At 43.6% G+C, this 144179-nt stretch overlaps 5 protein-coding genes and 1 pseudogene across 7 annotated transcripts in view; 4 read left to right on the forward strand and 2 right to left on the reverse strand.

The window, feature by feature from the left end:
* Positions 1–11876: 11876 nt before the first annotated feature.
* TUBGCP5 (tubulin gamma complex component 5) lies at positions 11877–110256 on the reverse strand. 2 transcript variants are annotated; one of them, XM_084899009.1, is made up of 23 exons: positions 110067–110256; positions 99054–99107; positions 98838–98946; positions 73877–73973; positions 73452–73531; positions 72952–73087; positions 61860–61977; positions 56772–56861; positions 55734–55827; positions 55013–55259; positions 50594–50796; positions 46764–46879; positions 45284–45552; positions 38772–38970; positions 37270–37458; positions 36003–36185; positions 28668–28752; positions 28452–28572; positions 27851–28020; positions 25900–26025; positions 25204–25292; positions 13292–13392; positions 11877–12264 (listed from the first exon to the last, which is right to left on the reverse strand). In XM_084899009.1, exons 1-23 carry the CDS (start codon positions 110204–110206, stop codon positions 12218–12220), a joined length of 3063 nt encoding a protein of 1020 aa, XP_084755135.1. In that variant the 5' UTR covers positions 110207–110256; the 3' UTR covers positions 11877–12217. The 2 variants fall into 2 exon arrangements, with proteins under 2 accessions (XP_084755135.1, XP_084755136.1); XM_084899010.1 differs by lacking the exons at positions 98838–98946; positions 99054–99107; positions 110067–110256 and adding an exon at positions 83043–83170.
* On the forward strand, positions 30029–32534 carry LOC311630188 (transcription initiation factor IIA subunit 2-like). Its single transcript, XM_084899054.1, has one exon. The coding sequence runs from the start codon at positions 31968–31970 to the stop codon at positions 32295–32297; it is 330 nt and encodes a 109-aa protein (XP_084755180.1). The 5' UTR covers positions 30029–31967; the 3' UTR covers positions 32298–32534.
* Positions 49811–50546, reverse strand: LOC311630187 (single-stranded DNA-binding protein, mitochondrial-like; annotated as a pseudogene). The gene has a single exon. The product of its transcript is annotated as a single-stranded DNA-binding protein, mitochondrial-like (transcript).
* On the forward strand, positions 64152–64737 carry LOC311630190 (diphthamide biosynthesis protein 3). The gene has a single exon (XM_084899056.1). It carries the CDS (start codon positions 64220–64222, stop codon positions 64466–64468), a length of 249 nt encoding a protein of 82 aa, XP_084755182.1. The 5' UTR covers positions 64152–64219; the 3' UTR covers positions 64469–64737.
* LOC311630191 (short coiled-coil protein) lies at positions 85064–85424 on the forward strand (the record flags this gene model as incomplete). The annotated part of the gene is made up of 1 exon (XM_084899057.1): positions 85064–85424. Exon 1 carries the CDS (start codon positions 85176–85178, stop codon positions 85422–85424), a length of 249 nt encoding a protein of 82 aa, XP_084755183.1. The 5' UTR covers positions 85064–85175.
* A 25840-nt stretch (positions 110257–136096) lies between the features above and the next one.
* Positions 136097–144179, forward strand: part of LOC311629642 (phosphofurin acidic cluster sorting protein 2-like) — a 14177-nt gene continuing 6094 nt past the window's right edge. The window contains 2 exon segments of the mRNA XM_084897909.1: positions 136097–136152; positions 138427–138537. Coding sequence (XP_084754035.1) covers positions 136099–136152; positions 138427–138537 — 165 coding nt within the window. The 5' untranslated portion in view covers positions 136097–136098.

The following is a 144179-nucleotide window of genomic DNA, read 5'->3' on the forward strand; positions in this document are numbered from 1 at the left end:
AATCCCTTTCATTAAGGTTTGGTATCCACCCATAGCCAGTAATAGCCAATCAGCAAGGATTTACATAAGATTGACAGGTGAAAGTTGCTTCAGCTACCAATGACTTGATCTGAGGACATGGGTGGCTCCGACAACTGCCTCTTTAAAAAAGTTTTTTTTAATTGATTTTTAGAAGGAGAGGGGATTAGGGAGAAAGAGAGAAACATTGATCAATGTGAGAGAAAAACATCGATCAGCTGCCTCCTGGACACCCCCTACCGAGGACTGAGCCTGCAACCCGGGCCTGCGCCTTGACCTGGAATCAAACTGGCAACCTTTCAGTGCATGGGATGATGCCCAACCAACTCAGCCACACTGGCCAGCGCCATCCCCATGGGAGGTCATGCAGGAGGCAGCTGATCAATGATTCACTCTCATCATTGATGTTTCTATCTCTCCCTCTCTTCCTCTCTCAAATCAATAAAAATATATTTTAAAATGTTAAAGAATACACTTGGCATAAAGCACAAGTGGGCATCTTAGCTATTCTGAATGCCCCATTTGGTTTCTTTTCCCCTACAGGTTGCAAGATTCCTTTGCTGGATAGCCTAGATTTCAAGGTCCCCTTTTACATTGTTGTGGCTTTTCCCAGAATTTATGAGAACATCTGTTGATTTTATTTTGGCAAGTCCCAAGACTGCTGACTTCTTTTCCTTTTCCCTCCACCTGCCCTTGCAGCTATCTCTCCTGCTTACCATTCCCACCTCATGTGATATCATCCAAATGCTTTTGGGGGTGGAAGGATGGCGGTCAGTTTTCCTTATCTACTTCCTGTCGATTGAGGACGTAGAGCTGGGTGGCATCACTTGTCTTGCCAGACATTACTGGTATATGTAAGTGTAGACACACCTGCCCTCAGTAAGCTCAGGCAAATGAGAAAAAGGTTTAAAGACCCCCATTGCATGAGGTTACACTGTTGGAAAGTGCTTAAACTGGGGAATCACCCCAAAGTAGATTCTGGGGTAAAGAGTTTGAATTTTATCTTGGGAACACAGCAATTGAATGATGGGAGATCAAGGAGTCACTATCAGATGGTTTGTTAAGAGGTCACTTTGGACAATAGAAAGATTTGAGGAAGCAAGGGTTTAAAATACAGGCAAAGGCAGCGAGGCAATGATTAATTATTGGGTCGGCAGCTAAGTAATTGCGGGTTTCACACATATATGGTTTCAGTTGAATTTTTAGTTTGCAGACGTAGTACAAATGTAAAACACATTTTGTTATTTGATAGTTGGCTATTCAGCTGTTAATCAGTAAAAAAAGTTTTTTGATCTGTTTTGTAGTTTTCGTTTGGCGTTCGTTGAAAAATGGAAAATCAAAAGGAACATTTTCGTCATATTTTGCTTTTTTATTTCCGCAAAGGGAAAACGCATCGCAAGCTCATAAAAAGTTATGTGCTGTTTATGGTGACGAAGCCTTAAAAGAACGGCAGTGTCAAAATTGGTTTGCCAAATTTCGTTCTGGTGATTTTTCACTCAAAGATGAAAAACGCTCTGGTCGTCCAGTTGAAGTTGATGACGCCCTAATCAAAGCAATAATCAATTCAGACTGTCACAGTACAACACGTGAGATTGCAGAGAAGCTTCATGTATCACATACATGCATTGAAAATCACTTAAAACAACTTAGCTATGTTCAAAAACTCGATACATGGGTTCCTCACGAACTAAAAGAATCACAGTTAACGCAACGCATTAGCAGCTGCAATTTGCTAAAGAAACGTAATGAAAATGATCCATTTTTAAAACGACTGATAACTGGCGATGAAAAATGGGTTGTTTACAACAATATCAAGCGGAAAAGATCGTGGAGCAGGCCAGGTGAACCAACTCAAACAACATCAAAAGCTGATATTCATCAAAAGAAGGTTTTGTTATCAGTTTGGTGGGATTACAAAGGAATTGTCTACTTTGAACTCTTACCACCCAACCGAACGATCAATTCTGATGTCTACATTGAACAACTAACGAAATTAAACAATGCAGTTGAAGAAAAGCGGCCCGAATTGACAAATCGAAAAGGTGTTGTATTCCATCATGACAATGCAAGGCCACACACATCTTTGGTCACTCGGCAAAAATTAATGGAGCTTGGTTAGGATGTTTTGCCACATCCACCATATAGTCCTGACCTTGCACCATCTGATTACTTTTTGTTTCGATCTTTACAAAACTCCTTGAATGGTAAAAATTTCAATAATGATGATGATGTCAAATCGTACCTGATTCAGTTTTTTGCTAATAAAAACCAGAAGTTTTTGAACGTGGGATTATGATGCTGCCTGAAAGATGGCAAAAGGTCATTGATCAAAATAGGCAATACATTACAGAATAAAGTTATTTAGTTCCATGAAAAAATTGTCTTTGATTTTCTTTTAAAAATCCGCAATTACTTAGTTGCCGACCCAATACATTGGGGAGTCGCAAAGATAAAGCTGGAGCAGGTATCTACATTAACATGTACCCATCTTTGCTTACCAAACTCGGGGACCTGGGTGACATCCATTTGCCAGATTGGATTAGGTTTAAGACCCCCTAGGATTAACCCCCAACGATTGCACAGGGCAATGAATTACACACTGAGGGCACTGCTTAACAATTTGACGAGCTTGCTCCCTAGAAATATGGAATTGTCTGCATAAGGCAGCAACGTTTTTAAATATATATATATTTTATTGATTTTCACAGAGAGGAAGAGAGAGGGATAGAGAGATAGAAACATCGATGAGCCGAGACCGGTTTGGCTCAATGGATAGAGCGTCGGCTTGGGGACTGAAGGGACCCGGGTTCGATTCCGGTCAAGGGCATGTACCTTGGTTGCAGGCATATCCCCAGTAGGGGGTGTGCAAGAGGCAGCTGATCGATGACTCTCTCTCATCGATGTTTCTAACTCTCTATCTCTCTCCCTTCCTCTCTGTACAAAATCAATAAAATATATTAAAAAAAAAAAAAACATCGATGAGAGAATCATCGATCAGCCGCCTCCTGCACACCCCCCACCGAGGACGTGCCCGCAACCAAGGCACATGCCCCCAACCGGAATCGAACCCGGGACCCTTCAGTCCGCAGGCCGACGCTCTATCCACTGAGCCAAACCGGTGCCTGCAGGCAGCAACATTTTGATGATGCAAGTATGGGAGGGCTGGGAAGAGAAAATGGGGTAGCCTCTTGCATTACAGCAAGGAGGTGATTAATAGCGTAATTGCCTATAGCTAATGGACCAGGGAATAAGATCGGATATGACTGATAAAGCAGGGAAACTGTGGTTCTCTAATGACCCTTTGAAGGTTGAAAAATAAATGGAAGAGTTCCTCCAGATTAGTGTGTCCTATAGTAGCCGTTTCAATTAGTTTGGCCAGGATGTGAGGGCGATCTGGCTGCGACATCTGTCACCCCATTGATCGCCAGGATTCGGCTGATCTGGCCGGCTAGGCTGGTGTCCCCCTCCTCCCTCACCAACCCAGGTGCGCCCTCCGGAAGCTGCGCGCTCGGTCGAAGAGGACGACTTTCCCCCAAGAGGAGAGGACAGGTCTTCGGCCAAGGGTATACGAGTAGCTGCGCTCCCCTGCTAGAGCCTCCAAACAAGCTCTCAATTAGTTTGGCCATACTTACCACATAGGCACTATCACTATGTAGGTTAATGGGCGCCAAGGCAGTCTGTCAAGCATAGGTAAGACCTTGTGTTTCTACCCGTTGTGCTGAAATATAAGGGGTTTAAAGGACCCTTGCTCCCCTGCTGCAGCAGATCCAGCCTTTCCAGAACTGGATCCACCTGTAAAAATGGTTAGTGCCTGAGGTATGGGTTGTGACTTCACTGCCTTTGGGAAGGTAACGGTAGTGACTGAGAGAAACTGTAAAACCTTATTTGCTGGGTAATGGTTACCAACCTCTCCAGAGAAATTAGCAAGTGCAACTTGCCAACTAGTTGATCGTTGCCAGAGCCGGTCTTGCTGAATAGCAGTAAATGGCACTACAATAAGCTAAGGGTTTGGCAAGCCTGAGGGAGGCCAGCAAAGGATGAAGGAAAGACAAAGAGAATAAGCTAGGTCTAGGTGGATCTTCTGTGCCTGGTTGAAATCACAGAAAAGATCCAGATGGCAAGCTGAGACTTTATTTTATAATCAGAGGTAAACAAGGTAGTGGCCACCATAGTTACAATGTTCTTGTGAGTTTCACTTGTTTTGGCAGCACTTACTGTACCTCCTATAGCCCATTAGGTACCAGGAAGGATCTAGGGAGCATTATAAGGTCAAGCTTAATTATGCTAAGAGGGCTGTGCCCTCCAGGCTGGGACTTGTTTCTGGCTTTGCCCGCAGGTCAGTCCGAGGCTTAACCCTGTAACCGCTCCCTACATTCAATCTTCTTAAATTTATTGAGATTTGTTTTGTATCTTAACATGTTGTGTATACTAGGAAATGTTTCATATGCAGGTGAAATAATTATTTTTGCTGCTTTTGATGAAATGTTTTGAAAATATTGATTAAATCCATCTGGTCTAGCATCATGTTTTGGACTTCTGGACTTGTGTGTCTTTTTCCTTCACCAGGTTTAGGAAATTTTCAGTCAGTTCTTTAAATAAGTTATCAATCTCTTGCTCTATCTTTTCTCATTCTTATAACCTCATGATGTTGATGTTACTTTATGTTGTCCCAAATGTTCCTTAAACTCCCATTTCTTATTTTTATATTTGCTACTCAAATTGGGTCTTTTCTGCTAGCTAGACTTCCAAATTGCTGATTCCATTTTATGCTTAATCAAACCTACAGTTTATTTTTGCAATGTATTTGCAGTTATTGTATTATTTATTTCAGTTATTGTATTATTATATATATTTATTATTATTTGTTTGGTTAATCCTCACCTGAAGATATTTTTTCCATAAATTTTTATTTATTTATTATTTTATATATTTTTATTGATTTCTTACAGAGAAGGGAGATTTTATTTTTTTTAATAAATCTTTATTGTTCAGATTATTACAATTGTTTCTCCTTTTTCTCCCCATAGCTCCGTTCCACCAAGTTCCCATCCCACCCTCTGCCCTTATCCTCCTCCACACTCCCCCCACCCCCACGATGGTCCTCATCCATAGGTATATGATTTTTCTCCAGTCTCTCCCTGCACCCGCTACACCCCTTTTCCCCCAAGGATTGTCAGTCCACTCCCTTTCTATGCCCCTGATTCTATTATATTCACCAGTTTATTCTCTTCATCAGATTTTTTTATTCACTTGATTTTTAAATTCACTTGTTGATATGTATGTATTTTTTTTTTTATAATATATTTTATTGATTTTTTACAGAGAGGAAGGGAGAGAGAGAGAGAGCTAGAAATGTCGATGAGAGAGAAACATCGACCAGCTGCCTCCTGCACACCCCCTACCGGGGATGTGTCCGCAACCAATGTACATGCCCTTGACCGGAATCGAACCTGGGACCCTTCAGTCCGCAGACTGATGCTCTACCACTGAGCCAAACTGGTTTTGGCATGTATGTATTTTTGTTGATCATAATTTTTATCTTTACTTTTTTCTTCTTCTTCCTCTTCTTAAAGCATACCCTTCAGCATTTCATGTAATCCTGGTTTGGTGCTGATGAACTTTGGTTTTTTTCTTATCTGTGAAGCTCTTTATCTGTCCTTCACTTCTGAATCATAGCTTTGCTGGGTAGAGTAATCTTGCTTGTAGGTTTTTAGTATTCATCACTTTGAGTATTTCTTACCACTCCCTTCTGGCCTGCCACAGTTTCTGTTGAGAAATCATCTGATAATTGTATGGGTACTCTCTTGTAGGTAACTGTTTTTCTCTTGCTGCTTTCAAGATTCTGTCTGTCTTTTGCTCTTGGCATTTTAATTGTGATGTGTCTCGGTGTGGTCCTGTTTGGATTCCTTTTGTTTGGGGTTCTCTGTGCTTCCTGGACTTGTAAGACTATTTCTTTCACCAGGTGGGGAAGTTTACTCTCATTATTTCTTCAAATAGTTTTTTATTATCTTGCTCTCTCTCTTCTTCTGGCACCCCATAATTCTTTTTTTTTTTTTTTTTTAATAAAAAATAACTTTATTTATTTATTCTTTAATAAATCTTTATTGTTCAGATTATTACAGATGTTCCTCTCCCCCTCCATAGCTCCCCTCCACTTGATTCCCTTTTACACTCCATGCCCTTACCCCCTGCCACTATCCTCATCCATAGGTGTAAGATTTTTTTTTAATTTTTAATTTATTTTTATTTTATTTATTTATTTATTTTTAATCAATCTTTATTGTTCATATTATTACAAAGGTTCCTCATTTCTTCCCCCTTCCACCAGGTTCCCATCCCACCCTCCGCCCCCTCCCACCCCCCATTGTCCTCATCCATAGGTGCACAGTTTATGTTCAGTCTCTTCCTCCCTCCCTTTCCCTGAGAACAGTCAGTCCATTCCCCTCCCATATCACCGACTCTACTATAATGAACTGCTATTATTGTTCATCAGGTTTTTCAATCTCCTTTTGTTTTTTTTGTTTTTTTTAATTAATAAACTTTTACACTTCTAAGAATAAATTTTAAAATCTAATAATTTTAAACCTTGTTTTTTTTTTTCTGCCCTGGGAATTGAGAGCAAACTTGTTTACATGTAAACTTGCCCTTAGGCTATCAAAAGGTGTAGCCATTCAAGTGTAAATGGACACATTGTTTAAACATAGGTGCTGGTTGGAATTGGATTACCTGTTCTGGGTGGGAAGGGCTTGTCATTCCCTTTCTCCATTAAAATTAAGGTGTTAGCTTTAAAACCTCTTTTTAGCAAGAGACCTTAAACTTTCAGAACTTTAAATTTTTCAGATAGTAAATCAGTTATTTAGCATTTTCTCAAATCAATAATACCTCCACTTGCCCAAAGATACACTTCACACAAAAGACATTTCCCAATAGATCAACCAACCTCATCCAGGCCCCACACAAGGCACTCACAGATCAATACCCCAGTGTTATACTAAGTCAACACATCCAGATCTAAGCCTTCCTCATTTGATTCAGCAGACCCTCAAGTTCCCCCAAAAGTTTCCAGCCATGTCTGAGAGGCAGCCTTGGAGCGGAGGCAGGAGAGGAGTGAGCTGTTTCGGGCCTGGCTGCTCCGGGCCTGGCCTCTGTTGCTTTGGCCCATTCCACAACCAGCTGCTCCAGGTGTGGTCACTGCCGCTCCCGACCTGGCTGATCCGGGCGTGGCTGCTGCTGCTCCGGGCCTGGCAGCACCCGACCCGGCTGCTCTGGGCCCGGTTGCTCCGGGTCTGGCCACTCCGGGCCTGGCCGCTCCCAGCCTGGCAGCTGCTGCTCCGGGCCTGGCCGCACCCGACCCGGCTGCTCCGGGCCCGGCTGCTCTGAGCCTGGCCGCTCCGGGCCCGGCCGCTCCCAGCCTGGCAGCTGCTGCTCCGGGCCTGGCCACACCCGACCCAGCTGCTCTGGGCCCGGCTGCTCCGGGCCCGGCCGCTCCGGGCCTGGCTGCTCCCGACCTGGCTGCTCCAAGTATGGTTGCTGCTGCTCTGTGCCTGGCTGCTCCCAACCCGGCTGCTCTGGGCCCGGCTGCCCTGGGCCCAGCCGCTCCAAGCCTGGCAGCTCCCGGCCTGGATGCTCCGGGCTTGGCTGCTGATGTTCTGGGTATGACTGCTCCTGACCCGGCTGCTCTGGGCCCGGCTTCTCTGGGCCCGGCCACTCTGGGCCTGGGTGATCCTGGACTGGTCACCCTGGGCTTGGCCACCTCCGCCTCAGGCCTGGCTGCCACTGCCCCAGGTCTGGCTGCTCCAGGCCTGGCTGTTGCTGCTCTGGTTCTGGCTGCTGCTGCTCTGGGGCCTGGCTGTTGCTGCTCCAGGCCTAGGTGCCACTGCCTTGTGCCTGGGCACTCTAGGCCTGGCCGCCGCTGTTCCAACATTCTGTCCTTTTTTTTTTTTTTAAAAAAAAAAACAAACGCATTTATGTTGCAATGTTGGCTGCTGAGTTGAGTTCTGACTTAGTCTTCGATTTTACAAGATCTTCTTTGTATTCTTTCTTAAGTAATTTTACTATCTTTTGCTCTCACTTGATTTCTTTACATTGAGAACTTTGGTTTCTTCCTCCTTGTCCTGGGAGCTCAGCAGGTTGGCCTGTGGCACCCCTTTGTTCTCCGCGGGCTCCTGTGCTGCTTCAGCCTGTTGCAGGGGTTGGCGCCGCCCAGGATGCAGCCCCCAGCCTCGGCTCCGTGGTCTGCGCTCAGGGGTTGAAGGCCCAGGGGCACTCCCCCCAGGGGGGCCCTGTCGCCCAACTCCTTGCTGGCGCCCGGCTGGCCGGTGTCCGGCAGGGGCTCCTGCTCCCTGTCACATTCCTCCAGTCTGGAGCTTTTTTCCTCCTTCCCGCTAGGGGCGTCTAGCATCAGAGTCAACAGACTGTCCTCTGCACGCAATGTGCGCGACTCCGGGGGCTCTGCTTTTCGCCGCTCCCCTGGGATTCCGCCTCACAGCCCCGTCTCTCCCTGCTTGAGCCTGGGTCCCCAGGGTCTGGCCCATTACTGGGGTTCAGCGCTGCCGGTTCTGGGGTTCAGGCCAGGCCGGGGTTATTATTTCCTTCCTGCTAGGGAACACCAGGCAGCACCCAGCCCTCTCCTCCTCTCCGGCTGTGTCCTCTCCGTGCGCGCGTGCGTGTGCGCAGCATGTCTCCGTACCTTAGGATTTTTCACCTCCTCTTATTTTCCTCCTGGTTTTCTCTTTCCTTCTCGTTGTAGACTTTTCAGTCAGTCGACTACCTGTAGCTCTGGGCAATGTCCACTCTACATTTTAGTTGTATTCCATTGAAATTGTTGTGTGCTGCTGCGGTTAGGTGTCTACCTGAGCAGCCATCTTGGATCCTCTCTGATAATTCTGATGTTGGTACTCTTGAAGTTGTCCTTACACTATCTTCATATTTTTGGATTCTTTTTTCTTTTCTTCTTCTTTTTTTTTTTAATGCAAACAACAAGAGGCTTTATTCCAGTGCGCTGGGGCTCAACTCGTAACTCACGCAGGAGCAGAGGAGTCGAGCCCCAAGTAGAAAATCTCACAAGTTTTTAAAGGCAAAAACCACACATTGGGAGGGGTTGCACTTGGATTCTTTTTTCTTGTTGCTATTTTTGTTGGGTGATTTTTTGCTTTTTGTATTTCAAATCTTTGACTTGATTCTTATGATCCTCTAGTCTGCTGTTGGATCTCTGTATATTATTCTTTATTTCAGTCAGTATATGCTTAATTTCTAGATGGTCTTTTAAAAAATATATTTTATTGATTTTTTACAGAGAGGAAGAGAGAAGGATAGAGTTAGAAACATCGATGAGAGAGAAACATCTATCAGCTGGCTCCTGCACGCCCCCCACTGGGGATGTGCTCGCAACCAGGGCACATGCCCTTGACTGGAATTGAACCTGGGACCCTTCAGTCCACAGGCTGATGCTCTATTCATTAGGCCGAACTGGTTAGGGCTCTAGTTGGTCCTTTTCCATATCCTTAAGAGTTTCACTAAATTTATCGGTGCTTTCTAGAAAATTCTTGAAAAACCTTATAACCAGTTTTAAACTCTAAAACCAATCATTTACTATCCTCCATTTCTTTCATTTGCGACTTGTTTCTTTGTCTCTGAATTTTGGCTGCTTCCCTGAGTTGATAGATTGGCTTTGTGTATTAGGTGTCCTACAGGGCCCAGTGGCTCAGCCTCCCAAGTTACTTGAGATGAACACTCTTGGTGCTCCCCTTTGTGGGCTGTGTGTAGTGTTGTTGTAGTTAAGCCTTGATTGTTGTTGGTATCACTGGGAGGAATTGACCTCCAGGTCAATTGTCTGTGAGGATCAGCTGAGTCTATGATGGGAGAACTTCTGTGCTGGTGACACCCTTATGGGACAAGACTTAACTTCAGTGGGGCTTTGGTGCTCACTGAGTCTGCCCCTTGAGTGTGTCCCTTATAGATCTGAGGAACTGTAATCTGGATGGTCCCACTCTGATCACTGGGTACACTGGCTCTTGTATCTCCAAAGAGGCGCTAATTTAGTCTCTGCCTGAGATCACCAAGCAGGAGCTACAGAGAGATCTGCAGATTCCTCCTCTTTGTTTTGGGTTTGGAGGTGTCCAAATGAGGCCCAGCTGTGAAGCAATGCAAGCTTCTGTGGGGACTTGGGCCTTCTTTTGGATGTTCTGGGTCTCTCTGACTCAGCTGCAGTTTGTTAGGTAATTTTAGATTTCAAAGGACCAGGCTATTCATATGCAAAAACCTCTGTGCACAGCTTGGGTGCAGGTGGGTCTCAGGGCAGAGCAAACAGCAATGGCTGGCCATCGGCCCTGCCCTAAGAGGCCCCTGGGTCTCAGTGTCCCTCAGTAACCACTGCAAGCATCTCTGAGTGAAAGCTGCCCTTGAGTTCTGCCCTATGCCAGACAGTCCAGTTTCTCCCAGAATGAGTATGAGTCCCCAGATTCTCGCCCAGAACTGGAGTTCAGAGCAGTTGGGAGCTTGTGTCTCCCTCCCAAATGAAAAAGACAGCAGCAAAATTACTCACATGCCTCTCCTTGTGTGCGCCTCTGTACCTCTGCACTTTACTTCCGCAGCTCTTCTGATTCTCAATGTGCTTTTCTCTTTCCTTCTATTTGTAGAAATTCCACTCAGCCAGCCTTCCTGTGGTTCTGGATGATGTCTGTTTTGAAGTGGTTGTGTGAGGCAGCAATTTCAGGTGTTTACCTATGCCGCCATCTTGGTTTCTCTCTGTCCATTGGTTTTTAGAGAGTGGAAAGGCGAGTGAGACACAGAGAGAAACATTGATGTGAGAGAGGCACATCAATTGGTTGCCTCCTGCATGCACCTTGATCAGGACGGGATTGAGCCTGAAACCAAGGTGTGTACCCTTGACTGAAATCCTTCAGTCTGTGGGTCAATGCTCTATTCACTGAGCCAAACCAGTTAGAGTGGATATTGTATTCTTTATTTTTGATTCTTTTCTTATGGTATCCATGTCCTTTTACAGGCTATTGGTTCTCATTAACCATTTTAACCATTGCTTTGAACTCTAGCTTGCTTCCATTACATTTAGGGTTTTTTTTCTGGAGATTTCTTGCTATTTGGTTTGGGGCATGTTTCTCAGTCTCCCCATTTTGGTTGCCTCTCTGTTTTGTTGTTGCTGTGTATTAGTAGATCTGCTAGCCTTAATAGGGTGGACTTACACAGTAGACATGCAGTGGTACCCAGTGACACTGGCCACCTGCACAAAGTGCACCAGGAATGTTTGTTGTGTAGGTTACATTTGCCCCGGCTCGGCTCTCCAGATATGTCCCCATCCCGCTAGTTCCCCAAACATCCTCCACCTCACAGGTTGTCCTCTTCTGGCCCTCAGCGTTACCCAAGCAAGCCAATCACACCCTCCTGTGGAACCAGGGCTTACTCCAGCCTCTGGTCACAAGCCTTCCTCCTGCACCTGTGGTCTGAGAGCATACTTTGTATAACTTCCATCTTTAAGAAATTGTCAGGGTGTGTTTTATGGCCTAAAAATGTGGCTGTCTTGAGGAATGTTCTGTAAGCTTGAGGCATACACTCTGAAATAATTTAGGAATGTCAATTTGATGTTCAGTTCAGCCATGTCCTTGCTGAGCTTCTGTCTCCCTGCTCACATCGCCCAGCTGTTCTCTCATGTGTCCACTGTCTACATTAGATTCCTTGGTAGATTAATCCTAGTTGTTTAAATTCCCAGCCTGGTAATTCCAACATTGCTGCCCAGTCTGTGTCTGATGATGCTCTGATTTTTTTTGTCTTTTAGTACACTGTATTTTTTTGTTAAAAGTGGACATGATGAACTTACAAAAAGACTGACAGCAAAAGGAAAATAAGAAATGTAAAATGCTGTATTTTTAATATTAATGATTATATTTTCAAAAATATCATTCACATCTAAAGGTAACAATGCCATAAATCTATAGCTTACAGTAGGAAATACAGATGTAAATAGCCTATGTACACTTTGCATTATTGATACAATTTTATACACATAATCCTATACAATACCCAATAAGCTTCAGAGAAAACATCTACAAACCCACTTGCCTGGATAGCAGAGAATAGTTTTTTAAAAAGAGACAAAAACAAATGATTCTTATTTCTCAGCTGCATGTGATGGAGCTTTACATGCATGGAGATGAAGTCCGAGGTATTTATCACAAGAAGATATTTAACTTTGCTCCATGCCAGCCATGAGGGACAGGGCTAGAGACTCCACTGTGGGAAGAATAAAGTTAAAAAATTGGTTTAAGTATTTGATAATGTATGAGTAAGGCTATAATCAATTCAAAAATGAAAAATACTTAAAGATATTTTCCTTTTTTATTGATTGCAGAGAGGAAGGGAGATGGAAACATAAACAATGAGAGAAAATTACTGGCTCCCTCCTGCACACCTGCTACTGGGAATTGAGCCTGCAACCCAGCCATGTGCTCGAGACCTGAACAGAACCCACTATCCATTGAGCCAAACCTGCTAGGGCCACATTTTCCATTTTTAACTAAAATGGTGATTATTTTTTAACGTATAATAAAGATAATCTTCATTTATTAAATATAAATTTTAAAAAGTATGATTTATTTTTATTCACTTCATTTTAATTTTGAAAATAAACAAATCTGGACATTTCATGAAATAAATCGTATTTGTTCCACATGTCAGAAACTCTGAAGTCCGTTCATAACAAAATGCCAAGTTCTAACCTACAACCACCCAATTAAAAAATGGACAAATGTTAATCAGCTTAACAATAACCCACAACCTTCGGACCAACTTGATTTCTGGTCAGGGCACATGCCTGGGTTGAGAGCTTGATCCCCAGGGAAGGGTGTACAGGAGGCAGCCAATCAAGAATTTTCTCTCATATTGATGTTTCTATCTCTCTCTCTTTCTCCCTTCCTCTCTGAAATCAAGAAAAATATATTAAAAAAAGAAAAGTGTGACAAATCTATTTTGTTTTCTGCTTTTCAGAATCCACTAGTGTAACAAATGACATACTAGAAAGCAAAATCTTTAGTAACCGTGTTTGATCTTTGATATTCATTCATCCCATAATAATTCTGAAAACACCACACACACACACACACACACACACACACACACACACACACACCACAATTCAAAGCATGGTCCAGCTGCTGACAGACTTTCCAGGTTGAAATAATTCGTCATGAGATCAGTATCAAAGTAGGAGCTTTTGTACAAGGAAACAGAAAAGCAGTAAGATTTTAGCATGTATACTCACGATGTGGAAAGGAACCCCTACAGACGGCTTTGTTTAAAATGGTCACAAGAAACATATGGCAGTTTTTAAAATCAGACTCCATTTTCTCTATAGATTCCATCCTAGGAAAGAAAGTACATTTCAACTTAACTAAGTGCATTTGGAATAATTTTTTTCTTTTTTCTTTATTTTTATTAAATTATCTGTGTACATATCTTACCATTGCCCCCCTCCTCCCATACATATAAGTACAACCAATGGACACAAAAGTTTTGTGTCCATTGGTTGTACTTATATGCATGTATACAAGTCCTTCGGTTAATCTATTATCTCCCCCTAGAATCTCAAGTATAAAGACAGAAAATATAAAATTTCTTGCCTCACTTTTTAAAGAATATTTTTATTTTTTTTGCCATTTAATCCTTTTTTTTTTTAATTTTTCAATCACAGTTGACATACAATGTTGTATGTTTCAGATGTACAGTCCAGTGATTAGGCATTTTAGAACTTACTAAGTGGTCATCCCAATAAGTCTTGTACCCATCTGACACAACACCTTAGAATACTGACTGTATTCCCTATGCTGTCCGTTACTCCATGATTCTCCAACCCATTCGTACTTTTTAAAAAAATCATTTTTAGCATTTATTATAGTTATTAAATTTATAAAGACAATAAATTCCATACTAAATATTAAAAATTTGATAACACAATTGAAGATAATATATTCTTTATACTATTTTTTCTTTTTCTTTTTTTGTTGATTATGGTATCATATAATTGTCCTCATCCCCCCATTCCCATCCCAAACCACTCCCCACATATGCCCCCATCCCCTGTTGTCCATGGCCACTGGCTAGGCCCATATGCATGCACACAAGTCCTTTGGTTAATCTCTTTCCCTTACTCCCACCCTCTCCTACTTTCCCTCTGAGGTTTGAAAGTCTGGTCGCTGCTTCTCTTTCTCTGGGTCTGTTTTTGTTCATCAGTTTATGTTGTTCATTATTTCCTCTAGATGTGTGAGATCATGTGATCCAAGAAATACCCTTGTAAGAACTGACCATTCATACTTCTTAATCCTTTATTTTTTGTCCAGATCCCCAACCCCATCAAGCAACTGTCAAAATGTTCTGTTATTATGAGTTTGTTTCTGTTCCACTTGTTCGTTTATTTTGATTTTTAGATTCAATTGTTGATTTGTATTTATTATCATTTTATTGTTCACATTTAAAAAATATATTTTATTGAATTTTTACAGAGAGGAAGGAAGAGGGATAGAGAGTTAGAAACATCGATGAGAGAGAAACATCGATCAGTTGCCTCCTGCACACTCCCTACTGGGGATGGGCCCACAACCAAGGTACATGCCCTTGACCAGAATCAAACCTGGTACCCTTCAGTCTGCAGGCCGAAGCTCTATCCACTGAGCCAAACCAGTTTCGGCTATTGTTCATATTTTTAACCCATTTTTTTCTTATCATCCTTAAAGAAGACCCTGTCATATTTCATATGATACTACTTTGATAGTGATCAACCACTTTAGCTTTTTCTTGTCTGGGAAGCTCTGTGTGTCCTTCCGTTCTGAACAATCTCCGTTGCAGGTCCTGCTTTCCACCACTTCGCATGTTCTCTGCCGCTTCCTCTGGCCTGAAGTTTCTGTTGAAAATTATCAACAATTGTATGGGTGCTCCCTTGTAGGTAACTAATTGCTTTTCTTTGCTTTTAAGATTCTTTGTTTTTAATTAATTGTCTTTGGCATTTTAATTATGATGTGTCTTGGTTTGGGCCTCTTTGTGTTTGTTTTGTTTGACACTCTCTGTGCTTTCTGGGCTTGGGTGTTTATTTCCTTTACCAGGTTAGGGAAGTTTCCTATTATTATATTTTCAAATAGGTTTTCCATTTCTTGCTCTCCATTCTCCATATGGCATCCTCATGATGCAAATGTTGGTATGCCTGAAGTTGTCCTAGAGGCTCCTTATACTATCTTCATTTTTTTAAAACTCCTTTTTCTTTCTGCTTTCTGATTGGGTGTTTTTCACTTCCTTAATTCCAAATCACTCATTTGATTCTCAGCTTCATCTACTCTGTTGACTCACTGTAAATTATTCATTTCAGTTAGTGTGTGCATCATCTCTGACTGGTTCCTTTTATGACTTCTATGACCTTTTTCCATGCTGTTGAAGTCTTTACCGAGTCCTTGAGCATTCTTATAACCATTGTTTTGAACTCTGTATTTGCTAGTTTGCTTGCCTACATTTCATTTAGTTCTTTTTTGGGGGGGAGCTTTCTCATGTTATTTCATTTGGGACAGGTTTTGTTTTTGTCTCTGCATTTTGGCTGCTTCCCTGTGTTTGTTTCTATGTATTAGATAGAGCTGTTATGTCTCCCGAAATTGGTAGAGTGGCCTTGTACAGTAGGTGTCCTGTAGGGACCAATGGGTGAGCCTCCCCAGTCACCTGAGCTGGGCATGCCAGGTACATCCCTGTACGCACTGCCCTGTTGTAGTTGAGCTTTAATTGCTGTTGGTGTCAGAGGGAGAGATTGACACCCAGGCCCAACTCGCTGTGAGGAGCAGCTGTGACTACAGTGGAGGAGCTGCTGTGTGGGAGACACCCTTATGGAGCAGGACTTGCTTCAGGGGGGCTTTGGTGCTCACTGAGTCTGCCCTTGACTGTCACTCATGGAGATCGTAGAGTTGTAATCTGGCAGGGTCTGAAGCTGTTGACCAGGTGCACTGCCTCTGGGATCTCCCAGGAATTGCAAGGTCAGTCACCACCTGTGCCCTGCCTGGGGTCACCTAGCAGGAGCTACAGAGAAATCTGCAGATGGCTACCATTTGTACTGGGTTTGGAAGTGCCAAGGAGAGGCCAGGGTGCAAACCAAGGAGCTGCCACTAGTGCTGTGCCTGAGGCCACTTAACAAGAGGTATGGGGCACGCTGAGCCCAAATGCTGCTTGTTTGCAATTTGTGAACCTTTGAGAAATTTCAATAAAGTCTGCAGCAGGAGCCAAGACTGACAGATAGTATGGGAAAGCCACTGCCTGTTTGGCTCAATGGATAGAGTGTCGGCCTTTAGACGGAAGGGTCCCAAGTTTGATTTAGGTAAGGGCACATACCTCAGTTGCAGGCTCAATCCTTGGCCCTGGTCAGGGCACATGCAGGAGGCAACCAATAGATGTGTCTTTAACATCAATGTTTCTCTCTGTCTCTCCCCCTTCCTTCTACAATCTCTAAAAATCAATGGAAAAGTATTCTCGGGGAGGAGAACAAAGATGGTGGCCTAAGTAAGCGCCTAAACTACTGCCTAACACAACAATTTCAAAACAACAAATAAAAGACAGAACGGACATCATCCAAAACCACAGGAAAGCTGGCGGAGTGGGAAATCTACAACTAGAAAGAAGGAGAGAGGCTCACGGGTCAGGGGAGCCACAAAGCACTGAGAGAGGAAGACGCGCGCAGAGAGGAAGGGCAGCCGAGTGCCGGGCTGGCGGGAGGGGGAAGGAAGCCCCCGACTGCACTGCACCCCAGTTCCGACTGCACTGAACCACAACCCTGGCCGAAATCCTGTGGACCCAGGCTCATATGGGTGGAGTTTGGAATGTAGAGAAAGGCACCTGGAGACTCAGAGACTGTGAGGCTCAGGGAAGCCGGGAGCTGCAGCAGGCAGGGTCTAGAGTCATTTGCCAGTGAGCACAGAGAGGTCTGACTGGAGGCTGCTGCAGCCTCTCCATAGCAGAAGGAGTCGGAAGCGCCTGACTGCACTGAACTCCAGTTCCGACTGCACTGAGCACTGAAACCCAGTTCAGGGTGAGTCCCTGGAGGATCCACGCTCTTATGAGGGGAATCTGGACTGTCAGGCAGAAACTCAGAGGATCCATGGAAGGCAGAGCTCTGAGGCATGCGCACAAGTGCAGGGCTGACGGGAAGCCAAGACTGTTGGCTCAGCCCTGAGACTCCGTCTCATCCAAGCTGAGTGCAGAGGCTTTTGCAATTTTGCAAGTCTGATCCTATAAGACTGTCTCCAATACAGAAGATATCCCGGCATAGACACCAGCTGATACTCACATCCAATTGGCCTGGAAGGCAGTTCCTCCCAGGGATACCAACAACAATCAAAACTTAACTACAGCCTAAACCGGTTTGGCTCAATGGATAGAGCATCAGCCTGCGGAATGAAAGGTCCAGGTTCAATTCTGGTGAAGGGCATGTTCCATGATTTCGGGCACATTCCCAGTAGGGAGTGTGCAAGAGGAAGCTGATCGATGATTCTCTCTCATCGAAGTTTCTAACTCTCTATCCCTCTCTCTTCCTCTCTGTGAAAAATCAATAAAATATATTAAAAAAAAAAAAAGACTTAACTACAACAAGGCTGAACACGCAGTACACAAAGGGGAGCACCAAGTGTGTCTACTTCAGGTAACTGAGGAGGCTGAGCCACTGGGCCCTATAGGACACCTAGCACACAAAACTACTCTACCAACTCAGGGAAGCAGCGAAAATGTGGAGACAAAGAAACAGATCACAAACGAAAGAAATGGAGGAAAACAAATGATTGGAGATTTCAAAACCATGGTTATAAGGTTTTTCAAGAATTTCCTAGAAAAGGCTGATAAATTTAGCAAGACCTTTGAGGATATGAAAAAGGACCAACTAGAAATTAAACATACACTGACTGAAATAAAAAAATTATTCAGAGACCCAACAGCAGACTAGAGGAACGCAAGAATCAAGTCAAAGATTTCGAATACAAAGAGACAAAGGATACTCTTCTGGAGAAGCAAGAAGAAAAGAGAATCCAGAAAGTTGAAGGAGCCTCTGGGACAACTTCAAGCGTACCAACATCAGAATTATGGGGGTGCCAGAAGAAGAGAGCAAGATACTGAAAACCTATTTGAAGAAATAATGTCAGAAAACTTCCCCCACCTGGTGAAAGAAATAGACCTACAAATCCAGGAAGCCACAGAATCTCAAACAAAAGGAATCCAAAGAGGACCACACCAAGACATATCATAATTAAAATGCCAAGGGCAAAAGACAAAGAGAGAATCTTATAAGCAGCAAGAGAAAAACAGTTAGTTACCTGTAAGGGAGCACCCATATGACGATCAGCTGATTTCTCAACAGAAACTATGCAGGCCAAATGGGAGTGGCAAGAAATATTCAAAGTGATGAGTAGCAAGAACCTACAACCAAGATTACTCTACCCAGCAAAGATATCATTCAGAATTGAAGGGCAGATAAAGAGCTTCACAGATAAGGAAAAGCTACAGGAGTTCATCACCACAAAACCAGTATTATATGAAATGCTGAAAGGTATTCTTTAAGAAGAGGAAGAAGAAGAAAAAGGTAAAGATAAAAATTATGATCAACAAATACTTATATATCAACAAGTGAATCTAAAAATCAAGTGAATTAAAAATCTGAGGAACAGAATAAACTGGTGAATATAATAGAATCAGGGGCAAAGAAAGGCAGTGGATTGATAATTATCAGGGGGAAAGTGGTGTGGGGGGTGCAGGAAGAAACTAGACTAAAATTGTGCAGAGGGTGAGGTGGGAACCAGGTGGAAGGGAGCTATGGGGGGCAAAAAGGAGAAACAATTGTAATAATCTGAGTAATAAAGATTTATTAAATTAAAAAAAAATAAAGTCTCTTAAAAAAAAAAAAAGAAAGTTATCCTTGGATGAGGATTAACAACAAAAAAGAAAAGCGACTGTAAACAGCTTGGATGGGCCCAGAAATTGGGTGGGGTGTCTCTGTTTCACATAGCCATACTCCCTGCTGTTTTTTATTTTTTAATATTTTGATTTTTTTACACGGAGGGATAGAAACATCGATGAGAGAGAAACATCGACCAGCTGTTTCCTGCACACCTCCTACCAGGGATGTGCTCACAACCAAGGTTGATAGGAATCGAACCTGGGACCCTTCAGTCCGCAGGCTGATGTTCTATCCACTAAGCCAAACCAGTTTTGGCTCCCTGCTGATTTTTACAACCAGAAGTTATGGGCACTCTTCTTCCCTGGGCTGTGGGGCTTAGTGTGAGCTTGTGAATTCTGGCTCCTCAGGGGAGGATAGGGGTGGGGGGTGGTCAACAGCAGAGGAATCCCTGTTTTTATCTGCCACCATGTGTGTGGGACCAGCCTGTTCTGGGTCTCTGCCCCTCCTACCAGCCTCAGTGTGGCTTTTTCTTTAGGCCCGAGTTGCAGGGCTTGCATTCAGCTATATTTCAAGCAGTTTTGAATGATGGCTCTTCTGTAGTTGAGTTGTAATTTTGATGTGGTTGTGGGAGGGTTCAAATAATGCATTTACCTACGCTGCCATCTTGACAGGAAGTCCTCCTGCCCTTCTTTAAAATAAAACTTCCAAAGAGTCATTTTTACATAAATCTTGTTGCTGTTGTTTTTAAAAAATGTATCTTATTAATTTTATAGAAAGGAAGGGAGAGGGATAGAGTGTTAGAAACATCGATGAGAGAGAAACATCAATCAGTTGCCTCTTGCATGGACCCTACTGGCGATTGAGCCTGCAACCAAGGTACATGTCCTTGATCAGAATTGAACCTGGGGCCTTCAGTCCCTGGGCTGATGCTCTATCCACTGAGCCAAACCAGTTAGGGCACATTGTTTTTTAAATATATTTTTATTAATTTCAGAGAGGAAGGGAGAGGGAAAAAGATTTAGAAACATCAATGGTGAGAGAGAACTATTGATCAACTGCCTCCTACCAGGGATGGAGCCTGCAACCCAGACATGTACTCTGAGAGTTGAACTCGTGACCTCTGGTTCATGGGTTGATGCTCAACCACTGAGCCACTCCTGTCAGGCTCGACATAATCGTGCTTCAGGATAGCACTACCGAGTTCCAGATCTGGGGTCACAGGAAATTCCTTTTCCTATTATTCATTCTGTATTTGACTTTTCACAAACAGGGCTTCCTTTGAAATAACACATTAAAGATATAAAACCCTAAATTTAAAAATATAGGGTTTTATATATTTGGAGACTGGGAGGGCGGGGTCAAGAGAGGGGCTGACCAAGCGCCCAGAAGAGGCAGGCCAAAGGTAAGGAGGGTTATCGCTGCCAGGGGCTCCCCTGCGAGGAGAGAGGCCTGGGCTCTAGGCAAGGCTCCCAGCGTGGACAGCCAACGCAGGGAACAGCCATCCATGCTGCATCCCGCAGCAGGGCTTCTATCTGCTTGGCAGAGCTGAGTCTCCTGGAGACAATGTAATTTCTTCCTTTTAAAAAATATATTTTATTGATTTTTTACAGAGAGGAAGGGAGAGGGATTGAGTTAGAAACATCGATCAGCTGCCTCCTGCATACTTCCTACTGGGGAAGTGCCCACAACCAAGGTACATGCCCTTGACCGGAATCGAACCTGGGACCCCTCAGTCCCTAGGTTGACGCTCTAGCCACTGAGCCAAACTGGTTTGGGCAGTGGTCGGCAAACTCATTAGTCAATAGAGTCAAATATCAGCAGTATGACGACTGAAATTTCTTTTGAAAGCTGTATTTTTTAAACTTACACTTCTAATGCTAAGTACTCACCCAGGCCATGGTGTTTTGTGGAAGAGCCACACTCAAGGGGCCAAAGAGCAGCATGTGGCTCATGAGCCGCAGTTTGCCAACCACTGGGTTAGGGCACTGCAATTTCTTTAAAGGGCTGGCACATAGGATTTTTCGTTCCCACCCACTCACCCTAGGTTTTGGTGGAGGGAGGGCAATGTGGATTGGAGTCGCCTGAGGATGGACTGGGGTGGAAGGAATTGGGGAGAGTCACGGGGGTTTGGGATACCTGTGCTGGGTCACAGCAAACATTTTTCCTGAGAGGTGCAAGGCCCGCCCCCCCCCCCCCACCCACCCAGCAAAAGTCTGGGGGAAGGCAAATGTCCCACCCTAAGAAATCCAACTCCTCCCACTTTCTCAAGTCCTGCTTGTCCCACCCTGCATCTCAATCCCTGCTGAGGAGGCACCAGGCTCAGGGAGCAACAGTGACTGGCTTTGGGATGGGGCCACTGCCCCCACGTTTTTGGGAACCTGGCTGATGCTTCCCTCACAGGAGAGCTGAATCTCATGGCTTCTGGCAGATCCCCAAGCCTGGCTAAGAGGCTCCACCCTGCTGAAGTAGGGAAATATTCCAGGACAGACTCAGATGGTGGGAACACACGCACTATCTTCTCTGAAGTCTGAACATGTGCTGACCCACCACTGGCTTTGTGCTGCTAAAATGCTGGCCTCAAAGCTCAGCTTGGCCCTTCCTGAGGGCAGACAAGCCCAATGGAGGCAGCAACATGCTGTGGGTTGCATCAAAAGCCAGGCTCCTTTTTTACTTCCATAATTTTGAACCAGATGCTGAGACCCAAAGTTTGACAGCTTCTGACATTGGCTAACACAAAAGTACCACCCAGAAGGCTTGAAATTGGCATACAAAACAGCCTCACCCAACATAAGGACAGGATCCAAAGGGAAATCCTAGCAGGCACTAAAGTCTACTGAGATGAACGCCAATTATTTATTTTTATTTCCCATTATTTTCTCTTTTTTAATGCTTTGGTGGTGTTATTATTCTACCAGAGGCCCGGTGCATGAAATTTGTGCACTTAGGAAGGAGCACCCTCAGCCAGATCTGTGTCCTCTCGCAGTGTGGGAGCCCTTGGGGGAGTCTGACAGTTTAGGCCCGCTCCCCGCCTAAGCTGTCCGTTGGACATCCTTAGCGCTTCTGTGTGGGCGGGAGAGGCTCCCATCACTGACACTGTGCTCACCAGCCTGTGAGCCCAGCTTCTGGCTGAGTGGTGTTCCCCCTGTTGGAGTAAACTGACCACCAGGGGGCAGCTTCTATGTTGAGTGTCTTCCCCCTGGTGGTTAGTGTGTGTCATAGTGACTGATCATTCTGCTGTTTGGTCAATTTGCATATTAGGGTTTTATTATATAGGATTTTCTCTCTTGTTTCTTTCACATTTCTTATTTTTCTCTTACCTCTCTTAACTCTATCAATGATTAGAGAATCATTGACAGGTAATCTGTATCTCCTGCATGCCCCCTACTGAGGGGTGAGCCTGCACTCCAGACATGTGCCCTTGACTGAGAATTGAACCGTGACCTCATGGTTCATAGGTCGATGCTTAACCACTGAGCCACACAGCCAGGCTTCTTTTTTACTTTCATAATTTTTCTCTTCCCCTATTCTCTTCTAGTATTCTTTTTATTTGACTATTATATATTTTTTCTTTTATTATTCTTGTCCCATTTTCTCTTTTCTAATTCCCCTTCTTTTGTGGTTAATTTTGGTGTTATTGTTGGGTACTTTTGTGTGTTTTTGTTTTGCATATATTTTAAGTACATTTTTATTGATTTCAGAGAGGGGTGGGAGAGGGAGAGAGAGATAGAAACATCAATGATGAGAGAGAATCATTGATTGGCTGCCTCCTGCAAGCCCCCTCCTGGGGATCGAGCCTGGAACCTGAGTATGTGCCCTTGATTAGAATCAAACCTAGGACTTTTCAGTCTGCAGGCCGACACTCTATTCACTGAGCCAACCAGATAGAGCTTTTTTTTTTTTTTTTTTAAATGTTTTTATTTAATTTTAATTTTAATTTTTTAAACATTTTTGTTGATTTCAGAGAGGAAGGGAGAAAGAGAGAGATGGAAACATCAGTGATGAGAGAGAATCATTGATTGGCTGCCTTCTGCATGCCTCCTATTGGAAATCGAGCCCACAACACAGGCATTTACCCCTGACCGGAATCGAAGCTGGGACCCTCAGTCTGCAAGCCGACGCTCTATCCATTGAGCCAAACCAGCTAGAGCAAACTTATGTTTTCTTTTGTGTTGAGAGCACAAACATGGTCAAGGTTGAGCCTCTTAGTCAGCCAGCCTGAAAGGACATCTGACCCATGAATGAGACATCAAGACTCAATTACAATACGCGAGCCCAGTAGCACACAAAAGGGCACCCCAGCATCCACTCAGGAGTCAAGGAGACCACACCACCGGTTCCACAGGACGTTTACTGCACAAGGCACATCATAGACGGGAGTCAGAGGAGTTCATTTAATAAACAGAAATACCCACAAAGGGATGACTAACATGGGGAGACTCAGAAACAATCCCCGGCATGGTTGATGTGGCTCAGTGGTTGTGTGTGGACCCATGAACCAGGAGGTCACAGTTCCATTCCCGGTCAAGGCACATGCCTGGGTTTTGGGCTCGATCCTTAGTGTGGGGTTTGCAGGAGGCTGCTAATCAATGAGTCTTATCATTGATGTTTCTGTCTCTTTCTCCCTGTCCTTTTCTGTCTCTGAAATCAATAAAAACATATTAAAGAAAAAAAGACAAAGAGAAAATCTTAAGGGCAGGAAGAGAGAGAAAATTACTTATCCGGGGGATCCCATAATGTTATCAGCCGATTTCTCAACAGAAATACTACAGGCCAGAAGGGAACAACAATTCAAAGTAATGAAAAGCTAGGATCTGAATTAATACTACTCTTTTTTAAAAATTGATTTCAGAAAGGAAGAGAGAGGGAGAAAGAGTTAGAAACATAAACAACGAGAGAGAATCATTAATTGGCTGCCTCCAGATGTCCCCTACTGGGGATCGAGCCCACAACCAGGACATGTGCCCTGACCAGGGATTGAACTGTGACTTAGTGGTTCATAGGTTGGTACTCAACCACTGAGTCACACCAGCCAGGCCCAAGAGAAAGAGAGGAAGGGGGAGAGAGAGACAGCAAGCAAGCGAGTGAACATTGATAAGATCCCTCTTGTATGAGCCCCCAATTGGGGATCGAATTACGTAGAAATCTTTCAGTACACAGTATGGTGCTCCAACTGAGCCACTCAGCCAGGGCACCTCTGTTTTGTTCAATTTTAGGCAAAGCATATGCAGCAATGTTATTTTTCCCCCCACCCCAGTTACACAGGAAGAGAAATATGCTTTACATACTCTGAGATGGCAATAATGAAGCCAGTTAAACTTCCATTTCCATGCCTATGATCATGGATTTTACTTGCTATCTTAGTTTGTATAGCCAAAGTATTCTGATATAGCCACAGGCCAAGATTTAAAATGGATCTGCACTACAACAACCTCTCATCTCACAAGTTAAGACAAGCTGTTACCACAACAACCAGGCAATGGAACTTGCACTTTTCATTTAGGGAAGTGACGGCCGCAGCATTACATTGGGGATGATCAATTTATAAGGTATACAAATGTCTAACCATTACGCGGTACACCTGAAACAAATATGTTGAAGGTCAACTGTAATTGAAAAATAAGTAATTGCAGCATTACACTGATTTTATGAATAAGGCAGAGAAAAACTCACTGCTCAGCTGTACATCTGAGCTCACAGTGAGGCCGTGGCAGGGCGCCCAGCAGGGGAGCTCCTGGTCTCCGCCCTTTGTCGCAGGGTGCTTGCCCTCCTTGTGCTGCCGTGAGTCATGAACACCCCACACACCGAATACAGAATCCTTCTTCTAGGGCTCATCTCAAATACAACTTGGGACTACAGTGTAGCATGGCTTCTAGAATTTGCTTTAAAATCCATTCAGTGTGAGTGAGTGAATAGTAAGCAGAACTAGTTTCAGCTGGCGCCTGCTGAGGGCGCTTTGGGTCCGTTCTGTCCTTTTCTCTCTACTTCTATGTATGCTTTAAGCATCGATAATGAACATTTAACAAACCTACACAAAAAACATGAATGTAATCTAAGGCTATTTGTCCTCATTAAAAGACTTCAAATTTTTCTTATTATTTTACTGCTCACAAAAGAATCGCACAGTCCTGATGTTGTCTGGTTTAGGTGAGCAGATTCTTCATTTTTTCCTTAAATATGTGGTATGTGATATGCTGCCAAGATGCAAAAAACCCTCAGGATGGAGCCAATGAAAACACTGCAGCGCAGAGGCTCCATAGCCACATACTTACTGCCACGCCCCAAGGCCGGCCTGCCAGCCATCCGCAAACATGAGAGCCAAGTTCAGCACCTTCATGATGGCTTCCTTCACAAAGCTGACCTGCAGATCAAAACATGGCAGATCACTGTCTTGGTACCTACGTTTGGACACTGACACCAAAGCTTTCACCTCACTCAGTCACCAAGCAAGTCCCTCAGCACAACTGCGTGCTGCGCAGGAGAAGGGTGCCTGGCTCGGAACGGCGCACTGGGCCCAGCCACACACACAGAAACACACAGGCCAGAAGGGAACCACACACGGCGCCCGCAGCACAGGTGGCGGCAGCACAATCCCACCCCTTTCCTGGGACAGTCACTGAAATTCACCAGTGAAACGAGGCAAGCATTTCCAATGGCTGCAAGAGGACCTCACCCCAATATTCACACTAAGGTGGGCGCACCTCCCGAATAAAGCACTCTTATGTCTTTATTTTATAAAAATTTCCAACTGACTCTATGCGCAGAGCAGGTGAGGCCGGGCTGGCAACAGAATTCTCACGGTTTCTCTAAATCTGTAACCTCATGTGGTCTGGTCTTTCCTTAAAGAATGTTCTACAGAACAGAAACCTAATAACTAGAACATTCCAAAGCCAAGAGGCAACCTCCCTTGCCCAGCTTCCTTCCCGCCTCAGTGGACAATATTACAGGTGACTTCCCGTCTCACGTACCTTTTCTCTCAGCAGACATCGATCATGGATGGTTGACAAATATCTATAGTGAATTTTAATCAATTGATCTAAATCCTTGGCTTCCTCGATTTGATGTTGAAATTCCAACCCTGTACTGTGAAGAATCTTGGAAGAGAAAGATGAAAGTATAATCAGACTTCTTCTTGGAAAATTTGTGTAATCCCACACAAAACTTTCTTTTATTTAAAAAATATTATTGGTTTCAGAGAAGAAGGGGAAAGGAGAGATAGAAACATCTCATCAGTCCTCTTGATTGGCTACCTCCTACATGCCCCCTACTGGGGATCAAGCCTGCAACCTGGACACATGTCCTTAACTGGAATCTAACCTGGGACCCTTCAGTGCACAGGCCGATATTCTATCCTCCGAGCCAAAGTGGCTAGAGATGCACTAATTTTTTGAAATATAAAAATTAAAATTTTTTTTATCGGTAAATTGAACAAGTTTTTCTAAGTTCCATTGTCTATATAGAGGTAGGCAAAGTAAGTTTACAGTTGTATTACAAATAAATGCTATAATAATTAATAGATAACAATACAGGAATAAACTGCTTTCTGTACTCACATCTGCACACCTGATCCTTCCTGCTGCCTCCTCAGCATGGAGGCTGAGGCCAGCGCACGGAAGGCCACCAAGGCCCAGGAGGCAGCGAGTGCAGCAGGTCTGACGTGGAGGCTGGGCGGACTCACTTCCCCCAGAGTGGGTTTAGAACTAGAGATAGTGTGACTAGAAGTGTTTTTGGCAACCACCTGATACAGCCATCGTTCAAACAGCTGAGGCCTCACTCTTCCTCTTGAGCTGGTTCTAAGACGTGTAAGGAGCATTTGCACTGTAGCTAAGTTTCTTGTTTTGAAGAAAAGAAAAGAGGATGTGATCTGGTGGTTTCTTCCTCCCAACACTCCACACTGGCCTGACAGACGCTGGCTGCTACCCAAAGGTGAAGCGATTTCCAGGGGCTGCTGTCAACACTGTCAAGTTCGGAGGCTCCTGCAGCAGTTAGGAGGCAACTCCCACAGAGGGCGCTGGCTGTGCCCGTCCTGGGGGACAGGAGGGCCGACGGCACACACGTCTCAAAAACAGCCCCTCCCTACCCCACTGCCACAGTTTCATGACCAAAGTTTTTCTAGAGGCTATTTCTACATTTACAGTCTATGAGTATGTGGGGGGCTCCTTTGGGTGTATGACAGTTGGAAGAATCTTACCTAATAATAAACATGTACCTCGGTTACTCCTACAGCCAATCAGAGTGAGTATGCAAATTAAAGGCCAAAGATGGCAGCTGCCCAGATGCTTCAGGCACAAGACAGGACGCCTGCTATGAGAGGAAGGGCGGGTGTGTGTGTGTGTGTGTGTGTGTGGGGGGGTGGGTCGGTGGTGGTGGGGTGTGTGGGTGTGGCGGGGGGCGCACTCGAAGGGATCTACAGGAGTGGAGTGCCGCAGCAAACACAAGTGAAGATGAAGGAGGCAGACTCTGGCCGGAGCGAAGGCCTGGGTCCCGGGTGCCAGAGGAAAATCGGTGCTGGAAGCCAAGGGAAGGAAGACCTATTGCACAAATCTCTGTGCAACGGGCCTCTAATCCTATGTAATAAAAGGGTAACATGCAAATTGACTGAACGGCAGAAAGACTGGCTGCTATTGACACACACTGACCACCGGGGGCAGATACTCAACGCAGGAGTTACCCACTGGTGGTCAGTGTACTCCTTCCTCAGCCACAAGCGGGGCTGATGGCTAGGGTGCAGCAGCCTGCCTCCATGGCAGTGCTAAGGATGTTCGACTGTGGGGAGCGGGCATAAGCCGTCAGTCAGAGATCCTCGGAGGGCTCCCGGACTGTGAGAGTGCAGACCTGGCTGAGAGACCCCACCCCCACCCCCGCCCGTGCACAAATGTCATGCAGCAGGCCTGTAGTTCTCTATAAACAGATACGAACCCTGGTCATGATGTAGTTGTGTAAGCTGTTTACAAAGTGCATGAGCTTCACACGCAAGAGGAACATACGATGAATCTGCTGCCTCATTGGTTTCTTCTGTGGTCCAAACTGGGCAGCCATTTCCTGTCCACACAAAAGCCCGTCCTGCAGTGGTGGCTGTCCAGCTAGTTCTGTAAAGGATTCAAAGAGCAGTGTGGGATACGAGCTCCACTCTAAGCTGACCCACCTGCTCAGGGCAGGTCCTTGGCCCGTGGTCACCATGTGCACGGCAGGGACCCCCTTTCAGAGTCTCTTAAGCTCTGAGAAGTTTCCGTATCACCTGGATGATTGCTGTTACCAAAAATGTACATGCAAAGTCCCATGAACTTGCCATTAGAATTTTCACATTACCTAAGATGAACTATTATTCTGGCTAAATTCCAAGTCAAATTGTTGTATTTCAGGTTAACCGTATATATATCTGGTATTTCATTCAGGGACATTAATTCTGACATCTGTTAAAATGCTGCTATGAATACATGTCATTTTAGTACTTGTATATGTCAACCACTTTTCAGGGCTAAAATTAAATGATATTTTATCTGCTGAAAACAAATCTTACCACCAAACAGTAAAACATCCAGACTGTATTTTGCCCATTTTATTTGCAGTAAGAGAAGGAACACCTGGTTATAAATTTTTTGACATTCTGAACTTATAACAATGTCCACAGGCCATGGGACCTGCAAAAACAAGAGCAGCACATTAGGACATAAAGTGTTCTATGAGGTGTGTTCTCATCAACAGAAAGCAATGTCTCACAAGGAGGACCAGCTACCTTATAGCTCAGCGTCAGGCCGTCTAAAATGTGAACGGGGAGTTTCTTCTTGGCTGCGTCCACATTTTCAAAAGCTATAGACAGACTAGATGAAAGAAATTTAGTTTTAGTTTGTGAAAATATTACGCTCATATAAAAATGGTCTTTAAAAAAATCCTTATCACTTTAACATTTATTTTATTTACATTTTATTCCAAAAAAAGAATAAAAGTATTTCATAAAAGGAGTGCAAATATTCCAAGAAAGGATTTTCTGACATATATTCCAAAATAGGAATTTGGCTTTGGAAATAAGAGGGAAAAGTTTTCAAATACTGCGTTTATCTATAAAAAAGAGACACTTCACAGTGGCAGCAGGTTAGTTAGGAAGAGACGAAGACAGGGTGTTTAATTCTGAAAAAAACGCAGGCAACGGGCTCAGAAGCAAACCTCTGCTCACTGTGTGTGTGTGTGTGTGTGTGTGTGTGTGTGTGAGTGAAGTGGGGTCTGACCCTACAGCACGGTGTCATGCTCATTTTATCCACTCATTCCTAACACTGGTTCGAATGTGGCTCTCGAGTTGCCTTCCCCAGAGAAGCCCCACACATCTGTCCCAAGGACACAGTGAGGGGCTGTGTTTGAGGGTGCAGGTGCTGCTGGCTTATGCAGTAACTGGTGACTTGTGGGGTCAAGTGGAAGGGGAGAAGCTAAGAGCTGTCAGGAGGCATCAGAGAGAAGCTTTCAGATGAGCAGCACTGAAGACACAGGGATATGTGACATCGAGCAGTCAAAAGTATTGGCTGTGCAAACTCTTGGGCTACACCACTGATTTCCAGGTCATTAGGGGTGGAAGAAGCCATCAATAGGGAAGGGACTTGCCCAGGAACGAGTGCGGAGGGAGGAGGGCAAGGGGCCTCCGGCGGGCTGGGGAGGAGTGCGAGGTGGGGAACAGCCTTGGCTTTGATGCTGAACCCAGGAGATTTTCCCTGGGACTCAGGAAGCCTGAGGGGTAGACAGACATGTAGAGCGCATGGAAGCAATAGCAGGAAGGGTGGGCGGCTCCTTGCCCTGAGTTAACCTATGAATAAATGCAATCTCAAAAAAAGAAAAAATGCCCTAGCCGGTTTGGCTCAGTGGATAGAGCTTTGGCCTGCACACTGAAGGGTTCCAGGGGACATGCAGGAGGCAGCCAATCAATGATTCTCTCTCATCATTGATGTTTCTCCCTCTCCATCTCCCTTCCTCTCTGAAATCAATTTAAAAAATGGCATCTAGGTTTATGTTTTTGTAGAGCCAGACACTTGAAGATAAAGTGCATTTAGAAAAATAAATAAGCAAGAATAGCCAGAAAAATCCTATTAAAACAAAATGCAATGGGCACATAAATAAAAAGAACAATGAAATAGAATGAAAAATCTAGAAAGAGGCCCAAATACATATGAACATTTAAAGATAAAAGGGTACATCAAATAAATGAGGGAAAGATTCATTTTGCATTTTTTTAAAAAAGAAATAAGTGATGAGAACCAACCAGTCATTTGGAAAAAAGATTAAGCTGGATCTATTTATCCTATTGTATTTAGCTGGATAACTTCCAAATGAATCAATATATAAATGTAAAAAAAACAATTCAAACATTGGAACAGGATGAATTTAAATATAATTGGAAGGGAGTAAAACCTTCTTAACTATGACTCAAAACCCAGGAGTAATAAGAGAAAGACTGTTACGTTATAAAACTAAAACTAAAACTAAAAAAATAAAATAAAATAAAATAAAAAATCTGCATGACTATATGCAACAAAAATGATTATATGACAAGCAGAAAAAAAAGACCAATGTCAAAGTGGGAGACACACCTAAACTGCTGCCATGCACAACAATTTCAAAACTACAACTAAAAGACAAAATGTCTATCACCCAGAACCGCGGGAAAGCTGGCTGAGTGGAATCTCTACAACAAGACTGAAAGAGAAAGGAAACAAGCGCTGAAAAACTGAGTTTAACTTAGCAAACTTGCAACCTGGTGCAGACAGCTCCAAAGACTCCAAGCTCCAAGCGCGAAGGAGAGGACTGTGGTTCTCGCTGTAGCTCCTGCAGGGTGGCCTCAGACTGTAGCTGAACTGCACCCCATTGGAGATCCAGAAGCCAGTGAATCTAATGGTCAGTGTTGGACACCATATTTCAACTTCTTACATCCATAAATGACACATTCAGGAAGCGGACTCAGTGAGCACCAAAGCTCCACTGAAACAAGGCCTGCACCATAAGCATGTCTCCAGCGCAGTTCTTTCATTATAGACACAGCGGGTCCTCACAGCCAATTGGCCCGGCGGTCAATTCCTCCCAGTGTACCAACAGCAATCAAGGCTTAACTACACCAAGACATTGCACTTAGCCCACAAAGGGGTTTACCAAGAGCAACCACCTCGGGTCATTGGGGAAGCTGAGCTACTGGCCCCTATAAGTCACCTACCACACAAAGCCACTCCATCAACACAGGGAGGCAGCCAAAATGCGGACACACAGAAGCATGTCACAAATGGGAGAGATGGAGTAAAGTACTGGACAACACAAGAGTTCAGAATCACATTCATAAGGTTCCTGTACTCAAGAATCTTCTGAAAACAGCTGAGAAACTTGAAGAGACCTTCAAGGACCTTAATGAGAATACCAAAAAAATGGAAAAGGACCAGTCAGAAATTAAGTATACACTGTCTGAAATAAAGAATATATAGAAACTCAACTCTAGATCAACGTACCCAAGAGTCAAACCAAAGATCTGGAATATGAGGAAACAAAAAACACCCAACCAGAGAGGCAGAAAGAAAAAAAGAATCCAAAAGTGTGAGGATAGTGTAAGGAGCCTCTGGGATGGCTTTAAGCGTACCAACATCCAGATTTTTGGGGTGCCAGAAGAGAGAGAGCAGGATATTGAAGGCTTATTGGAAAAAATGATAGAAAACTTTCCCTACCTGGTGAAAGAAATAGACTTATAAGTTCAGGAAGTGCACAGAACCCCAAACAAGAGGAATCCAAAGAGGACCACACCAAGACACATCATAATTAAAATGTCAAGGGCAAAAGACAAAGAGAGAATCTTACAAGCAGCAAGAGAGAAACAGTTAGTGACTTCCAGGTTCTGCGAGCACTTCTGGGTTGTTGGCCTAGTTCTGCGGTTTCTGCTGCGGTGGGAGAGGGGGTGGGAGCCTCCTCCTGGGCTCCTGGCGGTGCTGATCCTGTGTGCTCCACGGTGGGAAGCGCCTTGCCCACAAGACATCAATGCAAGACTGAATAAGAAAAAGTTCCTTTCTTCTAAGCCATGGCATATCAGCTATATAGAAATACTACTTTGGGAACCAGTCTTCAGGAACGCCTCGAGGAGCTCATACAGTCTCCACAGATCACCCCCCAACTTGCCCTTCAAGTTCTACTTCAGTTTGATAAGGCTATAAATTCAGCATTGGCTCAAAGGGTCAGGAACAGAGTCAATTTCAGGGGCTCTCTAAATACATACAGATTCTGCAATAATGTGTGGACTTTTGTATTGAATGATGTTAAATTCAGAGAGGTGACAGAACTTATTAAAGTGGATAAAGTGAAAATTGTAGCCTGTGATGGTAAAAATACTGGTTCCAATCCTACAGAATGAATAGAAAAATGGCTCTTTTATGCCATCTTCTGTTATTATTCATCACTTTTTAAAGAGAAGCATAGAAGAGACTTTACTTATTCTAGCATTGCAGAAACGACTACACTGTGCTATACTATCAGAGAATCCAGTAGCAAGATGCTTGTAACTCTGTAGCCTCTTACATTACCTATATTCTGCAGCATGAAGAAACAGACTTTTTTTAATGACAACTCAAACGTTGTTGCCTTCCTAATAATATTCTTTAATAAATTCATTTTAAAACAAACAAAAAAAAAAAAGGAAAAAAAAAGAAAAAGAAAAACAGTTAGTAACGTACAAGGGAATACCCATACGACTGTCAGCAGATTTCTCAACAGAAACTATGCAGGCCAGAAGGGAGTGGCAAGAAATATTCAAAGTGATGAATAGCAAGAATCTACAACCAAGATTACTCTACCCAGCAAAGCTATCATTCAGAATTGAAGGTCAGATAAAGAGCTTCACAGATAAGAAAAAGCTAAAGGAGTTCATGACCACCAAACCAGGATTACATGAAATGCTGAAGGGTATTCTTTAAGAAGAGGAAGAAAAAGAAAAAGTTAAAGGTAAAAACTATGAACAACAAAAAGACATCAAATACATACCTACCAACAAGAGAATCTAAAAATCAAGTGAATAAAAAATCTGAAGAACAGAAAGGACTGGTGAATATAATAGAAACAGGGACATAGGAAGGGAGTGGACTGACAATTCTCAGGGGGAAGAGGGTATGAGGATGTGGGAAGAGACTGGACAAAAATCTTACACCTATGGATGAGGACAGTGGCAGGGGGTAAGGGCATGGGGTGGGGTGAGGAGTCAGTTAGAGGGGAGCTATGGGGGAAAAAAGAGGAACACCTGTAATAATCTGAAGAATAAAGATTTTTTTTTTATTAAAACAAACAAATAAACAGACAAACAAACAAACAGTGGGAGACCAAACTGAAGAGCTCCTAAATGCAGAACAAGATGATAAAGACCGACAACCGGATGCTGACAGAAATCGTGTTAAAGACATGAACAGCTGTTCTAAGAGAAACGCAAAAACAAACATTTGGAAAGATGAGAAAGCTCACTCGTATTTTAAAAATGTGAATTAAAACTACACTGAGATACCATTTCTCACCGTCAGATGGCAAAAGTGACAACACATTGTGAGGGCGAAGCTGTGGGAAAGCCACTGTGCGCACTGCTGGGAACGGAGGGGGGCAGCCTGTGGGAGGGGGGTCTGGTGGGACCAGCACAATCACACACACATTCACTCTTTGCCACAATCCCATTCTAGAAATCTATCTCCGAGTCACACAAGGCCAGCCCCCCCCCCCCCAACACACAGCGAGAATCAGAACCCGTGCCCCCTGTGTGGCGCAGGGGCTGATGGACACGCGAAGCCAGAAACCAGTCTGTGGGAAAGGATGCCCCGCCTGGCCTGTGTGGAGGACTGAGCCTGCGACGTGTTGTTTACGTAAGAAACACCAAGCAGGTGTGAGGGTGTGTGCTGTGCTGCCTTTCATGTAACATGCAAAGAGGAAAAGAAATACATACACACGTTTTTGGTCCAAAAAGTAAACATAACAAGGATAAAAGAAAATCTAATAAAAATGATTACCTACAGGGAAGGCAGACACAGAAGCCAGGTGTCCCTAAAAGTACCTTTGCACCAGTGATTTCAATTTAAGAACGCATAGCTGTTTTACCTAATTCAAAAACAAAATGGAACTGCCCTGGCTGGTGTTGCTCAATGGTTAGTGTTGGCATACACACTGAAGGGTCACCGGTTTGATTCCCAGCCAAGGGCACATACCTGTGTTGCAGGTTTGATTCCTGGCCCTGGCCCATTGATGTATCTTTGCATGGATGTTTCTCTCTCTCCCCTGCTACCCTTCTCCCTCCTTTCCACTCTCTCTAAAAATCAATGAAAAAAATATCCTTGGGTGAGAATTAACAAAAACAAAAAACAAAAAAAGGAACTAAAGTGGGAGGAAGCAATTCCTGGAAGTAGAAAATAAACTGTAACCCTCTGTCAATGCTGGTGTAATCACAGGAAGAGCTATTCCAATCGACCTTGAAATGCAGATGGCTGGAAGTACAAGAAAACAATGCCAAGCATGTTTTGGGGGGCTTGCTGTTACTTTGGAACTATTACTATTTATTATAGAACAAAACCAAGGCCTGTCCCCGTAATGTGTTACTGCCATTCAAAGGAAATAAAAACGAAATCTGTCATCTTAGCAAACACTGAAAATACCGGTAAGAGCTTTTCTCATTCCACGTGTCTCCTAGCGCTGTCCACCCTGAGCCCAGAGTGGTGACCGCCCAGGCCGGCCGATGTGCTCCAGCCCCAGCTGAGGCTTCCGAAGCGCAGTGAGGGGCACTGGGTCTGGGCAGGGCGAGCCTGGACAGGCGGCAGAGTGGCTCAGCCAGCTGGGCGGCATCCCGTACACAGGGCGCAGGCCCAGTGTTGAGCTCGATCCCCATAGGGGGTGTGCAGGGTCAACATTTTGCTCTAACATCAATGTTTCTCTCTTCTTCTTCCTTCCTGTCTACAAATATTTAAAAAAATGAATGTCATAGATAAAAAGTTATTAAAAATAGCAAAATTCATGGGTTTCTACTGATATTGAAAAGCATAATAAACTTCTCTGGGGGTGCTGGGCACTAATTTCTCATCTGGAAAAGAACTGAGCAGTTATCCTGCTTTTACTAACTACATTACTGAAGAAATCCTGTTTTTATCATTTATTTATTTATTTATTTATTTAAATATATTTTATTGATTTTTGTACAGAGAGGAAGGGAGAGAGATAGAGAGTTAGGAACATCGATGAGAGAGTCATCGATCAGCTGCCTCTTGCACACCCCCTACTGGGGATATGCCTGCAACCAAGGTACATGCCCTTGACCGGAATCGAACCTGGGGCCCTTCAGTCCCCAAGCCGACGCTCTATCCATTGAGCCAAACCGGTCCCGGCTGTTTTTATGGAAGGATCAAAGGTAATAAGAGAATGAAATAAAAACAAAAGGAATTATTCCATCTACTACCAGCAATAGGTGGTCAGTAACCAGCATGGTTGTGAGAAAAATAATGCCTTAAAAGTGACCCGCAGCCCATGTTAACCATTAGCGTTATTTATTTCAAAGGGAGTGAGAAAGGGACTGAGCACGATGTGTGGATGGGATCCCTGTGCTACGAAGATCTGGCGGCACTGACCCCCAGACCTGGCCCAGCCGCACCGCAGGAAGGAAGAGCTGAAACATACAACTCTGCTCATCAGTGATGGCATCTCCTTCTCATCCTGAGCCGGGCTGGCCTGTGATTTGGCCTGAGCAGCGTGAGGCAGGAGTGAGGACCATGAGGCTGGAGCTCCCATAGACCCCCTGAGACTGTCACGGAGGAGGCCAGGGCAGACGGCTGGAGGGACAGCCACTCGGCAGGGAGGTGGCACAGCCCACAGCAGCACAGCCTGACAGCCGAACAGTCCCATCTTGTGATCCCCATTTGTTTAGTGGGCAAGTCACTTAGTTTCCTGCTGCCTTGGTTTTCCAATATGTAAAATAACAGTAGTAAAATAACAGTAGGGTTAGTGTGAAAATTAAATAATACACACAAAAATTCACAGAAGGGTTCATGGCACGTGGTTTACTTTGTAATACTGAAAATGAAAGGTGCCGGTTATATTTTACCGTGAACTGTCTTCAGGATAACGCTGTCCTACTGCTTCTTGGAGCTGGACGTTAAGAAAAGACACATTTTGCCAGGTTTCCTTCTCTCTTATTTTGTCAAAAATTGATGTGTAGAAGTCATACATGGTATCTCCACCCTCCATTAAAAAAAAATTTCTCATGGCCTGCAGGTACTCCACCAACCTGAATGGAGAGAAAATAAGCAACTTGAGCCAGGATTCCCTATCAGTAACAGGTTTGTACACTACCACTTTCAGTGAAACAGGCTTACATCCCACAATGACTAAAATCAGAAAAACTAACACTTCTTAAATACATTATTAATAATAAAAATAGCATGTGCTTTATTTTAATGGTCAGAAAATTATTTTTCCATCACATAGAACACTCGGCAGTCACAAAGGTAATAAAAAACAGTGAGTCCAGCCCTGGCTGGAGTGGCATCATCCCATACACTGAAAGGGTGCAGGTTTGATCACCAGTTGGGGCACATACAGGAGGCAACCAATCAATGTTTCTCTCTCTCTTTGTGTCTTTCTCTCCCCCTCCCACATCTAAAAAAAAATCAATGAAAACATATCATTGGGTGAAAATTAAAAAAAAAAAAAAAGTGAATCCAAAACCTACTATTCAGAGTGAATTTCCACTGTTAATATTTGGGGTGTTTCTTCCCAGTCTTTTTTCTATGCATTAAAAAAATATAGGCCTTATTATATAAGACTAGAGGCCCGATGCATGAAATTCGTACAAGAGTAGATCCTTGCAGCCCCAGCTTTGTCCAGAAGGTGGTCCAGATGTTTTGCTGTTTGGCCATTTGGATGATTTGCATATTACGCTTTTATTATTATCGATATCCTGCTTTTTAAATTTTAAGAACAAACTATGTTATTAAATATTCTGTATAAACATTATTTGTATGAACTTTACAAAATACACACATGATATGAATATGGCATATTTATAGATATGCCATAATTTAAAGACCTGGTAATTTTATGTTTTTCACTCTGATAGCAAATTTTATGATGGGCATTTTGTGTAACAAACTTTATCTTTCTTTTGGGATAGCATCTCAGAAACAAAAATTAAATTTCACAACATAGTTAAGAAAACAATGGTTAATTGATTCTTTCAAAAGAAAATTGTTTACTGCATAGTTATTTCCAACTCTAATAGAACTTAACTTGAAATACAGGTTTTAAAATAGCCTCAACTGTTCTTAAGTACAATAAACTACAGACTACTTCCGAACTGAACTCCTTCATACCTGTAATCTGTTTTCAGCGTTTGCATGAGGTCTCCACAGCAATCTAGATACTGCTTGTCAATATGGGGGTAGAGGCAAGATCTCAGCGTTAACTCAAACGTCTGGCACGTCACAGATTCCGATGATCTAGCCATATACACCTCTCCACCAGCAAACTTCTCGTGAAAGTCACTCTGTTCCAAATACAACCTTTCCACACACAAAAAAATGAGCTTTCTTTTTAAGAGCAGCCGTCAACAGAATTCTCTTAAATTCCAGAGTACCATTTTAATGGTTAAGTCTTTAAATTAGCAACTATTACAGAAAGAGAAAATCTTTTTCCTCAAAATATACTTTGAGTGGCCCTAGCTGGTAGCTCAATGATTAGAGTGTGGACCTATGGACTGCAGAGTTGAAGGTTCGATTCCAGTCAAGGGCATGTGCCTCAGTTGTGGGCTCGATCCTGGGCCCTGATCCAGACTTGTGCAGGAGGCAACCAATAGTCTTTCTCACATCCATGTTTTTTTTCTCTCCCCCTCCATTTCACTCTCTCTCTCTAAAAAAGAAAAAAAAAAAGAAAAAAAATCATCGAAAAAAATATCCTTGGGTGAGGATAAACAAAACAAAATGAAATGCTTTGGGTGGATCAGTTTTCAAAGTCACTTTTGTCTTTAGGATCAAGTACTTGCAGCCATTTGGCTGCTGGTAGTGAGTGATGGCCATCAGATGATGAGGGCACTGTGTTGGTTTAATACCTAAATGCTTCAAAGGGTCAGGGTGCATTCTGCACTTAAGGAAGGCCTGACTCAATAGATCTGATGTCTGTCCACAACCCAGACTTAAAAAAAATTTAATTTCATTCTCACCCAAGGACATGCATAGAGGAAGGGAGTGGGAGGGAACCACTGATGTGAGAGAAACATCAATGGGTTGCCTTCCAAACATGCCCTGACTGGGAATCGAACCGGCAACCTTACTGTGCATAGTACAATGCTCAATCAACTGAGCCTCTCGCCATGCAGAATGTTTTTTTTAAAAAAAATATATTTTATTGACTTTTTACAGAGAGGAAGAGAGAGGGACAGAGAGTCAGAAACATCGATGAGAGAGAATCATCGATCAGCTGCCTCCTGCACACCCCCTACTGAGGATGTGCACACAACCAAGGTACATGCTCTTGACCGGAATCAAACCTGGGACCTTTCAGTCCTCAGGCCCACAGTCTATCCACAGAGCCAAACTGGTTTCAGTCAGAACCCCGACGTTTTAGAGCATCTCCAGTTCCAGTGGCAGCACTCCTAGGCCTAGGGCATGTGATAATCTGTGGACTTGCACCAACATGGAGGCCAAATAAGACACCTGAAATAAGTGAAAACAGTATCCTGCATTCCATCATGATGTAGGAGAGGCTGCAGTTTTTTTTTTTTAAGGCTGAAAAGCCCCACCTGCCAGAAATAAACATTACTGAATACTGCACAGATCCTGCTGCTTCTACCATCAATGATATTGCAGTGGGATTTCACCTAGCAAAGTTGACTGCCAGCAGGGGGTCGTGAGCATCATCCAGCTCCAGGTGTCTTTCTGCAATGGACTGCATCCTAATGAAGGTCCCTCGGGCTGCCTGCTGCTTGGTGAGGGGCTGTGTTTGGGTTTCTTCTCCATGTCGAAGGCGTGACTGCACAGATTCCAGAAAGAGGCTATACAAGCCTTTTCTTCCTGCATCTAAAACAAAGAAGTATGTCAAGTTACTTAATGTTATTAGCCATGTTCTAGTAAATAATATTAAGTAGCATTCAGAATTATTATGCTACTTTATCTAAATACAGCCTGGTATTTTTCCTTTGGATTATGAGGGTCTATTCCTGTTTTGTTACCTTTAAAATACAGTGCCACTAAGCATTTTTACATATTGTCAGACAACTGCAAGATACCTGGTGAAACATTAAAGTGTAACCTATTTTTTTTTTCTGAACAAGGTAATACCTCTAAGCAGGATGCTTGATAATTAAGTTACCATGATACCGTACAGCACTTTGATAATAACATTAAGGGAAGTCTTAATTTCACTGGAAAAAACACTTCTAACAGTGACTCTGAAAAGCTCAAGACATTTTACTACTCATTCAAAGGAGAAATATTATAAAGTGAAAATTCTATTAAAGGACATAAAAGATATGAGATTTCTGGTCAAGATGCTGGTAAATACAGTACTTGTTGCCTCCCACAACCACATAAAAATTACAACTAAAATACAGAATCACCATCATTCAGAACCACCTGAAATCTGGCTAAATGGAAGTCCTACAACTAGAGGATAAAAGAAAGCACATTGAGGCTGGTAGGAGGGACAGAGCCACAGAACACCCATTGTGGTATTCTTTTAATCAGGAGGGATATTTTGGTTGTGGAGGTCTATGTGAGAAGCAAGGTGTCCCAGCCCCACACCAGGGCCCTCAGCCAAGGGTTCCAGAGCTGGGAAGAGCATCCCTGTAACTTCAAGCTGTAAAACCATTGGAGATTGAGGCTGAGTGACACAGAGGCTGCTGGTATCACAGGTGTTCCTCCTAAAGGTTCAGCACATGAACTTAAACTGACTTGCTGCCTCTTAGCTCCAGTGCTGGGGCAGTAGCTTGAAAGGTGCAGGGAATATGGGGAGGAACTGAACTGTCTGGTGTCAGGGTGAGAACTGGGGGCAGCATTCTCCTAGAGGGGTACTGTCATTGTTCCTTTGCTGAGCCCTCCCGCCAGAGCCTGCAGGTAGGCGCCATATCCGAGTCTCCATCAATCTGGCTCACACTCTTCGCCTACTCTGGTGACTCCCTGAGATCCGACCCCACACAATTTGCAGCCTGAACCCAAGCTATTGCAGTGGTCTTATTATATGAATAGGCTCTCTTGGCTCAGACTTTGCTAAAATCTCCTATACAAGCAGCAGCATGTCCCATACCTCTCAATAATAGGGCCCAGGCCTGGCACTAGCAGCCATCTGCAGATCACTCCATAGCTCATGCAGTAGCTGACTTCACACTTCCCTGGAGGCCCAGAGCCAGTGCATCCTACAGTGGACAGCTTCAGACCATAGCAGATTACAACTCTACACATCTACGAGTGACACACTCAAGGGGCAGACTCAGTGAGCACCAAAGCTCCACTGAAGCAAGTCCTGCTCCTTAGGGTGCCTCCTACACAGCAGCTCTCCTACTGTAACTGCAGCTGGTCCTCAGAGCCTATAGGCCTGGAAGGAGGTCAACTCCTCCCAGTGATGCCAACAACAATCAAGGCTCAACTACAGGGAGTGCCTACCTAGAGTGCCCAGCTCAGGTGACTGGGGAGGCTGAGCCACTGGTCCCTAAGGACACCTACTACACAAGGCCACTTTACCAATTCCAGGAGACATAGCAGCTCTACCTAATACATAGAAACAAACACAGGGAAGCAGCCAAAATGCAGACACAAAGAAACATGTAACAAAAACAAGGAACCTACTGAATACAGAGTTCAAAACCACAGTTATAAGGTTAGTCAAGGATTTTTATGAGACTTTCAAGGCTCTTAGTGACAATGTCAAACACATGAAAAAGGACCAATCAGAAATGAAGCATACACTCATTGAAATAAAGAATAACTTACATGGATTCAACCGCAGAGTAGAAGATTCCAAGAATTAAATAAATGATTTGGAATATGTGGAAGCAAAAACTCCCAATCTAAAGAGCAAAAAGAAAAAAGAATCCAAAAATATGAAGATAGTGTTAAAGAGCCCGGGGGACAACTTCAAGCCTACCAACATTCACATAAGGGGGTGCCAGAAGAAGATGAGACAGAGCAAGATATTGAAAACCTATTTGAAGAAATGGCAAAAAAAAAAATTCCCCTTTTTTGGGAAAAAAAGTCCAGGAAGCAGAGTCCCAAACAAGAGGAACCCAAAGAGGGCTACACCAAAACACATCATAATTAGAATGCCAAGGGTTAAAGACAGAGAAAAATCTTAAAAACTGAAAGAGAAATTCAGTTAGTTTCCTACAAGGGAACTCCCATAATACTGTCAGCTGATTTCTCAACAGAAACTTTGCAGACCAGAGAGAGTGGCAAGAGATATTCAAAGTGATGAACAGTAAGGACCAACAACCAAGATTACTCTACCCAGCAAAACTCTCATTTAGAATTGAGGGTCAAAAGGAGAAACCAAGATGGCAGCATAAACACCTAAACTGCTGCCTCGCACATCAATTTCAAAACTACAACTAAAAGACAAAACAAACATCATCCAGAACCACAGGAAAGCTGGCTGAGTGTAAATTCTAAAACTAGAAGGAAAGAGGAAAGCACATGGAGAATCAGAGGAGCTGCAAAAGGCTGAGGTACAGAGACACATGTGTGGGTGGCTGAGTACCTGGCTGGCTTTCTCCAGTGGAAAGGAGACAGCGCTGAACCCCAGTTCCGACTGCACTGAACCCCAGTTCCAGGCAAGACGCGGGGGACCCAGGCTTACAGGGGAGTCGCAAAAGGCAGAGGTCTGGAGGCACGTGCTTGAGTATATGCAGAGAGGGCTGACTGCTGAGTATGCTGCTGGCTTTCTCTAGTGGGTGAGAAACAGAAACTTTCCACTGTGTTGAATTCCATTTCCAGGAGAGAATCTGGGAATCCAAATTCATTGAGGGAGAAACTGGACCGTCTGGCAGTGGGTGAAACTTGAGGGCAGAAACTTGAGGGCAAATTAGAGGTGCTTGCAGTAATTACCAAGGGACACTAAGACCCAGGGGCCTCATAGGGCAGGGATGCTGCTAGGCCAAGACTATCTGCTCAGCCCCGAGGCTCCGCCCCATCCAAGCTGAGCACAGAGGCTTTTGCAATTTTGCAAGTCTGGTGCCATAAGGCTGTCTCCATCACAGAAGTTCTCCCGGTGTAGACACAGGTGATTCTCACAACCAATTGGCCTGGAGGTCAATTCTTCCCAGTGATACCAACAATAATCAAGACGTAACTATAACAAGTGTAGTCTTCTATGAATTCCTCTTGTTTGGGGTACTTTGTGCTTCCTGGACTTGTAAGTCTATTTCTTTCACCAGGTGGGGGAAATTTTTTGTCATTATTTCTTCAAATAGGTTTTCAGTATCTTGCTCTCTCTCTTCTTCTGGCACCCCCATAATTCTGATGTTGGTATGCTTAAAGTTGTCCCAGAGCCTACTTACACTATCTTCATATTTTGGGATTCTTTTTTCTTTTTGATCTTTTGGTTGGGTGTTTTTTGCTTACTCATAGTTCAAATCATCAACTTGACTCTCAGGATCCTCTAATCTACTGTTGAATTCCTGTGTTATTTTTTATTTTAGTCAGTGTATGCTTAATTTCTTACTGGTCCTTTTCCTTTTATTTTTTTGTGGGCATTCTCACTAAGATCCTTGAAGGTCTCCTTAAGTTCCTTGGAGGTTTCTAGAAGATTCTTGAGTAAACTTATAACTATGGTTTTGAATTCTATATCCAGTAGTTTGCTTTCTTCCATTTCTTTAATTTGTGACATGTTTCTTTGTCGTCGAATTTTGATTGCTTCCCTGTGTTTCTTTAAAAAAAAAAATTTTACTGAATTTTTAGAGAGGAAAAGAGAGGGATAGAGAGTTAGAAACATCGATGAGAGAGAATCATCGATCAGCTGCCTCTTGCACACCCCCTACTGGGGATGTGCCCGTTACCAAGGTACATGCCCTTGACCGAAATCTAACCTGGGACCTTTCAGTCCGCAGACTGACGCTCTATCCACTAAGCCAAATTGGTTTTGGCCCCTGTGTTTGTTTCTATGTATTGGATAGAGCTGCTAAGTCTCCTTGAGTTAATAGAGTAGCTTTGTGTAATAGATATACTATAGGGTCCAGTGGCTCAGCCTCCCCAGTCAACTGAGGTGGACTCTCTTGGTGCACTCCTTTGTGGGTTGTGTGTACAGTCTAGTAGTTGAGCCTTGATTGCTGTTGGTGTCACTGAGAGGAATTGACCTCCAGGCCAATTGGCTGAGGGGACTAGCTGCAACTACAGTGAGAAAACTGCTGTGTAAGACACCCTTATGGGGCAGGACTTGCTTCAGTGGGGTTTTGGTGCTCACTGAGTCTTCCCCTTGAGTGTGTCACTTATGGATGTGAAGAGCTGTAATCTGGTATGGTCGCTCACTGACCACTGGGTATACTGGCTCTTGAATCTCCAAGGAGGTGCAAAGTCAGCCACTGCCTGGGACCACCTGGCAGAAGCTACAGAGAGACCTGTAGATTCTTCTTCTTTGTATCAGGTTTGGAAGTGTCCATGCAAGGCCCAGTTGTGAAGCAAGGCAGGCTGGTGCTGGTGTGGGCCTTAAGCCTTTTATTGATAGGTTTGGGACTCCCTGACCCAGGTGCAGCTTTTTGTCAGGTTTTAGGCTGAGAAAAGACAGGCCATTCATATGCAAAAGCCACTGTGCACAGCCTGGGTGGGGTGGTAAATTGGGTGGGGAAGGAGTTTTGGGAACCTCCAGGGTGGAGCAAACAGGAAATGGCTGCCAGTCAGCCCTACAACCAGGGAGGTCCCAGCTTGGGAACAGTGAACACTGTGAGCACCTCCATCTGGAAGAAAGCCACCGCTGAGTCCTACCCCAATACCAGACAGTCCAGTTTCTCCCCGTATCTGTCTTGGTCCCCCAGAGCTTCTCCCGGCACTGGAGCTCAGAGAAAGTGGGAGCTTGTAAATCCAGTTCACGGTGCTGGCCTTTTAAGAGGAGCAGCTGGGTTTCCAGCAGCCTGTGTGTCAGTTAGCACCTATCCACACTGGTTTTTACAGTCCGTAGTTCTCATTGCCTGTAGGGACTTCTTTCCCCATCTCTGGAACCCTGGGCTGGGGGTTGGTGTGGGGCTGGGACCCCTCACTCCTCCAAGCAGCCTCTACAGAGGCGATCTCCCTTCTGATTAAAAGAATGGCGCATGCAAGTGCGTGAGTACACACACACACACACACACACAAAAAAAAGCAGTACACCTGGGTTCTGAACCAGCCTGTTGCATGCCTCTGCAACTCCTACCAGTCTCAGTATGCTTTCTTCTTTACCTCTATAGTTGTAGAGGCATGGTTCTGGATGATAGCTGTTCTGTATTTTAGTTGTAATTTTTATGTGGTTGTGGGAGGCAGCAAGTACAGCCATTTACCTGTGCTGCCATCTTGGTTCCTTCCAAAAATATTCTTTAAGAGAGAAAGAATAAGCCCAGCAGACATGGCTCAGTGGTTGAGTGTTGAGGTATGAACTAGAAGGTCACGGTTGATTCCTGGTCAGGGTATATGCCTGGGTTGTGGGCTTGATCCCCAGTGTTTGTGTGTGTGTGTGTGTGTGTGTGTGTGTATGTGTGTGTGTTGGGGGGGAGGGGTGCAGGAGGCAGCTGATCAATGATTCTCTCATTATTGATGTCTCTATCTCTCTATTCCTCTCCCTTCCTCTCTGAAAGCAATAAAAATATATTAAAAACAAAAAAAGAAGAGGAAGAGGAGAAGAAAGAATAGGAAGAGATTAAAAATATGAACAATAAAATGGCAACAAATACATATCTATCAACAATTGAATCTAAAAATCAAAATAAATGAACAAGAAATCTAAGGAACAAAATAAATTAGGGAATAAAAAAAATCACAGGTAGGGAAGCAAGCATGAAACAGACTGACAAATCTCAGAGGGAATGGAGGTGTGGCAAGAGATTAATCAAAGATCTTACCTACGGACACAGACAGTAGTGTGGTGAAGGCCTGGGGTAGGGTGGGAACTGGGTGGAGTGGGGCAATGGGGTAAAAACAGGGACGTCTATAATTATCTCAAGAATAAAGATTTAAAAACAATAAAACAATTCCCAATGAGGACAAACTTTTTTCAATCAGGAGTAGCATAATCTATTCACTTGATCATGGTGAAAATTTCCACGTAACTAGAAATCTTTGATGATTTTCAAACTACACCATTATGTATCTCGGATGACAAGAATCAAGAAAACAACCACCCCAATGTTGCAAGAGAGGCACAAGGAAAGGGCCCCACCTCTGGCCGTGGCCTGGGACATGGTGCTGTCCCCAACCTGCAGGTGTTTGAGCAGCTGCATGGACTTGCCAGCCATGATGATCTGCTTCAGGACGGGTCTGAGGAAGGACACCATGGTGTGCTGTCGGCTGGAGGGCCCTTGGTCACTGCCAGAACTTGCACTGGCATTATCACTCATCTTTTCTTCATTTTCTGTCCTTTCTGATATACTGTATAGTGTGTACGTTGCATACCAAAAGTCTCTGTGATTTACTGGAACATTTTTGTTTCTATAGAGATTCAAAATAATTTAAATGTTAATTCCCCCCCCCCCCAAAAAAAAACACACACAAAAAAAACAGTATATCTGTTCTAGCTTAGTAATATCATTCAGACATTCTAAAACATAGTAATAGCAATTATAGCTAAAATGAAGTAATGTCCATGAATAACAGGGGATATTTTACCTGACTTCAGTTTAATATGGAAAAGTGGATAAATACACTGAATGGCAGAGGTAAAATATAACTAAGTAGAAAGTTTCCTGAATTAGAACTAAACAAACTATTATATAATGAATTTGTTAATCTCCTGTGAGAGTAATCTTCAGATTCCACATCTTTTTCCCCCACATAGATTCTTAACTGAGCTTTAAAAAAAATTTTTTAAATACTCACCCAAGGATTTATTATATTTTCTATTGATTTTTAGAGAAAATTGAAGGGAGAGGGGAAGAGAGAGAAAGAAACATTGATGGGGGAGAGACAGAGATACACTGATGAGAGAGACACACATCAATGGTTGCCTCCTGCAGGCCCTCAGACTAAAGCTGGAAGCCTGCAGTGGAGGTACGGGCCCTTAACTGGAATCAAACCCGGGACTCTTTAGTCCACAGGCCAATGCTCTATCCACTAAGCCAAACCGGCTATGGCTGGATGGCTTTTAATAATGAAATGATAGATACTCATCATCATTTAACAGTCGCATTTTAACAAAAATTGTCAAGTAAGAAAGATGAAACAGGACAGAAGGGACATGAGGAAGGTTGGCTCCTTTATCTTGGCACTGGAAACAGGCCACTATTCCAGAGCTCGGAGGAATCACAGTTGCCCTTCCTGCCCAGGGAAATGGACAGCTGTCAATCAAACCTAAGCACAGTGCACAACTTCAGAGTTGAGATGAGGACGGTTCCACCTGGCAGATTCTATTTAGAAAAACCAATTAATTGAAGGGTAGCTAATTTGGAGAAATAAATATATTAGAGGCCAATTCTGTAATATTGTCATACTTTTCTTACTGATGACTTCTATTGGAATGATTGAAGCCTACTGGTTGTTAGCTGAACTCATTTTATGAAAACTAGTGTGCATTTACCAGACCAGCCCTTCATGAACACACTATTACTCAAAAAATGTGATTTGCAAAGAAAAGCTGTGAACTGATATAAACTTGGAAAAATACATTTTGGGGCTGGGGCTGACCCTGCGATAGCTGCAGTCACCTCTGGATGATGAATTCCCGGGCGCAGTCGCATAGGTGGCCGTGCACAATCCACTCGTCCACAATCTGCAGGTACGGTCTCACCGTTTCCACCCAGAGAGAGAAGAGCAGTGAGACCTGTGGAGACAGCGTGCACAGCCCACACTCACCTCGGCATGAAATGAGTTGCAAACATTTCTAAAACACTGTTTTTAAAATCACCAAATTTCTATTTTTTGAAATAAAAAATTAAAAACTAGAAACATATGACAAAAAACTCATCTACATGTGAGATGAGCATATATCTCCAGTCCATACCAGGACCCTCTGGAGTGATGGCTACCAGGGACCATAGGGATACAGTTCCCCTACCTAAATAGGGCAATTAGAAAGATGCCCATTAAGAAGGAGAAGTGCCCTAGCTGGTTTGGCTCGGTGGAAAGCATCGGTTTGTGGACTGAAGGGTCCCATGTTCGATTCCAGTCAAGGGCACATGCCCAGGTGAGGGCTTGGTCTGCAATAGGGGACGTCCAGGAGGCAGCCAATCGATGATCCTCTCTCATCATTGATGTTTCTATCTCTCTTCCCTTTCCCTTACGCTCTGAAATAAATTAAAACACACACATGGATATATAAAAGAGGAAAGATTTCATTTTACTATACAAAAAATTGCATAGCAGAAATAAATAAATTACCTTTGCATTAAACTGCAGCACAAATATGTTGAGAAAACGGTATACCAACAAACTAGGAAATATACCTAAAATATGTACTACCATCCTACTTTCTGTTTCTAAGAATCTGACTGTTCTAGGTGCCTGATATTATAGATTTGCATTTCTGAAAAAATATTTTAAAAAAAAGTATAACTTCAGAAAGGAAGGAAGAGGAAGAGAGAAACAGAAACATCAATGATGAGAAAGAGCTATTCACTGGCTATCTCTTGCATGCTCCTGACTGGGGATGGAGCCCAGAACACAGGCAGGTACTCTGCTCAGGAACTGAAATAAGTGCTCCGGGTTTATAGATCGACATTCACCCATTGAGCCATGTGAGCTGGGTTGCAATTTTATTTAGAAAGGATTATGCAAGATAAAAAATGGTGGCAGAGTTAAATGGGTGCTACACTGATATGCTCCTAGGACCATACTGGAATTACAACTACAGTAAAAAAAAGAAATCACCCTGAATAATCAATTGAAGAGCAGCTGGAGAGGACCCTGATAACCAAGGATAGAAAGTGGAGACCACACAGAGACTGGCAGGAAGGGCCAAGGGGCAAAAGGCCTCGCCAGGCTCCCACAGAGAACAGCTGAAGGTCTGGAGAGATATCTCAGCTGTGGGGGGGTTGCCACTGAGAACTCTGGGTTTACCTCAAGCTGGGCCCCAGCAGAGAGCACCGGAACTAAGAAAGGTGCCCACATAACATCCAACTGTGAAAAGGAGAGGGGTTGCTATCTATTAGGGAGATATGGCTGGAAATGCAGGCACCCTCTTAAAGGGCCAGCACACAAAATTCCATGTGCAGCCACTCACCTTGCGCTCCAGCACAGGGAGGACAGAGTGGATTAGAGCTTTGTGAGCAGAAGCCAGGGTTGGGGGCTTAGGGGTTAGAGCTTGGAAGGCAGACACCCAGGCTTCCTGTGCTGAGTCATCCCCTCATGCTGTGGAGGTCATCGTTCCCAGCAAACCTTTGCTATTCAATAGTTTTGCTATTGGAAAACACCATGCCCCATGTGTGGAGTTTCCGAGGTCCATCATGAGACTGAGAATAACAATAAGCCTCCAGGCAGAAGCAATTGCCCCACCTTGTTGAGAAACCTCTCGTCCCACCTCTGGATGACTGACTGAGGGCTACTCAAGACTGAACCCAATTAGTCTGCAAGCAGAGAAGAGTCTCTGGAGGCTTTGCATCTTTGTCTGATCTAACTAGTCAGAAATAGCATCTGACACTGTCCTGCACAAGAGACTGAGAGGCATAGCAGATATACCTCATACATAGTAACAAACCTAAACAGGCAGCCCTAATAGGGAGTCTGAAAAACAACCTCCAAATGAAAGAATAAGAGAATTCTACAGAAGAAAAGATAATTGAAATGGAGATAAGAAACTTATCTGGGCCCTAACTGGTTTGGTTCAGTGGATAAAGCTTCCGCCTGCAGACTCAAGGGTCCCAGGTTCAATTCTGGTCAAGGGCATGTACCTTGGTTGCAGGCACATCTCCAGAAGGGAGTGTGCAAGAGGCAGCTAATCCATGTTTCTCTCTCATAGATGTTTCTAACTGTCTATCCCTCTCTAAAAAACCAATAAAATATATTAAGAAACTTATCTGGGAGAAACCAAGATGGCGGCATAGGTAAACACCTGAAATTGGTGCCTTGCACAGCCACTTCAAAACTACAACTAAAAGACAAAAGACATCATCCAGAACCACTGGAAGGCTGGCTGAGTGGAAATTCTACAACTAGAAGGAAAGAGAAAAGCTCACTGAGACTTAGAAGAGCTGCAGAAATAAAATGCAGAGGTACGGAGATGCATGCGAGTACGCAGGCAGCTATCTTTCTCAATTGGGAGGGAGACACAAGCTCCCAACTGCTCTAAACTCTGGGGTCCCAAACTCATATGGGGAGAAACTGGACTGTCTGGCATTGGGTGGAACTCGAGGGCGGCTTTCTCTCAGAGGTGCTTGCAGCAATTACTGAGGGACACTGAAACCCGGGGGGCCTCTTAGGACAGGGCCAAGGATCAGTCATAGCTGCTTGCTCTGCTCTGTTAATTCCCTGAGACCCTGCCCCACCCAAGTTGTGTGTAGAGGATTTTGCATACCAACCAAGGACGGTGTATGCATATACGCATGGCCCATGGACAGACAATAGATTGGTGAAGGCCTGGGGTGGGGAACAGAGGTGGGCTGGAGGAGGTCAATGAGGGGAAAAAAGGACATGTAATACTTTCAACAATAAAGACGAAAAAAGAAAGGGCTGTTGCAAATACTGATGTAAGTCAGCTAGGTATTTTTCACATCTTGCTTTTTTTTTTTTTTAAATCATTTTATATAAAAGAATATTTTAATTTTTGTCCTTAGAAACTATAAAGACTATACATGATTTGGAAATGAGACTATACCAAACACTGGCCAAAGAAGAATGGTCTGCTCTATGCCTTCTCTTTTGTCTGGTCACTCAGAAATATAATGTTATCAGCAATGATTATTGTTGCTTGTCGCCTCACATTATTTTTATCCATATACTCACCATAGTCTATTTTCCTTTTTCACATACTGATATGCCACATCTCTGAGGCCTGGTCAGAATACTGAAATCCTGTGCCATGTTGTCTTTTGACTGACGTCATCCATTTGGTATGTTTCACTGTCTCCTGATTTCCACATCTCATTTGTGACTGGGTTTTTCCCTTCCACTTGTCTCATGATAAGATCCTGACCAACTCGACCCAATAACTGCACACGATTCAGAGATCTTTCCATAACCAAGCTGCTTGCTACTTCAGACTCATGTCTTACAAGTTTATGAAACACCTGCAATACAGGTATTCGAAACATTGCTTCTACTTTTTCTACAATCTGATCTTTAGTCCTTTCCGGACGCTTCAGCCATATTAGCTCCAAGCCCAGAGGACACTTCCCACATCTTGCTTTATGTTTTGCTTTGTCCTTTCCTCACCCTTTTGATGATCATGCAGTTATAATTTAGATCCTCATTTAAAACCCTGCAGTGTCTGGCATAGCCTGACTTAAGCACTGTTTTTACAAAAGCTACAACAGCTGTGCACCACTCCTTTAGCTGGGCAGAATGGAGCCACACACTTTAGACTAGATGAGGGCCCACTTACGGTTTGCTCAGAGGCTTCTCCAACATCGTCATATTCAAGAATGGCCTTGTACAGGGTGTTAAGCAGGTGAGATGCCCGCACAACATTCCGAGTGTCTGGTGGGACTTCTGCTATCCCAGTGCTAAAGACTTTGTGCAGAACCTTCAGCTGAGCCAGTCGAGGCGACAACTTGTCCACTACTATGGCAAGAGTTATTGTCGTATCTGCAAATATCAAGAAATCAAACTCATTAGCCAGGAAAAATATGCTTTCAAATGTGTTCAGCCACTTAGGGTATGGCAGAGCCAACAGAGGATGCTGGGTTTTCATCTTATATCACAAAGGATTCATATTCCTAAAGAAAGTACTTCCTAAAGGGAAAGAAAAAGCAGGAAAATAATGTATGAAGGAACTGACAGAAAAAGAAACACAAGTGATTCTTAAACATATAGAAAGATACTCAATCTCACTTGTAATAAAATAATGCAAATTAAAACTACATGGTGGGCCGAAACCGGTTTGGCTCAGTGGATAGTCAGTCTATGGACTAAAGGGTCCCGGGTTCGATTCCAGTCAAGGGCATGTACTTTGGTTGCGGGCACATCCCCAGTAGGGAGTGTGCAATAGGCAGCTTATCGATGATTCTCTCTCATCGATGTTTCTTTTTTTTTTTTTTAAATATATTATATTGATTTTTTTTTTACAGAGAGGAAGGGAGAGAGATAGAGAGCTAGAAACGTCGATGAGAGAGAAACATTGACCAGCTGACTGGTCGCAACCAACATACATGCCCTTGACCGGAATCGAACCTGGGACCTTTCAGTCCGCAGACCGATGCTCTACCGCTGAGCCAAACCGGTTTCAGCTCTCATCTAACTCTCTATCCCTCTCTCTTCCTTTCTGTAAAAAATCAATAAAATATATTTTAAAAAAATAAACCCACAAAAACTACATGGTGGGAGAAAAAATCCCAGACTACAATGGGCTACTATTTCAATGAGGGGAGGGGGACTGACTGACTACAAAGGGGGAGCAAGAGCAAGTTCCTTTGGGGAATGGCACAACTGAGTCCCCAACATGGAGGTGATTTCGTGAATCTGCACGTGACAAAATGCCACCTATCTGCATACAGGTATTACTTGTCCTCTGCCCCTCCCAACAAAACAGCAAGTACCTGCAAAACTGGTGAAACCCACATCAGGTCTGTAGACTAGTTAATCAATATGCCATGTCAATTTCCTAGTTTGGTAACAGATGTAGCTATGTAACCCATTGGGGATGTGGGGTGATGGGAACACAGGATTCAGCATTACTTTGTCAGTAGTAGTAAGTAAAATTGAGGAGGAAACCAACACTGGGTTAGATCACCATTTCACACCTGTCACATTGGTGGGTAAAAGTTTGAGAACACACCATTGGCAACGGGTATTCATATACACTGCCTGCAAGAATGAAGTCTGTACCTATCGAACAATGTGGCAGAATCTATCAAAATTACACATGCCATCACTCCTCCTTGGCCCAGCACTTCCACTCTTACACATTGTAGACCAGTAATTTTATTGCTAACTTTACCTAGTGGCCAGATAAGTTTCTACTGAAGAGTACAAAAAACATCCTATATAATAAAGAGCTAATATGCAAATGGTCATCATACCTTCATGCCCTCGTGCTTGAACTGCTCAGACACTTAACAATGGGGAGAGAGGATTAGGGACCAGCCACGCACAAATGAGCTGGGCAGAGCAGAATGGGGACTACCCAGACACTAATGAGCTCCTGAGAGAGGAATCCTGGGAGGGGAACAAGCAGCCCATCCCGTGGCCTTGGGCACCTGCAGCTGTGGCCTGGGCTGGGTGAAGCAGGCCTGGGTCCCGGGTGCCTGCAGCCAGCCAGAAGGAGAGAAGCATGGGTCCCGGGTGCAGGGCGAGGCAGAGGTGGTTAGGGGTGATCAGGTCAGCAGGAGAGCAGTTAGGGGTGATCAGGCCGGTAGGGGGATCAGTCACACAGGCAGAGGTGGTTAGGGGTGATCAGGCAGGCAAGAAGTTAGGAGTCAGAGGTCCCAGATTGCAAGAGGCAGTTGGACATACCCCAAGGGGTAATGAATTGGAGGATGCAGGCCGGGCTGAGGGAACATCCCCCTGTGCATGAGTTTCATGCACTGGGCCTCTAGTTTTATTGTACATAAATGTTAAAGGCAAGCTTTAAAAAATTAAATATCCATTGCATTTTGAAGTTATTGATAACATGTTCTTACAAGCTAATATCTTTTTCAAGTATGATACTTTGTAAAACACTGGGTAATATGAAAACACGAGAATTCCCATGATCCGTCTGCAATACATTAAGAATTTATGCTGCACATGTGCAATGCATAGATAACTTGCTGCACACATGCACTGTGAATTATGCGTAAGAGGTTATCACTGCAGCAGTTGGCAATAGCAAAAGATCAGAAACAACCTAAATGCCTACCAAAAGTGGCCTTGGCTAGTAGCTCAGTTGGTTAGAGCATTGTCCTGATACACCAACATTACAGTTCAATCTCTAGTCAGGGCATATACAAGAAGCAACTAACAAATGCATGGATGGCTGAACAGCAAATTAATGTTTCTCTCTCTCTTTCCCTTTCCCTCCCTCTCTCTCAAATCAATATATTAAAAAAAAAATTAAAAATAAAAATGAGGAGGCTTTTTATATACTTACTAGAAGTTCAGTGCATGGATTCATGGACAGGTGGGGTCTCTCCGGCCTAAACCAGCTCTCAAACATCCCACAAGGGGTCCTGGATTGTGAGAGGGCAGTTCTCGGGTGATTCACCCTGGAATCGGCCTCTCTCCTCTCTGGTTCTGAGTGCGTCATCTGAGAACTGCAGCTGCCAAGTCACTGTAGCTCGGCAGCTTCTGCATTGAAAGTCTGCTTTCTGGTGGTCAGTGTGCATTATAGCTATTGATTGAATGGTTATATGTATCCGGTCACTTAGGTATACACACACACACACACACACACACACACACACACGAGGCCTGGTGCATGAAATTCGTGCACAGGGGGTGTGTGTGTCCCTCAGCCCAGCCTGCACCCTCTCTGATCTGAGACCCCTCAAGGGAGATGTCCAACTGCCCGTTTAGGGCCGATCTTATAAGGGTTGGCCTAAACCGACAGTCGGACATCCCTCTCATAACCAGGACTGCTGGCTCCCAAATGCTCGCCTGCCTGCTTTCCTGATCGCTCCTAACTGCTTTTGCCTGCCAGCCTGATCACTCCTAACCACTCCCCTGCCAGCCTATTTGCCCTTAACTGCCCTCCCCTGGAGGCCTGGTCACCCCAACTGCCTCCCCTGCTGGCCATCTTGTGTTCACATGGGAGCAGGATCTTTGACCACATGGGGGAAACAATCTTGTGTGTTGGAGTGATTGTCAATGTGCATATTACTCTTTCATTAGATAGGATAGAGGCCGAGTTCACAGGTGGGAGCCAACTGGTTTGCCCTCAAGGATGTCCTGGATCAGGGTGGGGGTTCCCTTGGGGCATGGGGTGGCCTGGGTAATGGGCTTATAAGTGGTTTGTGGGCTAGCCACACCCCTCGGTGACCCAAGCAGAGGCCCTGGTATCTGGGATTTATTTATCTACAATTGAAACTTTGTAGCCTTAACTGGAGGCCTGGGCTTCCTTCATTGCAGGGGAAACGCAAACCTCCTGCTCACTTCTTGGCTGCAGCCATCTTGGTTGGGTTAATTTGCACACTTGCTCCTGATTGGCTGGTGGGCGTGGCTGGTTGGTGTAGCAGCGGTGTGGTCAATTTACATATTATCCTTTTATCACATAGGATAGATAAGGTAGCAATCTTTTTTCTTAAATTTATATATTTTTTATTTCAGAGAGAGGAAGGAAGGGGGAGAAAGATAGAAACATCAATGATGAGAAAGAATCATTGGCTTCCCCCTGCACTCCCTTAATGGGATCAAGCCCACAACCTGGGCATGTGCCCTGACTGGGAATCGAACTGTGACCTCCTGGTTCATAGGTCAATGCTCAACCACTGAGCCATGCTGGCTTGGCGTAAGCTAGCAACCCTAAAAATTTAAATAAGAAATGATTTGAAGGGGCAGTTAATAAACATACAAATAGGCATGGACTGCATGTGTCTAAGTTCTCTCAGGGAGGATGCACCAGACACTGATCACTTGGCTGCCTCTGGGGAGAGGAACTGAGTACTCATCTGGACAATTGGAACAGGAGGAAAAATTTTCAGTTTTTCGTTACTGTTTGTATTTTTAAATATATGAACAGCTTAAATATAAATGTAAAATAATTAAAAAAATGAATGTACTAATAACAATTATTTATTTGCCATGTAATTTTGAAACTTTGTATCAATTAATAACTTAAATGGCATTCAAAGTATGTTGTGGGTCAAAGGGAAGAACATTTAAATACCGTTATTGATGATACACTTCTCAATTTCTGTAAGTTCTTCTTTGAAAGTAATAAAGTATTTGTATAGAGCCCACATGAAAGCCTGGTAAGTTCGAAAGGGAGCTTCTGTCAGCTTCTTAAGGATGGATCCATTCCCAGGAAGCGTGTGCTCGGAGCTGTGCCCCATGACTTCATCGATGAACTCCTGGAGTTGGAACACAACCTGGCCATATGCTGCTATCTGCTCCAGCACTGACCGCAAACAGCTCTGTAGTCAGATGAAATGAGAATTAAAAACTGCAATTATTAAAGTCAGTCTCTGTAAGCACTCAAATTCATATCCCCCTCACTGTAAAATATTTCTTTTATGACAAACTAATAAAGTAAATATTTAGATTCAAAGGATACTGTGAGCATTAATTTCTACAGAACAGAATTATGGCTTCTACTTTTTAAAAACACATTTCTGATAAATGCAACACTAACCAAAAAATTGCAGTATACAGCTTTCCCAATACACAATGACAAATAAAAAAGAGAAAACACAAATTAAAACTAAATGTAATATCATAAACAATACTAAAGAATTCTCTAAGCACTATTAAGATGCACTTAAATTTGTCTTTTAGATCTTAAATATATTTAGTAGTTTTAATAATGAAAAATGTTCTAAAGTTATATAAAAATGATCTATATAAATCCTATCATTTAATTGTAACTATAACAAATACAAATCACTTACATGTGTCAAATGGGTCACTATTATATTGTTTCTCACAGTTACCTTCCCATCTATCAACTGAAATATAAAGAGCTTTTTGACTCCTGAAAGTAACCTGAAATGAAATAAAAAAATAAGTATTTTAGTGTAGAAAAACATTCAGTCCCGCTGGTGGTGGACATTCCTTCAGCCAGGGACCATTTGGATATTTATAACATCATTTGCAGCCATACATAATCATCATCTTAAACATTAGCCTGTTCTATTTGGTCAAACATTTAATTAGCTCTCCCTTAATGCCTAGGTAGGGCCAGACAGAATGATTTCTCAGGCCTTATATGGCCTTCAGACAGCGGTTCCCCAGCCCGGCACTACAGTAATAATAAAAAAAATTAACGAAAGACTCAGAATTGGGTGGGGGAAGCAGAGGTCAGATAACTGGAAAACAGAAGACATCAATCTTTTAATATGACTACCTTATCACTCAAGATAATACTGTCTTAGAGAGAAGTTCAAAACCGTTATCCAAGCCTTTGGATAGGAGGTCCGACACTCTTCCTGCTTTGAGAAGGCCAGCATCCCCCCTCTGCAGAGGGAGAACTGGAGATCTCTGCAGCGACTGTGCTGCCTGCGACTGTGCTGCTGCTGAGCTTTCATCTGTTGGTGTGACACCATCGGATTTCTCAGGTTCCTGGTGTGCAGGCCTGAGGCACAGGCGAGCTTTCACTGATCCTCTGCCTGTTAAAAGCAGTAAGCAGCAAAGTAGGAACCTTGCTTTGAACTCCGATATTAGAAAAGTGATGGCTTATCCTAATTAAATCAGATAGTAAGCTATTCAAAATAAAAAAGAATACATCAAAACCATCGTCTCCATGGCTGAGAATGCAGTGTGGGTTTCCCGAGTCCAGGTGTCCAGTGAGGACTCTTCAGGATTCATATCTAACGGCCTGTTTCTAGGTCATGGATGAAAAAACCTGGAACACTTTTCTTCAAAAGTGCAACATTTCGCTTCTCACTAATAAAGTCTTTTAGACTATTAACTGGGTGAACAGGACTCACCATAGGGTTTCCCGAATAACCTGTGTCTCAGAAACAAAAACTCTGTCATCTGGAACATACAACGGGTCACTGCTGTACAAGTGCTGGTCCCTATTAGAAAGCAAACAGCAAATGTCAATGAAAAAGTTTCTCATTTAGTAAAATTACCTCTCAAAGAATATATGCAATTTAGTGGTAATTTAATCAGTGATTAATAAACAAGTAAACACATTACAAGCTGCAAATGCCCTCCATATTAATTTTCACAAATCAACTAAAATACTCTTGAAGAAGCACTTTCAGAGCAATCCCAATTGTTATGTTTATTGCTGATTCAACCAAATATTTAAAGTATGTATTGTTTGTGGGTTTTTTTGGTCAAAATGGCAATGGTACTTTTATTAACATCCAAGTTTTTAAAAATAATTATTTTCCAAAAGACAGGTCAACAAAGCCTAAACTTTATTTCACCAGCCAGCCTGACGTTGCAATTTAAAATCTTCGAGGTCCACACAATTAGCATTCAGACTTCCCTCTTCCAGGGATCAGAGGGAGCAGAGGTCAGCCTCAGGCTATGTGCTGACAGTACATTTCTCTGCTGGTCTGTTACACAGCCCTAGCCAAGCTTCTTCTTTTTGAATTTGGTTATTTATTTATTCATCTATCTACCTACCTACCTATCTACCTACCTACCTATTTATTTTGAGGACATGCTTAGAGAGAGGAAGGGGGGAGTAAGAGAGAGAAAGAGAGACAGAGATAGAGCAGAGACAGAGACTTCAATTGGCTGCCTCCTGCGTGCACACTGACTAGAGATTGAGCCCACAACCTGGGCACATGTGCCTTGACCAGAACTGGAACCTGCATTGTTTCAGTATGTGGAATGCTGCTCAACCAACTGAGCCATACCAGGCAGGGCTGGCCAAACTTCTTATTCAGCCAGAGAATGGATTTCTGTCTCAGTGAATGGCAAGAAGATGCACAAACCTGTGGTGAGAGTGTCTTGGGTCCCCCTCAGGGTAAGCTGGGCTGGATATATATATTTTTTTAATTTAATAAATCTTTATTGCTCAGATTATTACATTTGTTTCTTTCCCCCCCATAGCTCCCTTCCACCCGGTTCCCACCCCACCCTCAGCCCTTACTCCCCCTCCCATTGTCCTCATCCATAGGTGTATGATTTTAGTCCAGTCTCTTCCTGCATCCCCACGCCACTTTCCCCTGATAATTATCAATCCACTCCCTTTCTTTGCCCCTGATTCTATTATATTCAACAGTTTATTCTGTTCATTTTTAATTCACTTGATTTTTAGATTCACTTCTTGATATATATGTATTTATTGATCATAATTTTTATCTTTACTTTTTTCTTCTTCTTCCTTTTCTTAAAGAATACCTTTCAGCATTTCATGGTTTGGCTTCCTTTAGCTTTTTCTTATCTGTGAAGCTCTTTATCTGCCCTTCAATTCTGAATGATAACTTTGCTGGGTAGAGTAATCTTGGTTGTAGATTCTTACTATTCATCACTTTGAATATTTCTTGCCACTGTTGTCTGGCCTTCATAGTTTCTGTTGAGAAATCGGCTGATAGTCATATGGGTGATCCCTTATAGGTAACTAACTGTTTTTCTCTTGCTGCTTTTAAGATTCTTTGTCTTTTGCCCTTGGCATTTTAATTATGTCTCTTGGTGTGGTCCTCTTTGGATTCCTTTTGTTTGGGTTTCTGTGCATTTCCTGGACTTAATAAGTCTATTTCTTTCATCAGGTGGGGAAAGTTTTCTGTCATTATTTCTTCAAATAGGTTTTCAGTATCTTGCTCTCTCTCTTCTTCTGGCACTGCCATAATTCTGATGTTGGTATGCGTGAAGTTGTAAAAGAGGCTCCTTACGCTATCTTCAACTTTCTGGACTCTCTTCTCTTCTGGCTTCTCTGAAGGAGTGTCCTTTGTCTCTTTATAGTCAAAATCATTGACTTGAATCTTGCGTTCCTCTAGTCTGCTATTGGGTCTCTGTATAATATTTTATTTTTTATTTCAGTCAGTCAATGTATGTTTAATTTCTAGTTGGTTTAATTTCTTTTTCATATCCTCGAGGGTCTCAAAAATTTATCGGCCTTTTCTAGGAAGTTCTTGAAAAACCGTATAATTGTGGTTTTGAACTCTATATCCAGTCTTTTGTTCTCCATTTCTTTTGTTTGAGATCTGTTTCCTTGTCTCCCCATTTTCGCTGCTTCCCTGAGTTGGTAGGGTGGCTTTGTGTGTTTGGTATCTTATATGGGCCCATGGGTCAGCCTCCCTAGTTACCTGAGGTAGACACTCTTGGTGTTCCCCTTTGTGGACTGTGTGTACAGCCTTGTTGTAGTTAAGTTTTGATTGCTGTTGGTATCACTGGGAGGAACTGACCTCCAGGCCAACTGAATGTGAGTATCAGCTGTGTCTACACCAGGATACTTCTGTTTTGGAGACAGTCTTATAGGATCAGACTTGCAAAAGCCTCTGCACTCAGCTTGGATGGGATGGAGCTGCAGGGCTGAGCCAATAGTCTTGGCTTTCTGTCAGCCCTGCACTTGTGTGCATGCCTCAGAGCTCTGCCTTCCATGGATCCTCTGAGTTTCCGCCTGACAGTCCAGATTCCCCTTGTAAGTGTGGGTGCCCCAGGGGCTCGCATTGAACTGGGTTTTAGTGCTCAGTGCATTTGGAATTGGGGTTCAGTGCAGTCAGGAGTTTCCGACTCCTTCTGATATGGAGAGGCTGCAGCAACCTCCAGTCAGACCTCTCTGCGCACTTACTGGTGTGCATCTCTAGACCTTACCCGCTGCGGCTCCCGGCTTTCCTGAGCCTCCCAGTCTCTGAGTCTCCAGGTGCCTTTCTCTACATTCCAGATTCCACCACTTGGGTCCACAGGGTTTCGGCTGGGACTGGGGTTTAGTGCAGTCAGAACTGGGGTGCAGTGCAGCCAGAGGCTTCCTTTCCCCTCCTGCCAGCCTGGCACTCAGCCGCCCTTCCTCTCTGTGCGCACATCTCCCTACCGCAGTGCTTTGCGGCTCCTCTAATCCGTAAGCCTCTCTTCTTTCTAGTTGTAGATTTCCCACTCAGCCAGCTTTCCTATGGTTTTGGATGATGTCCGTTCTTTTATTTGTTGTTTTGAAATTGTTGTGCAAGCCGAAACCGGTTTGGCTCAGTGGATAGAGCGTCAGCCTGCGGACTGAAGGGTCCCAGGTTTGATTCTGGTCAAGGGCACGTACTCTGGTTGCGGGCACATCCCCAGTAGGGGGTGTGCAGGAGGCAACTGATCGATGTTTCTCTCTCATTGATGTTTCTAGCTCTCAATCCCTCTCCCTTCCTCTCTGTAAAAAATCAATAAAATGTATTTTAAAAAGAAAAAAAAAAATTGTTGTGCGAGGCAGTAGTTTAGGTGCTTACCTAGGCTGCCATCTTGGTTTTCCCCTGGGCTGGATATTTGTGAATGGAGGTGCTGCACATGATCAAGGTGAATTAAGCTCTATCAAAAACTCTTTCCTCTCTTAGTGGTATGTGAGCTGCTCCTAGAATCCAGGAAGGCCCACACCCACAGCTCTTCATGCACAGCTACATGAGAAGCACAAAACTCTTTGTGAACTCTTTTTTGAAGGAAGAATTTAGAAAAGTTGTGTAATGGATTTATTTCTCACCAGCAAAATTATCTATCTACACACACACGTCTTTTTTTTTAACATATATTTTATTGATTCTTTACAGAGAGGAAGAGAGAGGGATAGAGAGCTAGAAACATCGATGAGAGAGAATCATTGATCAGCTGCCTCTTGCACACCCCCTATTGGGGATGTGCCCCTAACCAAGGTACATGCCCTTGACCGGAATCGAACCTGGGACCCTTCAGTCCACAGGCCGACGCTCCATCCACTGAGCCACACCAGTTTTCGGCCACATGTCTATTTTTAAGCAAATTTTATTGCCTATGACCACAGAATCTCAGAATGCAGTCACCCCAGGCTGAGACAGTCCTGCACTGCACAGAGCTGGCGCAGCAACACATATAAAGCTGTCTCAGAGAAGGCAGGGGAAAAAGTGGCTACTCAAGGCGAATTGGCTTTTTGTCTAAAATGCAATCTAATTGGCCACACTGTTAGGTCCAGGTTCTGCTCACCCCTGTGGCAAGAGGGAGCGATGGAGGGGGGACAAGAAGCATTTCTCAGTCTCTGTGGGTGCAGCTTTTCAAACCCCCCAAAGCCTGGAGCAGCACAGGAGGGGCAGTGCTGACAGCCCAGAAGGGAACACTGTCTGTAGAACATCAGCCCAGGAGCTAGGGGCACAACACAGCCCAATTCCTATCACCAAAGTAAAAGACTGTACTCTGCTGAAGGTGCCAGCCAGTGAGGCAGAAAGGTAGCCAGAGGCAGGACAGCCCCTCTGTGATGCTGGCTCCGGACAGGGGATATCCCAGAGCAAAATCCTACTGTCCTCACGGCATAGAAGACATACAGAGTCCTCTGGGGGAGGCAGCAATACAGATGATATGCTCAGAGAGCGCTGGGTATGAATTCAGTGCCATCTGCTGAGCGAGGTGCCAAGCCTTGATACAGAAGTCTTTGCCACCCCCGACAGCATGTGTGCCAGAGCTAGGACATGCACAGAGTACTATGCCATTGTGTGCATCTCGCACAACCCGTTGACAGGGAGTGTCTCCTTCTTATCCAGCTCCCACAACTCAATAGCATCTTACTGGAAGCTACTAGAATGCCTCTGTCCCCTCCCAGGTGAGGTCAGTTATTGGCCTGAGTGCACAGCAGTGGAGCAGAAGCCTTCACTGGGGTAGCACAAGGGCCTTGAAAAGCCAGAGGGAGCCAGCTCAGCTGCAGCCACTCAGGCTGGGGTCTAGGGCAGGAGTGCCCCACCTGACAGCTACCACACAGACTCCAATGGCCACTTGGTACAGAGGGTGTGGTAGGGAGAAGGTTCCAGCCACACTAGGGAAGGTGTGGCTCCTTCTGCATCTTTACTGTGCCAATTCCAACGCAGACCTAAACTGGATATCAACAGAGATTTAAATCTGGCAGTCCATAATCAAATTTTTTTCTATTAACACATTAAGTGATAAATGGTGTTTCTTACCAGACAGCAGCTAAATTGGAGTGCAAATGCAAACTATGAGGAAACCTCGAGGACTGAGCTGTCCAGTATTGACAGACCACATGCTGCTCCAGCCAGCTTCGGGCATCTGGCTCATCCACTAAAGGAAATGTAATATATTTAAGTTATGAGTTAACAAAACAACAACAACACTTGATTAACTTTGTCACAATACCTGAACTTACAAGTCCCTTCAAATATTCAACAGAAAGAGGCTCTTTAAAATAACAACTACCACCTTGGCTGTTGAGATTGCAGGCTCGATTCCCAGTCAAAGCACATAGCTAGGCTGTGGGTTCAATCCTAACAGACAAAATACGTACAAAAGACAACGGATCAATGTATCTCTCTCACATTGATGTTTCTCCTTCTCTCTCCTTCTTCCTCCCCCTCACTGCCTCTCTCTCCCTCTCATTCTCTCCCTCCCTTCCTCTCTCCAAAATCAATAAAACATATTCTCAGGCGACAAAAAACATAGCAGCTACCTGACATTTGTATAAATAATTATTTATTTCAAACCATAAATATTAAAACATAGCTGACCCTAGTTCAGGTCAAGATGGCGAAGTAGGTAAACACTGTGCTAATGTCCTCCCCCAACCACATTAAAATTACAACTAAATGTACAGAACAGCCATCATTGAGAACTGCCTGACATCTAGAGGAACAGAAGTCCTAAGGAAGAAGAAGTTACATCAAGACTGGCAAGAGCAGCAGAGACAAGAAACCCACATGTGGCAGCTGAAAATCATGGGATATCTGAGGCAGAGATCCCCCCTGAGGTCAAGGAGTCCCAGCTCCCCACCAGGCTCCCCAGCCCAGGGTTCCATCGCCAGGAAGAGGAGACCTTACAATGTCTGGCTATGAAAACTAGCGGGGATTCTGTCCATCCAGGTAAGATGAGAGCCTACTAGAATACAAGGCACCCACTTAAAGAACTATGCATAGACTCACTTGCCAAGATACAGAAGCACCCTAAGTTGTCCACTGATAGACAACTGGATAAGGAAGTGGTACAGATGCCCTACCAGTTTGGCTCTGTGGATAGAGAGTCAGCCTGGGCACTGAAGGGTCCCGGGTTCGATTCTGGTCAAGGGCATGTACCCAGTAGGGGATGTGCAAGAGGCAGCTGATCAATGGTTCTCTCTCATTGATGTTTCTGGCTCTCTATCCCTCTTCCTTCCTCTCTGTAAAAAAAAAAAAAAAAAAAAAAAAAAAAAAAAAATTAATAAAATATATACATAAAAAAAAAAAAAGTGGTACAGATATATACAATGAAATAGTTCTCAGCCATAAAAAAAGAATAAAATCTTACCATTTTTGACAACATGGGTGGAAATATGCTAAATGGAGTAAGTCATACAAACACCATATGATTTCACTTATATGTGGAATCAAGAAAACAAAGTAAATGAACAAAACAAAAACTGGACTCCTAGGTACAGAGAACAGGGTGATGGTAGCCAGATGGGAAGGGATTAAGAAGTAGAAATTAGCAGTTACAAAATAGTCGCAGGGAGTGTAAAGCACAGCATAGGAAATACAGTAAAAAATATTGTATTAGATCGACCAAAGAACTTTTGAACTTATGTGAGCCTAACCAGTGGTCAAGGACAAGAGGGGAGGTGGGGGCATGAGTGGGGGTGGGGTGGGAGATTGGAATGGGGGGTTGAGGACAAATATGTGATACCTTAATCAATAAAGAAATTAAAACAAATATTGTATTGACTATGTATGGTGTCAAATGTGTTCAAAACTTATGAGGGGCAGATTCTAAAATGGCGGCATAGTAGGTGAATGCTCATGGACATGCTCCCAGAACCAAATTGAAATTGTAACTAAAATACAGAATAACTTCCTGAATAATCAACTGAGGACAGCTGGAGAGAACCCTGATCACCAAGGACAGAGAGTGGAGACCACAGAGACAGGCAGGAGGGGGCTGGCCGGGCTCCCACAGACAGCAGCCGAAGGTCTGGAGAGATCTCAGCTGGGGGAGAGGGGTTGCCACTGAGAACTCTGGAGTCTAGACCCTAAGCTGGGCTCCCCTGCGCACAGACCACAACTGAGAAGGGTGCCCACATAACATCTGGCCGTGAAAAGCAACAGGATTGCTGTCTGCAGGGAGAGGCAGCTGGAAATGCAGGCACCCTCTTAAAGGATTCTCAGAATCAAATCAATAATTTGGAACATGAAGAACCAAAAAACATCCAATCAAAACATCAAGAATATAAAAGTATGAGGATAGGGGGCGTGGTGGCTACACCTGGCATCCTCGAATTTAGGCCGACCCGGGTCGGTTTCGACCGGTGGGGGGGGGTCCCCTATCAGGCCCCAGAACGATGGCGATGTTTCACGACGAGGTGGAAATCGAGGACTTCCAGTATGAGGAGGACCTGGAGACGTATTTCTACCCCTGTCCTTGCGGAGATAACTTCTGCATCACTAAGGAAGACTTGGAGAACGGGGAAGACGTGGCCACGTGTCCTAGCTGCTCTCTCATTATAAAAGTGATTTATGACAAAGAGCAGTTTATGTGTGGAGAAACAGTCCCAGCCCCTTCCACCAACAAAGAATTAGTTAAATGCTAAAGAAAGACTTTGGGAATCCAAATCCTGAACATTCAGGGATGAACCATGCTGGAAAAGTCGAGGCACAGTTCCTGGCTTCCTCATAGTTGTCCCTATAAAGCAGGGACAACTGCTTTATAGTTTGCTGCTGTGGATTCTTTTCATCAGCTCCGAGTTCATCTCCAATTAAAGAAGCAAGTCCATGACATGACATACCTGGATTTCATGCTTAGAACTTTGAATTGGAAAAAGTGTTCTTTATTTTCACATGAATGTAAAGGAAGATAATTCCAGTCAGTGCTTTCATTCCCTCATTGTTATTTTATCTTATACCTAATTTATTATTTGATAGCATCGTCTACCTCAAAGTCATTTGGATTCCTTCATTTAAAAAGATTTTATTTAATTGGTTATTAGGATTACTAAAATTAGGCCTTTTTGAAAAAAAAAAAAAAAAAGTATGAGGATAGTATAAGGAGCCTCTCGGAAAACTTCAAGCACACCAATATTCGCATTAATAGGGGTACCAGAAGGAAGGGAGAGAAAGGGAGGGAGAGAGGGAGAGGGGAGGGAGGGGAAGAGAGCAAGGGAGGGAGAGAGAGAGAGAGAGAGAGAGAGAGAGAGAGAGAGAGAGAGAGAGAGAAGAGAAAGATACTGAAAATATATTTGAAGAAATAACAACAGAAAACTTCCTCTATCTGGGAAAAGAAAGAGACTTACAAGTCCAGAAAGTGCAGAAAGTCCCAAACAAGAGGAACCCAAAAGAGGCCCACAGCAAGACACATCATAATTAAAATGCCAAGGGCTAAAAACAAAAAGAGAAGCAGTTAGTTACCTACAGGGGAACTCCCATATGACTGTCAGCTGATTTCTCAGCAGAAACTATGCAGGCTAGAGGGAGTGGCAAGAAATATTCAAAGTGATGAATAGCAAGGACATACAACTGAGATTACTCTACCCAGCAAAGCTCTCATTTAGATAGAAGGCCAGATGAAGAGCTTCACAAACAAGAAAAAGCTAAAGGAGTTCATCACCACCAAACCAGTATTATATGAAATGTTGAAGGGTATTGAAGAAAGAAGAAAGGAGAGAGAAAGAAATAGAAAAATATGAACAGTAAGATGACAAAAAATAGATATCTATCAACAACTGAATCTAAAAATCAAAATATACAACCAAGAAATCTAATGAAAAAAAATGAATTGATGAATAAAATAGAAGCAGAGGCATGGGAACAGAATGACAAAATTCAGAGGGAAGAAGTGAGGGGAGTTGGGCAGAGATTAATCAAAGATTTTATATGTATACTAGAGGCCCGGTGCACGAAATTCGTGCATGGGGGCGGGGAGGGGGGGTTGTCCCTCAGCCTCTCCAATCTGGGAAATCCCTCTCACAATCCAGGATTGTTGGCTCCCAACTGCTCGCCTGCCTGCCTTCCTGATTGCCCCTAACCACTTCTGCCTGCCAGCCTGATCACCCCTAACCACTCCCATGCCAGCCTGATTGATGTCTAACTGCTCCCCTGCCAGCCTGTTTGCCCCCAACTTCCCACTTCTGCCAGCCTGGTCACCCCTAATTGCCCTCCCCTGCAGGTTTGATCACCCCCAACTATCCTCCCTTGCAGGCCTGGTGCCTCCCAACTGCCCTCCCCTGCTGGCCATCTTGTGTCCACATGGGGGCAGGATCTTTAACCACATGGGGGCAGCTATTGCATGTTGGAGTAATGGTCAATCTGCATATTACTCTTTTATTAGATAGGATAGAGGCCTGGTGCATGGGAGGGGGCCAGCTGGTTTGCCCTGAAGGGTATCCTGGATCAGGGTGGGGGTTCCCTTGGGGCGTGGGGTGGCCTGAGTGAGGGGCCTGTGGTGGTTTTCAGGCCGGCCACAGCCCCCTGGTAATCCAAGGAGAGGCCCTGGTATCTGGGATTTATTTATCTTCTATAATTGAAACTTTGTAGCCTAGAGCGGAGCCAAGCCCCCCTGTTTGCTCCATGGCGGCAGCCATTTCTGTTTGGGATTTATGTATCTTGTATAATTGAAACTTTGTAGCCTGGAGTGGAGGCTTAGGGCTGCTAAGGAAGGCGGAAAGCTTGGCTTCTTCCATAGTCAATAGGAACTCAAGCCTCTGTGGCCGCAGCCATCTTGGTTGGGGTTAATTTGCATACACGCTAATTGGCTGGTGGTCGTGGCTTGTGGAGCAGAGTGATGGTTAATTTACATATTATTCTTTTATTAGGTAGGACTAGAGGCCCGGTGCATGAAATTCATGCATGGGAGGGGTGTCTCTCAGCTCAGCCTGTACTCTCTCCAATGTGGACCCCTTGAGGTATGTCCAACTGCCTGTTTACAATTTTGCCTAAACGAGCAGTTGGACATCCCTCTCACAATCCAGGATTGCTGGCTCCCAATCACTCGCCTGCCTACCCCCTAACCACTCCCTTGCCAACCTGATCAACGCCTAACTGCTCCCCTGCAGGCTTGGTCACCCCCAACTGCCCTCACCTGCTGGCCTGGTCACCCCTAACTGTCCTCTTTTGCCATCCTGGTTGCCCCTAACTGCCCTTCCCTGCTGCCCTAGTCACCCCTAACTGTCCCCCCTTGCCAGTCTGGCCGCCCCAAACTGCCTTCCCCTGTCAGCCTAGTCACCTCTAATTCTCCTCCCTTGCTGGCTTGGCCCTAACTGTCCTCTCCTGCAGGCCAGGTCACCCCAACTGCCCTCTTTTGCAACCCTGGTTGCCCCTAACTGCCCTCCCCTGCTGGCCTGGTTGCCCCTAACTGTACTCCCTTGCAGGTCTGGTTGCCCCAACTGCCCTCTCCTGGTTGCCTGGTCACCCCTAACTGCCCTCCCTTGACACCTGGTTGCCCCTAACTGCCCTTCCCTGCAGGCCGGGTCACCCCCAACTTCCCTCCTCTGTTGGCCTGGTCCCTCCCAACTGCCCTCCCCTGCTGGCCATATGTGTCCACATGGGGGCAGGATCTTTGACCACATGGGACAGCAATCTTGTGTGTTGGAGTGATGGTCAATCTGCATATTATCTTTTATTATATAGGATAGAGGCCTGGCGCATGGGTGGGGGCCAGCTGGTTTGCCCTGAAGGGTGTCCTGGATCAGGGTGGGGTTCCCTTGGGGCGTAGGGCAGCCTGGGCAAGGGGCCTGTGGTGGTTTGCATGCCAGCCACGCCCCTTGGTGACCCAAGCAGAGGCCCTGGTATCTGGGGTTTATTTATCTTTTACAATTGAAACTTTGTAGCCTAGAGCAGAGCCAAGCCTTCTGCTTGCTCCATGGCAGCAGCCATTTCTGCTGGGGATTATATATCTTCCATAATTGAAACTTTGTAGCCTTAAGTGGAGGCCAGGGCAGGCCAGGGTGTGTGGAAAGCTTGGCTTCCTCTATTGCTCGGGCAACCCTAGTCTCCTGCTCTTTCCAGCTCCGTGGCTGCTGCCATTTCTGTTTGGATTTGTTTACTTTCCTTCTATAAGTGAAACTCTGTAGCCTTGAGTGGAGGCCTAGGCCAGCAAGGGCAGGCACAAAGCTTGGATTCTTCCATTGCCTGGGAAACCCAAGCCTCCCTCCTGCTCTCTGTGGTTGTAGCCATCTTAGTTGGGTTTATTTGCATACTCACTCTGATTGGCTTATGGGCATGGCTTGTGGGTGTAGCGGAGCGATGGTTAATTTGCATATCACTCTTTTATTAGATAGGATATGCATTACCTATTGACAGAAACAAAGGGTGATAAGGCCTTTGGCAGCAAGGGAACCAGGTGGAGTGGGGCAATGGGGGGAAAAAAGGAGACACCTGTAAACTCTCAATAATAAAGATTTAAGAAAACCATATGGGGGATCTCTGTACAAGTTATATACATGTCTAACCACTATGCTATATACCTGAGTAACAAAATTTTGAACAGCTAACCCAATCCAATAATGAACTAAAAACAAACAGCATGATCAAGGAATTATAGTTCAGGAATTCAAGAATGATTCACTATCAAAAAATCTATCAATGCAATAGTAAAGTAAAAGAGAAAAATTACAGGATTATCTCTCAAATAAAGAATAGCATTTGATAGAGTTCAATATCTAGTCATGATTAAAGACGTCTAGAAAAATAAAAGGAAATTGTCTCAATTTGATAAAGGTCCCAGAACCTATAACCCAAGCCCATCACACTTCATGAAAGAATTTCAGATGCAGCCCTCTAAGGATGAAATCCACCAACTTCTACTGCCCTTGCTTCCTCTGCAGACTAGAGGGCTAGCCAGAAAAAAAGACACTGTTAACATGTCTTTTTATTTATTTATTTATTTATTTATTTATTTATTTATTTATTTATTTATATTTTTATTGATTTGAGAAAGAGAGGAAGAGAGAAGGAGGGAGAGATAGAAACAACAATGAGAATCACTGATCTGTCGTCTCCTGCACACCCTTCCTGGGAATAGAGCTCACAACTTAAGCATGTGTCCTGCCCAGGAATCAAACCAGCAACCTCTTGGTTCATGGGTCAATGCTCAACCACTGAGTGACACCAGCTGGGTGGTTAACATGTCTTGAAGAAAACATAACATATAAGAACCAGCAGAAGGAGATAAAATTGTCAATATTTGTAGGCGGTGTGCGCTGGTGGGGTCCCTCAGCCTGGCCTGCTCCCTCTCTCAATCCAGGGCCCCTCGGAAGATGTAGTACTGGGTGTGGGCACCGTGCTGCTCCCTCTCTCCTAGCTCTACTGCACCTGCTGCTACCGCTGCCGCTTGGTAGCATGCTAATGCGGAGGTGGGAGAGGCTTATGCCGCTGCAGCTGTACTTGCCAGCTGTGAGCCCAGTGTCTGGCGCCTGTCAGTCAGCTGAGTGGCGTTCCTGCATTGAGTGTCTGGCCCCTGGTGGTCAGTGTGCATCATAGCAATTGGTCTTTCAGTTGCTTAGGCATTTATTTATATATTAGAGGCCAGTGCATGAAATTCAGGCACTGGGGTGTGTGTGTGTGTGTGGGGGGGGGGGTGTTCCTCAGCCCAGTACCTCTTCAATCTGGGATCCCTTTCACAATTGGGACTGCTGGCTCCCAACTGCTTGTCTGCTGCATGCCTGACTGCTCCTAACCGCTTCTGCCTGCCAGCCTGATCACCCCCTGACCACTCCCCTTCCAGCATGATCAACACCTAACTGCCCTCCCCTGCTGGTCTGGTACCCCCAACTGCCCTCCCCTGCAGGCCTGGTCACCCCCAACTGCCCTCCCCTGCAGGACTGGTTCCCCCCAACTGTCCTTTCCTGCTGGCCTGGTTGCTCCTAACTGCCCTCCCCTGCCAGCCATCTTGTGATCTTGTGCGAGGGTGTGATGGTCACTTTGCATATTACCTCTTTATTATATAGGATTAGAGGCCCAGTGCATGAAGTTTGTGCACGGGTACTGTCCCTAAGCCTAGTCTGTGATCAGAGCCATCTTCCCCAGCTGCCAGCCCCCCTCCCCCGCTGCCACGCACCCTGGTTCCCAGTTTGCTATATCAGGCGATTGGAGTCTGAAGGCCAGGGGAGGAGGGACCGAGTGGTCAGCCGGTCCCGCCTGCTTGTGGCCCTGTCCGGCTAAGGGTCACCCTCTGTGTGTGGGGTGACCAGCAAGGCAGGGGCCTTTTCCTGGTGCTTCGCACACTCCTCGCTATGCACCCCCAGGTCTCTGTTTGCCATCAGGAGATGGGAGCCGGCCGGCCCGGGAAAGGGACTGAGAGGTGGTCAGTACACCTCATAGTGATTGGTCAAGCAGTCGTTCTGTCATTTTGGTCACTGGGCTTTTTTTATATAGGACTAGAGACCCAGCATTGTGTATGTGTAGGGTCCAGGAGGCCTAGCTGCCATAAGGGCCATTTCTGCTGCCCCAAGACACCTTGCACACTCCGCGGATGTTGCCGGCACCCAAGGGGTGGGGTTGCGGGGAGGGCCCAAGAGGTGCTCCATGAATCTCATGGTGACTGGTCTTTTGGTCATTTCAGTCATGACGCCTCTGGCCTTTTATTATTATGACAGATGAGAGTCCAGCAATGTTGGATATAAGAACTATTTACAAAACCCAATAGTGTGCCCTGATCGGTTTGGCTCAGTGGATAGAGCGTCGGCCTGCAGACTGAAGGGTCCCAGGTTTAATTCTAGTCAAGGGCATGTACCTTGATTGCGGGCACATTCCCAGTGGGGGTTGGGGGAGGCAGCTGATCGATGTTTCTCTCTCATCGATGTTTTTAACTCTCTATCCCTCTCCCTTCCTCTCTGTAAAAAGTCAATAAAAAAGGACATTATTTGAAGGATATCATGCAAAATGTTAATATCAGGTGACTAAGAAAAGATCATTGTAATGTCTAAAACTTACGAATTAATATTTAGACATCCAAAAAGATCTGAAGGGCCAGGTTGGGCAGATAGGACATGATACTCAAAAAAACAAGCAAATGAGTCAATAATACTGTAATAACTATGTACAGGCCAGGTGGTACTAGAAATATCAGAAGGGACCACTTTGTAAAGTATATGATTGTCTAACTGGTATGCTGTACACCTGAAACTCATACAAAATAATACTGAATGTAAACTGTAATTGAAAAAGAAAAACAAGCAAAAGATGTCATAGAAGGGGCTATACTGAGGGACCTTAGGAATCACAAACACTTGTATCCTCACACAAATGCAAACGAAAATAGACTCCGAACAGAGGAGAGGATTTTACAAAGTAGGACCAGGTCCATAATGGGTGGGGTACTAGGCAGGGAAGGCCAGGCAGCTCAGGACACCACTAACAAAAATGTGGGGGTACAAAGCATAGCATCCCCCACAGTTGTTGGGAGCAACAGAAGAAATGTTCACAGAGTGATATGGGCAGATTTCACCCAGAGTTCAATGCAAAGAGAAACAAAGTTTACACATAGTATCACAGTTGCATCTAGTTTAAAATCAGAACCCACCCACCAACATAATCCTATCTAATAAAAGAATAATATGCAGATTGACCATCACTCCAACACAAAAGATGGCTGCCCCCATGTAGATACAAGATGGCCAGCAGGGAAGAACAGTTGGGGGGACCAGGCCTGAAAGGGAGGGCAGTTGAGAGGGACCAGGCCTGCAAGGGAGCAGTTGGGGGCGATCAACCCTGCAGGGGAGGGCAGTTAGGGGTGACCAGGCCAGCAGAGGGAAGTAGGGGGCAAACAGGCTGGCAGGGGAGCAGTTAGACATCAATCAGGCTGACATGGGAGTGGTTAGGGGGTGATCAGGCTGGCAGGCAGAAGCAGTTAGGGGCAATCAGGAAGGCAGGCAGGTGAGCAGTTGGGAGCCAACAGTCCTGGATTGTGAGAGAGATGTTCAACTGCCCATTTAAACGAGCAGTCGGACATCCCTTGAGGGGTCCCAGATTGGAGAGGGTGCAGGCTGGGCTGAGGGACACTTTCCCCCTGTCCCCCCCCATCCCACCGGCATGAATTTTGTGTACCGGGCCTCTAGTGTACTTTATAAGAAATTAACATATGTGAGAACACACAAACCTATTCCATCAGAACAGGTGTCTATATCTAGGAGACAAGGGAGAATGAAAGACACAAAGAGAAGAAATATGCAGAGGGCCCTGAACACACCAGTGACAGCGTGCTCTTTAATCTTCGCTCTGCCCTGAACGTCCCCATCAAGAATTAGAAAGTAAGGGAAGGAAAGAGAAAATCATTAGGAAGCTAAAATCAGCTTTAACTCCATTGTGTTCACTGGGCAAGGTTCAAGTACAGCGCACAGGACCTGGGCACAGACCCCAGCCTCTGGGGCTTGTGTCTCAGCAGTGCAGCCATGGCAAAACCATGTAGCCAGGCTGCTGCTTCCTTATCTACAAAATGAGAAGTAGGATTCAATAACCTAATCTATAAGGTTGTTTCCAACTCTTTCTAGATTTTATGAGTTCACAGTTCTTCAATGAACACTAAAAAGCAGACACCCAAATTGAAAATTAAATGGTATAGATCTTTTCCTTTTAGTTACCAACTTTAGCAAAAGAAATCCTTCTCCAATAAAAATAAATTAAAAATATTCAGGACCAACACAATTCTCAGAACTATAAGAAAATAACAAAATTGCAGTCTAAATCCCCTTTCAACATTAATTCTATAGCGCTACTTCTTAGAGAATTATAGACCTAACGATAAAAAGATGTGTTTTATAAGGATGGCAGAACTTGCCAATATTTTAAATGACATAGGTGAGTCTCAAAGCTGGTCTTTCCTTCTAGAGCACATATGTCAAACACAAGGCCCGCGGGCCAAATCCAGCCCGGCAGGCCTTGCAATGTGGCCCGCACCGCGCTGTCATCACTGCACTCCGCTGTCAGTTTATGACATTGTCAGTTTATGACTGTTCAGTAAACTATTCGGCCCGCGATTTAGGCTGGATTTTAGATTTTGGCCCCTTCTCTGATTGAGTTCGACACCCCTATTCTAGAGAATTCTTCCATTAGAGAAAGATGCCGACATCCAAGAACACAATACCTTTCCAGCTGACACATGGCCCCAGCTTTCTGTTGTTATCTTGCTCCTCTAATGGTGTCCTGTCCACCTGAATCCCAGAGTCCTCTCTGCTCCAGGGCTGAGGATCACCTTCATCCTCACTATCTTCAGACCAATTCTGATGAAGAAAGGAAAAACACATATCCTTAGAAGGTGTAACAATGGAAGCTACTTATATTAAAAGATTAGGAAAATTTCAGAGGAAAAGCAGAAACTATATCAAATAAAATTTTTTCTAAATGTCTTGAATGTATGAAATTATTTTCAGTGGCAAAAATCCCAAGTTACAGTTCTTTAAAGGATACTTTGCATTCAATTTTCTAGTACTAAAGATTTTATATAAAATCTTAATGAATCTCCCATAATACACTACTCTAGTTCATTAAAGAGTGAAGTTGCTGCAAGACAGAAGGACCCATAAAAGTCATATATATCACTTGGAAGGGATTTGTATTTTCAATAGGAAAACTATTGACACTTACCGGTGTGTCTATATTCGGACTAAGGTCAATTTCTTCACCTTCCATCAAGTATTTCCCCCAGTCAAAATCATCTTTCTTTTCTAAAATGTAAAAGAAGGATCTTATCAGTTTTATTAAGTATGTGTGGGGGAAAAATCCACCCCAAACCTATAGGGAAAAAGTCTACCAAAACTCAAAATAAATTGCACTTGAAAATGTTTCTAATACATTTAAATTTCTTTATCAAAAATAATTTTTCTCTTCATATAATTGAGATTAGTTCAACTTACAAAGTCAGAATCATATTTTAAATGAAAATTTGCAATTGTAATTGTATACAAGGCAACAGAAATATTTTAGTTTCATAAATTTTTACAAAGTTTATAAAAAACAATTAAGCATTAAAATAATTTCTTTGTTATATAATAGAGTATCTGATAACATACCCACTTCTTTATCTCTTGGTATTTCCACGTAATTGTTATTTGAAGGCGAGTCAGAAAGACATAGGAGAAGTGACAGTATGGAATAATGCACATCTGTCTTTAAAACAAACAAACAAAAAAACACAAAACAAAACAAAAAGAGTATGAGCCACCGAGGTTGGCAAGAGCCTTTTAAAATTAGCTTGAGTAAAGAAAAGATAATCCCATGACTGCTATGTACTTGATTTTTTTTTTCTAGTTTGAGAAAACATGAATTATCCTATTTAATAAAAGCCTAATATGCAAATTGTCCCCTCAACTGGGAGTTCTGCTGGGAGTTTGATAGCTTGCTATGATGTATGCTAACCACCAGGGGGTGGAGCAGAACATGGTGGGTGTTGATGACACGGCGCTGGCAGCGGGCAGCAGTGGAGGTGCTGCAGGTCCTGATGGGCCCCGACAAGAGCAGGACCAGGGCAGGATGGTGGAGTAGGGGAGTGGCACCTGTAAGCCACTGGTCACCAGGTGGGGGCTGATTGCTTCGCCGTTACTAGTCACCCTGGGATTGGATCAGTGGGGTGACTAGGCCCCTGCAGGCAGTGACCAGCCAGGGCAGTGGGGAGGGAGCCACTGCCCTGCTCCCTCAGAACCTGGGAACCGGGTGGCACTGGGGCGATTGGTGGGGTGATCAAGTCCTGCAGGTGGTGACCAGTGGTAGTGGTTGGGGAGGGGCTGCCGCCAGGCTCCTTCAGTGCCTGGGAACCAGGCAGTGGCATGGTTGGCAGGGCGATCGGGCCCCTGCAGGCAGGAACCACCATGGGTAGCAGGCGGTGGGGCCACCACCCTGCTCCCAGGAGCTGAGGGTGAAATGTCAAATTGTAATTTTAAAACATTCCTTCTAATTATTTTCCTTTCAGTGTGCACAAATCAGTGCACCAGCCACTAGTTACCTAAATAAAACCTAACCTCTAAATTATCCTTAGAAATTTTATTTTTCAAGTACACTTTACGTTCAATATTATTTTGCATTAGTTTCAGGTATAAAGTGATTCCCTCCAATATTTCAATTACCCACCTGGCACCATACATAATTATTACAATATTATTGACTACATTCCCTATGCCATACTTTATATCCCTGACTATTCTGTAACTGCCAATTTGCACTTCTTAATCCCTTCACCTTTATCACCTAGTCCTTTAAACCCCATCTCCTCTGGCAACCACCTGTCTCTTCTCTTGTATCTATGAGCTTGTTTCTGTTTTGTTTATTTATTTTGTCCCCTTTAGATTCCACGTACAAGCGAAATAAGATGGCATTTGTCTTTCTCTGCCTGACTTATTTCACTCAGCATAACACCCTTTAGGTCTATCCATGTGGTTGTGAATGGTAGGAGTTCATGCTTTTTAAAAAAAAATATATCTTATTGATTTTGTACAGAGAGGAAGAGAGAGAGCCAGAGAGCCAGAAACATTGATGAGAGAGTCATCGATCAGCTGCCTCTTGCACACCCCCTACTGGGGATATGCCCGCAACCAAGGTACATGCCCTTGACCGGAATCGAACCTGGGACCTTTCAGTCCCCAAGCCGACGCTCTATCCATTGAGCCAAACCGGTTTTGGCAGGAGTTCATGCTTTTAGTGGCTAAGGACTTGTCCATCATGTATGTACCACTCCATATTTTATACTTCAAATGTGCATACATAAGGAACCTGTCCAAAATGCATTACCTAAATCATAATGAGGAATCATCAGACACATCTAAATTGAGAGAGATAAGTTACCAATAATTGGCCTGCGCAGGTCAAGAAAAAGAAAGGCATCTATTCCAGATTAGACGCAATTGCTGAAACTGAGCAAGGGAGCATAGGAGTTCCTTTTACTATTCTTTAAGTTTTCTTTATATTTCTTTAAAACTTAAATTATATTTAAAAAGTTATCAAAATAAAAATGCTCCAAATTTGCTAAAAATCAAAACTATGCATGGAAAGGAGAGGTGGGTTAAATTCAAGGGAGGTATGGGAAGGTCTAATACCTATATATTAGGGACCAACTCTCCCTATTCTGTAGTCCAGAGCACCTTCTGTCCATCTCCATTGTGTTAATTCACCCTATATAATAAAAACCTAATACGCAAATCGACCAAATGGCAGAACAACTGGTCACTATAATGTGCACTGATCAACAGGTGGCAGATGCTCAATGCAGGAGCTGGCCCCAGGTCAGCCAAGGCGGGTGCCAGCAGGGGGCCTCTCTGATTGCCTCAGATGGGCCCTGATCACTGGCCAAGCCTAGGCTCCCTACTAGTGCACGAATTTCATGCACCAGGCCTCTAGTAATAATAATAATTAAGATAATTATTTGGTGGTACCATGTCTTTTTTACTCCGTATTTCCACCACTTAGTATGATGGTGGAGATAGAATACAAACTTGGTAAACTTTCCTGGAAACATAAAGCTCACTGAGAAGGTTGCAAGGGCTTCCTTTTTATTGGTAATTTCTCATCTGCTTAAAAATGTGTGAGATTCCTTCACAGAGAATTTTTATTCCCCAGAAAAAAATAATCTAAAATGGAAATACAGTTGACCCTTGAACAATGCAGGGATTTGAGATGCTAACCATGCACAGAATGAAAAATGTACATACACAGCCAAAACCGGTTTGGCTCAGTGGTAGAGCGTCGGTCTGCGGACTGAAAGGTCCTGGGTTCGATTCTGGTCAGGGGCATGTACGTTGGTTGCGGGCACATCCCCAGTAGGGGGTGTGCAAGAGGCAGCTGGTCGATGTTTCTCTCTCATAGACATTTCTAGCTCTCTATCTCTCTCCCTTCATCTCTGTAAAAAATCAATAAAATATATTTAAAAAAAAAGAAAAATGTACATACACAGATTCCCAACTGCCAGCTGACCCTTGAATGACTTGGGTTTGAGTGCTGTGGCTCAATTGAAGTGGGTCACTGCATATAACTGGATCCATGCAGGTTAAACCCACATTGTTCAAGGGGTCAACTGCACTTGAAGAAAATAACTCTCACTATATGAATCTATTATTTATTAACAATTACTGTCAGATTGGATTTGGGGTGTGTGTGTGGAGGGTTTGTGCACCTGAAAGAGGTGAAACTTACCAGTGAGTGAGGAAAGATGTATGGAGTATGGCATAATGGAGGGTGGTAGTCTTAAAACCCTGTCCCCAAAAACTAATTATAAAGCTGCACAAAATTGCCAAAACAACCATTTCAGTGCTCTGCTTCAAGCACAGGAAGTGTTAATCCATAAAAATGACCTTGTGACCACTCAGAAACTCTATTTCTTAAACATGACCCATTCTCTTTTCCGTCCCATTCACTCCCTCTTAGGACATCAGAGTCTGGTCAACATCAAACTGTCAAGATGCCCTAACCAGTTTGGCTCAGTGGATACAGTGTCAGCCTGTGGACTGAAGGGTCTCAGGTTCGATTCTGATCAAGGGTATGTACCTTGGTTTCAGGTACATTCCCAGTAGGGCATTTGCAGGAGGCAGTTGATCGATGTTTTTCTCTCATCAATCTTCCTAACTCTCTATCCCTCTCCCTTCCTCTCTGTAAAAAATCAATAAAATATATATTTAAAAAACAAACTGTCTTAAGAACAAGCCTCAGGTCTGTGGACCTCGGAAACAGTTTTCGTCAAGGTAAAGATAACACCATAACTTCAGTTGAAACCCTGAATAACCCCACGACCACATCCTCAAGAAACCAGACAGAACAATGCCATGATTGTATCAGGACATGATACAAAAACCAACTACTTCCTCCTCTGGTCCCAACCAATCAGCAGAGAGCATGATCTCAACTCTGTTAGCCACCATACCATGATTAATGATTGTCCCCCATATACATTCCCTGGAAGCCATCAGGGAGCCAGGTCTTTGAGCATTGCTTACCCATGACTCTGGGCTTGGCACCATTTCCTGAACTAAAAAAGCCTCTCTTTCTTGGATGCAAACTCCTGATCACGTTTGATGGGCTGCAGAGTCTGTTAACGAATAGTGTGAGTTTGTGGCACATCTGCCTGGGACCATCTCCCCGCCTCCCTCCAGCTCCATCAGAGTGGACAGAGAGTGAAAACAAGCAGCCTTGTTGCTGTTCTCCAAGGAGGTTTACTTGATCCTGAGAGCTGTCTGTTAAAGTGGCAACTGCAGTGGCAAGTGAGCAGGGGAGCCAGTGACTGCTGGCCGTGTGGAGCAAGTAGTGGGCCGGCAGGACAGCTGAGGGTTCACCAAGCAGCTCCTGGGGGCCAGACAGGGGGTTGCTAAGCTCCCCACATGTCTGGGACTGACTAGAGGCTGTGATATGCACAGCAGGCCGAGTGGACCCATGCCTCTCACGTGCTGCTGGCTAAGGGAGTGGAGCCCGTGCACAGAGGAGATGAGAACTAACAAAGTACAAGCAAGGACAGACTTGAAAGTGGACTTAAGTATGCATGTACTTCTCAGTCCACACACAAATAAAGCAGATGAATACCCCAAATCATTTGAAGTAATATACCATATGTCATGGACTGAATGTCAAATTCACATGTTTAAACTCGAATCCCCAATTTGATGGTATTTGGAGGTGGGGTCTTTGGGAAGTAATTAGGTCATGAGGTTGGAGCCCTGATCCGATGGGATAAAAAAAGATAGCAGAGCCCTGGCCAGTGTGGCTCATGCACATGTTCGATTCCTGTTCAAGGGCACATGTTTGGGTTGCAGGTTTGATCCTTAGACCCTGTCAGGGAACGTGCAGGAGGCAATCAATCAAGAAACTTAAATTTTTTTTCCCCCTCTCTCTTCTCTCCCTTCCATTCTTTCTAAAACTCAATGGGAAAAATATCCTCAGGTGAGGATTAACAGCAACAACAAAAGGAGATAGCAAAGAGCTCTCTGGCCATGTGAGGACTTGGAGAGAAGGTGGCCTTTTACCAGTCAAGTGGGTCCTCACCAGCAACCAAACTGGCCGGCACACTGACCTTAGACCTTCTAGCCTCCTCAGCTTATGAAAGGAAATTTCTGTTTTTAAGTCCTTGGTATTTTGTATGGCAGCTCCAGCTGAAGAAGACATCACATTAATAGAATACAAAGCAAAAAAACATTATCTCAAAGATGCAGAAAGATATCTGACAAAAATTCAACACTTGCTCTCAACACACTGGGAATAAAAGGGAACATGCACAACACGCTGAAGGGGATTCAGTGGAAACCTACAACTAACATAATAATGGCCAGAACTGAAGCTTTCCCTCCAAGGCCAGTAACAAGGCACAGATGTGCACTCTGGCTTTTGTTCAGCATTTTTTCGAAGTTTCCAGCAATACAGTAAGCTGAAAAACAAAAACTACTCTATACCAGAAAGGAAGGAGTGACTTTAATCAGCGATGACATGATTATAGAAAGCTAGTGGCCTGGTGCAGGAATTCATGCACACTGAGAGGAAACTAATTAGAAGAAATATTTTAATATCACTATTCACCCCTTATAATAGAAGTATCAACCAAATTCATGATCGACAATGACACATCAAAACACACGTGTGATTGGTGCCAGAGAGCTTTATATGTATCGCACATTTGCCAATCAACTTAGTCTTTTATACATATAGAATGAACTTGCTTAATTAGACCTGCTTTCTGATGTAGCTAAACGTTTTCCAACCCAGTGAAGCACCCCAACTTCTCTTTTAGGTAATTGTTCACAACACAGCAGTAAAAATCAACACAAAGCAGATTATTATTGTAGATCATGCAGGGAGAACAAAGGGTGAAATATTTAACTGCAGCAGTGTTTGACTATATTCTGCACAGTGACAAAAAACCTAAAGTCATTTTCTAGGTCCACCATTTCTTACTTCTTTTCAGCTGAGTCAAGTTTCTAGGCTTTCTAAATCTCCGTTTTCCAGCTAATGAAAAGAAAATAGGATTCTGACAGAAAAAAATGGCGATGGAAGAGACAGACATGTTCCGAGCCTTATCCTGGAGCAGATAGGAAAGCTGAGGGTCTCACGGGGAGTGTCCATTGGTGAGTTAAGGGACAGCTAAACTACAGGAAAAGGTGGGGACTGCAGGACAGGGCGCCCCTGACCAGGAGCCTCTACTGCTGCTGGGTTCTCTCCCAGAACCAATGGCTCAGATGCAGAGAGCGTGCCATCTTGAAGGGGAAAGTGGATGTTATCGGAAGCCTAAAAATCTACAACTGCGGCACCCACCAGCTGCGAGCCCCAGAGCACCGGTCCCCAATTGGCGCAAACACGCGATTCAGAGGAGCTCTACACTCCACCACAAGAAAGGTCAGATTTCGCCTGGGATAAGGTGAGGTCTCTGATCCCGGCAGGACAGAGAAAAGCGCGCACTGTGGGAGCTGGAGAATCAGGGAAGTCTGCACCTAGAAAAATCCGTGGCTGTTGGGCTGGCGTGATCCGTGAATGTGGAAGGGGGTCCTCAGAGCTGCTAACAGAGGGGATCTCTAAAAACCAACCCATTTTGCTGACACAGAAGGACAGCCTGAAGTTTGGAAGTGTGCCAGCTGCTTGGACACAGGGGGAAAAGGGGACTGTGCAGACTTGCACGTGGCCCAGAGTTTGCACACTTGCGCTTTTTCCTCTTTGAATCCTTGCTTCTGAATGCTAGGCCTAACGCATGAGATTGCCCAGTTGGGGACACCCTCGGAGACTGCAGGGGAAAGTTGTTTTTCTGGAACCTGGGGGTCAGAGCGGGGAGTGACTGTCAGAGAACCAGCTCCAGGGCGGCCCACTTCCACAGACCAGCATTGAGTGTCACAGGGAAAGCAGACCTAAGCACAGGCTAGAGAGGATCTACAGACCCAGAGGTCAATCCAGAAACACTGCCACGCAGGGGCTGAATCACAAATTGCCTCTTGTGTAATCATAAATAAAGGAATATAAGAAAAGACACACTGCCTGCTTAAAAATCAGGGTTGGCTTACAACACTGAGGAGCGGTGGAACGCAGGGAATGCAATACTGTCCTGACTGGGAAACAGGCGTGCTAAACAGAACAGTAGAGGAAGTGAATGACCTTCACTACTGCACATTTTATTTTTATTATTTTAATTTTTTAAAATCTTTTACTTCAGAAACTAATTTTTTTTCTTTTTTCCTCACTTGATTTTACCTTTTTAATTACATTTTCATTTCAATCAGTATTATTACTACTACTATTTTATGTTGTTGTTTTTTTTAAGTGTAATTTTATTTTCTCTTTATTTTACTTGAGTTTTCTCAAAAAATTAAAAATAGAACTCCCATTTGACCCAGTGATCCCACTCCTAGGAATATATCCCAAGAAACTAGAAATACAAATCAGAACCCCTATGTTCATAGCAGCACAATTCACCATAGCTAAGATCAGATGAGTGGATTAAAAAACTCTAGTACATCTACACAATGGAATACTATGCTTACCATTTGCAACAACATGGATGAAGATGTAGAGCATTATGCTAAGTGAAATAAGCTAGGCAGAGAAAGATAAATATCACAGGATCTCAGTCATTTGAGGAATATAATGAACAAAATAAATTTATGAACAAAAATAGATCCAGACACAGAGAAACATTAATCAGAATGTCAAACCTCAGGGAAGGTATGGGAGGGTGGGAGTAAGAGGGAAAGGTCAACTAAAGGACTTAGATGCATGCATATAAGCCTAATCAATGAACACAAACAACAGAGAGGGTGGGGATATGAATGGGAGGTGGGGGGTAATGGGGAATAATGACCCATTTTTAAGATCTTAATCAATAAAGAAATAAAAAAAGAAAGAAGGAAAATAGGATTCCATCGAATCTCCTATACCTACCCCAGGACTTTTGTGAGGATCAAATGAGATGAGGCATGGGAAAACACTTCACAGATATTGGTTAAAGTGCAAATGTTTTCAACTGGCTATAAAGCAAGTTTTGTTCCTGTGATGAAGAAACTATAAGGAGGGTAGTCGCTAGGGAGAGGAAGTTGGGTGTTGCTATGTGATGTCATTACCTGGACAGACACTTAACATATTACACACACACACACACACACACACACACAGACTAGGGGCCCAGTGCACAAATTTGTGCACCTTGAAAGGAACTGTGGGCTGTGAGGTTGCAGTAAGCACAGGGGCAAGCATCAGCTCATCATCTGTGCCCCTGCCCAGCCCCTCCCGCCGTGGCCCTTGGTTCTGTCTGCTGGCAGCCCTGTTCCAACCACACGCTGATGGCGCTGTGCTGCTTGCACCCACTGACAGCACAGAGCAATTGGGGCTGGTGTCTGCAGTGGGTGCAAGTGGTGGCTGCTGCCCTAATTGCCCCTCAGAAGCAGGGGAAAGTGGAGAAGCCCTCAGGGGTGATTAGGGTCAGCAGCCACCACTTGCACTTGCTGATGGCGTCAATTGATCGGGACTGGCACCGGGCACCAGCAGTGGGTGCAAGAGGCAGCTCTGGCGCCAGCTGTGAGCGGGGCCGGTGCTGGCAGTGGGTGCTAGCAGTATCTCCAATGCCGACAGTGTGAGTGGGCTTGGCGCCGGCAGCAGGTATGAGTACCAGGTGGGGCCGCGGTGTGTGGGAGCAAAGAGTTTTCAGTAACCACCAGAGGCTTGCCCTAGTGACAGTGACCGGCGCCCTGCCTTGGTCTGGTGCCCCCGCTCACCTGTTCCACCATCCCGCCATGGCGAAGGCCCACTACTTTCCACACATGCTCCCTGGTGGTCATAGCATATCAGAGCGACCAGTTGTACGGTTGTTCTGCCATTCGGTCTATTTGCATATTAGCCTTTTATTATATAGTATACTAAGCAATCCAGAAGAAAATTGCAAGAATAAAGCTATTATCAAGAATAAAATATTTTTTATATGCTAGCAATAAGGAATCTGAAAACGAAATTAAGAAGACAATTCCTTTCATAATAACACCAAACAGGATAAAGTATTTGGGAATAAACATTAAAAAAATGCAAGATATATACCTGGAAAAATAAAGTTGCTAAGCAACAATTAAAGATGATCTATCACATTAGGTAGGCTCTGTCGCGCAATGGATAGCGCATTAGACTTCTAAAGATGATCTATCACATTAAAAGGAGGGAGTCACATTCACAGATTAGACTTAATATTAACAAGATTCCGTATTAGTTTCCCTGGGTTGTCACAAGAAAATACCACAAACTTACAATAAATTTTAACGGCTTGAAATACATTTACTCTCTCACATATGGGAGTCTGCAGTCCAAGATCAAGATGTTGGCATCTCAGCCCTGGCTGGTGTGGCTCCATTAGTCGGCATGTCATCCCATACACTGAAGGTCGCAGATTTGATTCCTGGTCAAAGTATATAATTGGGTTGCAGGTTCAATCCCTGGCCGTGGTCAGGATGCATGTGGGATGGAACTGATGGATGTTTCTCTCTCTCCCTCCCCCTCTCTCTCCACAGGAATGAACATGTCCTCGGGTAAGAATGGCCGTTTCAGCCCTTCTGAAGCTGAGGGAAAGGATGCCTCCCCTCCCAGCTCCTGCTGATGCCGGCAGCCACATGGCTCCAGCCTGAGTCAGCAGGGCAGGGCTCTAATGTTTATTTTCTGACAGGGACACCCGTCAGCTGCCTGCTCCAGCAGGACTTGATGCTAACTCGCTCACATTGTACAGGACCTGTAAGGTTACATTCACAGGTAGCAGGAGACAGAACTTGAACTTAATTTTTGTGGGGGGCAGAGTTCAAGCCAACCAAATCAATATTCTGCCCCCATTCCCCAATATCTACAGATTTAGCACAAAGCCTGCCAAAACACCAGGAGGACTTTTTACAGGAGAAATTTAGCTGATCCTAAAAGGTGTCTGGAAATTCAAAGGGTTCACAATAAACAAAACAATTTTGAAAAAGAAAAAGTTAAAGGACTTAGATTACCTGATTCCAAAACTTATTTTCTTTATTTAAGCTCTATATCTATAGATTCTGCCCCTACCCAACTTTTCTGGGTGTTTTTTGTTTGTGCTTTTTGCTTTATTTGTTTTTCTTTTGTTATGTTCCTCCATATATTTTTTCTTTTTGTTCCATCATTCTTGCTCTTTTCTCTTTCTTAATTCTCTTTTCTCTCGTGATCATGGGGCTATAGGGGTTTGTATACATTCTTGTTCTCTTCCTTCTGTGTTGTGTCTTATCTTGTTGTATTTTGTGCTATTCAGACAGCATCTCCTCAATGGCTGGCACGACATGGTAGGGAATGAGACATATAATCAGACACCCTGAGAGTAGACTCCATCCACAAACGGACAACATTCAAGAAACAACCACCACAGGGCAACCCAAATATCTTGAGTGGGGGAAGCCCAGCTCAGGAGGCCAGGAGATTGAGACACTGTTCCACTGGTCCCAAAAAACATTTGACCAACACCAAAAATCTGGATGGCATAGCAGCTTGATCTAATACACAGAAATAAATACAAAGGAACAGCAAAAAATGGGATACAAAGAAACAACTTGTAAATGAAAGAAGGTAGAGTAATGGTTATAAGGATGCACAAACAGCTGAATGCGAAATACAAGCAGCTCAATGAGAATTATAAGGAGCTGAATGAGAAATACACCAACATGAAAAGAATCAAGAGAAAATGAAGAATGCAGGCAATAAAGACCACGATGGAAGGTTTCAACAGTAGACTAGAAGAAGTTCAGGACCAAATTAGCAAGTTAGAAGACAAGGTAGAAAAAGACACCAAGCAGAGCAGCAACTGAAAAAAAAAATGAATAAAGTCAGAGAGTTTAAAGGAGCTTTGGCACAACACAAATCAAAACAACATCTTCACCATGGGGGTGCCAGAAGGAGAGGATACTGAGCAAGAAATAGGAAATCTGTTTGAAGAAATAATGAGAGAAAACTTCCCTAACTTTGTGAAGAAAAAAGTCACAAAAGACCAGGAAGTAGAGAGTCCCAATCAAGATGAGTCCAAAAAGACTTACTCCAAGACATATAATTAAATTGGCAAATGTAAAAGACAAAGAAAGACTATTAAAGGCTACAAGAGAGAGACAGAAAACTACCTACAAGGGATCTCCCATTAGATTATCAACTGATTTCTCAACAGAAACACATCAGGCCAGAAGAGAGTGGCATGAAGTTACAAAGTGATGAAAAGCAAGGGACTGAATCCAAGAATACTCTATCCAGCAAAGCTATCATTCAAAATTGACATCGCTCCCAGTGTCGGGGCCTGTAGCATCCGCCAGGTACCTACCCCTCCCGGCGCCTGGATCGGCAGACCAGTTACCAAGGATTTTGTATCCGAGGTCCAAAAGTTTGTTACCCAGGATGATGAATGCTGACATGGATGCAGTTGATCCTGAAAATCAGGTGGAACTGGAGGAAAAAACACGACTTATTAATCAAGTGTTGGAACTCCAACACACACTTGAAGACCTCTCTGCAAGGGTAGATGCAGTGAAGAAAGAAAATCTGAAGCTAACATCAGAAAACCAAGTTCTTGGACAATATACAGAAAACCTCATGTCAACTTCTAGTGTTTTTCAAACAACTGACACAAAAAGCAAAATTAAGTAAAAGATCGATATCCTTTCTCTGTTATGGATTGCTGCTGATCTTTTTTAAAAAACTTGGATAGATTCCAGAAGTCATAGTACTTTTGTGGCTTTATTGAATATTTATGAAGATAATGTCAGATCTAGGCAAAATTAAGAGCATAACAGACTTCCGTGAGTTTGTGTATTATGTTAGTCTATGAAAACATGAAAATGTAGAGACTTTATAATTAGAAATGCATATATTTATGAAACTTGATGTCTTATCAAATTTAGGTTCAGCACTGTCTTTTATTATATAGTAGGAGATACAAGAAAATAACCATGTTGTGAAAAGTAACCAAAATCATGCACTGAATGCACAGCTTTATGCACCCTGTCTACCATCTTGTGCCTCTTCTTCATTTGCTTCTTCCTTCCCATTTCCCTTATCCTGAAGGAAAAAATGGTTTCACATTTGTAAGAGCAATCTTAGTAGCTAATCATTTATGAGAGTAACCTCAACAGGATTGTTATAACTTAACCAAAAGTTAGGGGTTGTTATTTATTATTCAGCCACCCGCCCACATAATGATGTTTCAGTCCATGACAGAGTGAAGATACAACAGGTAGAATACCAGGTAGCCTCGGTGTGGGTGGTGGGCTATATCATCTACAATAGGTTTGTGAAAGTGCAACCTGTGACGTTTGCACAACAAAATTCCCCAGTGATGCTTTTCTCAGAACGTATCCCTGTGATTAAGCAGCGCATGACTGTATTTAATACTGGGATTTAGGTAGGATTGTTGGTTTTCTTTAATCATTTGAAAACAGAAGCTATAAAAATGAAGTGGGGTTTTTCCTTGAAGCTGAATTGGCAAGTTGGAAAATTTTATGATTGAAAACTTCCTTTTACACAAAATAATTTGGAATCTGAAAAGATGAGCTCTGGTTGTACAGATGTTGGAAATACAAAAATTTTGAGGAAAATAGAAATAGGATGAGAAAAGTACTTGGTAAACAGTAGTAATCAACTCCACATGTTTTTACTCTAGATTTGTGTTCTCTCTGGCACAGATTAGATCTTTTGGGGAATATATATGAAAGTGGATTAAGTTTGACTCACTTATGTAAACCGCATCTACAATAGTTACAAAGAGTTTGGTCTCAAAGTACATTTATAGTATCTAGCAGATCAATTTTTGCAAAATATTTTGAGTGTATTAGTATCAGAATCATGAACCAAATGGGAGTTTTCATGCAAAGTAATTGATAATGTTCTCAGTATTTTATCTCACTACTTCTCCCAGAGTTTTCTGTAAGCCCAGCTACTTAGTATGCAGAGTTTTAATCATTCCTTAACAGTTTTTTTTAAATTTAGTTTGTAGATTCCATTTGCTAAGGAAATTAATATAAAATAATATTAAAATATAGGAAGATTCAATAATATAAATTATAGTTACTAGATTTGGGTTACTTTTAATCATGGAATAATCTTATGTTTGTATGTGTGTATAATTCAATGAATGACTTTAGCTATATGATTATACTGGTATAATCATACTGCAAAATATTTTGCATCCCTTTTGTTACCTAATTTACAAATGTTTAAAATTGTGTTGCAGTTTTGCTTTGCTGTTTAATAAAAGGTTGTTTCAGAGAAAAAACAAACAAACAAAAAACAAAATTGAAGGTGAAGCCAGGAGCTTTGTAGACAAAAAAAGAAAAGAAAAAAAAAAAAAAAAAAAAAAAAAAAAGGCTAAGGGAGACCTGACTGGTTTGGCTCAGTGGATAGAGCGTCAGCCTGGAGACTGAAGGGTCCCAGGTTGGATTCCCATCCAGGGCATGTACCTTGGTTGTGGGCACATCCCCAGTAGGGGCTGTGCAGGAGGCAGCTCATCAATGTTTCCCTTCTTCTCTGTAAATAAACAATAAAATATATTTTTTAAAAATCATGGAAACAAATAAAAATGAATACACAACAATCCAAAAATCTTTGTAACACAGTGAAAGCAGTACTGAGAGGGAAATTCATAGCACTGTAGGCCTACCTCAAAAAACAAAACAAAAAACAAGAAAAACTGGTAATAAGTTATTTAAACATAACATCTTAAATTAGATATAAAAGAAAAAGAAAAGCCCAGAATAAGTAGAAGGAAGGATATAATAAAGATCAGAGTGGAAATAAATGACTTAGAGATAAAAAACCACAAAAGATCAATTAAACCAAGAAATGGTTCTTCAAAAAGGATAAACAAGATTGATGAATCTCTAGCCAGACTCACAAAGGAAACAGAGAGGACCCAAATAAACAAAACCAGAAGCGAAAAAGGTGAAGTAACAACTGACCCCACAGAAATATAAAGGATCGTAAAAAACAACAACACTAAGAACAACTTCTACTTCAACAAATGGGACAAACTGGACTTATTCCTAGAAAAATACAATCTTCCAAAACTCATACAAAGAAAGAGAACAACAGGCCAATATCCCTGATGAACACAGATGCTAAAATCCACATTTTTTTTTTTAGCAAGAAATATATCAAAAATATATTAAATATAGTATATTAAAAAGATCATACACCACAATCAAGTGTGCCAGAAGCTAATTCTAGCAGGTCATAAATTCAAGAAGTTCATCAAAAGGTTGGTGGACCTTGAGCCTTCAGCAATATGGAAAATACATATTACTGCTTGTTGGAAATGGCTGAGAGCATTTCCCAAAGCTGAAAAGGATGCATAAATGATTGCTTGCTGCCAGACAGCTGAGGGCATTTCAATCTACATGTTATTGCCTCCTGCTGGCCAAACACCTGAACAGCCGAATGCAGTTCCCCCAATCTGACAATGGATTCTGTATACTAAACCTTGCCTTTGATGTGTATAACTACCGTGCCTTAGGACAATTTGTGTCAAGAGGTCTAGAGAGACAGGAAAACTTGGTTTCTGTAGCTAAGTTTTCTCTGATTTCCCAAAATGTCTTCCAAAATTATGTTTAGTCTCTGTACTCTTTATTAATTTACATACAGCGCCTTGTTCAAATTCTTGAACCCTTCTAGATGCTGGATTAAGACCCCTGGCATTACAAGTGGGATTTATTCTGGAAGTGCAAAGCTGGTACAATATTCATGAATTAATAAACAAGATAGAGCACATACGGTAAACATATTGCAAGACAAAAATCACATAATCATATCAATAGATGCAGAAAATGCATTCGACAAAATCCAACATGCTTTTTTGATAAAAACTCTCAGAAAAGGGGGAATAGAAGGTTCATACCTCAACATAATAAAAACTATATACTACAGCCAACATCCCTCCCACTAAATGGGCAAAAACTACAACCATTTCCCCTAAGAACAAGAACAAAACAGGGATGCTCTCCTTCAGTACTCTTATTCAACACTAGAGGCCCAGTGCATGACATTGTGCGGGTAGGGTCTCTAGGCTTAGCCTGTGATCAGGGCCATCTTCTGCCTGTTCTGCAGTCCCCAGGCCTCCGTGGCCTCTGCCCCCTCTGCCGCCAGGGTGGGCCGCGGGCGTGCCACACAGCTTCAGTCAGCACCACAAGTCCCAGCAGCAGTGGCGCCACCTCCGTGAGCGGCCCTGAGCAGGCAGCGCGTTCTATCAGTGGCTGGCCTGGCGCACACGCATGGAGGTGAAGTTGGTGCTTTCCTGCCGGCTTGAGTCCCTGAGCAACCAGGGATGAGCTAGGGATCCCAATGGCCGACAGCCAGCCTGGTCCTCTCGCCACCCACCCTGGTTTCCCTGTTCACCATTGCTGATCCACTGGAGCCTGAGGGCCGGGGGAGGGACCAAGAGGTCAGCCGTTCAGCCCACTTGTCAGTCCCCAGTCCCGCCCCACCAGCCTGCCTGCGCCGCAGGACTGAGGTGGTCAATGCACCTCGTGGCAACCGGATGTTCCGCTTATGGCCCCTGGCCTTTTACTATATAGGACTAGGGGCTCGGTGCATGAAATTCGTGCACTGGGGGTGGGAGGGCCCCTCAGCCCAACCTGCCCCCTCTCACATACTGGGAGGCCTCAGGGAATGTCTTACTGATGGCTTAGGCCCGTGCCTCAAGGAGGCAACCAGGCTGATCTGAAGGCACCAGCCCCATCACCCCACTGCTGCTGTTACTGCCAGTCACCACAGACACCAAGGTGTTTTCATCAACACGAACTCCAGTCCCTTCACCAAGAAAAAATGACAACTTTCTTTAGGCATTTTCAAGATGTATCTTTCATAGGATATTCATTTCTTTCTTTTTTTAATCCCGAGGATATGTTTCCATTGACTTTTAGAGAATGTAGAGGAAAAGGGAAAGACAGAGAGAAACATCAAAGTGAGAGGAACACTTTGATTGGTTGCCTCCTGCATGAGCCCTGATCTGGGCCCCAGCTAGGGAGGAGCCTATAACCTAGGTACATGCCCTTGATCAGCATCAAACCCAGACCCTGCGGTCAGCAGGCCGAGGCATTATCCACTGAGTCAAGCCAGCTAGGGCAGGATATGACATTTCTTAGCCCCCCAGCAGTGGACCTTCATTTTTCTCTCCAGAAGTGAGATGGCAAAACCCTAGATCACCTTTTTGGATTCTTATTACCCAAGTTACTAAGAATAGTACCAGTGGCATACAGGAAGCTTAGCCAACAAGCGGTCAGAAAAGGTGTTTCCTCTATATTAGGGGTGTCGAACTCAATCAGAGAAGGGTCTAAAATCCAGCCTAAATCTCGGGCCGAATGGTTTACTGAACAGTCATAAACTGACAATGTCATAAACTGACAGCGGAGTGCAGTGATGACAGCGCGGTGCGGGCCACATTGCAAGGCCTGGCGGGCTGGATTTGGCCCACGGGCCGTGTGTTTGACACATGTGCTCTATATAGTTCACACCAGTCAAGGGCTGGGCAGGGCCCCTCCAGCTCCCTCTGATCACCAGCTCAGCACCTACCTGGGCCAAAAGCCTCTTGGGCAGGAGCGGACCACCAGCTCCCTGTGATCAATCGCAGGGAGTCCACTCCTACCCAGGCCCAAAGCAGACCCCCAGCTCTCTGTCCAGGTGATCGATAGCAAGGGGTCCGCTCCTGCACCAGGCCGAAGCAACCCCCAGCTCTCTGCGATCGATCGCAGGGGGTCCGCTCCTGCCCAGGCCTTACCTCTCAGTGACCTGGGTGCCAGGATGCTCCTGGGACACAGGCCGTGGGCGTCTATGTATGCAAATTAACCACTATCTTTTTTTAGGTTAATTTGCATAGTCACTCTGATGGGTTACAGGGATAGCAAAGGTAAAGTCAATTTACATATTTGTCTATTATTAGGTAAGAAGATAGTACTGCAAGTCCTAGCGATAGCGATCAAACATAAGAAGAAATAGAAGATATTCAAATTGGAAGGAGGAAGAAAAACTCATTATTCACATGATATTATACATAGAATACTCGAAAGACTCCATAAAACCTACCAGATTTAATAAATGAATTCAGGCCGGGACCGGTTTGGCTCAATGGATAGAGCGTCAGCTTGGGGACTGAAGGGTCCCGGGTTCGATTCCGGTCAAGGGCATGTACCTTGGTTGCGGGCATATCCCCAGTGGGGGGTGTGCAAGAGGCAGCTGATTGATGACTCTCTCTCATCGATGTTTCTAACTCTCTGTCTCTCTCCCTTCCTCTCTGTATAAAATCAATAAAATATATTAAAAAAATAAAAATAAAATAAAAAATAAATGAATTCAGAATTTATGAATACAAAATTAACACCCCAAAATCCATGGCATTTTTATGCATCAATAATGAACTCTCAGAGAGAGAAACTAAGACAATCTTATATATATACCATTTCAACAAAAAAATAAGATATGTGGAAATAAACAAGGTGGTAAAAGACCAGTACTAGGAAAATAGGACATTGAAAAAAGGAAATAGAGGAAGATACAAACAAGTGGAAGCAAATACTGTGTTCATGGATTGAAAGAATTAGTATCATTAAAATGTCTATACTACCAAAGCAATATTACAGATTCAATGCAATCTCTATTAAAATACCAATGGCATGTTTCACAGATCTAGAAAAAGTATTCCAAAAATTTATATGAAACCAAAAAGACCCCATATAGTCATAGCAATTTTGAGAAAGAAGAACAAATATTGGATATCACAATATTGGATATCAAACTATATTACAAAGCCATTGTAATCAAAACAGTATTGGCACAAGAACTGGCATGTAGATTAATGGAACAGAAAAGAGACCTCAGAAATGAACCCAGATGAATATCAATTAGTATTTGACAATGGAGTCAAGAGAATACAATGAAGTAAAGATAGTCTTTTTTATAAATGGTGTTAGGAAAATTGGTCAGACACATACAAAAAAAAAAAAAAAAGAAAAGAAAAGAAACTAGATCACCAACTTACACCATACACAAGAATAAACTCAAAATGAATAAAAGACTTAAATGTGTCACAAAACCTTAAAATCTAAGACATCTCATGTAGTGGTATTTTCACTGATATATCTCCTATGACTAGAGAAACAAAAGAAAAAATAAACAAATGGGACCACAGCAAACTAAAAAACTTCTACACAGCAAAACGAACCACCAACAAAATTAAAAGGGAACTTAATGTATAGGAGAACATATTTGCCAATGATACGTATGATAAGGGGTTAATTTCCAGAATATACAAAGAACTCACACAACTCAACACCAGGAAGACAAACAATGCAATTAAAATTGGGCAAAAGATCTGAATAGACACTTCCAAAGACAACATACAGATGGCCAATAGAATTATGAAGAGATGCTCAAAGTTACTAATCATCAGAGGGATATAAATTAAAACTACATAATATATCACCCTACACCTGCCAGAATGACTATCATCAATAAATTAACAAGCCACAAGTGCTCATGGTGAGGATGTGGAGAAAAGGTAGCCTTATATGCTGTTGATGGGAATGCAGACTGGTGCAGCCACTATGGAAAAAAGTATGGAGTTTATTAAAAAATAAAAATAAAAAATGGAACTGCCTGTTGACATAGCAATCCCACTTCTATGAATATATCCTAAAAATCCCAAAACACAATCAGAAAGAATATGCAACCTTATGTTCATAGCAGCATTAATTACAATAGTTAAAACTGTGGTACATTTACACAGTGGAATACTCTAGGAATGTACAAAAGGAGCTCTTACCCTTAATGACAGCTTGGATGGACCTGGAGAATATTATGCTAAGTGAAATAAGCCAGTTAGAAAAAGACCAATACCACCGAAACCGGTTTGGCTCAGTGGACAAAGCGTCGGCCTGCGGACTCAAGGGTCCCAGGTTTGATTCTGGTCAAGGGTATGAACCTTGGTTGCGGGCACATCCCCAGTGAGGGGTGTGCAGGAGGCAGCTGATCGATGATTCTCTCTCGTCGATGTGTTTCTCTCTATCCCTCTCTCTTCCTCTCTGTAAAAAAAAAAAAAAAAAAAGAAAAAGAAAAAAAATCAATAAAATATATTTTTTTTTAAAAAGAAAAAGACCAATACCGTACAATCTCACTAATATGTGGAATTTAACAAACAAAGTAAACTGATGAATAATATATATCCAACAGCATGGAAACATGGAACAGAATGACTAAAGAGGAGTAGGAGGTAGAACGGCAGAGATAACCAAAGAACATTCTGTTTAATAAGAGTAATATGTAAATTGACCATCACTATAAGACACAAGATGGCCGCCCCATGAGGTTAAAGATGGCTGCCCTCATGTGGACACAAGGTTGCCTGCAGGGGAGGGCAGTTGTGAGCAGTTAGGGGTGACCAGGCCAGCAGAGGAAGGCAGTTGGGTGTGACCAGGCCAGCAAAGGAGGGCAATTGGGGGAGACCAGGCCAGCAAGGGGAAGGCAGTTATGCGTGATCAGGTTGGCAGGGGAGTGGTTAGGGAGTTATCAGGCTGGAAGGCAAAAGCAGTTAGGGACAATTAGGCAGAGGCAGGTGAGCGGTTGGGAGCCAACAGTCCTGAATTGTGAGAGGGATGTCCAACTGCCTGTTTAGGCTTGATCTCTTAAGCGATCCCAGACTGGAGAGGGTGCAGGCTGGGCTGAGGGATACCCCACATGTGCATGAATTTCGGGCACCGGGCCTCTAGTCCTATCTAATAAAAGAGTAATATGCAAATTGGCCATCATTGCAAGACACAAGATAGCTGCCCGCATGTGGACACAAGATGGCCTGCAGGGAAGGGCAGTTGTGGGCAGTTAGGGGTGACCAGGCTGGCAAAGGGCAGTTATGGGGAACCCAGGCCTGCAGGGGAGGGCAGTTGTGGATCATCAGGCAAGCAGGGAGGACAGTTAAGGGTGACCAGGCCAGCAGAGGAGAGCAGTTGTGGGGGAGAACCAGGCCTACAGGAGAAGGCAGTTGGGAAGGACCAGGCCTGCAGGGGAAGGCAGTAATGGTGATCAGGCCAGCAGAAAGGGCAGTTAGGAGTGACTGGGCCAGCAGGGGAGGGCAAGTGGGGGGAGACCAGGCCAGCAGGGAAGGACAGTTTGGGGGGAGGAACCCAGGCCTATAGGGGAGAGCAGTTGGGGGGACCAGGCCAGCAGAGGAGGGCAGTTTTGGGTGATCAGGCTAGCAGGGAGGGCAGTTAGGGGTGACCGGGCCAGCAGAGAAGGGCCATTGGGGGCAACCAGGCCTGTAGGGGAGGGCAGTTGGGGGGGGAAGGCGGGCCTGCAGGGAAGGACAGTTAGGGGCAACCAGACTAGCAGGGGAGGGCAGTTATGGGTGACCAGGCCAGCAACAGAGGGCAGTTAGGGGCAATGGGGCTGGTCGGGGAGAAGTTAGGCATTGATCAGGCTAGCGGGGGAGTGATCAGGCTGGCAGGCAGAAGGGGTTAGGGCAATCAGGCAGAGGCAGGCGAGCGGTTGGGAGCCAGTATTCCTGGATTGTGATTGGGCCTAAACAGGCAGTCAGACATCCCTCAAGGGGTCCCAGATTGGAGAGGGTTCAGGCTGGGCTGAGGGACACCCCCATGCACGAATTTCATGGACTGGGCCTCTAGTGTTATAATATGCAAATATGCATAGCCCATGGACATAGACAATAGTATGGGGAAGGCCTGGGAATGGGGGACATCTGTTAACACTGACCACAATAAATATTAAAAAACATTTTTACTGAGAAGATAAAATAGAAACTGGAGAAATATATTTGTTAATCATTATACTGATGAAGAACTTGTATGAGGAATATATAAGTAACTGATGACTCCATAAGAAGAAAAATACCATTCCAAAGAATGGACTCATTCAAAGATGTAAATGATGCCAGGATTTTCAAAATGTACTTTGATGCATTATTTTCTGGCAAGGACACCAGAATTATAAGATTATATAGGAAGATTCTAGAATTCTGTGCCAAAAAACTTCACTTGAGGTTAAGGTGCTAATAGGACATGCTTCTTATAGATAAAAATATAAATTTGAGACACTGCAAGAATTCTTTGGCAACTTAGCCAGACAGTATCACCTCCATGTGGCCTGCAGGATGTAGTCTCATCTGTACAGAGTGAATTCCTAAGCTGGATTGTACAGCGTACTGCCAGAAATAATGAAATTCTCAAATTGGACTGAATCATTCTCAGAAGTGGAAATATCACTGTTCTGGAAGGTTTCATGTGTGTTTGGTTTTTTAATGCAGAACTTCTTTGATTAAACACAGAAATGTATAGGTTGGTCAGTCTTCACATTTTTGATCATGTATATACTTCGTGATTTCAACTCAAGACCTCAATGGTCTGCGTGTTTGGCCTTTTCTTTTGTGAGCTCATTTTAATGTAGGGTCACAGAACTTTCTAGAACGCCCCTCACAACTTCCCCAAAATCTTGGAAATATTATGAGAGGTGTGTGTGTCAGTGTCCGCAGGGGTGCACAGAGAACTTGGGTGCTCCCTTCAGGTTGCTTTCTCATTTTTCCCCCTCTTCAGAGCAGTCCTATGGTGGACAGGATGGGGGACATTAACATTTTGTATTGAAAAACATCTAAGCCTAAACGAGCTATATAATTTATTTTTTTGGAATAAAGAAAGAAACTTTAGAATATTCAGTTATTTTGAATCAAAATGGTAAATCTCTGTGATTTGAATATAGTGTGGGTGGGGGACAGCTAAAACATCTTAGACTGACAGGTTCAGTAAATCTGACTGTAAATTTTAATTTAGTTGTAGACTGGCCAAAAGAAATAAATAAAGGAAATTACGACAAAGGAAAGTCAGGAACAGAGAAAACAGGAAACAAAATGAAAAGTTTTTAAATTCAAGATCTAGTATCTAAGGATATGATAACTAGCTTTTCATTCATGTATTCAAAATGTCTTGGTTGTCTAAAAAAATATTTCTTTTAGTATGTAGACTTCTCATTTTGCTGTTACCCAGATTGGTATTTAAGTATATGGATTAAAAACATAGTCTGTACTTAAAAAAAAAAATCCCATTTAAAAATAGATGAAAGATTTGAATGGACATCATAGAAGACATATCAATGGCTAAAAAAATACATGAAAGAAACACCCAACATCATCAGTCATTAGGGAAATATAAATCAAAACCACAATGAGATACTCTCGAAGACTGGTTCTCAACCTTTCTAATGCCGCAACCCTTGAATACAGTTCCTCATGTGACCCCCAACCATAAAATAATTTTTGTTGCTACTTCATAACTGTAATTTTGCTACTGTTATGAATCGTAATGTAAATGTCTGTGTTTTCAGATGGTCTTAGGCGACCCTGCTAGAGGTTCTCAACCTGTTGAAACCCACAGGATGAGAACCACTGCTGTGGAGCCTAATCCAAATATCACAGGTGAAGAAAAATGTGGCATATTCAGAAAATGCCACATTATTCAACTTTTAAAAGAAATAGAATATGGATGAACCTTAAAAGCACCATGAAAAGAAGCAGACACAAAACTGTGTATGATCTCATTTATGGAATGTCCAGAAAGGCAAATTCATAAACACAGCAAGCACATCAGTAGTTGTCTGGTGCTGCCATAGAAGCATGCACCGACTTCACATGGGCTTGAGGGAAACTTTTGGGTAACAGAAAACGTTCTAAAACTGGACTGCTGCTGTATAACTACATATTTACTGAAAATTGGTAATCTGTATATTCACAATGGATGGATTTTATGGCACGTACTGGTAAGTTATTGCTATACTACCACCGATGTGTCAAAGGTGTAAGGGAGAAAGGAATCAATTCTGCCTGTGTAACTGGGGCAGAGAGGGACAGTGTTGCAGAAAGGGTCACACAGATTTATTTCTTCAACAAATATTGATTATCTTCTTTGTTCAGGTGCCTGGAATAAATATTAAAGGACGGGGTGGCTCACCGGGAGAGGAGGGGAAGGGCTCTGCAGCGCAGCACCCAGCATGGGCCACTGCAGGGCTGGGGATGTGGTCCTATATTCAGGGAGCCCTACTGCTGGGTACACAGAAGGATGATCGGGGATGGCCATGAAAAGGTCACGGTAAAAAATCACAAGTGACAGACACTGTTTCATTTAATTATTTGCAAAACATAGGTATTTTCATTGGTACATGTGAAACTGAGGTTATATAAAGTCTTCCCAAAATGATTCTATTGATTGTGGTGGTTATGAAAGTAACAGTGCCTGGCATGTAATAAGTGCTGTAAAAGCATTTGCCATTATTTTTCTTATTACTATTATGGTGTCCCATAGGGTCTGTTTATTAAATTTTATAGGCTACCAGAAAGCTATACAAAATGAATCAAGAGATATAAAACAGACGTGCCTTTCTTCTTTTGCAGGAACAATACATGGGGTGTGCCGCTCACCCTCACGGCATGGACTCAGAGACTGCGGCTCTCTCTTCCAGAAATACCTCATAGCCCTTCCTTAAAATGTCTAAAGCCCTTTCTTAGTCCTAAGAAAGTCCACACCTTTGTGCAGACAAAGGGAAAGCCTATCAGTATCAACAGAGGCTACTGCCCTCGCCGGTTTGGCTCAGTACATAGAATGTCGGCCTGGGGACTAAAGGGTCACGGTTCAATTCCGATCAAGGGCACGTGTCTGGGTTATGGGCTCAATCCCCATAAGGGGGCATGCAGGAGGCAGCCAATCCATGATTCTCTCTCAACACTGATGTTTCTATATCTATTTCCCTTCCTCTCTGAAATCAATAAAGATATATTAAAAACAATAACAGAGGTTACCATGAAGATTAAACAAGTTACCTCAGGAGGCACAGACTGCCTAAACTGTGAACACCTCAAAAGTCGGCAGGACGGCTTACGCCTGGCTCCTGAGAGAGAACCTGAGCCGTGGACTATCATGCGGAGAAGAGGGTTTTTGTACGCTAGAGGCTTTGGGCCGTACACCAGACCATGTATGCTAACAATGGGAGTTATAGCACATGCCTGTTTCCTATGCCAGAGGTCTCATTTGACTGCTGTGGGGCTGGAGATTGAGTTGCTAAGGTCAGCCTCATGGGCGCTGTACATCCATGCAACAAGTCACCCCAATATAAACCCTGGACACCAAGGCTCAGGTGAGCTTCCCTGGTTCCCAACACTTTGCATGTGTTGTTAACACAGCCCCTGGGTGAATTAGGGCATTCCCATGAAACTCACTGGAAAGGATTATGTTCGAGTTTCTGACTGGTTTCTCCTGGGCCTCACCGCAGGCATCTTTCCCTTTGCTCATTGCTGACTGGATGCTTTCACTGTAATAAATCGTAACCGTGAGGAGAGCAGTTTTTTTTTTTAAAGTTTTGTGAATTTCTCTAGGGCATCATCAAGCCTAAAGGTGATCTTGGGGACCCATGACTGAAAGTGCTCACAACAGCACTTGGCATCTAATGAGCATTCTACAGGAAGTTCCTATTGCCAAGTGCTGAGAAGCATTTAAAAGACCTGAGATAGCTAAACAGTGCTATTATTTATGTCAATTTCTTATCTCAATTTTCTAAAAAAAAAAACAAACAAACATTTTTTTTTTGTTTTTAATTTCAGAGAGGAAGGGAGATGGAGAGATAGAAACATCAATTATGAGAATCATTGATTGGCTGCGTCCTGCACATCCCCTACTGGAGGTATTGAACCCACAGCCCAGGCATGTGTCCCTGGCTGGAATCGAACCTGGGACCCTTTAGTCAGCAGGCTGATGCTCTATCCACTGAACCACACCGGCCAGGGCTCTTATCTCAATTTTCACAGCAGACTGGGGCTGAGATGATTCAACAAACACATGCTTCTTCTTTTATTTCAAGCCAGAAGCACACTGGGCTTCATGACAATACTTAGGTCAGTTTCCAGCATATTCCTCTCTAGCCTGTGAACAATACTAAGAGAATTAATGTTTAATCAACAGAAAGTAGTTGACAATAATCAGACTGGAAATGGCAAAATACACAAGAGAGCTCTCACAATATAACGCCTACCTTTATTTCCTGTATGTTCGGGAGCGAAGCATTTAGAAATTCCTCAGTTAATCGCTTCCAACTGGCAGCTTTACCGAGATCAGAATGAATGATGAATTTTTCGTAAATTCTAAAATATATTTAAAAAATGTACGGAAAGTTAAATTAACAAAAATATCTATAAAAATACACATATTTTGAATATTTACATATACACACACATATAAACTGACTTACCCTTCTACTGTCTTTTCTATTTTATGACTGTTGACATCCAAGAAACGATGAAATCTAGAAGACAAAATACAATTCTTACATCAATCTTGTCATGTACCTCAGCAGACCAGTATCACTGCCCTCCATGTCTCCAAACACCCTACACTCAGCCATGCTCAGCAGTGCTCCGCTCGCTCTTTCACCCCTGTCATCCAGGCAAACCACCATGCATCTCAGGGAGCGCTCAAGGGGCCTTTCAGGATGCAGGTGGGGGTACCTGTCCTCAGGATTCTCTGACTTCCCATAATGGCCTGTATTTAAGCCCAGCATAGCACATCCTATACTGTTCCTAATTTTTTTTTTTTTATGGCATAATAAAGCCCAGTAAAGAGTCAGGATTCCCCTCTCTTAAATCATAAAATGAAATACAAAGGAAACCAAGTATACTAAAATACAGTTGTGAAGTATTTTTAAGTTTGTGATAAATAAGAAACATTCCTTTTTAAAGCATTAAGATATAGCAGTGGAGAGAGATGCAAATCAAAACAACAATGCAGTACCATCTCACACCTGTCAGAATAGCCAACATCAACAAATCAACAAACGACAAGTGTTGGCGAGGTTGTGGAGAAAAAGGAACCCTCGTGCACTGCTGGTGGGAATGCAGACTGGTGCAACCACTGTGGAGAACAGTGTGGAGTTTCCTCAAAAAACTGAAAATGGAACTCCCATTTGACCCAGTAATCCCACTCCTAGGAATATATCCCAAGAAACTAGAAACACCAATCAGAAAGGATATATGCACCCCTATGTTCATAGCAGCACAATCTACAATTGCTAGGATTTGGAAACAGCCTAGGTGCCCATCAGCAGATGATTGGATCCAAAAACTATGGTATATCTACACAATGGAATACTATGCTGCCATAAAAAGAAGGAATTCTCATCATTTGCAGCAACCTGGATGGAATTGGAGAACATCATGCTGAGTGAAATATAATAAAACAGTCAATGAAAGAGAAACACCACATGACCTCATTCATTTCTGGATAATAAAGAACATTATAAACTGATGAACCAAAAGATAGATAAGAGACAGTAAAGCAACAAGCAGACTGTCAAAATACAGCAGGGAGGGTAGGGAGATCTGGGGGAGATAATAGATCAACCGAAGGACTTGTATACATGCATGTAAGTACAACCAATGGACACAAAACTCTGGGGAGGGAGGGGCAATGTTAAAATATGTACACAGATAATAATTTAATAAAAAAATGTAAAAAAAAAAAAAAAAAAAGATATAGCAGTGGATCCATACTACCATTAAAGCGAGACATAAACAATATTAGAAATATCTGCAACTATAATATGACTAGAGGCCCGGTGCAAGAAATTCGTGCACGGGGGTGGGGGGGTAATGACAGTGTGTGTCCCTCAGCCTAGCCTGCACCCTCTTGGATATGGGACAACTCTCTCACAATCCAGGACTGCTGGCCCCCAACTGCTTGTCTGCCTGCCTTCCTGATGGCCCCAAACCGCTTCTGTCTGCCAGTCTGATCACCCCCTAACAACTCCCCTGCCAGCCTGTTTGCCCCTAACTGCTCTCCCATGCAGGCCTGGTCCCTCCCCTGCTGGCCATCTTGTGTCCACATGGGAGAAGCCATTTTTGACCACATGGGGGCAGCCATCTTGTGTGTTGGAGTGATGGTCAATTTGCATATTACTCTTTTAATAGATAGACTAGAGGCCTGGCTGGTTTGCCCTAAAGGTGTCCCGGATCAGGGTAGGGGTTCCATTGAGGAGTGGGGCGGCCTGAGTGAGGGGCCTGTGGTGGTTTGCAAGCCAGCCACGCCCCCTGGCGGCCCAAGTGGAGGCCCTGGTATCTGGGATTTATTTATCTTCTATAATTGAAACTTTGTAGCCTTGAGTGGAGGCCAGGGCCTGCCACGATGTGCTGGAAGTTTGGCTTCCTCCATTGCTGGGGAAACCCAAGCCTCCTGCTTGCTCAGTGACCACAGACATCTTGGTTGGGTTAATTTGCATACTTACTCTTGATTGGCTGGTGGGTGGGGCTTGGGGGTATAACGGAGGTATGGTCAATTTGCATGTTACTTTTATTAGATAGGATATGAAATGTGATTTCTAATAGTGACACACTCGTAGGTAAGCTTGTTGCTTTCATTCATAATTGAAAGAAATAATATTGCTTGTTGCTTTCATTGATAATCGAAAGAAATGCTACCTTTTAGTTAAAGGTTAGGGTGAACTTTTTCTTGTCCAAATTTAGAACACCTGAATTCTATGTTCAGGCCCTCATGTTAAGAATCCCTATCATCATCATATATAATTAACTTTCATCTCTTTCTTCCTTAAGGACAGAGACCACATTTCACTCTCTCTGAAGTTCTAGGGCCTACAACATGGCCACAATTCTAAAAAAGCAAATGCAAATTGTTCATTTTCCTGGTAGATTAAAGCATCTTAAAATTACTAGAGGCCCAGTGCACAGATTCGTGTACATTGAAAGGAAATTAATTAGAAGGTGGCTGGAGGAGCGAGAAGGGTTGGACATGCCCTGAAGCCAACCTCCCGTGGTCCCTTCCTGGCTGGCCACACCTGGGGCCATGGCTCAAAGGGTGTTTGAGAGTGAGCAGGATCCTTCCAGCAGGTGGGGTCCCTCGGCGTGGCTGTGGGGAATGGGCCAAAACTGGCAGTCCAACATCCCCAGAGAGGTCCTGGAGTGTAAGAGGGAAGTCTGCAAAATTGCTGTCACCTGGCAGCTCCTGTGTCGAGCATCTGCCCCCTGATGGTCAGTGCACATCATACCTGCCAGCTAGTCAGCTGGTCACTTAGACTTTTATATATACACTAGAGGCCCGGTGCACAAAATTCATGCACAGGGGATGTGTGTGTCCCTCAGCCCAGCCTGCAACCTCTCTAATCTGGGAACCCTTGAGGGATGTCTGACTGGGTCAGCCATAAACGGGCAGTAGGACATTCCTCTCACAATCCAGGACTGCTGGCTCCCAACTGCTCACCTGGCTGCCTGCTGATTGCCCCTAACCGCTTCTGCCTGCCAGCCTGATCACCCCTAACCATTCCCCTGCCAGCCTGATTGATGCCTAACTGCTCCTCTGCCATCCTGGTCACCCCTAACTGTCCTCCCCTGCATGCCTGGTCTCCCCCAACTGCCCTCCCCTGCATACCTGGTCTCCCCCAACTGCCCTCACCTCTAGGCCTGGTCCACCCCAACTGCCCTCCCCTGCAAGCCTGGTCTCTCTCAACTGCCCTGCCCTGATGGCCTGATCGCCCATAACTGCCCTCCCCTGCAGGGCTAGTCACTCTTAACTGCCCTCCCCTGCAGGCCAATTTGAGGTGGCTATCTTGTGTCCACATGGGGACAGCCATCTTTGACCCCTGGGGGAGGCCATCTTGTGTTTTGGAGTGATGGTCTATTTGCATATTACTCTTTTGTTAGATAGGAGGATATAGATAGCATAGCTCATTGACTTTTGTTTTCCTTTTTTTTTTTTTAGTATCAAAGCCTACAATCTGAACCTTGAAGTAAATTACACTTCTAAATAACATTAATTCTACCCCCTAAATAGCTGATTGGAACATAATTCACCTACTATAATTTAGTTGCTCACTGTATAAAAGGAAGCAGTAACTTCTTAGTCCTTTTCCAACTCTGAAATTATGTTGTCCATCTACTTACTGCCATTTAAAATGATTAATAGAAAAATTACTTTAAATACACATTTTAGTTTCTGTCCTTGCAGTAGCCAGGATATGGAAGCAACCCAAATGCCCATGGATAGATGATTAGAGAAAGACGTAATACATACATAAAATGGTATATTACTCGGCCATAAAGAGAATGAAATCTTGCCCTGGCCAGGTAGCTCAGTTAGTTAGAGTAAGGTTGTGAGTTCAATCTCCGATCACATATAAGAAGCAACTACCGTGTTTCCCCAAAAATAAAACATCCTCCGAAAATAAGACCTACTTACAGATTTCCTTCTGAGTGAAATATAAGGCATCCCCCCGAAAATAAGGCCCCCCAGGCTCTGTCTCAGAATGAAAATTAATTTACCATAAACTGGTTGCTAGGGCCGCCCCGACTGGCATCTAGCAACCAGTGACTTTACGCGGAGTCCTGATGTCACCGCTGTGTGGAGGCGGAGCGGAAGTCGAAGTGAGCGGTGAGCGCGGGGCCGGAGAGAGGAGGAGACTTTCACAGATGCTTTAGAACAGAGGTTCCCAAACTTGTTTGTGCCGTAGACCCCTTGCCATGTTTTTCGGTTTTGGGTAGACCCCCTACTTACCTGATATTGATTTTTTTGTAAATTTCTAACTGTAGTGAAGTTTAGTGTTAAAAACTTGAAATAAAAACACATGTTAAGTTTTATACATTTATTTATTGAATTTAAATTAAAACTACTCAAAATAAAATTTTGTATCTGTTATATAAAATATACATAACATAAAATTTAATAAAAAATAATGTACCTACTTTTCTCCGGCATTCTCAAACAAAATAACACTGATTCACTATAATTTGTATGATAAACTACCAGTTTATATTTTTTTTAAATGTTTTCTCAGCACTTTCCTATTCAAGATTCAGGAAACGAATGAACGTATTTTTCTCACATTCATATTTATAGAGTGACGAATTGAACAAGTCGATGCAAGTTCGCGAAGCTTTGAGACAAAAATTGGCAAGAATGTTTACTGCGCGTATGCTTGTAACAAGATGATACTGGTATATCATTATGTGCAGGTTTTTATCCTACAACTTACACAATTTTATAAACATATATAATAAATTTTTTACTTCATAGGTACTTTTATAAATAATTTATATGTTTTTATATTATAAGATAATATGATGTAAGTAAATAGATACTATCAGTGTATGTTGAGATCCACTATCGTGGACCCCCATTTTCATTTCATGGACCCCCAAATTATTTTTTCGCTGACGTAGACCCCTTGCAGGTTGTCATAGACCCCTGGGGGTCGATATAGACCACTTTGGGAATCACTGCTTTAGAAGAACAGGAGGATTAGAGCGGACAGGACGTGGCGAAGGTGGTTAGTGCTGGTCTGTCTCTGGTGACACTACCGCCCTCATGATGACTGAAGGTTCTCAGTCAGTGGCAGACCCTGCTCCAGCCCGGATCCAGGCCCCAGCAAGCCCAGTGACAGTCCCCAGGCAGGCCCCAGGGGGTAAATGTCTGATAAAGGGGTAGGGGGGATGTCTGGTGAAGGTGTTCAGTGGCACAGGGGTGGGGGGAGGGGGATCACTTAAAATGACACAGGAGGATCAGAGGGGGCAATCAAAATGACACAGGAGGATCAAAAGGGGCTACTAAAATGGTAATCCCCCCTTTGATCCCCCCTGTGTCATTTTAAGTCAGGGGTCCTCAAACTTTTTAAAGTGGGGGCCAGATCACGGTCCCTCAGAGAGCTGGAGGGCCGGACTATATGAACTACTAATTCCTACTGTAACACCTCGGCTGCGATCACTGCCCAAAAAACCTGGCGGGCCAGATCAGACTCCTCTGCGGGCCGCATGTGGCCCGCGGGCCGTCGTTTGAAGACCCCTGTTTTAAGTGATCCCCCTCCCCCCACCTTGATACCCCAATTCTTTTTTACCCCTAGAAATGAGCGCAAAAAGAAAAAGCTACTCCATGAAGTACAAGAAAGGAATCGTGGAAGACTCTTGGGGCCAAAATCTTACTGCTTCCTGCAAAGAGAAGATGTTGAGTATCTGATTGGTCTGAAAATGGCGAGCAGAGTATGGTAACCTCATTGAACAAGTGGACAAAGGAAATGCTAAAAAGTGCAAGTGTGGATCAGGTCGGCAACCATTATTTTCCGAGGTGGAAGACCTGATCTGTGAATGGGTTGTTGACAGGAGAGCAAAGGCTTTGGTTGTGAATAGGGCTGAGATTCAAGAATTTGCCCTTGCAATGGCACCACAGTTTGACATAGCCCCCGAAGACTTCAAAGCACATGTGTCAAACACAAGGCCCGCGGGCCAAATCCAGCCCGCCAGGCCTTGCAATGTGGCCCGCACCGCGCTGTCATCACTGCACTCCGCTGTCAGTTTATGACATTGTCAGTTTATGACTGTTCAGTAAACCATTCGGCCCGCGATTTAGGCTGGATTTTAGATTTTGGCCCCTTCTCTGATTGAGTTCGACACCCCTACTTCAAAGCATCACAACACTGGCTGGATAATTTCCTTCAGCGAAGTGAACTGTCTTTAAGAAGATCTACAAAATTGTTTAGGTTGGAAGATACTCAAGTTATTAAGCGAGCACTTGCATTCAAGTCCTTTATTGATGATGCTGACTTCTCTAAATACAATCTTTCCAACATGATTTCTATGGATGAAACTGCAGTGTTTATGGGCCAATCATCTCAAACAACTATTGAACAGTGGGGTGCCTCTCTAGTGTACATTCCCTCCACTGCTTACGAAAGTGCATGTGTTTCCTGTATTTTGGCAATTCGTCTGGATGGCACTAAAATCCTACCTTTAATCATTTCTAAGGGCAAAAAGGAAAAGATTGAACGTGTTTTGGGCGATTTTATTCTTGAAACTGAAAAAGCCTGGGCCACACAAGCAGTTATAAGGAAGTGGGTCGATTTAATGCTGCCGCTTGTTATGCGAGGGAGCCAAAGAAGTCTGCTAGTCTGAGATGCAGCCAGCACCCACCGCGCTAAAGACATGAAGACATTTCTTCACGAAAGAAAAATAGATCAGATAATGATTCCTGCAGGAATGACGGCCTATCTCCAGACTTTTGATATTGCAATAAACAAGCCATTCAAAGACAATTTGCGCACGGAAATTAATGACTACATTGAAAATAGAATGGAGAGAAATCAGCGTGGAAACTTTGTGAAACCTAAACTGCAAGAAGTTGTGACTTGGGTGAAGAATTCATGGGAGAAAATCACTGACAGTTGCATTGCAAATGCACTGCGAGCAGGCTCCCTTACAAGAAGTACTCATTTAAAGACAGTGCTACTGCTAACCATGAGATATTTGGTCCACTGATTCTGAAAGAAATGGAGTCACAAGAAATTCACCAGGAAATTCAGGAATTGGATTGTTATGATGATGTTCCAGAAGATGATGATATGATTGTCACTGAATAAATGAGTAAATTCTTGATACTGTAGGATTCACAGTTTGTCTGGTTTGTGATAACAACTATGTACTACCGTACCGTATACAGGTAATACATTTCCTTTATTTTCATTTAACAATAAATGTGTACCGTATTCTTCTTCATGGAAAAATAAGACATCCCCTGAAAATAAGACCTAGTGCATCTTTGGGAGCAAAAATTAATATAAGACACTGTCTTATTTTCGGGGAAACAGGGTGGTAGGAAAGAAACCATGATGGTGGCATAGGGTAGACACACGAATGCAGCCTACAACAACAAATTTGAATTTAGAACTGGAAAACAGGGGAAACAGCGCCCTGAAGCGCAGGCTGGCTGGCTGAGAGGAGGCTCTACCATCTGGGAAGGAGAAGGCACGCTGAACCTCAGGAACTGTGAAGGTGTGGAGAACTGTGCGCATGAAAAGGCGGCTGCCAGACTTCGCTGCCGGCTTGCTTGCGGAGCGCAGAGAGGGCGGGCCGAGTTCGCTACTGGCTTACTCCCTGCGCCCGCGGAGAGGGCGGACAGCTAATGTGGGGTGGCTGGCTTTCTTGTTCAGGAGGAAAACAAAACCAGCCTATTGCTCTGACAGACGGTCCCAGACAGGGAGAGGCCAGTCCGTCAGGCAGTGGGCAGAGATCTCTCGGAAGTGTGTGAAGCCAGCAGCCATTATTGCGGGACTCAGAAACCAGACCCTCGTAGGGAGGGGCTGAATAGTTTGTCTGCACCACCCAAGACTCTGCCTCATCCAAGTGGAGCACAGAAGCCCTTCCAGTGGCTAGCTTTCTTGTTCGCAGCGAATAGGACTCTCCTTGGGAAGAACAGACAGCTTTGGAGCTTGTCTGTGCCTATACCAAAGAGGTGCGCGTGCCTGCAACCAATCTTGCGGGATTCACCAAAGCTTGGCTGTGCCACCCCGAGACTCCGCCCCACCCAAGCTGAGACACTTCTAATCCTCGTGACCAATTGGCTTGGAGATCAACGCTTCCCAGTGATACCAACAACAAACAAGGCTTAACAACAAGACTGCACACACAGCCCATAAAGGGCTACACCAAGACTGTCCACCTCAGGTAACTGGGAGGCTGACCCACTCAACCATATAGGACACCTTAGCACACAAAGCCACCCTATCAACTCAGGGAAGCTGTGAAAATGCCAAGACAAGGAAACAGATCACAAACAAAAGAAATGAAGGAAAAGAAGCGACTGGATATAGAGTTCAAAACCACGCTTATAAGGTTTTTCAAGAATTTCCTAGAAAGGCTGATAAAATATACGAGACCTATGAGGATATGAAAAGGGATCAACTAGAAATAAAGAATACATTGTCTGAAATAAAAAACATTATACAGAGTCCTAAAAACAGAATGGAAGATCGCAAGAATCAAGTCAAAGATTTGGAACACAAAGGGCCAGAGGGCAGTCCTCTGCAGAAGCAAGAAGATAAGAGAATCCAGAAAGTTGAAGATAGTGTAAGAAACCTCTGGGACAATTTCAAACGAACCAACATCAGAATTATGGGGGTCCCAGAAGAAGAGAAAGACCAAGATACCGAAAGAATACTGGAAGAAATAGTGACAGAAAACTTCCCCCACATGGGGAAAGAAATAGACTTACAAGTCCAGGAAGCGCACAGAACCCCAAACAAAAAGAACCAAAGAGGACCACACCAAGACACATCATAATTAAAATTCCAAAAGCAAAAGACAAAGAGAGAATATTAAAAGCAGCAAGAGCAAAGCAGGGAGTTACCTATAAAGGAGCACCCATACTATTGTCAGCTGATTTCTCAACAGAAACCATGCAGGCCAGACGGGAAAGGCAAGAAATATTCAAGGTGATGAATAGCAAGAACCTACAGCCAAAAATACTCTACCCAGGAAAGCTATCACTCAGAATCGAAGGACAGATAAAGAGCTTCACAAATTAAAAAAAAAAAAAAGCTAAAGGAGTTCATCACTGCCAAACCATAATTATATGAATTGCTGAAAGGGGTTCTTTAGGAAGAGGAAGAAGATATAGATAAAAATTATGGTCAACAAATACGTAACTATCAACAAGTGAATCTAAAAACCAAGGGAATTAAAAAACCCGATGAACAATATTAACTAGTCAATATAACAGAATCAGAGGTATGGAAGGGAAGTGGACTGACGATTCTCGGGGAAAAGGGGAGAGGGGGATGCGGGAAGAGACTGAACATAAACTGTGCACCTATGGATGAGGACAATGGGGGGTGGGGAAAGGGCAGAGCGTGGGGTGGGAACCTGGTGGAGGGGAGCAATGGAGGGGAAAAAATGAGGAACATTTGTCATAATATGAACAATAAAGATTTATTAAAAAAAATAATAAAAGAAATAAAAAGAAGCAACTAGTAAATGCATAAATAAGTAGGACAATAAAGCAATGTTTCTCTTAAAAAAAAAACACCAGTAAAATAAAAGAATGAAATCTTACCATTTGTGACAATAGCAATGGCCCTAGAATGTATTATGCAAAGTGAAAAAGTCAGACAAAGACAAATACCATATGATTTCACTTATATTTGGAATCTAAAGAGCAAAATGAACAAATAAAATAGAAACAAACTCAGAGAACAAACTGATGTTTGCCAGAGGAAGACTGGGTGAAAAAGGTGAAAGAGATTAAGAAGCACAAATTGGCAGTTATGAAATAGTCTCGGGGATGTAAAGTGCTGCATAGGAATCCTATATAATAAAAGGTTAATATACAAATCAACCACAACAACCGGTTGCTATTGTGTGACTATGCATCAAGGGGCAGATGCTCAATGCAGGAGCAGGGCTCATGGCTGCCAGGCTTACTGGCAGTGGCAGGAGCCTCTCTCACCTCCCCCACAGATTCTGTCAAGACCTCCCCTGAGGGCTCCCAGACTGTGAGAGGGTGCAGGTCTGGCTGAGGGACCCCTCCGGGTCTGGGCCTCCAGTATAGTCAATATTGCAATAACTACGTGAGGTGCTAGGTGGGAACTAAACTTACAGGGAGATCACTTAGGAAATTTCATAAATACCTAATCACTACTAGTATGCTGTACACTTGAAACTAATAAAATAACAATGAATGTCACCTGTAATTGAAAAATAAAAATAAGTTGGGGGAGGAAGAAAAGGGCATAGGGGACATAAATGGTGATGGAAGGAGACTTGACTTGGGGAGGTGTAGTATAGAATTGTACACCTGAAACCTACATTAGTTTATTAACTAATGTCACCCCAATACGATCAATAAAAAATAAAAGCAAAAAAACCTCATTCAATTTGTAGAAAAAACATTCTGTTAAGTTACATTTAAGAACTGAGTTTATTATTTCAGAAACTTGGCGGACTTCTACCTCGTTGTCTATTCTCATTGTAAATCAAGTAGGAACTTCATGTATGATCATTAAGGTCGAAACTCAAGATCACTGATTTTAAAAAACTGTCCGGTATTCAAGATTTCTATTGAAATTAATGTGGTATATTAACACTAACATTCTTTTAGTAATAAAATTCCATCACAGATAATAATCCTAACAGTATTGTCTAATTTACATCTCCAGTAAAGGACAATGGGAGCTCTGACTTCATTTAAGTGTTTAAACTAGGTTAAGTGGGAAGCTGCACTACCCAGTCTTCCTCTGGCAAACATCAGTTTGTTCTCTGAGTTTGTTTCTATTTTATTTGTTCATTTTGCTCTTTAGATTCCAAATATAAGTGAAATCATATGGTATTATCAGTGCGTTAGGCGGGTCGTCCCTACGGCCGGGCTGTCCTACGGGGAGACGCCGGGGAGGGACGAGGAGAACCGCACAGCCCGCGCCCCGCGCCGCCGCGCCCCCCACCTGAAGTTGGACCAGGCGAAGTGCAGGCAGAGCTGGAAGTTGGGGTCTGCATCGTCCCGGAGGCCCGCCACGTGGCGGACGAGCTCCCGCACATCGCGCTCCAGGTGCGGGTTCAGCCGGCGCCAGGACGGCTCCGCCATGTTTCTCGGCTCCCAGCCGCCAAGTATTCTCGGGGGTCGCTCTCGCTCTCGCGAGCGTTCTCTCCGTTACCGCGATCCGCTTTAGAGGCTGCTCTCGCGAGAGTTCCACTGCGTTTTGTGTGGGAAAGGCTGAGGTTGCTCTCGCGATAGCCGGGCGGATCCCGGCTGGCGGCAGAGTCTGCCTTTTGAAATCTAGGAGCGTCCTCGGAGAGGTAGACGTTTTGTTCATCAGATTAAAACCACGCCCTGGGGGCGGGGCTGGTGTAACTACTGGTGCTCTGACAGCAGCTGTTCCGTTGTCACAGTGAACCCGCCTGCCCCCTCAGGCACCTTAGAGTGCAGCTGTGAAATAGCAACAGGGATGTGAAGCACAGCATAACCTATATAAAAACCCTATACAATAACTTAACAATAAGCCTACACAATAACCCATACAATAACCCCACACAATAACCTATATAACAACCCTATACAATAACCTACACAACCACCCTATAAAATAACCTACACAATAACACATACAATAACCCTATACAATAACCTACACAATAACCCATACAATAACCCTATACAATAACCTATACCATAAAAGACTAATACGATGCAAGATGCCCTCTCGGAGCATCTTCTCCTGGCGTGACCTCCGCGGGATCCTGCACCTGCAGCCAGCGTGGCGGCCCGGCCGAGCGCTGCGCTGCCTGGTGGCCGGAAAAGGGCTTATTCTCCCCTGGCCAAAACAGTCTTTTTTGTGGTTCGTAATTAAAACTGTACTTTTAAATTTTGTTAATAACCATTCTGAAACCTATGACATAGACCTTTATTTTTTCTTTTAGGGAGCTAAGTTTTGGTGTGGTTTATTACACTGCGTTCCTGTAGTAATGTGACAAGATAAAAATCCTGAGTCTAAACCAAGCATGGCAAACTCAAAGACTAACGGGCCAAATAAGCAAGGTTTAAGTTTATGTGGACTGCAAAAGAAAAAAAGAAAAAAGCTCCAATTTTCATAGAAACATAAGTATACTGTATAAACAAAAAGGACAAGAGCAATGATAAAATTAATGTTTTCTTCCTGAAAACTTGGCATGTCTTCTCTGCGACTATCTTTCCTACTTGGGGGGAAATCTTGTTCACAGTGATTACTTTCCAAACTGACCCCAGGCGAGCGTCGGTAATTCTGGACCTGACAGGAGGCTTATTCCCTTTCATAATTGTAATAACTGCTCACACCGATAAGTACTTCCAAACATGGAAATAATTTCATATGCAAATTTTTGAGTATTTTCAAAATAAGTTATATTAAATAATTTTTGAAGGAATATTATAGGACGAGTCAGAATATTCGCTAATTCGCTTAAGAAAGTAGAGAACTGTCGCTGATTTAAACTTTGAAATCTTATGAAATTGATACATTTTTGGTATATGTCATCACATTTTCCATGTTTATTATCTTCACGCATAATAAATCTTGATGTATAAAGCATGTGTATGCTGAATCTTGGATCCATCATAAATTTCACTTTTTTTTTTTTTTTTTGCATAATGCCATGAAACCATTGTTTTTTCTGGCCATCAAAGGAGCTCTATCTGTTGCTATAGAAGTTAATTTTGAGAGAGTTAGATTGTATTTTTGCAGAAGTTTAAAAGCATAATGAAATACACCTTGTCCTGTGCTAGTGCTATGCATCAGTACTAGTTCCAATAATTCCTCAAACATGTTGAAATCCGTGTGGCAAACACGAAGAAACACAGCTAACTGAGCTACGCCTCCAATGTTCATACTTTCATCACAGCCAATAACCAGTAAGTACCCTTGGAGGAGGCAGGGCCGTGCTCCCAGAGTGGAAAGTGATTTTCGAGGACTTGACACAGCTCTCTCCCCGATGTCAAAGCCCATAGACAGGGCTGTGGGGGTAGCAGGACACTCCGTTGTGAGATGCCCTGTGGTGGGGGCGATGGAGGTTTCTGGAACAAGGGGGCGGGGCCAGGCCAAGAGCTGAAGCTGGTAAGTCAACAAGGGGGCGGGTCCAGGTGAACAGCTGAAGGCAGTCATGTTAACAAGGGGGGGTAGGGCCAGGTGAAGAGCCAGGAATTGTGACCTAAGCATGAGAAAGGCTGGTGGGCAGGGACACGGGGGAAAGGCCTGCTGGCCCTAGAGCTGGCCGCCCAGCAGAAGTGATGTCAACAAGGGGGCTGGGGGTTTTGTGGGACAGGCTAGGTGATCAGCCAGAAGTGGCCAAGCCAAGAATGGGTTGGGGCCAGGGGCAACACCTGGAAATGGTTCAGTGGATAAGGCCATGGGGCCCTGTGAATGAAGACAGGGATCCCAAGTGGCCTCAAAATTCCACTTTCCCATGATCCATACTGGATGCCAGCAAGAAGGTCTCTTGTCCTCAAGGAAGGTGTTCCTGTGAATGGGGCAGAAAGCCAGCCCTCAGGGACTGGGCACCACTAAGTACCTCAGGAGGGGTGGGTCAGTGCCCCCAGAGTGAAAGTGATTTTCGGGGAGTTGAAACAGCTCTCTGCTGGATTTCAAAGCCCACAGACAGGGCTGTAGGGGTTGCAGGACACTGCATTGTGAGATGCCCCATGGTGGGGGCGATGGGTCCCTGGGGCTCATGTAGGCTCATGGTTCTCCGAAAGGAGGGGCTGGTCTCCCCATTCTTGTGGAACTGGCCCCTGGATGGGAGGCATCCTGTGAGCAGAAGGCCATCTGCTGAAAAGGGGACAGGGAATGTCCCAGGGCCCAGGGTCCACATTCACCTCCTCCCCAGGCACCGCTTCCAAATCTCCTCTATGGTCAGCAATTCTTCATCATGACCCACGGCTAAATGAGGTTGTGAAGGCAGCCTGGCTTCTCCCTTTACATCAATTCTCTTATTTGCTCTGAACCATCCTGGTGCGGATAGACTAACAGCCTTGTCTGGCACCCTGCCATGGCTCAAGCTACACTGTCTCAGGGCAAATGGGTATTAACTTTGGACCACACCCATGCTCCCCGCTCTCAAGGAGATCAGCCCCGTTGGTTGACGTGGATAGAAAGGAAATTCTAATGGAGTGTGATGAGTCCTACCATTGATCCTGAGGACCTTAGCACTGAGAATGTGAGCCCAACATGTGAACATTGTACATTGTTCATTGAACATTGTAAAGACTTTCAATGTTTAGGATGCGATTCCTAAACAAGAAAGATGAATAAGTACTTGTCTACCCTCTTAATCCTGATTTCACAATGGCAGCCTATGAAAGCTGTGTGAAATAAATGGAGGTCTGAAAATGAAGGAGGCCGTCTACCTTAGAGGTCCATGATGATGGTTAGAGCACTTGTGCGCACTAGCAATGGGCCTGGAGGGGCAGCCACCCACCTTGGGTGGTGCATCTCCTTACTTTGGAATCTCAGAACTGTGGTCTCAACACATGCTAGTTCCTACCCTGTTTTCCCAAAAATAAGACAGTGTCATATATTAAGTTTTTCTCCCAAAGTTGCACTAGGTTTTATTTTCAGGGGATGTCTTATCTTTCCATGTGCTAGGTCTTATTTTTGGAGGATGTCTTATTTTCGGGGAAACACGGTATTACAAATTACACTTTTCAGTTTGGTTCTACTTTCCAGGCCCTTTCCTTAGTTTCACAGCCATCCTTGAAACGGGAGGCAGAGTGTGTTCGAAATGAGGGGCTGGGGGTTGGAGGGAGCTAGGAGGAGAAAAATGGGGGACAAAGGGGGAATGGGCCAGCGCCGTGTGTGGGATGACTGTGCTAGTGATCTATTGCTGAGAGGCCCCCCACACTAGAGACTTAACAAATACACAGTTATTAGCTCACACATCTGTGACAAGGAATTAGCATGGCTCAGCTGGGACTACCGTGGTCTCACCTGAGGCAGGATCTGTGTCACTGAGGGTCTTAGCTGAGTCTGGGGGACTTTGGGATTCAGTTTGCATGGAAGGCCTGACTTGCCCTCTGTTGGTCTCATTCAGTTCTAGGCCACGTGGGTCTCTCCCGATAGCAGCTCACAGCACAGAGGCTTATTCCTCCCTGTGACCTGAGCAAGAGAGAGAACAGATCACAGTGAGCAAGTGGGTAGGCATCAATCTTAAAAAAACAAACAAAAAAAAACAACACAAAAACTTTTGAGGTGAGAAGAGATCAACCAAAGAACTTGTATGCACATATGCATAACCCAGGAACATAGTCAATAGGGTGGTGAAGGCCTGGGGAAGGGGCAGGGATTGGCTAGAAGTGGCCAATGGAGTAAAAAGAGGACATATGTAACACTTTTAACAATAAAGATTTAAAAATAAATGAAATGGACTTGCTTTAAAATGTTAAAATAATATTTCCCCAAAAATTCACAGAGAGAGAGAGAAACATCAATGTGAGAGAGAAGCATCAATTGGTTGCCTCCTGTATGCACCCTGGATAGGGATCATACCCATGACCTAGGTATGTGCCCTGACCAGGAACCGAACAGCAATCTACCAGTGCCCAGAATGATGCTCAACCACTCTGGCTGGGCTAGGCATTATTTAGAACGAAACCATGGATGTTGTGTTGGATCCCTTTGCCATCATATCATGTTTAATAGCTCTCTTGTTATTAAACCATACTTGTGTTCCAATATAAAATAATGAAGTAGATATGCTAATGTTTAATTAGTCTTTTGTAGTCATATTTATCAATAAGTTGGTCCACAGCTGGTTTTTTTTGTATGTGCCAAACTTACTGTTCATTATGATATCTGTTGCATTAACTTCCATATTGAACTTACTTTCACATATGTTTATTTTCTACTATTTGGATTTTGTTGAATTTTCTTTAATATCATAAAATATAAACTGTAAAGGCAGTAAAAATCATCCCAGGTCTTTTTTTTTCTTTAATCTTTATTGCTCAGATTATTACAATTGTTTTTCCTTTTTTCCCTCATGGCTCCCTTCCACCGGGTTCCCGCCCCACCCTCTGCCCTTACCTCTTCCCACTCTCCCCCTGCCATTGTCCTCATCCATAGGTGTACAATTTTAACCCAGTCTCTTTCTGCACCCCACACACCACTTTCCCCCTGATAATTATCAACCCACTCTCCTTTCTTACCCCTATTATATTCACCAGTTTACTCTGTTCCTCAGATTTTTAATTCAATTGAACTTCTTCCTCTTCTTAAACAATTCCTTTGAACATTTCATATATAATAATACTGGTTTGGTGGTGATGAACTCTTTTAACTTTTTGTTATCTGTGAAGCTCTTTATTTGTCCTTCAATTCTGAATGGTAACTTTGATGGATACAGTAATCTTGGTTGTAGGTTCTCAATATTCATCACTTTGAATATTTCTTGCCACTCCTTCTGGCCTGTATAGTTTCTGTTGAGAAATCAGCTGATAGTCATATAGGTGCTCCTTTATAGGTAACCAACTCCCTTTCTCTTGCTGTTTGTAAGGTCCTCTTTTTGTCTTTTGCCCTTGGCATTTTAATTATGATGTATCTTGGTGTGTTCCTCTTTGGATTCCTGTTGTTTGTGATTCTGTATGCTTCCTTTACTTGTAAGTCTAAATCTTTCACTAGGTGCGGGAAGTTTTCTGATATTATTTCTTCCAATATGTTTTCAGTATCTTGCACTCTCTCTTCTTCTGGCTCCCCAAAATTCTGATGTTGGCACGCTTGAAGTTGTCCCAGAGGCTCCTTACACTATCTTCAACTTTCTGGATTCTCTTTTCTTCTTGTTTCTCCAGAGAAGTGTCCTTTGGCTCTTTGTATTCAAAACCTTTGACTTGATTCATGTGATCCTCCCGTCTGCTATTGGATCTCTGTATAATATTTTTTATTTCAGTCAGTTTATGTTTAATCTCTAGTTGGGTCTCAATAAATTTATGGGTCTTTTCTAAGAAATTCTTGGAAAACCTTATAACCGTGGTTTTGAACTCTATATCCAGTCTTTTGTTCTCTTCCAGCTCTTTCTTTTGAGATCTATTTCCTTGTCTTGGCATTTTGCTGCTTCCCAGAGTTGGTAGGATGGCTTTGTGTGCTTTGTGTCCTATATGGCCCAGTGGGTTAGCCTCCTTAGTTAGCTGAGGTATACACTCTTGGTGCTCCCCTTTGTGGACTACGTTTACAGCCTTGTTGTAGCTAAGTCTTCATTGTTGTTGGTATCCCTAGGAGGAATTGACCTTCAGGCCAATTGAATGAGGTTATTGGCTGTGTCTACTGTGGGATACCTTCTGTGTTGGAGACAGTCTTATAGGATCAGACTTGCAAAATTGCAGAAGCCTCTGTGCTCAGCTTGGATGAGGCGGAGTCTCAGGGCTGAGCTGACAGTCTTGGCTTCCCATCAACCCTGCCCTTGTGCGAGAGCCTGAGTTTCTGCCTGACCTCTGCCTTTTGTGGCTCTCCTGAGTTTCCGCCTGACTGTCCCAGATTCCCCTTGCAAGAGTGTGGGTGCTTCAGGGGCTCGCCCTGAATTGGGATGGGTCTCTGCATGTCTGAAGCTTCTGACTCCTTCCACTATGGACAGGTAGTGGCAACCTACACGGTCAGACCTCTGCGCTTACTCACTGGAGCGTGACTGTAGACCCTGCCCGCTGCGGCTCCCAGCTCCCCCAGTCTCACAGTCTCTGAGACTCTGGGTGCCTTTCTCTACAGTCCAGACTCCACCCATATGAACCTGGATCCACGGGGTTTTGTCCTGGGTTGCGGTTCAGTACAGTCGGAAAGGGTTCAGTGCAATCAGGAATTCCTTTCTCCTCCTGCCATCCAGACAATTCGGCTGCATTTCCTCTCTGTGCCTGAGCATCTCCATACCTGAGCGCTTTGCGGCTCCCAATCTGATCTGTGAGCTTCTCTCCTTCTTTCTAGTTGTAAAGTTCCAGTCTGTGAGCTTTCCTGTGTTTTGGATGAAGTACGTTTTGATTTTAGTTGTTGTTTTTGAAGTTGTTGTGCACTCCTTACTGGTAAATCAAGGGGAACATGAACAAGATTTTTTCCCCATTAATTCATTACCTTAAGGAAACATCAAAAGGAACTTTTTGGAGCTAAATCACAAATATTGAGAAAGGCATCTCTCCAAGAAGCAAGGATAACAATCATAACTATACTGACAATTATTGCAGATATGTGAGACCCAGAAACTATTTGGTTTTATGCTAGAAATCATTGGGCTAAGATTAGATACTGACGGAAATACCAAACTGCTGATAAGTGTTTTTCCAGTTTTCTGTAAATTTATTTTCATATTTCTTGAAAGTCTTGGAATTATGCTTCACAGTTAATTCTTTTCTCCCTCTCTCTCTCTCTCTCTCTCTCTCTCTCTCTCTCTCTCTTTCCCTCTCTCTCTCTCTATGTCTCCTCTCCCTCTGTGTTTTATCCTTTTTTAAAATTTTATTTATTTTTATTTATATTTATTCATTTTTTATTTTATTATTGTTTTTAAATCAATCCTTATTCTTCATATTATTACAAAGGTTCCTCATTTCTTCCCCCCTCCACCAGGTTCCCACCCCATCCTCTGCCCTTTCCCCACCCCCCATTGTCCTCATCCATAGGTGCACAGTTTATGTTCAGTCTCTTCCTGCATCCACCACTGGCATTTCCCCTGATAATTGTCAGTCCACTCCTCTCCCGTATCTCTGATTCTATTATAATCAACAGTTAATATTCTTCATCAGTTCTTTAAATTTCCTTTTGTTTTTGTTGTTGCTTTTTTAATTAATAAACTTTTATATTTTTAAGAATAAATTTTAAAATCTAAAAATTTTAAACCTTGTTTTTTCTTCCCTGGGAACTGAGAAGCAAACTTGTTTTCATGTAAACTCACCCTTAGAGTATCAAAAGGCATAGCAATTCAAATGTATTGTAAATGAACACATTGTGTAAAGATAGCTGCTTGCTGGAATTGGATTACCTGTTCTGGGTGGGAAGGGCTTGTCCTCCCCTTTCTCCATTAAAACTAAGGTGTTATCTTTAAAACCTCTTTTTGGCAAGAGACTTTAAACTTTCATAAATTTAAATTTTTCAGGTAGTAAATCAATTACTTAGCATTTTCTCAAATCAATAATACCTCCACATGCCCAAGGATATACTTCACACAAAAGACACTTCCAAATAGATCAACCAACCTCATCCAGACCCCACACAAGACACTCACAGATCAACACCCCAGCGCTATACTAACTCAACATATCCAGATCTAAGCCTTCATAACTTGATTCAGCAGACCCTCACATTCCCCCAAAAGTTTCCAGCCATGTCTGAGAAGCAGCCCTGGGTCATGAGCAGGCGAGGAGCGAGCTGTCCCGGGCCTGGCTGCTCCCAACCCGGCTGCTCCGGGCCCGACCGCTCCGGGCCTGGCTTCTGTTGCTCTGGTCCACTCCACAACCAGCTACTCTGGGTCTGGCCGCTGATGCTCCGGGCCTGGCTGCTGCTGCTCTGGGCCTGGCTGCTCCCGGCTTTGCTGTTCCCTGCCCGGCTGCTCTGGGCCCAGCTGCTCCTGGCCTGGCCACTGCCGGCCTGGCTGCTCTGGGCCTGGCTGCTGCTGCTATGGGCCCGGCCACTCCAGGCCTGGCCACTCCGGGCCTGGCCGCTCCTGGCCTGGCTGCTCCAGGCCTGGCTGCTGCTGCTCTGGGCCTGGATGCTCCCGACCCGGCTGCTCTGGGCCCGGCTGCTCCGGGCCTGGCAGCTGTTGCTCCAGGTCCGGCAGCTGCTGCTCCAGGGCCTGGCTGCTGCTGCTCCAGGCCCAGCTGCCACTGCCCTGGGCCTTGCTACTCTGTCCCCATCTCCCTCTGTTTGAGCCTGGGTCCCCAGGGTCTGGCCTAGAACTGGGGTTCAGCGCAGTCGGTTCTGGGGTTCAGCCCAGTCCGGGGTTTTTATTTCCTTACTGCTAGGGAACACCAGCCAGGTACTCAGCCTCCGCCTCCTCTCCTGCTCCGTCCTCTCTGCGCACGTGCACGCAGCATGTCTCTGCACCTTAGGCTTTTTCAGCTCCTCTGATTTTCCTTCTGGTTTTCTCTTTCCTTCTTGTTGTAGAATTTTCAGTCAGTCGACTTCCTGTAGCTCTGGGCAATGTCCATTTTATATTTTAGCTCTATTTTATTGAAATTGTTGTGTGCGGCTGCAGTTAGGTGTTTACCTGTTCAGCCATCTTGGATTCTCTCTATTTATATTTATTTTTAAATAAATCTTTATTGTTCATATTATTACAAATGTTTCTCATTTTTTCCCCTCCATTGCTTCCCTTCACCAGGTTCCCACCCCACCCTCTGCCCTTTCCCCACCGTCCACTGTCCTCATCCAAAGGTGCACAGTTTATGTTCAGTCTCTCCCCGCACCCTCCTCTCCCCTTTTCCCCGAGAATCGTCAGCCCATCCCCTTCCATACCTCTGATTCTATTATATTCACCAGTTAATATTGTTTATCACATTTTTTAATTCCCTTGGTTTTTTTTTTTTTTTTTTTATTCACTTGTTGATAGTTATGTACTTGTTGTTCATGATTTTTATCTTTATTTTCTTCCTCTTCCTAAACATCCTGCTTTAGCAACTCATATAATTCTGGTTTGGCGGTGATGAACTCCTTTAGCTTTTTTTTTTTTTGTGTGTGTGTGTGTGTGTGTGTGAAGCTCTTTAGCTGACCTTTGATTCTGAGTGATAGCTTTGCTGGGTAGAATACTTTTGGCTGCAGGGTCTTGCTATACATCACATTGAATATTTCTTGCCATTCCCATCTGATCTGCATGGTTTCTGTTGAGAAATCAGCTGACAATCGTATGGGTGCTCTTTTATAGGTAACTACCTGCTTTTCTCTTGCTGCTTTTAAAATTCTCTCTTTGTCTTTTGCTCTTGGAATTTTAATTTTGATGTGCTTTGGTGTGGTCTTCTTTGGTTTCCTTTGATTGGGGTTCTGTGAACTTCCTGGAGTTGTAAATCTAAATCTTTCACCAGGTGGGGAAGTTTTCTGTCACTATTTCTTCCAATATGTTTTTGGTATCTTGCTCTCTCTCTTCTTCTGGGACCCCCGTAATTCTAATGTTGGTTCTCTTGAAGTTGTCTCAGAGGTTTCTTAAATTATCTTCAACTTTCTGGATTCTTTTGTCTTCTTGCTTCAGAGGAGGAGTGTCTTCTGGCTCTTTATGTTCCAAATCTTTGACTTGATTCTTGTGATCTTCCATTCTGTTTTAGGACTCTGTATAATATTTTTATTTCAGACAATGTATTCTTTATTTCTAGTTGACCCCTTTTCATATCCTCATAGGTCTAGTTTATTTTATCAGCCTTTTCTAGGAAATTATTGAAAAACCGTATAACCTTGATTTTGAACTCTATATCCAGTAGCTTGTTGTCCTCCATTTTTTTTTTTTTTTTTTCATTTGTGATCTGTTTCCTGGTGTCGGCATTTTCACAGCTTCTTTGTCTTGGTAGGGTAGCTTTGTGTGCTAAATTGTCCTATATAGTTCAGTGGGTCACCCTCCCAATTACCTGAGGTGGATACTCTTGGTGCACTCCTTTGTGGACTGAGTGTACAGCCTTATTGTAGGTAAGTCTTGATTGTTGTTGGTATCACTGGGAGGAACTGACCTCCAGGCCAATTCGCTGTGAGGATTAGCTGTGTCTTTGCTTGGACACTGTCTTATTTGACTAGACTTGGAAAATTGCAAAAGCCTCTGTGTTCAGCTTGCATGGGGCGGAGTTTCAGAGTGGAGCCTACAGCCCCGTCCTATGGGGTTCCCGAGTCTCAGGTTTCCTCAGTGTCCTTTGGTACTCACTGCAAGCACCTCTGAGAGAAAGGTGCCCTCAAGTTTTGCCCACTACCACACAGTTTACTATCTCTACCAATGAGCCTAGAACTGGGGTTCAGTGCTGTTGGAAGTGGGGTTGGAAATGTGATCCAGTGCAGTCCAGAGCTTTTGTCTCCTTCCTGCTAGAGCAATCCAGTGGCACAGTCAACAGTCCATGCTCTGCACACAACGTAGGTGCCTCTGGGACTCTGCAAATCGCCGCTCCCCTGAGTTTCCACTTTACAGCCTAGATTACCTCCTTATGAGCGTAGATCCCCAGGGTCTCGCCCAGAACTGGGGTTCAGAACAGTCCAGAGATTTTATCTCCTTCCACCTAGGGAATGCCAACAAGGCACTCAGCCACCCCCTCCTCTCCAGCTCCATCCTCTTTCCACACGCACAAGCTGTATCTCCGTACCTTAGGTTTTTACAGCTCCTCTGATTTTCCTTCTGGTTTTCTCGTTCCTTCTAGTTATAGAATTTCCAGTCAGTCAACTTTCCCGTAGCTCTGGATAATGTCCATTTTGTATTTTAGTTGTATATTTTGAAATTGTTGTGCCAGGCTGCAGTTAGGCTTTTACCTATGCCATTATCATTGTTTAGATTATCCTCAAGTTCTCTCTCTGTAATTCTTGAAAAAAACTGTCTCCCCATTAGTATTTCCCACACCCACCAAAAAGGAGTAAAGTGTACAGACAACATTGTCATTTGTGACTTTAATAAACATACAAACAAACAAACAAACAAACAAACGGACATGTTTTTGATTGCACAGATTCTGGTTCTGGAAATTTATCTGAAGAATATAATTATCTAGATGGCAGGCCTCGGGCGAGGTGCTGGGGATCCCATTATGGACAGGATGGACATGTTTGCTTACTTTCCCCTCATGGAGTTTGTAGACCAGGACCGGAGAGAGCTCCTCAAAGCAAGCAGACAGGCAAAATAACCACAAACTGATAAATGCTGCAAGGAATTAGTAATAGGAAATAGAGAGCCATGAGAGTGGGGATGAAAGGGCAACGCCTTAGACTCGATGGTCAGGGAGGTTGCTCAGAGAGAGATTTAAGCTGAGGCAGTCAGCTGAGAGCACCTGTCACTCAGCGAATTGGGAAAAGAGATTTGCAAAGAGAAGGAAGAATGTTTGCAAACGCACAGAAGTGTGAGTCAAGGACTGAAAAGAGGTGTTTGTGAGTGAAGTTGTGGGAGGCAACAGTTGAGGTTGGGTGGTCTACCGGGCACAACAAGCCAGTGAGTCATTCTGCTTTATGTGTTAAAGACAAGGAGAGGTCACTAAAGTGTCTTAAGTGTGTATGGGGTGGGAGGCGATGGTTGGTTTTAAGTTGAATGGATGACCCTGGTTGCAGGGAAGACAACAGTTGAAGACAGGACAAGATCAGAAGCAGACAGAGCAGTGGCCCAATCGGTGGGGAGGGAGGCCTGAACTAGGACAAGAACAGGAAAGGTAGGAAAAGATGTAACTCCACTTGTAGTTGAAATCATGAAATGGCAATTGTAGACTGGGTCCGAGAGAGTAAAATCATGTAGATTTATTCATGTACTAGAGGACCAGTGCAAAGTCAAAGCTGAGAAGACCTTTCATTTCAGACCAGGGGCCTTCCAGAAGGTGCATAAAGGGTTAATGTGGAAAAGCATTTAAACTCCTGAGTGCTTCAAACCACTCAGGGGGTGGGGGAACGTAGGGGGATGACCTGCTGACAGTGAGGCCTACTGCCAGGTAGCAGGGACCTAAACAAGGAGGCTGGGGTCTTGGGGGGCTGGCTCGATCATCACCAGAAGCTGCCAAGCCAAGAATGGATTGGGGCCAGAGGCAACACCCGGAAGTGGTACAGCGGATAAGGCCATGGTGACCTGTGAATGAGGATGAGGGTCCCCAGTGTCCGCAAACGCCCCATCTTACCTTGGTCCAGACTGGATGCCAGCAAGAAGGTGTCTTGTCTAAAAGGAAGGGCTTTCCCCGTGAATGGGGCATAAAGCCGGCCCTCAAGGTCCAGTGACCAGGAAATTCAGGAATTGGATGATTATGATGATGTTCCAGAAGATGTTGACAGATTCTCATTAAATAAATGAGTACATTCTTGATACTGTAGGATTCACAGACTGTCTGGTTTTTGTGGACAACTACCTTACACCCGTACCATATACAGGTAATAAATTTCCATTATTTTCATTTAACAATGAATGTGTACCATATTCTTCTTCATGGAAAAATAAGACAAGCCCTGAAAATAAAACCTAGAGCATCCTTGGGAGCAAACGTTAATATAAGCAATGTCTTATTTTCGGGGAAACAGGATACCTCAGGAGGGGCGGGTCAGTGCCCCCAGAGTGGAAAGTGATTTTCGGGGACTTGACACAGCTCCTCCCCGATGTCAAAGCCCATAGACTGGGCCGTGGGGGTCGCAGGACTCTCCTTTGTGAGATACCCCAAGGTGGTTGCTACGGGGGCCTCCGAGGCTCACGGAGGGCCATGGCTGTCCGAAACGGGGGGCTGGTCTCCCCCTGTTTGTGGACCTGGGCCCAGGGTGGGAGGCAACCAGAGAGCAGAAGGCCATGTGCCCTTGGGGCTTTCAGGCAAGGAACAACACTTCCATAGGCAGGGCCCCCACGTGAGGAGCAGGACAGCCTGGCCAGTGCTGCTGGCTCATTGGTCCAATGAACTAGGGGGCGGGGCCAGGCCCAGAGCTGAAGGCGCTCAAGTCAATGAGGGGGCGGGGCCAGGTGAACAGCTGAAGGCAGTCATGTCAACAAGGGGGCGGGGCCAGGTAAAGGGAAGGATATTGTGACCTATACAGGAGAATATCTGGTTGCCCGGGAAACAGGGCGGTGGGGGCGGTGAAGGCCTGCTGGCAGTGAGGCCCTCTGCCAGAAGGCAGCGAACTAAAGAAGGAGGCTGGGGTTTTGGGGGGCTGGCTCGATCATCAGCCAGAAGCTGCCAAGCCAAGAATGGATTGGGGCCAGAGGCAACACCCGTAAGTGGTCCAGCGGATAAGGCCATGGGGCCCTGTGAATGAGGATTGGGGTCCCCAGTGTCCGCAAAAGCCCCATCTTCCTGTGGTTTAGACTGGATGCCAGCAAGAAGGTCCCTTGTCCTCAAGGAAGGGAGTTCCTGTGAATAGGGCAGAAAGCTGGCCCTCAGGGTTCGGCCACCACTAAGTTCCTCAGGAGTGGTGGGTCAGTGCCCCCCGAGTGAAAGTGATTTTCTGGGAGTTGTCACAGCTCTCACCCATAATTCAAAGCCCATAGATAGGGCTGTTGGGGTTGCAGAACACTCCATTGTGAGATGCTCCGTGGTGGGGGCGATAGGGGTCCCTGGGGCTCATGTTGGCCCATGGCTCTCCGAAAGGAGGGGCTGGTCTCCCCATTCTTGTGGACCTGGCCTCTGGATGGGAGGCATCCTGTGAGCAGAGGCCATCTGCTGAAAAGGGGACAGGGAATGTCCCAGGGCCCAGGGTCCACATTCACCTCCTCCCCAGGCACCACTTCCAAATCTCCTCTATGGTCAGCAATTCTTCATCATGACCCACGGCTAAATGAGGTTGTGAAGGCAGCCTGGCTTCTCCCTTTACATCAATTCTCTTATTTGCTCTGAACCATCCTGGTGAGGATAGACTAACAGCCTGTCTGGCACCCTGCCATGGCTCAAGCTACACTGTCTCAGGGCAAATGGGTATTAACTTTGGACCACACCCAGGCTCCCCGCTCTCAAGGAGATCAGCCCCGTTGGTTGACGTGGATAGAAAGGAAATTCTAATGGAGTGTGATGAGTCCTACCATTGACCCTGAGGACCTTAGCACTGAGAACGTGAGCCCAACATGGGAACATTGTAATGACTTTCTTTAGGATGCGATTCCTAAACAAGAAAGATGAATAAGTACTTGTCTATCCTCTTAATCCTGATTTCACCATGGCAGCCTATGAAAGCTGTGTGAAATAAATGGAGGTCTGAAAACCAAGGGGGCTGTCTACCTTAGAGGTCCATGATGATGGTTAGTGCATTTGTGCGCACTAGCAATGGGCCTGGAAGGGCAGCCACCCACCTTGGGTGGTGCATCTCCTTACTTTGGAAGCTCAAAATTGTGGTCTCAGAAAATGCTGGTTCCTATTACAAATTACACTTTTCGGTTTGGTTCTACTTTCCAGGTCCTTTACTAAGTTTCACAGCTGTCCTTGAAACGGGAGGCAGAGTGTGTTAGAAATGAGGGGGTGAGGGTTGGAGGGAGCTAGGAGGAGAAAAATGAGGGAGAAAGGGGGGCTGGGCCAGTGCCGGTGTGAGATGACTGTGCTAGTGATCTATTTCTGAGAGTCCCCCCATGCTAGAGACTTAACAAAAACACAGTTATTAGCTCACACATCTGTGACAAGGAATCAGCATGGCTCAGCTGGGACTACCGTGGTCTCACCTGAGGCAGGATCTGTGTCACTGAGGGTCTGAGCTGAGTCCGGGGGACTTTGGGATTCAGTTTGCATGGAAGGCCTGACTTGCCCTCTGTTGGTCTCATTCAGTTCTAGGCCACGTGGGTCTCTCCCGATAGCAGCTCACAGCACAGAGGCTTATTCCTCCCTGTGACCTGAGCGAGAGAGAGAACAGATCACAGTGAGCAAGTGGGTAGGCATCAAACTTAAAAAAAAAAACAACACAAAAACTTTTGAGGTGAGAAGAGATCAACCAAAGAACTTGTATGCACATATGCATAACCCAGGGACACAGTCAATAGGGTCCTGAAAGCCTGGGGAAGGGGCAGGGATTGGCTACAAGTGGCCAATGAGGTAAAAAGAGGACATATGTAATACTTTTAACAATAAAGATTTAAAAATAAATGAAATGGACTTGCTTTAAAATGTTAAATTAATGTTTCCCCAAAATTCACAGAGAGAGAGAGAAACATCAATGTGAGAGAGAAGCATCAATTGGTTGCCTCCTGTATGAACCCTGGATAGGGATCATACCCATGACTTATTTATGTGCCCTGACCAGGAACCGAACAGCAATCTGCCAGTGCCCAGAATGATGCTCAACCACTCTGGCTGGGCTAGGCATTATTTAGAACCAAATCATGGATGTTGTGTTGGATCCCTTTGCCATCATATCATGTTTAATATCTCTCTTGATATTAAAACGTACTTGTGTTCCAGTATAAACTAATGAAGTAGATATGCTTATGTTTAATTAGTCTTTTGTAGTCATATTTATTAATAAGTTGGTCCACAGCTGGTTTTTTTTGTATGTGCCAAACTTAGTTTTCATTATGATATCTGTTGCATTAACTTCCATATTGAACTTACTTTCACATATGTTTCTTTTCTACTATTTGGATTTTGTTGAATTTTCTTTAATATCATGAAATATAAACTGTAAAGGTAGTAAAAATCATCCCAGGTCTTTTTTAAAATCTTTATTGCTCAGATTATTACAATTGTTTCTCCTTTTTCCCCTCATGGCTCCCTTCCACCGGGTTCCTGCCCCACCCTCTGCCCTTACCTCTTCCCACTCTCCCCCTGCCATTGTCCTCATCCATAGGTGTACAATTTTAACCCAGTATCTTTCTGCACCCCCTACACCCGTATTCCCCTGATAATTATCAATCCACTCCCTTTTTTTTTGCCCCTGATGCTATTATATTCACCAGTTTACTCTGTTTCTCAGATTTTTAATTCAATTGAACTTCTTCCTCTTCTTAAACAATACCTTTCATCATTTCATATAATACTGGTTTGGTGGTGATGAACTCCTTTAACTTTTTGTTGTCTGTGAAGCTCTTTATCTGCCCTTCAATTCTGAATGATAACTTTTCTGGATACAATAATCTTGGTTGTAGGTTCTCGCTATTCATCACTTTAAATATTTCTTGCCACTCCCTTCTGGCCTGTATAGTAGCTTCTGTAGAGAAATCAGCTGAGAGTCGTATGGGTGCTCCCTAATAGGTAACCAACTGCATTTCTCTTGCTATTTGTAAGATCCTCTTTTTGTGTTTTGCTCTTGGCATTTTAATTATGATGTGTCTTGGTGTGTTCCCCTTTGGATTCCTCTTGTTTGTGATTCTGTACGCTTCCTGTACTTGTAAGACTAAATCTTTCACCAGGTGGGAGAAGTTTTCTGATATTATTTCTTCCAATATGTTTTCAGTATCTTGCACTCTCTCTTCTTCTGGCACCCCCAAAGTTCTGATGTTGGTACGCTTGAAGTTGTCCCAGAGGCTCCTTACACTATCTTCAACTTTCTGGATTCTCTTTTCTTCTTGTTTCTCCAGAGGAGTGTCCTTTGGCTCTTTGTATTCCAAATCTTTGACTTGATTCATGTGATCCTCCAGTCTGGTGTTGGATCTCTGTATAATATTTTTTTATTTCAATCTGTTTATGTTTAATTTATAGTTATGTCTCAATAAATTTATTGGCCTTTTCTAAGAAATTCTTGGAAAACTTTATAACTGTGGTTTTGAACTCTATATCCAGTCTTTTGTTCTCCTCCAGCTCTTTCTTTTGAGATCTATTTTCTTGTCTTGGCATTTTTGCTGCTTCCCAGAGTAGGTAGGATGGCTTTATGTGTTTGGTGTCCTATATGGCCCAGTGGGTCAGCCTCCTCAATTACCTCAGGTAGACACTCTTGGTGCTCCCCTTTGTGGGACCAAAGTCTTTATTGTTGTTGGTATCCCTGGGAGGAATTGACCTTCAGGCCAATTGGATGTGGGTATTGGCTGTGTTTACTGTGAGATACCTTCTGTGTTGGATACAGTCTTATAGGATCAGACTTGCAAAACTGCAGAAGCCTCTGTGCTCAGCTTGGATGGGGCGGAGTCTCAGGGCTGAGCTGACAGTCTTGGCTTCCCGTCAGCCCTGCCCTTGTGCAAGAGCCTGAGTTTCTGCTTGACCTCTGCCTTCTGTGGCTCTACTGAGTTTCTGCCTGACTGTCCCAGATTCCCCTTGCAAGAGCGTGGGTGCTGCAGGGGCTCGCCCTGAATTGCGATGGGTCTCTTTCGTCTGAGCTACTGACTCCTTCTGCTATGGACAGGCAGCTGCAACCTACGTGGTCAGATCTCTGCGCTTACTCACTGGAGTGCAACTGTAGACCCTGCCCGCTGCGGCTCCCAGCTCCCCCAGTCTCACAGTCTCTGAGACTCTGGGTGCCTTTCTCTACAGTCCAGACTCCACCCATATGAGCCTGGGTCCACGGGTTTCGGCCGGGGTTGTGGTTCAGTACAGTCGGAAAGGGTTCAGTGCAATCAGGAATTCCTTTCTCCTCCTGCCATCCAGGTATTCGGCTGCACTTCTTCTCTGTGCATGAGCGTCTTTCTACCTGAGCACTTTGCGGCTCCCAATCCAATCCGTGAGCCTCTTTCCTTCTTTCTATTGTAGTTTTAAATTTCCACTCCACAAGCTTTCCTGTGTTTTTGAATGAAGTCTGTTTTGATTTTAGTTGTTGTTTTTGAAGTTGTTATGCACTTCTTACTGCCAAATCAAGGGGAAGGTAAACAAAATTTTTTCCCCATTAATTCATTACCTTATGGAAATAGCAAAAGGAACTTTTTGGAGCAAAATCACAATTATTGAGAAAGGCATCTCTCCAAGAAGCAAGGATAACGATCATAAATTATACTGACAATTATTGCAGATATGTGAGAACCAGAAACTATTTGTTTTTATGATAGAAATCATTGGGATAGAATTAGATACTGAAGCAAATACCAAACTGCTTATAATTATTCTTCCAGTTTTTTGTAAATTTATTTTCATGTTTCTTGAAAGTCTTGGAATTATGCTTCACAGTTAATTCTCTTCTCTCTCTCTTTTTCTCTCTCTCTCTATCTTTTTGTCTATCTCTCTCTGTTATTCTTTTTTTTTAAAATTTTATTTATTTTTATTTTTAAATAAATCTTTATTGTTCATATTATTACAAATGTTCCTCATTTTTTCCCCTCCATTGCTCCGCTCCACCAGATTCCCACCCCACCCTCTGCCCTTTACCCACCCCCCATTGTCCTCATCCATTGGTGCATAGTTTATGTTCAGTCTCTTCCTGCACCCCTCACTCCCATTTTCCCCAAGAATTGTCAGTTCACTCCCCTTCCATAACTCTGATTCTATTATATTCACCAGTTAATATTGTTCATCAGATTTTTTAATTCCCTTGGTTTTTTTTATTCACTTGTTGATAGTTACGTATTTGTTGATCATAATTTTTATCTTTATTTTCTTCCTCTTCTGAAAGAACCCCCTTCAGCAATGCATATAATTATGGTTTGGCAGTGATGAACTCCTTTAGCTTTTTTTTTTTAATTTGTGAAGCTCTTTATCTGACCTTTGATTCTGAGTGATAGCTTTGCTGGGTAGAGTATTTTTGGCTGTAGGTTCTTGCTATTCATTACCTTGAATATTTCTTGCCATTTCCTTCTGGCCTGCATGGTTTATGTTGAGAAATCAGCAGACAATAGCATGGGTGCTCCTTTTTAGGTAACTCCCTGCTTTTCTCTTGCTGCTTTTAATATTTTGTCTTTTGCTCTTGGAATTTTAATTATGATGTGTATTAGTGTGGTCCTCTTTGTATTCCTTTTGTTTGGGGTTCTGTGCACTTCCTGGACTTGTAAGTCTATTTCTTTCCCCATGTGGGGGAAGTTTTCTGTCACTATTTCTTCCAATATGTTTTCAGTATCTTGCTCTCTCTCTTCTTCTGGGACCCCTGTAATTCTGATGTTGGTTCACTTGAAGGTTGTCCCAGAGGTTTCTTACATTATCTTCAACTGTCTGGATTCTTTTGTCTTCTTGCCTCTGCAGAGGAGTGTCTTCTGGCTTTTATGTTCCAAATCTTTGACTTGATTCTTGCGATCTTCTATTCTGTTTTTAGGACTCTGTATAATATTTTTTATTTCAGACAATGTATTCTTTATTTCTAGTTGATCCCTTTTCATATCTTCATAGGTCTAGTTTATTTTATCAGCCTTTTCTAGGAAATTCTTGAAAAACCTTATAACTGTGATTTTCAACCCTATATCCAGTCGCTTGCTGTTCTCCATTTTTTTTTTTGTTTGTGATCTGATTCCTTGTGTTGGCATTTTCGCAAATTCTCTGCATTGGTACAGTAGCTTTGTGTGCTAAGTTGTCCTATATGATTCAGTGGGTCACCCTCCCAATTACCTGAGGTGTACACCCTTGGTGCACCCCTTTTTGGACTGTGTGTACAGCCTTATTGTAGGTAAGTCTTGATTGTTGTTGGTATCACTGTGAGGAAATGACCTCCAGGTCAATTCACTGTGAGAATCAGCTGTGTCTATGCCAGGAGACTGCCTTATTTGACTAGACTTGGGAAATTGCAAAATTCTTTGTGCTCAGGTTGCATGGGGTGGAGTTTCAGAGTGGAGCCTACAGCCCCGCCCTATGAGGTTCCTGAGTCTCAGTGTTCCTCAGTGTCCTTTGGTACTCGCTGCAAGCACCTCTGAGAGAAAGGTGCCCTCAAGTTTTGCCCGCTACCAGACAGTCTACTCTCTCTGCCAATGAGCCCAGAACTGGGGTTCTGTGCAGTTGGAAGTGGGGTTCGAAGTGGGGTCCAGTGCAGTATGGAGGTTTTGTCTCCTTCCTTCTAGAGCAATCCAGCAGCACAGTCAAAAGTCTGTCTTCTGCACACAACGTGGGCGCCTCCGGGACTCTGGCTTTCGCCACTCCCTGAGTTTCTGCCTTACAGCCCAGATTCCCTCTGTATGAGCCTGGGTCCCCAGGGTCTCCCCCAGAACTGGGGTTCAGTGCAGTCGGAACTGGGGTTCAGCACAGTCCAGAGCTTTTATTTCTTTCCCTCTAGGGAATGCCAGCCAGGCACTCAGCCACCCCTTCCTCTCCAGCTCCATCCTCTTTCCACATACCCACTGTGTCTCTGGATGTTAGGCTTTTACAGCTCCTCTTATTTTCCTTCTGGTTTTCTCCTTCCTTCTAGTTGTAGAATATCCAGTCAGTCAACTTTCCCGTAGTTCTGGATAATGTCCCTTTTGTATTTTAGTTGTATTTTTTGAAATTGTTGTGCCAGGCTGCAATTAGGCTTTTACCTATGCCGCCATCTTGGTTTCGTTGATCCTCAAGTTCTCTCTCTGTTATTCTTGAAAAATACTGTCTCCCTATTACTATTTTTCCACACACACCAAAAAGGAGAAAAGTGTACAGTCAACATTGTCATTTTGTGACTTTAATAAACACACAAACAAATGGACATGTTTTTGATTAGACAAATTCTGGTTCTAGAAATTTATCTTAAGAATATAATTATCGAGAGAGAATCCAAGATGGCTGCTCTGGTAGGCAACTAGCCGCAGCCGCACACAACAATTTCAATAAAATAAACTAAAATATAAAATGGACATTACCCAGAACTATAGGAAAGTCGACTGACTGGAAGTTCTACAACAAGAAGCAAGGAGAAAGCCAGAAGGAAGTGTGGAGGAGCTGTAAAAGCCCAAGGTACGGAGACACGCGGCACACGCGGAGAGGACGGAGCCGGAGAGGAGGGAGGCTGAGTGCCTGGCTGGCGTTCCCAAGCAGGAAGGAGAGAAAAGCTCCGACTGTGCTGGGCCCAGCTCCAACTGCTCTGAACCCCAATTCTAGGCCAGACACTGGGGACCCAGGCTCATCCATAGGGAGCTGGGCTGTAAGGCGGAACCCCGGGGAAGCAGCGAAAGGAGGTCCCCGAGGTGCGCACATTGCGCGCAGAGAAGGGCTGGCCAGCTGTGCCGCAGGATTGCCCCGGTGGGAAGGAGACAGGGGCTCCAGACTGCTCTGAATACCACCTCCAATCCCACTACCAACTGAACTGAACCCCAATACCGGACTCATTGGGGGAGAGCATAGACAGATTGGCAGCAGGCGAAAATCAAGGGCACCTTTCTCTCAGAGGCCCTTGCAACAAGTACTGAAGGACCCTGAGTCTAAGGAGTCGCATAGGGTGGGGCTGAGAGAAGCCAAGGCTGTAGGCTCCACCCTGAAACCCCGCCCCATCAGGAAAGCTGCCTGCGAAAATGCCTAAACCAAATAGATCACAAACGAAAGAAATGGAGGACAAAAAGCGACTGGATATAGAGTTCAAAACTACACTTATAAGGTTTTTCAAGAGTTTCCTAGAAAAGGCCGATAAAATAAATGAGACCTATGAGGATATGAAAAGGGATCAACTAGAAATAAAGAATACATTGTCTGAAATAAAAAATATTATACAGAGTCCTAAAAACAGAATAGAAGATCGCAAGAATCAAGTCAAAGATTTGGAACATAAAGAGCCAGAAGACACTCCTCTGCAGAAGCTAGAAGGCAAGAGAATCCAGAAAATTGAAGATGATGTAAGAAACCTCTGGGACAACTTCAAACGATCCAACATCAGAATTATGGGGGTCCCAGAATATGAGAGAGAGCAAGATATCGAAAACATACTGAAAGAAATAGTGACAGAAAACTTCCCCCACCTGGTGAAAGAATTGGACTTACAAGTCCAAGAAGCACACAGAACTCCAAATAAAAGGAATCCAAAGAGGACCACACCAAGACAAATCATAATTAAGATTCCAAGAGCAAAAGACAAAGAGAGAATATTAAAAGCAGCAAGAGCTAAGCAGGTAGTTACCTATAAAGGAGCACCTCTACGATTGTCAGCTGATTTCTCAACAGAAACCATGCAGGCCAGACGGGAATGGCAAGAAATATTCAAGGTGATGAATAGTAAGAACCTACAGCCAAAGATAATCTATCCAGCAAAGCTATTACTCAGATTCGAAGGTCAGATAAAGAGCTTCACTAATAAAAAAAAGCTAAGGGAGTTCATCACCACCAAACCAGAATTATATGAATTGCTGAAGGGGGTTCTTTCAGAAGAGAAAGTAAATAAAGATAAAAATTATGAACAACAAATACGTAACTATCAACAAGTGAATCTAAAAACCAAGGAAACTAAAAAAAAAAAAATCTGATGAACAATATTAACTGTTGAATATAATAGAATCAGAGGTATGGAAGGGGAGTGAACTGAGGATTCTTGGGGAAAAGGGGAGAGGGGGATGTGGGAAGAGACTGAACATAAACTGTGCACCTATGGATGAGGACAATGGGGGGTGGGGAAAGGGCAGAGGGTGGAGTGAGAAGGGGGGGGGGAAGGAACATTTGTAATAATATGAACAATAAATTTTATAAATAAATAAAAAAAGAATATAATTATCTAGTTGGCAGGCATGGGGCGAGGTGCTGGGGATCCCACTATGGACAGGATGGACACGATTCCTTCCCTTCTCCTCATGGAGTTTGTAGACCAGGACCGGAGAGAGCTCCTCAAAGCAAGCAGACAGGCAAAAGAACCACAAACTGATAAATGCTGCAAGGAATCGGTAATCTGAAATAGAAAGTCATGGGGGTGGAGATGAAAGGGCAACGCCTTAGACTCGATGGTCAGGGCGGTTTGCTCAGAGAGATATTTAAGCTGAGTCAGTCAGCTGAGAGCACCTGACACTAAGGGAGTTGGAAAAGAGATTTGCAAAGAGAAGGAAGAACATCTGCAAAGGCACAGAAGAGTGCGTCAAGGACTGAAAAGAGGTGTTTGTGAGTGAAGTTGTGGGAGGCAACAGTTGAGGTTGGGTGGTCTACCGGGCACAACAAGCCAGTGAGTCATTCTGCTTTATGTGTTAAAGACAATGAGAGGTCACTAAAGTGTCTTAAGCAGGTGGGGGGGGGGGTTTAAGTTGAATGGATCACCCTGGTTGCAGGGAGGAGAACATTTTGAAGACATTACAAGATCAGAAGCAGAGAGAGCAGTGGCACAACAGGTGGGGAGGGTGGCCTGACCTAGGACAAGAACAGGAAAGGTAGGAAAAGAACTAACTCCACTTTAGTTGAAATCATGAAATGGCAATGGTGGACTGGGCCCGGGAGATTAAAATCATCTAGTTTATTTCGTGTACTAGAGGCTCAGTGCACGGTCAAAGCAATGATGGCCCTTCATTTCAGACCAGGGGCCCTCCAGAAGGTCCATAAAGGGTTAATGTGGGGAAGAGTTTGAACTCCTGAGTGGTGAGCAGGGGAGATGGCAAGAGGGTATTTATTGTAGATGCATGGGAAGTCTTGGATGGTGGTGTAATTTGGAAGAGGGGAAGTTACTGGTAATAGAATCCAAATTGAGTAGGACAGGGAAACAGGGCAAAGGAAAGTCACAGTTCAGGAAAAATTGAGGAAGGAAAACTGAGACAGAAGTTCAGAAAACATTACCGCACTTTGAATCCTACATCAAATCAGCTAAGTAGGGAGCTCTTTTGTTATGAAGCCAAGGAAACAATTTTAACCATACTTTCCTTTGAAAAGTTCAGGGAAATTATTTCCACTTGCAGATGAGCAATAGGAAAGAGTGTAAAAAATAGCCACTCATATATTTTAGGGAAATATTTTATTGGGAAAAGCTTATTAGAGAGTAATTTAGGGCATCCACACAAATTAAAATGTTCAATCTTTTGCTGAAACTGGTTTGACTCAATGGTGGAGCGTCGGTCTAAGGACTGAAAGGCTCCAGGTTTGATTCTGGTCAAGGGCATATACATTACTTGCGGGCACATCCCCGGTAGGGGTTGTGCAAGAGGCAGCGGGTCAATGTTTCTCTCTCATCGATGTTTCTAGCTCTCTATCTCTCTCCCTTCCTCTCTGTAAAAAAATCAATAAAATATATTAAAAAATAAAGAAAGAAATAAAATGTTCAATCTTTTGACACAATTCTCCTCTTTGAACTTATTTTATAGGAATTCAAGATAGAAATTGAAAATGTATGACTACTAGTAAATTTATCACAACATTGTCAACATAAACATTTGGAATTACTGCACCATCTATGAGTACACATCTGAGTAAAATACATTAGTGTGCATACCTAATGAATACTTATGCAGTTGTGGAAATTAGTCGTGTTATCTTAAGACAGATATGAAAACAATTTTCCATGATGAAGTTTAAATTAAAAGCACAAGTTTGTGTGATCCTATTTTTTATTACATATGTGTGTTTGTATGTCACCAAAAAAACCTGCAAGTGCATTACCAAATCATTAAGATTGGGAATTTCATTTTTAAACAACAAGATATTAAAATATCTATTATTTATATAATTTGGTTCCATAATTGTATTTCTATGGACAATGATCCAAATAAATCATTCAAATGGATACATTTTATAAAGATAGATATCCATCACAGCATTATGTATGCTTTTAAAAAATAAAACAGCCTAAATACCCATGAAATAGGCAATGCGTAAGCACATGATGGAACCTAAACAGGTAAAATATTATGCAGCCGTTTATGGGCAACAGACATTTCTTGTGAGATAATGAAAACAAGACAGAAACTATTTCAACATGCACAGGAAAATACTACAGGCAAATACACTGATACTGTACCTTGCATGTGATTATCCCCGGGTGATGGGATTCCGGGTGATTTTACTTTTGTTTCTCAGTGGATTGAGACCCAGGACTTCTGGGTAAGAATCACTCTTTCCCCTCAATGTTCCAAGGGCAGAGTCAAGGTCTTGGGGCACAGAAGACATAAGTACTGTCGGCCTAAAGGGAAATCATGTGGCTAAGCCTCCAGCAAGGTTTGGGTCCCCCCTAAGCTCCTCGCTCAGATACGAATCACTAAGAAACTATTGATACAACCCCTGCAACGAGCTTGCTCAGTAAATACGATTGGGTATCCCAATTACTTGAACAGTGTCTCAGAAGGTGGTTCTGGAGCACCTCAGAGCAGCATGCAATTGGGTAAAGCCAGCATCCACTCTATTCTATCCACAGGGATTTTGTCTCTCAGGGCCAGACAGGGGAAGAAAGGCACCAACACAGCAAACTCTGTGAATACCAACTGACAGATGCTTTGGCAGAGCATGCCATGTGCTTCTCTGGGCACTTGAAGAAAAATGTGGAGGGAAATCCCAAGGTCCTTGCCCTCAATCAAGGATTTAAGCGATCACTTTTGACCCACAGGCATTTATTGATACCTAATGGGTGTCTACTCCTGCCCTGGGCACTTAGGCACAGAGCTAGCAGGCATGGTAGAGGTTTGGTCCCTAGATCTCCTGGGACGAGGTCATAAACTTGTGCAAAGGAGAAATAGCAAGACATGTTAACATGGATTATCTCTGATCCCAGAGATAAAACCTGGCTGTTGAGAATGGTAAGAGTTCTTTCCTTTTTACAGCAGCGTAGTATGCCATCGTGCATAGGTACTGCAGTTTTTAATCCACTCATCTGCTGATGGGCACTTAGGCTGTTTCCAACTCTTAGCTTTTGTGCTGCTATGAATATAGGGGTGCATATGTCCTTTCTGGTGGGTGTTTCTGATTTCTTGGGATATATTCCTGGAAGTGGACTTCCTGGGTCAACTGGGAGTTTCATTTTTAATTTTTTAAACAAACTCCATACTGTTTTCCACATTGGCTGCACCAGTCTGTGTTCCCACCAGCAGTGCACAAGTGTTCCTTTCTTCCAGGTCCCCCCATCATTTGTCCTTTGTTGACTTGTTGATGACAGCCTTTCAGACAGATGTGAGAGATAGTATCTCATTGTGTTTTTAAAAAATATATTTTTTATTGATTTCAGAGAGAGAGATAGAAGCATCAATGATGAGAGAATCATCGATTGGCTGCCTCCTATTGGACATCAATCCGTCAACCTGGGCATGTGCCTTTGACTGGAATAGAACCCACGACCTTACTGTAGTCCTCAGGCCAACACTCTACTCTATCAACGGAGGCAAACTGGCTAGTGCCCTCATTGTGGTTTTGATTTTTATCTCTGGGATGATTAGTGACTTTAAGCATGTTTTCAATAGGACAAGAGACGTATGCAAACAAAATTCTTATTCTTGTGACTAATAGAAATAATTTTATTAAACTCACTGAAGTCACATGTCCACATACAACCATCATCATTGTGGCTAAGCCAGTTAGATGTGCTCATACCTCCACTCTGGGGCCCTGAACCACACTTTCCAGAACCACCTGGATGTGGAAATTGGCAGCTGTTAGAAAGGGGGAAATAGAAGGCATGTCCACCACAGTCCATTGTCAAATAAAACGGCAACTTCTGATTTCCACTCAGACATATAAGAGCTTGGAAGTCCTTACTCTCACCCTTACAATAAGAAAAAACGATGAACAATCCAAAGGACAGGAACTCTATTTAGATCCATCAGATCACTGAAGTCACCTGGCTATGAAATTAGACTTTGCCGCTTTAAACCACTGAGATTCAGGGCTCTGTCAACACAATACAACCTAGCAATAGTGTGCACGCACGCAAACATGCACACACAAGCTAGATCCAGTGATTTTGTGTGGGAGTAGAAGAAAAGCAGACACAGAAGAGGCAATAATAGGAATTAAAAGAAGGTTGAAGGCACTTTTGCCTGTGACAGTCCTCCTTCTACTTGCTAGCTACTCCCCCTCATGAGCCTGAACATCGCTAAGAAGCAAATGCTGCAATAACCCACTGTGCAGGCAGGGGAGAGGCAGGCCCTGACAGGTACAGTGACTTATCCAGGATCAAGAGGAGGTACAGTAATAACTTGGAGTTGAGTCTGAGCTAAGGTTTGTCTCCTCAAATGTGGGACCCTGGCTGCAGCCAGACCTTCTAGGGGCTGTGGAGAGGGTGTGTTGGGGTCACTGTGTACACTGTTGGATATTCCATGGAGAAGATATTGCATGGAGAATGTGGGTGAGCAGTCAGCAGGCCACAGGACTAACTATATCTGTTATTAGGTGAGGGGATTCGGGGCAGGGGGCAATCCCAGGAAGTGATGTCACTTCCTAATAGAACTTGGAATCCATGTAGCCAGGCACCCACTTTTAGCAACTGCCCAACTGCCACTCACTTGGCAAGAGACGGTTGACAGTTCATCATGTTCTCTTGCTGTGTTCCCGGTTATCAGGGCTCTGGTTCCCAGAGACCCTGCAGTGAGAGGTGTTCCAGACTCTGTAGACGGTTCAACACTCGTGCCCGACATCTCTGGCCATTTTCAAGAAGATCCCCTCAGGTAAGAGAAGGTGGCGTGGGTCAGACCCATTCACACCAGGCCAGCCTGCTCTGGGTGCCATCCCTGTGCAGCCCACATCCCTTCCCCTTCATGTGATGGGAAGAGGGACATGAAAGGAGAATCCCAGGACAGGAACAGCTTTCAGGGCAGTGGATAACCTAGAGGTCCTGCTGTGATCACACCCAAGAGCAGGGAAGGGCAGGGCAGGTAATTGGAGATGGGCTTCCAGAGGGGGTCTTTTATGTGTGCCAATGGGAATCCTAGGCCCTCAGGCTGTCATGCCTTTTCCTCACCAGTGGAGGTCTAAGTAGATCACACTGTGTGTGTATCTGGATTGAAGGGTCACAGGAGTCACAGAACAAGCAAGACGGGGCTCTGAGGCTTTCCCCTGCTGACTGGGAACTGTCTTTACAGAGCTCCACACAGGAGAACAGACCGGACCTAACAGATGGGGTCCTCAACTCGATGCCCCTGCAGGAGGCACAGGTGCCCCATACCTCCTCCAGCATGCAGGACGGCTGCAGGGTGAGTATAGGTGACCAGTTGCTCCATACTCCAGCACCCCTGAGATTCAACAGGACCTGGGTTCCAGAAGGCACACTGTTTCTCCCCTGAGAGCCCTCCTAGCATCCAGTTTCCAAAGGTCCCCATTTCCTCCAGGTCAGGAGCTGGGGTCCCCCTTGAGCTGTAGGGACTTGTTATCACGGCGACTCATGTCTTCATTGCGGTGGGACCTGGACCCTATCCCCTCTGTTGCCATGACAATGGTGCCACCCTGAATACAACACAGGTCCTAATATCCCTGAGAAAGCCTCTGTGTTCTCATCTTACATGGGGATGTTTTGTCAGAAATCACACAGGAGACACTGTTAATAAAGCATGTGCTGTCTGTCCTCTGCTAAGAAAATGACCTAAGATACCAACGTGTTTCATATGCCTCACCTCCACTTCTACTTTTTTCCTGCAAAGAACCCATTCTCTTATCAATGTGAAAAGTGTTCAAAGTTGTGAAAAAGTTTTGTGCATTTATTTGTCTTAATGTGTTGATAATCGTGGGCGAGCAAATCTCAATGGGTTGAGATAATGCTATTGAGAATGACAATTTTGCACCTTATTTTATACATTACAAGCAAAAGTGCAGACTTATGTGTGTTACATGAAATCCATGGGTGATAGATTAGGGAGAGAGAAGAAAGCAAAGTGTGGGAACTTCTGTGATTGGATAAATGGTAAAATGATAGGCACATACTTCTTCTTTATAGGTAGGATAGTTTCAAGTCAACAATGAACTGAATAACGAAGATCTTTCTTGTTCTCTGCAGAGCACAGAGTGGTACCTATGCATGAGTTGTCCAAAACAAGGAACATTCCTTTGATAATCCAAATATATGTTATCATAAATGCAAATAGGCAGTCCATAGACTCTGTTAAGATTCTATTAAGATTGACGTTTGTCAAGGAAAATGCCAGACTAGGACATGACTACCCACCATGAGCTCCTTTTAGTTAGTGTTTTGATTTCAGACCATCCCATATGGTTACTTAAGGTCTCTGAGTTTGCAAGGCCACCACACCAGAGTTCCCTGAGCTAGTCAGGTTAGCATGTAGCCCCTTTTATCGTTCATGCATCCTCCTTTTGTTCATAAATCAATACAAGTTATGCATCGATGATCAGTGTTTGTGTTTTCTCTTGCTGACCATTGGGGATGAGGCAAGACCATAACCTTAAATGGCATTCAAGGTGGGATTTTATGATTATTCAAAATAAAAAATGCAGGTGTATGGGAGACCATGAGATCTTATATGTCCTTGTTACAAAATATTCTGTATCAATTTTAAATTTTGAGCTATCATGAGCAGGGTCCTTTTGCTTCTTGCCTTAAGTTTTGGAATTATGCGTCTAGTATAACATTTACAACCAGGACAAAAGCAATGGTATGAAAGCAGTCACACCGTTTAGGAATAGAAAGTGTCTAGTGCTAGACTGAGGGGAATAAGCAACCCAGCCAAGCAAAACACACTTTGCATGCATTATCATAATTGTTTATTAAGCTAATTATATGTTTTCCTGCAGGAGGCACAGGTGCCCCATACCTCTGCCAGCAGGTCACTTGTACTTATGCTTCATCCACTGTCACTTGTGCTTTGCCATGTTTGGCCAGATGAGTTAAGACTCTACACTTTTGTTATGATAACTGATCATCAGAATGTCATTGTCTAGTAGGTCGGAAAAATTAGGAGGTGTCCAAAGTGAAGTTTTCATTTGTAGTAAGGAAGGGGCCTGGGGACACAGATATTGTTTCCATTAGCAAATCAGAAAGAGGAAAATAACAATATAAAATCATTTGATGTACATTTAGTCAATAACAATTAGGAGCTACAAGAACAGGGTTTGAGCAGCAGTAATTTGTGAGCATCTAGGCCTTGTTGACTTCTTGGGATAGCGGTCAGTTCCCATGGCCAGTTTATTCTCATCCTTGAAATGTCTTCAATCTCCGTGGTAGATGGAAACCAGTGTCAGAGACAGATGTTCATTGTGGTTAGGCCTCTGATGAAGTAAAGTCCTTTTAAACATGTTGGGAAGAGTCTATAATTAATGTGTTTCAATAAACAAAACTCTCCTGATTGTAAGTTTTGGTCTATAAAGTTTTTGCCTCTTGGGAGTACTGTGAAATGAATGTTCCAAATGTATCAGTCACTATAACCAACCTTATTAGTGAGTCATTGATAGTAATGTGGAATGCATGCTTTTAGTTTTCCTTATGTTTGGAAAACAAAAAAATAGTTTTTAAAAATCAGCAGTATTTTAAACAGAGTCATAACAACAATAATCATCTTCACTTCATTTACTTCTGTACCCATTTTTTGTTTATCCTGGTTATTTGCCAGTATTTTCATGAATTCAGTTATTCCTTAGAATTCTATACTTCTTCATTCAGTTCAAAGATGTGACCTGCTTAGAAACCTGTTATTTAGCGTAAGTTAGAGTCTTTCTCATGGATTTTTCTAAAGATGTAACATATTTGAAAATTCATCAGAGTAAAACAATAACTATGTATGAATGACAAAACAAAGTGGTTATAATTTTGTTTGTAATCCAGTAGATTTTAAAAAAAAACAACAACAACAACAAAAAAACTTTGCTTTTTTGGTAAACTATACCAAGGCAATAATTTTCGGAAAATAATATTATCTAATAACAGACAAACATGCTAATTGTCTGTACTTTTGCAACACCCAGCAGCCAATCAGGAGTGTGTCTGCAAATTAACCCAACAAAATGGGGGTTAATTTGCAAACACAGCCACTCTGGGCCTCTGAGCAGAGCAAAAATGGTGCCAGCAGCCAGAGAAAAGAAGGCCCATTCTGGCACGAATCTTTGTGCATCAGGCTTCTAGTAATTACTATAAAAGACAGAGAATAATATGAAAAAATATACGTATGTGTATATATTTGGATTCAATACAAAATTTCTATATAAAAAGATCAAATAACATGTAAGATTTTGAAACATTGTCCATGGCTTCTTGTATTGAGCACTGGGGATAATTCATAAACTTGCAATGTTTGCACCACAAATACCTGGAGTCCCACAGCTAGATGCTCTCACAGGGAACCATCCCTCTCGGCTGGCATGGTGTGACTGACACAAAGACCCCTGTTCCACTCGAGAGTTTCCTATTTGAACTTTTCTTTGAATCTTTCTACCTTCCTTCCTAGGACAGGTTGAAATCTTTAGAACTTCCATTTTAATAAAAATATATGTACACAAATAGCACAGTTGTTTTCATTTTTTAAGTTGGTTAAGCTTCTCAGGTAATTTCGAGCATATGAAGCAGGACTAATTCAGGTCCACTATGGTCCTTTAATAAGGCGAGGGAATAAATCCTTTAGGTATTTCAGGGCCCATTGGAATTAACTCAAACTCATCTTTTGTTTAAAAAGTCTCTTAAAATAGAAATTTTAGGAAGGTTGTCAAATATACTTATGCAAAAGATTATACCATGGACTTTTTGTAAATCTAAATAAAGCAAACACAGACCTATGGTAGTAACTCTAAGAGATATTAATAATACTTATAAACAGTTTTAATATTAAATATTTTGTCCAAACTACAGAATTCACCTTAATTTACATAAATATTTAACCTTTTAGATCAATAAAAGATTATATCCTAGTAATGCCATCTGGAGGTTGAAAATTCACCACACATAACACATAGATGAACACATATCACATAAAGATTATACACACAATTTTAATTTACTAATTTTTGCAGAGAAATACCGGAATATTTTATGTAAAACTTTCACAAAAGTTCATAGTCTATATCGCCTTTTACAATCCTTTTCTTAACTTTCACAAACCTTCTTACCCATTCAGAAATAACTATCCTTAGAGAAATTTGCATTTGACTTTTTTCTTCAAATATGACTCCCATACCTCAAGCCTTCTGTTATCACCACTATGCAATTTCTTCCTTCTTAGCTGGAACTTTTAATCTTAGGAGCCTTAATTTACAATGATAACCACAAAGTGAATAACCGGCATTCCTTAAATTCACCGTGATGAACATATTGTAATCACACTCTCACATTCAAGAAACACACCTTTCACAAAGCACACAACATTACATCAACAGCTCCAGATCCATTTTACAGACCTTCTGTAATAGAAAACCCAAAAGCAGGTGAACATAATTCTTGTCTAGCAAGCAATGTTTCAGTATTTCATGTTATTTCAAAATATCTAGATATTCAATAACTCTCATTAAATCTAAGTTAGAAAGAAATAGTTGAAATAAGCTAAAATGATTTGTGCAGGTGTGTAAGGTATTTTTTTTTCTATTGGGATAAGACATATCTTCCAAAGACAAATGGCTTAGACAAGAGGTCTTGGTGATCTCAGGTATTTCCACTCCAAAGGTTCTGGGACTTTGGTTGCATAAAGCCAATTATCTACTACACTCTGAAATGTCTAGGGGAGGTTTGGGGAAGGTAAAAGGATTTGGTGGGATTGCTCTGACATGTTTCTGGAGCCAAAACTCTGGCCTCTTGAAAACTTCATTTGTAAAACAAGGATAGTCATCCTCAATACCTCAGGGACTGGGTTGCCATCCATCTGTTGGCAAGGGACTGAGAAAATCATTCACCACTTTTGGAATGTTTCTATTTGGGTACACTTTTTCTAGTTTCCAGAAAGCACACACCTCTGAGAGGTATAAAGGCCTTCAGGTATATGAAACCGCTGTCCATCTCCCTTGGGAATGGCAAGACAGGTCCTAGCTGTATGATAGTCTTAAAATTGATGATGCAAAACCTCTCTATTACCCACTTCATATTGGGAACATGTAGGTGGTGCAACAAAAGAAGATTGGACTCTTCCTTGAGGGGCTCAGGGTCAAGTTTTGCCATTTGAAGGATATGTAGCCCATAAGAGAACTCTCACATCACTATGGGCTGTTTCCCCATCTACAGAGAGACATAAGAGCAAGCCCAGTATTAGAGGCATCTCTGCACATGTTTGGGTTGCTTGGGGCCATTCTGGGTAGGGTGGGTATCCTGTGAAACCAACTCTCAGGCTCTGGTGGAAGATAATAATGAAGAAAAGATGACTAGCAAACGATCGGTCAGTCTCAAGGTTAGTTTCCACCTGTAAGGCTCTTCTAAAATCATTAATTTCCCTTTTGGTTTAGTATCTGGTTCATTTAGTCTAAGTGTATATGTAACTATTCTGGAAAAGGCATATGTCAGCATCACTGATTCATTAAAAAGACAAAAACCCACTCTTTACCAGGTGTATTGGGAAAGATTTGATAAGCATTCCATTGATATATAGTCCCATAACATTCCCTTGTTGCAAGGAAACAGGTTTTGATTAAAAAGCAGACAATTGTAGGGAAGCAGTTATTTGGGTGAGGTTAAGAACAAATAAAGTAGCCTCAGTATATACAGGAGACTTAGTGGCTTCTCCCCACCTTCACCCCCCCCCCTTTAAAAAAAAATAATAGATTTTTATCGATTTCAGCAAGAAAGGGAGAGGGAGGGAGAGAGAGATAGAAACATCAATGATGAGAGACAATCATCACATGCCCACGTTTCTGGCTGGGGATACAGCCTGCAACCTGGGCATGTGCCCTCGACCAAAATCAAACCTGGAACCCTTCA

This window comes from Pipistrellus hanaki, assembly GCF_964339955.1.
Source record: "Pipistrellus hanaki genome assembly, chromosome: 11".
Classification (NCBI taxonomy): domain Eukaryota; kingdom Metazoa; phylum Chordata; class Mammalia; order Chiroptera; family Vespertilionidae; genus Pipistrellus; species Pipistrellus hanaki.

Excerpts from the sequence above, each read along its gene's own strand:
- TUBGCP5 (XM_084899009.1), bottom strand. The coding sequence starts at position 110,206 with ATGGCGGAGCCGTCCTGGCGCCGGCTGAACCCGCACCTGGAGCGCGAT. Across the intron at positions 28,021-28,451 it reads GGATGTTTTACTGTTTGGTG|AACTAGCTGGACAGCCACCA; the intron begins GTAAGATTTGTT and ends AATCCTTTACAG. Across the intron at positions 26,026-27,850 it reads ACAACTACATCATGACCAGG|ATTCTTCACAGTACAGGGTT; the intron begins GTTCGTATCTGT and ends TTCTCTTCCAAG.
- LOC311630190 (XM_084899056.1), top strand. The coding sequence starts at position 64,220 with ATGGCGATGTTTCACGACGAGGTGGAAATCGAGGACTTCCAGTATGAG.
- LOC311630188 (XM_084899054.1), top strand. The coding sequence starts at position 31,968 with ATGGCATATCAGCTATATAGAAATACTACTTTGGGAACCAGTCTTCAG.